The sequence below is a fragment of the Nycticebus coucang genome, chromosome 1 (genome assembly GCF_027406575.1).
Source record: "Nycticebus coucang isolate mNycCou1 chromosome 1, mNycCou1.pri, whole genome shotgun sequence".
Taxonomy (NCBI): domain Eukaryota; kingdom Metazoa; phylum Chordata; class Mammalia; order Primates; family Lorisidae; genus Nycticebus; species Nycticebus coucang.
The window spans coordinates 58,714,913-58,859,091 of record NC_069780.1 but is presented as its reverse complement, the minus strand read 5'-3'; positions in this window follow the sequence as shown (position 1 = coordinate 58,859,091).

Below are 144,179 nucleotides of genomic sequence, written 5' to 3'. Positions count from 1 at the left end.
CCCTTAGGCTACTTGGTTGCTGGGTTACCAGCTCCCACCTGTTTCTAGCTCTGCGACCCTGAGGGCGGAGCTTGCCGGGGCAGATCACTGACAATGGATCCGTGTGACCCACCGCCAAACACTATTAGCTCCGTCTGGTTCAGCGGCTCAGACTGTGGCCCTAGACAACGGCCAAAGTTCTCCACACTCCCGCTCAGGCCTTCCCCAAGGCAGTTCAACTCAGTGCCAAGTCCAAGGACATCAAAACAGTTCACAGGTAAGGCCTTTCTGGTTTGCAGTCTCGCTGCTACTGAACTTACAGTTGTGGGCGGGTTTAGACGGATTGAACACACGCGACCACTTGCCGGTTTTCCACTGTTTTAGTCCTCCTCTTGGGGTCCAGAAGTCTCTCGCTGACTCCCTGTAGCCTCATAGGAGTGATGATAGGCAGTTCCCACCAGCCAGAGATGCCTGGAGTCCTATCTCCCCCGACTCACGGTGCCCAGATGCAAGGAAGCTGTTACTCGGCTGCCATCTTGCTCCGCCTCCTGAATCATCTCCCATATACACAAATTTTAAAGGTAATGGCACCATACCATGCTTTTATAATATTACTTCATTTTATGTTCAATAGCTAAGTGTCCTCAACCCTTGACCAGTGCAAAGATCTTTAAAAAATTAAGTCATATGTGAAATCTATTTATAGTTGAGTATCTTGGTCCTGCCAAAATCGATGGAAGAATTGAAAACTGAACAGAGAAATATAGTCTCTCCCTAGAGAAGCTCAGAAGAGTGGAGCATGAATAAAATGTCAGTGTGTCCAAGACAGACCGTTCTAGTGTACTGATACACAAGTTTCTCTTGTCAGGCAACCTGTTCAGTTACTGAAGTAGATTCAGTGAAATCACAAGTTAATGATGATACATAATGGAAAGAAGACATAACATGCACGTGCTACTAGTTCTTCTAGTTACAGAAGTTCATATTTATTAACAATGATCTCCATAAATCTAGCATGACTCTAGCTAAAGTCCAGCACCATAAACATGTTCTAACAGTATGGAGATACCTCAGAAAACTAAAACTAGACCTACCATGTGATCCAGCAATACTACTAGGTATTTATCCATAGGAATAAAGGACATTTTATCAAAAAGACACTTGCACTCAAATATTTATTATAGTACAAGTCCCAATTGCAAACATATGGAATCAGACTAAGCACCCATCAATTTATATGTGGATTAAGAAATTGTGGTGTATTTCTACCATGCAGATATGTACTATTCAGCCATAAGAAGCAATTAAATAATGTCTTTTGCAGCAATTTGGATGGAACTGCAGACCATTAAATGATGTATCTCAGGAACTGAAAAACAAATACCACATGTACTCTGTAATAATTAAGAGCTAATAAATGGGCATGCTTGGGTGCAAAGATTATGTCTTGGAAACAATAAGGAGGGAAAGTGCGAGTGTTGAAAACTTACCTTTCAGGTATAATAAACAGTATATGTGTGATTAGTACACTAAAATCCCCTACTTAAGTTTAATCAAATGTATTTGTATAACAAAAACATTTGTACCTCTTTAATATTTTGAAATTTTAAATGACAATTTTTTTAAATGCTGACATTTAATCATAGCTGTAGATGTTTTATTGGTAAAATAGAATCTAAGAATGAAGAGTATTAATAAATAATATTTTTATTTTGGATTCCATTCTACCACATATAACCTAGATACTGGAGTTTTATAGAAGATGATGTTTAGTTAATGTTAGCAGGTGATAAAGTTTGAATAAGAACCAGTAATGATCTAGGGAACTTTCACTCATACCTGATAATGTTTCATCATGATTTCAAAAACAGTAAGAAGAATTTTTATAGATTATTAATTGAATTGAAAGAAAGCAAGAATAAAAGAAAAGATCCAGTAACTCAAATTTCATTTAATTTCTTTTGAAATAGCTACCTTCTAGTGATAAGAACATACAGAGAATTAAAGCAGAGAAAAGTAGATTGTTAACTGTGTCTTGGAAGGGTATCTCAAAAATAAATTTCTCCCCATCCCCAAAGCCTATTGAAAGTAAACATAAAAAAGAAAAATCCCTCCATCCTAGCCTTCTTTGGGTCTAGTTAGAGTCATATCAATATTTTCTCAGTGATTGGTTTTAGTTATTATGCTTAGACTCTAAAATTTACTTATTTATTTATTTATTTTAGAGACAGAACCTCACTTTTTCACCCTCGGTAGAGTACTATGGCATCACAGCTCACAGCAACCTCCAGCTCTTGGGCTTAGGTGATTCTTTTGCTTCAGCCTCCTGAGTAGCTGGGACTACAGCCACCCGCCACAACACTCGGCTATTTTTTTGTTGCAGTTTGGCTGGGGCCGGGTTCAAACTCGCCACCCTCAGTATATGGGGCCTGTGCCCTCCACACTGAGCCACAGATGCCGCCCAAGACTCTAAAATTTAAATAGTCAAAATTAGGTAGGCAGGAGTCTTAAACTACCTTTATAACTTCTTGGCTCTGAACTATAGACTCCAATTCCTGTACTTGGCGTATATGTGGTCATTATGATTTGCTCAAATCTATTCTGCTGTAAGGCAGCCTTAGTACTTTTTCTGTTGCAAAATTATGCCTTGAATTCACTAATAGCATTTTGAAGCCAAAATCTACTTATTTAATCTCTATGGTAAATTTTGTGTATAGATTCCTACCAGGATGCTGCCTTTCAAATTTCAGCCAGTCTATTTCCCCCCGTTTCTAATATTAGTATTGAACCAATATTTTAGGCAGCATAGTAAATCTTACTGATGATTTTCGTTACTATATACCACTAAACTATGTGAACTTTATCCTCTTGCTTCTGAATCAGACATTCTCTAATAGGCTCCTCAGCTTCAGGGAACTGCCTTGTAATTCGACGCCAGTCATCCCTGGGATTTATTTTCTCCTCTATGAAGTATGTTCTGAAATTTAACATATTATTTGCTTAATATTCTTGATATGAAAAGCCCTATATTATTAATAGATTGCAACTCACAACTCATAATAATGATTGCTATTATAAGCCATAACTCATAGTGGTCAATTTTGATTTCCACTTTGTGGCAGCAATATGATTCCAGGGGCACAATTATTATGAGATAGAAAAAGGTTTGGTTGAACTTATCGATTTAGAGGAAGATAGTGAGGAAAATCTCCATATAAAGCCAAAAATTGATTATCGAAATCATTAACCAATCCATATAATAATACTATATCCTCTTATGTTTAATATCTACCAATTATGCCAAAATATTCATATTTCCATTAGAGTATGCACACAAAGTAAAATACAAGGTTTGTTCTTTTTCATTCTCTTTTCTTAAATTTGATGATAATTGACAAATTTAGACATAGCAATTTCTCTTAAAATCTTTCTAAATAGTCATAGGTAGACAAACTTGGAAAATATTTTTGTAATGAAGCTGTTTTCCTTAGTCAGTGAATTTTATTGAGGCCTTTTAATCAGTTTTTGTAGCAGAATACTTGAGTGTAATCTTCTGTTTAAGGTTATTGACTTATCATTTAACCAGACTCTATTTTGGCCTGCAACATTTATTATTGTTATGGAAATACCGTTGATATGGACTTATCACACTAGTTAGTTTAATGAATGTAAACAAAATGAAGTGAACATTAACTGTTTGTCCAAAATAAGAACTTCAGAATCAACTATTATAGAACACAAATGATGTATCTAGATTACTTTAGGACTTTTTCCTAATTGTGCTTTAGTTGTTTGTAAAATTAGCATAATATCAATCAGATTTGTTAAATGGCTATAATATAATAAAGAAGAATCAGTGATTTATCAAAGTTTTTAAAATATCAACAAGCCAATCAAGGTCATATTCTTATGATTACCCTCAAAGTTGTGAGCATAACTTTTTCTTAAATATCGATATTTAAGTAAATATTAAATCATATAATAATTTATTTGTCCAAGAATTAATATGTGTCAACATCAGCTTATTTGCTTTCACTTACCAGTGATTCAACTTAATATGATTCCTTCTTTATGAATAAAATCCCTAATTAGGACCTGGCTTGATACTATAAGGTTTAATTCACATTTAAGCCTAATGCTTTCCATTTAGTTTTCTCTTTGTTTCACTCAACTTTTCCAATTTCTGTACTCATCATTTCATTGGGTACACTTATCCGATTGTTATAAATTTTAAACCTGTTATCCTTCCCATACCATTTTTTATGTCAAAAATAAACTTCATGTTCTATACCCAAGAAATATGTTTATTTTTCTCAGGGCCATGCCAGTCAGAATTTTTATTTCATGTACACTGAAGGAAATTGTGAAGAAAATAGGACAAGAATTTTTTAAAATGATATACATAAACTTCCCACTTCTATTTCAGGAGGAACTGTGTTGCAAAGGGTGCTAATCCCAAGGTGAAACTAAGAAATAAATGAACAAAAAAAAAAATCAGACAAAAAAAATCATTTTTTTAAAATTCAGTAGAATCAGTGGTCACAGAATCACCAACTGACCCATTAAACAAGTTGCTGCAAGATAGCAAAGCACTGGCTCACCCAGGCAGGATGCAGCCTGCTATTAGAAAGAAGGATCACAAAGATTCAGCTAGAGTTCTGTATAATTTCTTCATCTTGATCATTTTACCATGGTTATGTAAGATGTTAATATTGGGAGAACCTGGAAGAAGAGTTTAAGGAAACTATTCCTTTTTTTTAATCCTATAAATCTCATATTTTGAGGGGTTTTTTGGTTGCTGTTGTTGTTGCCGTTTTTGGCTGGAGCCGGGTTTGACCCTGCCACCTCTGGCATATGGGGCCAGCACCCTACTCCTTGAGCCACAGGCGCTGCCCAATATAAATCTCATATTTTGAAATAAAAGGAGAGGATGGGATCAAGATGGCCTGCTAAACACAGGTAGTATATGCCTCCTCTATGGAGAGGAACCAGAATAGTAAGCAGATACTCATATTTCAAATCACTCACCTAGGAGAGAAGCTGGGGTTCACCAAAGAAGTCAGAGGAACTCTAAAAGAAAGTAGATGGTTCAGAGCTACTTGCCCAGCTAGGCAGGACTCACTGAGAGTCAGGATAAGCTCCTGGACAAAGAACTATTTCCTGGAGAAACAGCAATGGCTTCACAGTCTGGAACAAGTTTTTACAATCTTGGCTACAGCAGAATTCCTTGACCCACGTGGTCCTTGGGCCTAACATAGGGAGCTGCCTAGAGATTGCACAAAGGTATTGCTTGAGAAAGGGACCCACAGGAATCCCATGGGCCTGTGAGCCTAAGCAGCTTCATCTGGGTGTAATTCTCAGTGTCTGCATACCAGGGATTTACAGATGCAGTTGGTGCCTCTGTGCTGCTCCAAGGCACAAGGCTAACTATGGGGTGTTCTGTTGCATCCCTGTTAAAGTCATCACCACCCAGCTATGAGCTATTGTTGAGACTGAGGCACAAGCAAACCACACTCCCTGCAGCTTCTTGACCAGGCCCGGAGTCCTAGGAGGGGCCCCTTTCTCTCTGGCAGGTCCATGTGTGCTCTGTGGAAAATTAAACACTGAGCTGCACCCTGCCCTCAGGACGAATTTTGTCTGAGGTGGCAGTAGCTGCTGCTTAGCTGAGAAGGGACATGGAAAACTGGGATAACACCCATTCTCCACAACAGGTTGATGTGAGACTGAGACTGGAGTAAACCACTCCCTCACAGCTCCTTGTCCATGCTGCTTGCCTGAGAGGAATCCTGCCCTCTCTAGTCACAGGCCCACAGCCATTACCATTTTGAGAGTTTAACACTGAAATGAGCCCTGTCCTTAAACTATGTTTGAGGCTTATTTGTTACTGCAGCTACCACCAGACAATGAAGTAGAGGGAAGACCAAGCTTTCCTACACACATTTAAGATACTATCTGCTCCCTGCTACAGGCAGTGTGAAACTGGAAAATAGCTGAGCAAACCATTGAGAGGCCCAAGAATTGGCCCTCTGGGACCACTAACACCAGTTAGACAGTATAAGCTCTGGGGACTAAAAACAGATATAGTCAGCCTACTGCTGCCACCAGCAAGGCCTGGAGACTGGCTCAGTTGACATCTAAGTCCCAGCAAAACTTTATATCTTCAACTAATAACTGTACCCTAAGCCACTAAAGAAATCACAGATATCACTGACCCTATGTACTACCAAAGAAATCATACAAAGATCGGACAATAAGACTCCTATTCAACATAGTACTGGAGATCCTCACCAAAGCAACTGCGCAGAGAAAAAAATAAATAAATAAAAAGCATCCAAATTGTGAAACAAGAAGTCAAATTATTTGTTTGTAGTTATGATCTTTTTTCTTTCTTTCTTTCTTTTTTTTTTTCTTTTTTTTTTTGCGATTTTGACCAGGGCAGGGCTTGAATCCACCACCCCTGGCATAGGGGCTGGCACTGTACTCCTTGAGCCACAGGTGCCGCCTGGTTATGATCTTATATCTAGAAAAATCCAAAGAATTCAATGAAAAACTGTTAGATTTGGTGAGTTCAGTAAAGTGCTAAGATTCCAAATAATTGTAGAGACACCATTAGTGTTTCCATATGACAATAATGATCTAGCCAAGAACTAAATCAAGAAGGCCATCTCATTTACAACAATAACAACAACAAAACCCCAGAAATATATTTTGCTAAATATATGAATAATCTCTGCAATGAAAACTACAAAACGTTGATGAAAGAAATTGTAGACGAGAAAAACAAATGGAAAAGTATGCCCTGGTCATGGATTGGAAGAACTGATGTCATTGTAATGACCATACTTCAAAAATCTATAGTTTCAGTGCATTCTATATCAAAATACCAATGCCTTTTTTTTTTTTTCAGAATTAGGAAAACAATTCCAAAATTCATATGGAACTACTAAAAGGCCCAAATAACCAAAACCTAATTAAAAAGGACAAAACCAAAAAGGACATTGCCTGACTTCAAATTATATACTAAAAGTCTATAGTAACCAGCAAAACATACATGATACTGGCATAAAAATAGAAACATGGACCAAAAGAATACAATTCGGGAACCCTAAAATAAAGCCACATACTTACAAAGTTGACAAGATCATACACTGGGGAAAGGCCATCCATTTTAATAAATAGTATTATGAAAATCAATTGTCCTATGCACAAGAATGAAACTGGACTCATATCTTTCACTACATACAAAAATAAAACCAGTATGTATTGACACTTTGAATGTAAGACCTGAAGCTATAAAAATACCATAAGAAAACCTGGGGGAAACTTTTATGGGCATTAGTCTAGGAAAAGAATTTATAACTAACCCCAAAAAGTCAATGCAACAATAATAACACCAACAATAAAATGGACAAATGGGACATACTCGATACCAGGAATCATCAAATAAACGCGGACACAAATCACAATGAGTTACCATCATTCACAAATCAGAATGGCCGTGAGTAAAAAGACAAAACAAGAACAGATATTGCTGAAGAAGCAGAGAAAAGGGAAGTCTTAAATATATGTGCACTGTTGTTAAGAATGTCGATTAGTGCAGTCTCTATGGAAAATAGTATAGAGATTTTTTTAAGAGCTAAAAATAGAGCTACCATACAATCCAGCAATCATACTACCAGTAATGTCTACCCATTCCGGAGGGGTGTGGGGACTGACACATAAGAAAGATGTTTGTATTCATATGTTTACTACCACACTGTTCACAATAACAAAAATGTAGAATAAATTCATGTATCCATCTACAGAGGATTGGATAAAGACAATGTGGTATGTATACGAAGAAATACTGTTCAGTCATAAGAAAGAATAAAATCATATCTTTTGCAGAAACATGGATGGATCTAAAGGCCACTATTGTAAGTGAAACAACTGAGACACAGAAAGAAAGACAAATACTACGTATCTCACTTATAAGTTGGCACTAATGATATGTACACACTGAAGTAAATTGTGAAAAGGCAGACAATGGAGACTTAGAGACTGGTGAGGGGGGAGGTGGGAAGATGGTGGTAGATGATGGGAGGTTCTTTGCTGGGTACCTATGCGTTGCTTCAGTGATTGATGTGCTAAAGGCCCCATCTTCACTGTGATGCAATATATCAATGTAGCAAAATAGCATTTGATCCCATAAATGTGTACAAATAAAAAATGTTAACAGAAATAAAATATAATAAAAATTTAAAAGAAGTATATACTGAAAAGCCAGAAAAAATTACTACAAATCATGTCTAAATGTTGTTTTGATAACATCAGAATTGGCAATGTACCAAAGAGGGACTCCCCTCCTGTCTAGATTCATTAGCACTTAGTCCTTGACTTAACCTCCAAGGATGATTATGGTTGGGAAAAAACAACAAAAACAAACATTAAATTGCATTATTTTGCCATAAAATAGAGTGGGCTAGAAACATAAAGAAATGTATCTTCACTATTTTTAAGGAGAGATTATTTTTACCCTCCTATAAAATTTATAAGAAAGGGAATTAAAAAGAGGTTTCAATATTGGATTATTGATTCAAATGATAAATATCCATTGCAAGGGCCTACTAATTACTACATTATAAAAAACAAATTCTCAGATCAAACAATTGCTCATTGGCATAAATTCCATGATTTTCCATTCATTTCCAATATCTTGGGTTTATTCAGTCAGTATGAAATATAGTAGTTATTGATGAAGTCCTAAGGCAATTCCCTAAATACCTTATACTTTATCTTTTGGAGACACTATAGAGATGTGGCAAGTATGGTAGGATCTACACTTTTGGTGGGAGAGGTGTTCAAATGTGTGTCGATTATTAGATCATTAAAAAGAAAATTCTATTTTTAATCAAAAGTTTAATTTATTATTCATATAACAAACAAGAGGCAGTATAATTGATCAAAGTATGCACCTGAACTGTAGATGTAGATTTGCCATCTTAACAGTAGTTTGTTTATCCCACCAGTGTAAGCCTGGAGAGTAAGTGGCCATGAAATCACAAAAAGCATTTTCCAAAGCTTGCTGAGAATTGAATATTCTTCCTTGAAAGAAGTGGTCAAAAGCCTGGAAGAAGTGGTTGTCAGTTCATGGAGGGTCTGGTGAACATAGTGGATGACAGAGAGTTTCCAATTCCACTTCTGTAGGTTGAGCGGTGCTGTTTGTATGACATGTGGTTGAGTATTATCTTGCAAGTAGACTGGCCTGTCTCAATTTACCAATCTTGGCTGCTTAATTACAAGCATCCTTATCATTTCAACCAACTGGTTGCAGTAGGCATCCACTGTAATTGATTGACCAGGTTTCATGAAGTTGTAGTTAGTAGATAATACCAGTGCTGGATCACCAAGCAGGCACCATTAGCTTTTGTTTTTTTAATGAATATTCAGTTTGAGAATTTGTCTTTATGCTTCAACTTTATCCAACCATTGTGCCAAATTCTTGAGATTATCAAAAATAATCCATTTTTTATCACATGCAGCAATTCAGTATAGAATTGATTGATTTTATTTTGTGACAGCAAAAGAAAGGCAAGCTTTGAGATGACTTCTCTTCTGTTGCTCACTTAAGTCATGTAAACCCATATATCTAGCTTCATCCTTGCAGTTTCTCTCAGTTGGGTCATTGAACACATGTTTTCTCTCTGTGATCTACTATTAATTTTAATTGCTCCAAGTTCACTCAGTCCAATCTTCCTCCTAGCTGGGACAGTCAAATAAGAGCTGCCTCTAGTCAGCCGTGTTTCCCTTCCCCTCCCTTCATAAAATTTTTAAATAGGACTCAAATACATTGTCATTTGGTAGGATGGAAGAAAGAAACATGTTTGTTGAGTATGACTTATAGAGCACTAAAGTAAAAACAAATCTCTGTACTCAGTATTTTTGGTTAGAGTTCAACCAGTTCTTACTATTCCTGAGACACAGCTATTTGGGTTGTTCTAAATTTCTTGACAACTTTTTGAGTCCTTAAAATAAACATTCCTCTGAACTTCTTTTTTGGAGTTAAAGATTAAAGAAACTTTTGGTTTCTAACTATATGTGTATTAAATGAATATATTAGAATTTAATTGACTTTACTTAAGATTATGTGAATGTTACTTACATCTTTTAAGTTAGTTTTCACAATGATGATTTTAACACGTTACATACTGTTCATCGTGTATTTTATGCCAAGCGTGCTTAGTCTGATATCCACTTTCATTAGTTTAGATATTAGATGAGGTCTGATAAATAAGTGTGCACATTCATCCTACAAAAAGTGCTGCATACTTCATTGCTGAATATCACTATAGTCACCTTCACAGTCCTCCCCTTAGCAAACTATGTACCAACATCAGTGCCTTTGTGACCACCAGAACTGCCTTTGTATAGCACAAAAAGGCATGCAACAACAATAATAAAAGCCACTCAGCAAGAGACTGCCACACATCACCATGAACTCATCTGTGAGACACTGATATTCCAAGGTTATGAAACCTTACCAAATTGTTTGTACAGTGCTGCCAATGTAAATGCACAGTGACAAGTTGATGAACTTAATTGTCAATCTCATATGCAACAACAGGACTGATGGTCATTCTAGAAAGAGTTCCAAAATTGCTTTGAAGGGTGAATGAGGTGCTGGCATTCTGTTCATAGCTTCCCTAGGGTAGTGCTCTGAAGGTAACTGTAGCAATATTCAGCAGTGAGGTTCGTAGCACTTTTTCTAGGAAGAATTCATGAACATAATTTTCAGGCCCCATATTCTTCAATTGAATCTTTTGTTTATCTTTCAAAATATTTCCTCCTAGGCAGTGCCTATAGCTCAGTGGGTAGGGCACTGGCCACATACACCAAGGCTGGCATGTTCAAACCCGGTCTGGGTCTGCTAAACAACACTGAAACAAATAAAAAAACAGCCAGGTGTTGTGGTGGGCACCTGTAGTGGTGGGCACCTGTAGTCCCAGCTACTTGGGAGGCTGAACCAAGAGAATCACTTAAGCCCAAGGGTTTGAGGTTGCTGTGAGCTGTGACGCTATAGCATTCTACCAAGGGCGATATACTGAAACTCTGTCTTAAGAAAAAAAAAAAAAAGAAAGAAAGAAAGGACAGCACCTGTGGCTCAAAGGGGTGGAGTGCCGGCCCCATATGTAGGAGGGGCAGGTTCAAACCCAGGCCCGGCCAAAAACTGCAAAAAAAAAAAAGAAAAGAAAAAGAAAGAAAAATTTCCTCCCACAACCTTTAAGACTGAGATGACTAAATTGAAGAACCACAACTTTTTTGTTTTATTTTGTTTATATTATCATTATGTTTCTAATATTATACAAATGGAAGATATACTTTGTGTATAATACTTGTGCTATAATAAAGAAAAATAAATGATCTCTTAAAAGTCAACACTTACATTTGGAAAAATAATTTTTAAATTTTGGTAAAACATTCCTTATTAATGTCATAATGTTATGAATATAAAATCATTTATATATTTTTTTATATTTTTCAAGTATAATTAAAAACTGAATTCTTTTGATATCTATGTATGTAGATATAGATTAGAAGTACTTAAGACTAAGACATATGTCGTTTTTATATCCTTTGATTCTGTCCATATGATTGGGAGCTTATAACTTTTGTTTTTGACCTAGAAGAAGGTTAACTAACCTGAACCATTACGTGGCATTTTTCCACATGTAATATGAAGTTTACTACATATTTAAACTTCTCAGTCTCCCCTCAACATAAATGCATGTATGAATAATAAATTTTACAGTCATGTTTTTATAAAAATAAATTAGATAATTTGATATTACAATGAATGCCTATTCCAGTTAGCAATAAGACTGGGTAAACATCTACATTGTGGAGCTCTCAGTAGTTAATTCTATCGTGGCATCACTTCATTGACAGCAACATTTTAACCCTATTTGGTAACAAATTTCTCTGTCTTCAACAATGTCAACTCTCCTAATTTAGCACCAGAAATATAGTAACTAAAATGGCTCAAGGAGTGCTAGATTTCTGACAAGAATTTTAACATTCACCAAAGTCATAAATCATATTTGATATATCTTCTTGGGAGCTAGCAGAATGTGACCTAGTATCTCTGATCCAAAGTGGTTTTGAAATAAATGTAATTTGGTTGTTTTAATCAAAATAAATATGACAATTATTCTTTAACCTTTTGGTTACCACTGACTGTCATCATACCATGTTTATATGTAGTAGAAGCTAGTCTGAATGAGCCACAAATGAATTCAAAGTATATACATGCTTTTCAGAGATGAAAATGTTAAATCCCTCCTTACCTAACTAAACGAAGAGAGGGCAAGGATTCAGAGACGATGTTCAGCTGCTGAGAATCTGACTCCTTAGGCTGTGTAATGAAATAAAAATACTCTTCTCAAACCAGGCAAGTTATGAACATAATGGTACAACAATATTGATATAACTTATATCCCCTCTGGCAATGCTGTTAATTCATGATTTTTTTTTTTTTGTAAAATCATCAACAGGTATGCTGAAGTGGAAAAATTCCTTTTTATTAACCAATACAAAGTAAAAATGGTGCTAGAAGAAATGTTTTAGAGTCTTAATTGTAAAAAATAAGGCATAATAAAACCACGGATTTTAAATGACATGTTAGTGTAATTTTCATAACTCCTATATTTTTGTCTACCGTGAAGTATTTATTGATGTTCTATGTGAGATTATAACTCAATTTAACCAAAGAAAGTCAGGGGTTCTGCTCAATTGTTGTACTCCAATTAGTTAATGAGTTTTGTTTGATTTGTTAGAGTTTTCCTTGTACGTACAAGCTTGACGAGAGCAGAGGCTAAATTCTCCCATTAGACATCCATCCCCAATTATCACTAATTTCAATGAAAATCTCTACATAAATAGCCTGGGGTAGAATTTAGATCTAGAAAACAATATCTGGAAAAATTCAGTGAATGTTATATTTTCCCTAACTCATTACTTTGGTAATTAATTTAGCTAACAATATCGTAACACAAAATGTCTGGTTCAGTATGCTAACTGATTATTACAAAGCAGAGATAACCTTACATTTTTGTTCTTGAATCACTCTTGTATGTTTAGAAATAAACTTTACGTGAATTGAAGAGTGAAAAAGACTGTTAAATGTATTCAATGGTCTCAAAACTGTAGTAATAAAATCTTTCTTCTGATCCATGGAAAGAAATTTCACACAGATTGACTCTGATTCAGGATATGACAAATATTTTTTTGTACACAAGTATGTAACCATGTAAGAGATAAAATCAACTTTTCAGAGCCCTGCAGCCCTTTACTGACCTCAGTGATAATTAGAGATTGACTTGGTTCTGGTTGCAAACCATAACTAATGCTATAAATCGAAATACTGCTGCTGTATTTTACTTCTGTGATTTGTGCAATTAGCATTTTTTCCTCTATAGAAAAATTATTTTAGTTGAAACTGTGGTATGATCATTCCATTGTCTATATTTTTCATGCTGTGGGTTTTACTTGAGGTATATTGGGGGATATAAGGATAAAAATTTGAGAAAGAGAGAAGCACGTGTGGTGAAGCTATTACCTTTCAGCACAGAACCTATTAATAGAATAAAAACACGGCACGATTTGGATACTATTAGTCAATCATCATTTATTATCATGTTTTTGTTATGAAAGATAAAATAATGGTGGTGATATTAGTATTATGTTTCAGAATCAATAATATTTAGTTAGAGGTAATCGATTATGTACCAGGGGTGGGGAAGCAATCCATTTTCTTTCATAATAAATTTTAATCCAAACTTCCTTTATAGTGATTAAACAAAAAATAATATGTTTTTACTCTCAGTATTTCACAGAAATTTAAAAATTATTCAAAAACATTTTTTTTATTTGTGTCTGCATTACTTTTCCAGCTTTATGGAGGTATATTTGAATATATTTAAGATATACCATGTGATGTTTGGATATACATATATTGTGAAATGATTACCACAACCAAGTAAGTTAACATATGCCTTACCTTACACAGTTGCCATTTTTTTCCTTTGGTGTGGTGAGAACATTTAAGATCTACTTTCTTAGCAAATTTCAAGTACATAATGCAGTATTAGTAACAATGGTCCTTGTGTTGTACCATTAAATGCCCAGAACTTACGTTATACCTGAATGTTTGTGCTCCTTAACCAACTTCTCCCCATTTCCCTAACCCAGCAAACCCTGGTGATCACCATTCTACTTCTGTTTTTTATGAGTTTAATTTTTTTTTTTTTGTATTACACATGTAAGGGAGATCATACAGTATTTGTCATCCTCTGCCTCATTTTACTTAGCATAATACTCTCAAGGTTCATTCATGATGTAAAAAATGGCAGAATCTTTTCTTATGTCTGAATAATATTCCATTGAATATATCTGCCACATTTTCTTGATGCATTCATTCTTTGTCGGATACTTAGGTTGTTTCCATGTCTTGGCTATTGTGCAAAATACTGCAATGAACATGGGAGCTAAGATGGCTCTTCAGATACTCATTCCATTTTTTTTCCCTGGATTTATACCTAGATGTGGATAAATTGATCAAGTGGTACTTTCACTTTTAACTTTCTGAGGAACGTTCATAGTATTTTTCATAATGATTGTTACTATTTTGCATTCTTACTGACAATGCACAAGGGATTCTTTTATTTCCCATCTTTGTGTAAATGTATTTCTTGTCCTTTTTGATAACAGCCAACCTACCAGCTATGGAATGATATGTCATTATGGTTTTGATTTGCATTTCCCTGATGATCAGTAATACTGAGCACCTTTCCATGTACCTGATGGCCATTTTTATGTTTTCTTTGGAAATACATCTATTCAAGTTCTTTACCTTTTAAAAATAAGATTATTTGGGACTTTGCTACTGAGTTGCATGACTTCCTGATATATTTTGGATATTTACTCTTTATCAGATATATAGTCTGTAAATATTTTCTTCCAATTTATGTGTTACTGTTTCATTAGGTTGATTGTTGTATAGAATTTTTCTCTTTCTTGACACATTTAAGTCTTTAATTAATTTAAATTTACTTTCGTGAGTGGTGTAAAGATGTAGTGTGGGATAAATTCCCACATGTGTGCCATTGAAGCAGGGAAAGACAGGTTGACATGATTTCTGCTAACACAGGGAGCAGAAGGCCTAGCTGCCTTGGTCAGCAAATACAGGGCCTGTGAATTAGGAAATAAAATTCCATTCACAGTGACTCTAATGCAGTCGTTAAGCCCAGCAAGGTCACAGGTTAAGATCCTGCCTGCTGGAGATACGGGTCAGAGGTTGACTATGTGGGAACACGTTGTCTTAGCAGCTGTGTGGCTTCAAGCACTGTGGATAAACAGAATCATAAAGCTTGTCTCTTAGATCTCAATGGGCACATGGAAATCTTAAGTGTACTCTCCCCCCGAAATTTCTGACTGATAGCTTTGTGTAACAGATAGTTGAAGCATGTCCATAGATAAAACATAATGGAATGTTTATTTTTGATGTATAGAATAGACATTGTTGATTTTTAGATTTGATATCCCCAAGTAGAGTTAAAATTAGTTAAGAATTGTTTAGAAGGAAAATTCTTAGATTATAAATTAATAGTGTGTACATGACTGATTGACTTTATAAGGTGGTTGAAAATAAAGTTCATTGCTACATGCCAATCTGAGCTGTAGCCTGCTTCTTGTTTTCATACTATTACAGGAGCAAGCTCCCATTCGTGGCAAGGCTGCTGTTCCCTGGCGTTGTCCCTCACTGCAAAAATGTAGGTCAAATTTCATTCTTTTGCATGTGAATATCCAGTTTTCTCAGTACCATTTATTGAAGAGACTGTCTTTTCCTCATTGTGCATTCATAGCACCTTTGTCAATATTAATTGACTACAAATATGTGTGTTTATTCATGAGCTCTTGGTGCTGTTTCATTGGTCTATGTCTGTAATTTTATGCCAATATCTGAGTGTTTTTAATGTTATACTTCTGTAACTTTTGGCTTTTTCTTTCTCAAGATTGCTTTGGCTATTTGGGGCCTTCTTGACTATATAGTAATTTTAGGAGTTTTTTTCCTACTTTTGTAAAACTAAATGGCATCAGGCTTTATTTATTTATTATTTATTTTTGAAACAGAGTCTCACTTGTTATCCTCGGTAGAGTGCTGTGGCATCATAGCTCACAGCAACCTCAAACACTTGGGTTCAAGTGATTCTCTTGCCTCAGCCTTCTGAGTAGCTGGGACTACAGGCACCTGCCACAATGCCTGGCTATTTTTTTTTTTTTTAGATGTGGGTGCTCACTCTTGCTCAGGCTGGCCTTGAACCTGTGAGCTCAAGCAATCCACTATCCTTGCCCTCCGATTGCTGGGATTATAGACATAAGTCACTGCGCCCTGCCTGGCATCAGGCTTTTGATAGGAATCTCATTAATAAGGCTCTATAGATCCCTTTCAGTAGTATAAACATTTTAATAATATTACTTTTTCCAATTGAAGAACATGGAACATCTTTCCATTTATTTGTGTCTTCTTTAATTTCTTTTATTAATACCCTATAGTTTTTAATGAAATGATCTTTCACCTTGTTGGTTAATTTCATTCCTAAGTACTTTCATGTTTTTGATGCTGTTGGAAATCTGATTGCATTTCTTTTGAAGATAGTTATTAACACATATAAATGCAACCGACTTAAGTTTGTTGATTCTACATCCTATACTTTACTGAATTTATTAGTTCTAATTCTTCTTTGTTGTTGTTGAAGTCTTCAGGGTTTTCTATATATAAAATCATATTGTCTGCAAACAGAAAATGCAACCTCTTCTTTACCAGTATAGGTTTTCTAAAATTAATTTTTCTTGCCTGATTGCACTCTCTAGGACTTCTAATACTCTGTTGAATAGTAGGGTAACAATGGAAACTATAGGAGTATTTCCAGTCTGCACTTTCTGGTCATTTGGAGCTGTAGGCTATGTTCCTTAGTTGGGCATGTCTAATGGCATGGGTTCCTGCTAATGTGAGATCACAGGCTGGGCATGGGTGCTAGGCTTGACTACTGTCTGGGGACCCAAACCAGGCAGACCTGCCAACATGCTCCCTGGTCAGACAGTGTTGCTGGTTTTGCTATGTGTACAGTTAGAACCATTGGTGAGGTTTCTGGTTGGGAAATACAGCTAGTAACAATGTGGTTCCACTGCCAAGATCTAAGTGCTAGTTACTTTAAGCTCCACTCACTTTCTTTGGTGTTAGCTGATCCCCAGTGGACTAGCCCTACCAGTGCCCTCAGTGTCAGTATTCCCCTTGTGAACCTCAAAGAATGCCTTACAGAATGCTGAGGAAGCTAGACTTCTGATTGGGTTGCTTTTTACCCCAATGAGGAAACTACTGGGTCAGAGGAAACATTTTGGTGTGGCACTTTGCCACGCTGGGTAAGGAGCTATGTGAGCAAAGTAAAACCACACATCCTATCGCTCTAAAGGTTTACTTGGGTTTTGTGGTCTAATCAAGCCCTTAAGCTTTCCCTGGGTTCTAGATTGTCATAAAGGTGTCCTAGTCTGTGTAAATTTGCTAACTGATATTTCTGTGAGGGGGACTAATACTAGAAACTTTCTATTCTATCATCTTGCTGATGTCAAAAGGATATTTTAAATATTTATTCATTTTACTTTAATTCATTTGATTTCATTTCATTCCATATCTTTTTGGAGAGAGTATGTCACTCTTTCACCCAGATTGAAGTGCCATATCATCATCATAGCTCATTGTGACTTCAAACTCCTGAGCTCAAGCTGTCTTCCCACCTCACTCACTGGGAGTAAGTGGGGCTAGAGTCGCATGCTGCTGTGCCAGATTAATTTTTTTTTTTTTTTTTTTTGGTAGAGATGGGTACTCACTATGCTGCTAAGGCTTGTCTAAAACTCCTAGGCTCAAGTGATCCTTCTGCCTTGACCTTCCAAAACATGGGCATTACAGGTGTAAGCCACCACACATAGCCTAGGCATTATATTTTGTTATTAAATATAATGCAGAATGACAATTTAGGAAAAATTTATAGTGAGCACCCAAGTAATCATTGCCTGGGGAGAAAAAATGAAATTTTCAGAGTAAACAGATATCTTTAGTGTCACAGTGTCACAAACATCTGTTATCTTCATTGTGATTAATGGTCCTGATTTTTATGAAAACAATTTCATTGTTTTACTTAGTTTTCTATGTATATAAAATACATAAAAGCATTAATTTTGCTATTTGAAAAAATGTAAGCATGGGAAAAATTTTGAGTGTACATTTTTGCTTTTGAATTTATTCCACTATCTATATTTTATTCTTTTCACCTCTTTGATAACACTAACATTACCACTATAAACATTATTGTAGCTTCTGTACGATCTGACTGTGTCTAAATTTATGATCAATATTTTTTCTTTTTCATCTTTGATGTTAGTTGTTATGGCATCATTTGTTAGAAAGACTATATTTCTGCTATTATTTTGCCTTTGCTTTTTTGTCAAAGATCAGTTGACTGTATTCAGGTGCATCTAATATTTCTGGCTTCTATATTATGTTACAATAACTATTTTCTATTCTTTTGGCAAATACCGCACAGTCTTAATTACTGTAGTTTAAGTCTTTTAGTAGGATGATGTCAATCTTCTGACTCTATTCTTCCCTTTCAACATTCACTTGAATCTATTGGACCTTTTATCTCTCCCCATATATTTTAGAACAAGTTTGTAAATATTTTGAAAAGAAATTTCTGAGAGTTTGTTTGGTATTGCATTGAATCTATAGATCAATTTAGAATTAAATTATATCTTGACAATATTAAGTCTTCCTAGACATTAATATGAAATAATCTCATCATTTAACTAGTTCATATTTGGTATATTTTATCAGAGTATTGTAGTTTTCCACATATATAGATCTTGTATATGATTATGTTAAATTTACAACTGTTTTTATATTTTAAGTGTTAATGTAAATGGTAATGCATTATTATCTCAAATTCCACTTGTTGATTGCCAACATACAGAAACATGATTGACTTTTGTATATCATTGTTTGCAAACTTTCTATAATAACTTCTTAGTTCCAGAAGTTGTCAATTCTTTTAAATTTTCTATGTAGACTATCATGTCATCTGCAAATAAGTGAAACAACTTTTATTTCTTATCCTTGTCTTCTTATAGAAGACAGTAATGAAGCAGTAATGATAGAGGACATCTTTGCTTTGTTCCTGACTTTTGCAGGAAAGCTTTCAGTTTCTCACCGGTCAGCATGACGTTAGTTGTAGGTTTTTAAATACATGTTCCTTATTTAGTTGAGAAAGTTCATGAATGGGTACTGAATCTTGTCAAATGCTTTTTTCCCCATCTATTTCAATAATCATGTAATTTTCTTCTTTAGCCTATAGATGTTATTTGATATTTGAATGTCTAATTAGGCTTGCAAGCCTGGGATAAATTCCATTTGATTGGGGTGTATAATTTATCGGTTATTTGACTTAATTTGGTAAAGTTTTATTAATAGTTTGCATGTACATTTATGAGAGATAGAGTCTGTATAGTAATTTTTAATTTTAAAATTGACAAGCTTGCTCCTCTAAAATTTAATAGAATTACAAAGCACCAAATCTAGGTAAGGGAATCTTGAAGTAAAAGAGTAAAACTGGAGTATGTGTTCTGCCAGGTATCTAATAGCTATTATAAACCTACAATAATTAAGATAGTCTTCTATCAGGTCAATTAAAAAATTTAAAATGCTATTTAAAAAATCTGTGATGCTTTATAAGGCTGGATAAACTTCTAAGTCTACACTTTTTATTATTTTTCTCTTGTTATTATCTATATAACCTAATATCTGAGTTACTAATTTAAACTATTTTGTATCAGAGGAACACTTACATTGGCAGATACAGATATATATAGGCAGTGAACAGTGAATAAAATTTTCTGAAACATTATACTATTTAAGGGGAATTTGTTCATTTCTCTGGTACAACTAGCCAGAAACCATTCTTCTAGCCCTTAAACAATGTACATTGCTATTATAACACCTCTGTGGGTAGATAACTAAAATGCAAACCATGTAACCTAATCATCTGTACCCTCATATTATTCTGAAATAAAAACAAAAAGAAGTACATTTCTACTTCTGTAAAAAATGCTGTAGTAATATTTTAAAATTTGTCTTTGAAAAAGTAAAAAATGAAAGTTTCTTACAATTTCATCTTTTTATTAATTTAAAAAAGTAAATAGATTTCGTAGTATTTAGCCTGCATGACCGCAATGTTCAGCTACTTACTTTTTAGAAATGCCAAAATAATATTTTTAAAAAGGTGAGGGTGCGGATCATGGTGGCTCACACCTGCAATCCTAACTCTCTGGGAGGCCGGGATGGTGGATTGCCTGAGCTCAAGAGTGAGACCCTGTCTCTAAAAATAGCCCAGCATTGTGGTGGATGCCAGTGGTCCCAGCTACTCAAGATTGCTTGATGCCAAGACTTTGAGGTTGCTGTGAACTATAATGCCATAGCACTCTACAAAGGTGACAAAATGAGACTCTTTCTCAAAAAAAAAAAAAAAAAAAGAAAAAGAAAAAATCATGGAATAAAAAAAGGAAAGGAAAGAAAGGAAACAAAACTGAAAATCTAGAGAGTAGAATTAAAAAAAAATTTTTTTAAGCAGACTTTAAAAATAAATAAAGCATTTACCAACCAAACTTCTCCCTTGTTTTCATAATTAAGCTTGATATTTTGGCAAAAAGAAAAAAAGATACTGTCGTTGAAAGTCTGTTAGGTATATTATGGAGGTGCTTTTAATTAGGACATATTTATTGTTTCCATGTAGTCAACAAACAATATGATTTTATTAAATCCCTACAGGATGTTTAGGCTATAGATTTGGATTTGGTGTAATTAAAGTTGAAGGGTATATTTAATTGTAAATTTGGTTAACGTTTAAATCTATATTCTTTGAACAGTTTATGCTTGTACTAAGCAAGCATAAATTGTTTAAAGGAAAAATATAAATTTAACCAACTTAGACTTTGGTTTTTTTATTTATTTATTTTGTTTCTTTGTTTTGCAGTTTTTGGCCAGGGCAGGTTTGAACCTGCCACCTTTGGTGTATGGGGCAGGCGCCCTACTCCTTTGAGCCACAGACACCACCCCCCAACTTTACTTTGTTTTAAACATTTTCAAGGGATGTCACTGGTTTCCTTGTTCAATGGCAGTGAAGATTCAAATAATTTAACTATGCATATCGTGTTGTTATTAACAACACAGAATATTAATATATTAATACGAATTACATGAACTGCAAGAATGGTAATTTATGTAAAGTTATATGACTCAATCTCTTTATTTCTAAAATGTTGATAATAATACTTAGCTAGTATGTTTGTTGTGACTAATATATGAATTATTTATGCAAAGCCCTTAAGGTAGAATACAGCAAATAAAACTTCAGGTATTAAGATTCTACCTGAGGTTTTGGATTTCCTGTACTATAGTAACCTCATTAGTATAAGCCTCTCAAAAAAGAGTTGACCCATTCAAATTTGTGGATATTATCTATAATTTGTCATCTCTGGGCCTACAGGGAGACAAATTGCATAATGCAATACATGGGGCAATACTTTCTAAATCAAAATCTTTGTTCTTTCATGAGGAAAACAAGGAATTTATTGAAATTAAAAATATATCCTCTTTTCATTATATAAAAGTATTGTGGAAGTCACATTTTATATGATTTTTTTCTTTGTTATATTTGTATCTCATTCTAATTCCTGAAACATATTGCATGCACATTTCTAGAAAGTACAGAATCAATAGCCTGTATTTCCAAAATGTCCCTTTGAGTTTCCTTCATTAGATAGAAAATAAATCTGAGACCTCTGGCCACATGTTACCTAGTATATCAACTCTGTGCAGTATTTTGTGTAATCAAAACATTGATTATAATTATAATGTTCCTCATATCAGTTCAACCAAGCACACCCATATGAACCGTTGGTGTTGTGTATCAATGATAGAAAAAATGATGCAAATTCAGCAAAATAATTTTTCGTCCTTCAAATAAAATATTCATTAAAATGTCTTTCAAGCAAAGTCAGCTAAAACTGTGAAATTTTAAGGATATATCAAGTTAATACTTGTTGACATAGAGTTCAAAGTAAGAATGTACAAAGATTATTTCCTGTATAAGTTATCCATAATCATTTTAGTTCAGATAATCATATATGTTAATATTATGTAACTTTGCATTGCCATTTTTCAATTTTTATATTCTAGCAATTTTTTTCTTAAAAAGCAAATCTCAGCTCAGCACCTGTAGCTCAGCAACTAGGGCACCAGCCACATACACCAGAGCTGGCAGATTCGAACCCAGCCCGGGCCTGCCAAACAACAATGACAACTACAACCAAAATAAAATAGCCAGGCTTTGTGGTGGGTGCCGGTAGTCCCAGCTACTTGGGAGGCTGAGGCAAGAGAATTGCTTGAGCCCAAGAGTTGGAGGTTGCTGTGAGCTGTGATGCTACAGCACTCTACTTAGGGTGACATAGTGAGACTCTGTCTCAAAAATAAATAAGTAAATAAATAAAATAAAATAAAAAGCAAATCTCTTTGAATGTTCATTAACTATTTTTATATTATTTATTACTAAAACTTTTTACCAAGTTATTTAAACAGGGAAGTGATAGGTGAGTATATCTTCCATAAAATGCTTTTTAATACTTTACACACTTGAAAATATGGAATAGTTTTAAAGTTACAATTTTGAAAGCTCACAGTCAGTTTTTAAGACAACTTAATTCTTAAGACACATGATTAGAAAAATAACGTTTGAAAAAGCAAACTGATATCATGAGCTGGATAAAAAGATTCAGAAGAAATCAGGTTGCAAATCAGTTAGAAAGTATTCTTTTTCCAAAATATGTATTGCTAAATTCTCAGAATTATATCTTTATTTGTGACAGAAACCATTTTTTAAATATAAAGAAGACATACTCTAGATAGTCCATTATATAACTATATAAAAAGGGTGCCAAAAATGTATACATATTTTAAGAAATGAAAAAAAGTATTAAAATTGTAACACTCAAGTCACGTTTGACTTCTGTAATTATGAGAGATACAAAATATAATACAAAATAATAAATGTTATTGGTATATATTGAGTGTTACAATTTTAATACAGATTTTTTCTTTCTTAAAATGTGTATATATTTTTTGACACAATTTGTATATTGATTTTATCATTGATGGGAATATTCTTGGGATTCTTATCCTGCTAGCAGACATGTAATACCCTAGTACTGCATCATTTTTAAAAAATGAAAACACTCCAAGGCAGTGCCTGTGGCTCAAAGGAGTAAGGCGCTAGCCCCAAATGCCAGAGGTGGTGGGTTCAAACCCAGCCCCTACCAAAAACTGCAAAAAAAAAAAAAAGAAAAGAAAACACTCCTATCAAGAACAAATTAATCAAAACACACATATTCTACAATCCAACTTGTGATTGTCTGTCTTAATGCAATAGTGATAGTTTGTAATTCCCATGTATTTAAATGCCAAATATATTATGGAAAATAAAAATAACCATTACACAAAGAAATGAGCCACTCACTAATTCATTCATATAGCAACATGCATTATAGTATCACCATGAACTTTAACAATATGCTAAGTGCTTGGGAGTACAGAGATAACAAAATATGTCCTTATGTATAACCCTGATCAAATAAGTCAGAGTTAAATGTAGTATATAGATAAATAATTACAATAAAATAGTAAGAGTTAAAATGTATGTAATTGTTCTGGAAGCTCTTTAGAAAATACTATGAGCCCAAACTAAATACCAGGATATACAGATTTATTCATTTATTAAATATCTCTTCCTTTTTCTCTCTCTCTATATAGACTTAGACATATAGGTATAGAGTGATAGAGGACACAACATAGATACATAAAATTCCGTTTAAATTGAAAAAGACTTACTTCTCTCCCTTGTTGAGCTAACAGAGTTTCAGGGAGAAAAAAGGAAAATACACTTAAATGTGGTCTTACAAATGTGTTTCTGATAAACTCTCAGAAATAAGCACTATGTAGAATTTTATATCAATCTGCTGAGAAAAGGGTTGCAAGCAGGGTTGGGCAACAGAAAAAGCAGAACGATGAATATGTTTAAAGACTCTGAGAGACATCTAGCTTTACCCTGACATAAAGCTCAGCACAAAGATATTTATAATCCATTTAATACTGGAAGTCCAGGGAATAAAGTTATAGCTCAGTAATACTAAGAGCAACAAGCTAAAAACGGAGCATCCAGGAATTTAAGAGATGCTTAGGGAAAGAGACAAGAAGAATTCTAGAATCAGAACTAAAACTGGGGCCTTGGAAAGGCTGTATACTTACACAAGAGCGATCAGAGAAAGATATGGACTGACTGAAAACCTTCCCCTCACTACATACAGATCCTTTGAAAAGGGGCAGAAGGCTCATCGCCACAAGGAGTTTAAACATATCTTGATCAAACTCTGGATAAACAGCAAGATATTCTGATCCAAGGACCATATTAGGAAAATGAGTTGATAAAAATGAAATTACACAAACCCTGCAGCATGGAAGCCTGTGTCAATGACCAGGGCTGAACCCTCTCAAGAATAATTCAGAGAGGAAAAATTCTATCTATTAGTTCTGTGATTTTTTTTAATTTAAATAAATTTAGAGGGTATAAGAGAATTTTTGGTACGTGAATGAATTACATAGTGGATAATCTAGGTTTTAATACATGCATCACCTGAGTAGTGTACGTTGTACCGCAAAGGTAACTTTTCATCCTGCTCCCCACTCGGACAACCCTCTTTGGAACGCCCATTGTTCATTAAGTGACACTGCCCACGCATACTCATTGCTTAGCTCCCACGTGTCAATGAGAACATGCAGTGTTTGCTTTTTTGTTCTTGGGTTACTTCTCTTAGAACAACAGCCTCATGTTCCAGCCAAGTTGCTGCACAAGATATTATATCATTCTTTTTTATGGCTGAGTGGTATTCCATGGTGTGTGTGTGTTTGTGTGTGTGTGTGTGTGTGTGTGTATACACTACATTTTCTTTATTCACTCATCAGTTGGTGGGCACTTTGGTTGGCTAGTTCCATATCTTCGCAGTTGTAAATGGTGCTATGACAAATAAAGGGTGTCCATAAAGTTTGTGTATGATTTAAAATAGACAACTATGACACCTCGGATATGCATGCAGGTGTCTTTTTCCTTTCAGCAGATTCCCAGAGTGGGGTTGCTAGAACAAATGGTAGACCTACTTTTACTTATTATAAAAACTTTTATACCGTATTCCATAGACATCGTACCAGTGTCTCTTCCCCACTAACAGTGTATAAGTTTTCCCTGTCATCACATCTACACCAATATCTATTATCTTTTGCCTTTTTATATGGTTGCCATTCTGATAGGGGTAAGGTGGTATCTCATTGTGGTTTTAATTTGCATTTCTCTAATAATTAAAGATGTTGAACACTTTTTCATAGTTTTTTTTGACTATTTCCCTTCTTTTGAAAAATGTTCGTCATATTTTTTGCACACTTCCACTTTTTTAACAGGGTTATTCATTTTTTCCCCCTGATTGGGGTTTCTTATAAACTCCAGTATGAGGTATTTATCAGTTGAAGAGCTTGCGAATGTTTTCTCCCATTCTGTCGGTTGTCTGTTTACTCTGTTGATTGTATCCTGTGCTATGCAAAGCTTTTCAGTTTAATAAAGTTCCATTTTCATTTTTGTTGTATTTGCTTAGTGATATATTTTTTACCTGGGCCAAAATTGAGGATAGTTTTTCTTAGATTTTCTTCTAATATTTTTGTGGTTTCAGATATTACATTTAAGCACAAAAATTATCTTGAGTTAATTTTTTTATATAGGGAGAGAAAGGAATCTAGTTTCATTTTTCAGCATGTGGCTTTCCAGTTTTCCCAGCACCATTTGTTGTATGAGGTGCCTGTATATTTTCTTTGCCTTATTGAAGTTCAGTTATTTCTAGGCATTTGGCTTTATTTCTGGGTTCTCTTTTCTGTTTCATTGGCCTGGGTGTCTACTTCTATGCTGGTAGCATACTGTTTGGGTTACTATTGCCTTGTGGTATGATTTGAAGTCACGTAATGTAATGCCTCCCGATTTGCTCTTTGTGCTTAAGATTGTGGTGGCTATTTGGCCATATGAATTTAATGGTAGGTTTTGCTAATTTTTTTGAGAAAATGACATTGATAATTTGAATGAAATTGCATTCACTGTGTAGATTCTTTTGGGCAATGTGGACATTTTAACAATGTTGCAGACATTTTTCTAATTCACAAGCATGGGATAGTTTTCCATTTGTTTCCGTTATCCACAATTTTTATCATCAATGTTTTGTGCAGAGAAGAGTCCTGATGGAGGAGGGATGGCACTCAGGCCCCCTTTGTCCTGATGGCCCCCCTTTATGCTACACTCTCCTCTCATCTGAAGGTAGCTTATCCTGGGTGTCTAAGATCTGTAATCACACAGTTCCCTGGGATCCACAGGCTGTTCTGTGGTGTCACTGTAGTCTAATTGGGAAATGCGTGGGTGGGGTCCAGTGACAAGAAAACTGAAGGGCTGAAGGTCTCTAGGCAGGACAAAGCACACATGGGTACAAAAGCAATATGAAACTCTCTGCCTTGACTCAGGTATTTGGTAAGGGGAAATGACCCCAAACAGTGTTGTCCTTTGTTCTCTAGTAACGCTCAGTTCCCCAACAGTAGCTGCGCTTTGGTCATGCGGTAGAAAGGCTGTCCCACATTTTGGGAGCCTGCAGACTGTGAGATGTACAAGGGGAAAGAAAACAAGTACCCATATCTACCCTTTCCATGGGGCTTCCCAATCCTCAGTGGTTGATCCCTGACAAAATCTTGCACCTTCTCGTTCTCCAGACTTCCTCCTGTGGGATCTCTGGTAGACTCTGACACTCTTCCCTCAGTATTACATCTGGGCTATGCTTTTCTATCTGCACCTCTCTCTTCTTTCTTAGGTAATTTGATCACCAATGACTTTTGTCATACATCTTGCCAATGATTTCCCTGTGACTGTTAATTTTAGGTGTCAACTTTATTGGATTCAGGGATACTTAGATAACTGATAAAGTACTAGATCTGAATGTGCCTATGAGGGTGTTTTTGGAGGAAATTGGTATGTGAGTCTGAGTCAGTGGATTGAGACTGGATAGGGAACTTTATGTGGCTAGTACCATCCAATTGTTGCCCTCTCTCATAGGACAAAAAAGCAGAGGAAAGGTGAATTTGTACTCTCTTCTGGAGCTGGGACACCGTTTGGTGTTGGTGGTGTCTAAAAATCCCAAATTGATATTAGAATTCCATATTTCTAGCCATGGACTCTAACTTTTGCACCAATGGTACCCACATTTTCAGGCCTTTGGCCTTAGACTGACCATTACAATATCAGCTTCCCTGGTCCTGAGGCTTTTTTCCTTAGACCAAGAGCCATGCTAGTGCCTTCCCTGAATTTCTACCTCACAGACTTTCTATCTTGGGATTTCTTAACCTCCATGATCATGTGAGCCAGTTAACCTAGTAAATCCTTTCTAATCTCTCTGTCCATCCATCCATCTAACTATCCTGTTGATTTTGTTTCTAAGGAGATCCTAACTAATAAAAGTCCATTGGTGAAAATAGAGGTAAAAAAGTAAGGTCCTTGAACTGTCTTACAGCTTCCAAGCTATTATACATACGGTGGTAAAGGGTCTAACTTTTTAAGGTAGCTTACGCATGGCAGTCTTTGGTTACAATAAATGGTTTATATTGTAAAATAAACACACACACCCACACATACATCACAATCTAAGAAAGACTATTAGAGAAATAGATTTTTAAGAGTTACTTCAGTCAAATCGGTAAACAAATAAAAATGAGAAGGCGGTCAACAAAAATAGTATTCAACTCCAGGAAAGAGGAAGATGTGAGGAAGGGAATGAGTATTCAGAGTTATAAAATATATTATCTAGAAAATTTGGTTTTCAGGAAAAGAATCATGAGACATATAAAAACAGTTAAATATAACTCTTCTACAGGAAAGAATAAACCAATAGGTCCTGCTTATGAAGTGGGCAAAAAGCTGAACTTAGCAAACAAAAACTTCAAAGTCTTAAATAAATGGAAAGTTGTCCCATGATCAGAAAACTTAATACTGTTAAGATGGCAATAATTATCACATTAGCCTATACATTCAATGAAATCAGTACCAAAATTCTAGCTAATTTTATTTTTTTTAAACAGAAATGGTGGATCCTAAAATTGTCCATAGAAATACAATGGACTAGAATAGTCAAAACGATCTTTCCAATTTTGTGCCTAATTACAAAACTATTTCAGTAATCATTTCAGTGTGGTATTGGTGTGAATATAGGCATGTAGATCACTAAAATTAAATAAAGAGGCCAGAAATAAAAAAATTACATTTATTATTAACTGACTTTTGACAGAGATGCTAAAGCCACAAAATGGAGGAAAAAATGAATTTTCAACAAATGGTGCTGACACAACTGAATAACAAAATGGTAAATAATAAAGTTTAAACTCTGTCTCACAGCACTCACAAGAATTAATTTAAAATGGATCATAAACATAGATGTAAGGTCTACTTGACCACATAACATACTGTGACTGTGGGCTGGGGAAAGATTTTCTTAGGTAAAGCTAAACCAAAGTGACAAAATGTATAAAAAACTGGACTTTTAAAAACTAATGCTTTTTTTGCCTATAAATGGCATCACAAAGAATTAAAAATACAACCAATAGAATGGAAAAAAATCCAAAAATCACATATCTCATAAGGTATGTGTGTCCAGAATTTATAAAGTAGTCTTACAACTCCACGATGCAAAGATAAATAACCCAATTTTAAAAAATGAGCAAAGGATTCAAATAAACATTTCTTCCAAGAGGATATATGTTACCAATACATACATGAAAAGATGCTCAATATCATTAGTTATCAGAGAAAACTAATGAAATACTGCATCTATTTACTATAATGGCTATGGGGGTGGGGGAACACAGTAGCAAGTGTTACCATGGTTTTCAGCAACTTCGAATCCTTTTTCAAAGTTAACCGGAATGAAAAATAACATAGTCACTTGAAAACATTAGGCTAAGTGAAAAAATCCAGTCACAAAAGATTACATTTTTATGATACCATTTATGTAAAATTACTGTACGTGAAAAATTTATAATGCCAGAGAGTAGGATTAATAAATGTCTAAGGCTACGGATGGACTAGAATTAGAAAATAATTGCCATTGAATATGAAATTTGTTTTGAGAACGATAAAAATGTTCTAAATTTAAATTGTGTTTATGGTTATATAACTAGGTGAATTTTCTAAAATTGTGGAATTATGCACTTCAAATGAGTGTATTTATGCTCTATGAAATATATCTCAATGAAAATTCATTTTTCCTTTGAATGCCTCCACTATTTGCTCTTCTATCCTTTGACTAAAAACCAACCTCAAGAAGTTTTCTTCACCTGATTTCCCCTGTGAGTTCCATACATTTCAAGCAAATTTATTCTTTAGGTCTCCTAAATGTTTAAGGGTTTCTGGCTTGCCTGCCAAAACACGAGTTTCCTTAAAATTTGTGAAGCTAAGATTATGTAACTTAGATACCAGGACAACTTCTCTGGGAAGACATCATAGATATTAGCTCTTGTTCTTGAATAGTAGATTATTAGAATTAACCAAATATGAATCATTCACAAATTTGAATTTGATTACACAGTAACCAGAATGATTTGTTCAACAGTCCTGGTTTAAGACAAACAAACAAACAAAAGAATTGAATCTTGAAATACAAGGAAACTTAATATCAGTATTTCTTTCTAAAATTTGATTGGCAAAAGAGAATCAGATGCCACTTAAAATATTTCATTTGGTTTACAAAAATGAAGATTAACAAACTGAGGGCTATGGATAGTTTAAGAAGACTATGAAAGCGCTTGCTCATATTTTTAATTTTATTTTATTGCAGATTAGGGGATACACTTTTTTTTAACATACTTTGTTTTTTCACAAATTGAGTCAAGTATGTAAGTGTGCCCACACCTAGCACACTGTACGATACCTAACAGGTATGAATTTACCCACTTCTTCCTACCCTTTCTCATATATTCTTAAAAATGGAATGTTAAATAATAAGAATAACATGCCAAAGATACCTAGGGTAAATTTCTTTCTCTAATTTTTTTCTGCCCTATGCAATTTTTGTTCAGCTGTCTTTTTTTATACAGATGTCTATTTCACAACATGAAATTCTGAGAAAGTTGACTAAGTTCATTTGTAAATTTAAAACTTGCATAAAAATATCTGCTTGGGAGACTAAAATGACAATAGATGAAAGTACCTATAATTGACACGAGACTCTGAGACTGTGCTTTTTTGAAGACACACGTGCTGACTTGTAGTCTTTAGGCAAATATCAGAATAAAACAGAAGATAATGGTAGATAATAAAGACTAAAATTTTTGGTTAATTTATCATAGTCAAATAATACAGGATTGAAGAAGAGTAAATATTTTCTATTGGAATATAGTACATGACCATTTTGTAAGATTTAAACAGTATTTCTCTTGAGGATTAAAATATTTTGTGGATAATGAAGCCATTGACAAATCTCTATATCTACAATGTGAAGTGTTAAATTTCTGAAATATTTACATTATTTTCATTTTACTTATACAAAGTGAATTTAAAGAGGACTTATTAACCTCTTCTTATTTAATAAATCTTCCTATGAAGCTTTTCCGGTAATTTCCAGCTAATTAAGAAAATCAGGCTGACTATGCTGTAATCCTAATTATTTCTAGCCTCTATTTTATAAGATAAAAGAATAAACCTTTGTAATTTTCCAGGAATTCTTTAGATGTAAGAGAAATTTTCATTGTTTTTGCTTTTATTTTTCTGAATTTAAAATCTAATATTGAGAAAAAAATATTTAAACGTTAGCAGAATGGTTTTCTTGCTTAAAATAGACCAGTGAGTAGATTTAAAACACTTGGGTGTTTAATAAAAGCATCAATAAAATGAACATGGAGGAAGCTACTATTATTGTAAGAAATCTTGTTATTCTCATATAAAGAAACATTGTTCTTACCATTTTTAATACTCAAACATATAATTAGGTGGTATTAGTCAAGGTTCTCTGGAGAAACAGAACCAACAAGATGTATAGAAAGAGATTTATTGTAAGGAATTGGTTCATGCAATTATGGAATCTGAGAAGTCCCAATATCTACAAACTGGAGCCCCAGGAGAGCCACCGGCAGACTTTCAGTTCAAGTACAAAGACCTGACCAATAGGAGAGCCACTGCTATAAGTTCCAGTCTGAAAGTCAGGGAGGTCAGCAGGCTCAAGACTCTAGAAGAGCGGACATATCAGGGCAAGTTTGAAGGCAGAAATAAAAAGTGATGTTCCAGCTCAAGCGCTGCTCTACAGAAAGTTTCTTCTTAGGTTCTGTTCAGATTTGCAGTTGATTGGAGAAGGTCCATTTGCTTTACTTAGTCTACCAATTCAAATGATTAAACTCATCCAGAAACACCCTCACAGGCACACTCAGAATAATATTTGGTCAAATGTCTGGGTATCTATGTCCCACTCAAATTGATACATAAAATTAATCATTGCATAAGTCAGCTCAAAGCCAACACTTATTGTCCTGATAAGTACAAAGACTCTACTCACACTGAAATTTACATAAATAGGAAAAAATAACCTTTTATCACTCTTTGTAAAGTGACAACTCAAAGACCAATATGTTATTTTAACAGACAAAAAAGCCAAATCCATGTTTTGCACTGACATAATATTTGGCAGGAAAACTTTGTTAAATGAATTTTTATTAAAATAAATAGCATGTAATAAAATTTTGCCAAAATTTTAACATACGAAAAATATCTTTACAAGTCCAGATATAAAAAAGCAATAAAATTCACTTCCCTTAAACTTTTTCAGATTTGCTGCACTACTTCAAAACTGGTTTTTCACTATTGCTTTTTTATGTTCTGGACCAAATAGCTAGTGGGTTTTGTTGTTGTTTTGTGTTTTTGTTTGTTTGTTTTATGTTTTTATGTTAGGGTGAAACTGAGATCCAACTTTTCTCCTCCTGGCAGGGTTCTTGGTATTCAGAATCTAAGAATAAATTCATAGAAAACAATCAAGCAGAAGCAATAGAATGACAGTTTATTAGGAGATAGGAAAGCTTTCGATACAATGGAAGGGGTCTCTAATGAATTGCTGTAGCAAATGGGCTGGGTTTTTATGCCTTGCCTGTCCTCCCAAACCTGCTCACAAACACTGACTGGGTCCTTCAAACCTACCTGGCTTTCTCTGAACCTGAACTGTCTGGCCCCTGTTAATTGGCCCTTTATTTGTGAGACGGCTTTTCCCCCCGAATTCCCAGGAGAAGTACCTCCTCTGGTACTGCCCTGCCTCCCAATAGCCGATGACCAAGGACTGAGCAGGTCACCCTAAAGGAGTCCTCTCACTTCTGCTCTGTGCCTGTTTCCCAGTCCCTGCTTAAAGCCTTTCAACTCCTATCACTAAGAATGCTTTCAAAAAGACACTTAGAAATTTATTTTGCCCATTTTCACATTTGTATCAGGTTATAGAAAGTGATTTAAACAGGTAAAGCTTTGAGAGGATGAATTTGTATATTATTAAGAAAGACCCAAGGTGGAGAAAGAGATACCACAAGCAAAAGGAGCTTGCCAACTCTTAATTAGATTCTTATCAATTAAGAAACCATTTATTTGTCAACATCAACTTAAAATACTACCTCTGCCTCTCTCTAACAACTTTTCTAAACACTTGTTTTCCTACATAAATGCATGTTTGTTCTGACAAGTTAATAGCAAAAGAACAAGTATGCTGAGAACTTACATCAGGGTGAATATACAAAATGTTGGGGACGTATCCTACCGTAGAAGATGAAGGGAGTCAAACCCCTAGAGACCATCCTCTCTGGCTGTTCTCCACTTCTTGAAACAGAATTGCCAAACTTGATTTCCAATCTCAAGGGGCCCAAATGGAGCAAACAATTTGAGTTTAATGCAAAGGGGATAGAAACGAATAGTGAGACCACTGTGCGTGGCTAAGGCCTTAATTCCTATGTAAATAAAATATAAATATGAAAAAGATAGCCAATGTAAAGGAAAATATTACTGAAATAATAGCATAGCTGGTAGTTAAATGTGCCAAAATTTATGTAGTTGGAATCTGATGCTTGCCAGGTTTCAAGGTTTGACAAACATTTGTTTAGATCAAATGAGTGGGGAAAAAAAGTCATTTGCTTGTCCAAGCCAGACTTTTCCCTGATAATCTGCTCCTAGTTGAACATATGGATCTAGATACAACACTACCTGATTCTGGCCTACAAGAGGGCTAGGCTTGGTATGATTTCAGATAAGTTTAATTAAAATAGAAGTCAGGTGGAGGAAGGAACACTTCGATGAAGACAGAGAACCTGCCAGGTAATTGTATGAGAAGAATATTCTACACGGAAAAGATACTCCTTCAAATGGAAACAACTGGCTCATGATGCAGAGCCTCCCTTTTCTGTTGAAGCTGAATATGGTCATCATCTCCTCATAATTCAATTTAAAGGCAAAGACGTGAAGCTCAACATCGTGTGTTGCTGTCGCAACTTTGAGGATGGCAACCATGTAACCACATTCCTCTGGTTAGGGAACTAGATTAGAACCTGGGCTGAGATTATTTTACCCCGTGTGTGTGTGTGTGTGTGTGTGTGTGCTTTAACAATAGCAATTTTGAGATCCTCCAGCAAGGAAAAGTCATCTGTTTGACACAAGGTCTATCCTTAGAACCCAGTGGGCTGTAGGTTGGGATAGTCATGACCTTGGAGTGGCAGTACTAGATCAGTTTCTTCTGCACAAGTTATCGGTGACACTTGATCTGGTTAGTTTCTGATTTGTATTTCAGTCAAGGTTTTTCCAAGATCATTTCAATCTGGAAGTGGTTGAAATTGCAGATTTCCAAGGTTTTCACCAGCTTTTCATCCACTAGCTCTTCCCCCACCTCCTAGGTATCCAAGAATTTTGCTTTACTGCTAAGGATATTTGCTTCATTGTCTTTGGATGAAAAGACGTTTTCCAGACTGTAATTCATGTGGCCAGTGAATATGATGGAAACCCAGATCGCTCAGTTTCATAGCCTTGAGGGTCTGTTGGTAGGCTTCTTTTACTAGAGATTTCTCAAAGAAAGAGAAGCTAAGACTTGCTAACAATAAAGAGGTTCTCCCACTTCACAATCTTCTCTTGGATTTTCTCTCAGATAGCTTCCTCCTTCTCATTCTGATAGATGGAGGCACAGATATGGTGATATCCTGAATCCACTGATGCCTTCACAGCTTTCTTACTTTGCCTGGGGTAGATTTACAGGACTCACACCCACTATGGACATCTTGGCTTTGTTACTGAGTTCCACAGAGATGGCAGAAACTTTGATAACATAGATATTAATCTATATCTAGAATTATTTCTTGGTATTTTATTTTATTTATTTATTTTGAGACAGAGTCTCATTTTGTCACCCTGGGTAGAGTACTGTGGCATCATAGCTCACAGCAACTTCAAATTCTTGGGCTCAAAGGGTCCTCTTGCTTCAGCCTTCTGAGTAGCTGGGACTACAAGCACCCACCAACATGCCAAGCTAGTTTTTTTGTTTTTAGTAGAGGCAAAGATCTCACTCTTGCTGAGGCCAGTCTTGAACTCCTGAGCTCAAGAAATCCACCTGCTTTGGCCTCCCAGAGTGCAAGGATTACAGGCATGAGCCACCACACCTGGCATATTTCTTAGTATTTTAAAGTAATTATTTATTTTAAACCTATCTATTCATGCTTTTGAAAAAAATGCATTATTTGTTATTTAAATGACTCACATGCATGTATTTTATTTTAAGAATGAAATATTTTGCAAATGAGCAGAATGAGTAACTAATTCTCATAATTGTTAATAGGGTTGTAAATGTTGGAAAGTATGGTATTACTTTTGAAGTAGCCAAAAATTTTCTGTAATGTAGTTTGAAAATATCCAGAAAATAAAAAACAAATAATATACAGCTTCCATAAACAAACGTGGGGAAATGGTGGCAAGGAAGCTGAATTAGCTTCTAAAAGACATTTGGTTTATACTGATCAAGAATCTATTACTTTTAATTTTCATTATTTTAGGTTACATACACATTCTCTAATATTCTAGTTTGAACCATTCCTTATTTTGTTCCTTCTAATAAACATCATTCACTTGTATATGCTTCTTGGACCCTATATCCATTTGTGTTTGTTATTCCTGCCCGATACACCTTATTTTCTAGAAGATAATTCTTAGTAGATTTACAAAATCAAAATGTCCTAAAAGAAAAAAAATCCTCCCCATCCCTTGCAATGAGGATTTTTGAGTTAGGAAAGCTGGTCTTCTACTTCCTTCCAGGTCACAGAATAGTAATAGCAGTAATAACATCTTGAAAATGTACATTCTCTAACAATCATCTATAGCAAATTCTTTTGTGTTATTGAGCAAAGGTAAGTGAAGGGGATGTTGGGGTAACCAGCTCACCCCAGTTAGTCAGGGACTTTGTAGTACTGAAAGTACTTGGACTTTGTCCAAGGAACTTCCTTCAATCTTGAGCAAAACTAGAATGAGCATTCACGAAAATTTGGCTTTTCTGAAGATAGGTGAGAATAGCAGTGTAACATACTGCTTTCGTACCCAATCTCATTTTTATTGTAAAGGACAAATTTCATAGCTATAGGCAAACTCCTGTCAATACTCAGGCAAACACAAAGTAGCTACATAATTAGATGCAATGGAAATTAACGTTTTCAGAGCACCTATCAACTTGCTTTGTTATCAAATAGACTCCATATGGTCCAATCAAATGTTTTAACATTTCAATGAGATTCCATGGCCAGGATAATTTGCTCGCTGACATAATGAGAAAAATAACAGACTACTCCATTTTAAAATTGTTGCAACCTTTATTTCTACATAATAGCCATATCTTAAGATAAAGAAAAATTGATTTATGCTTTACATTGCTGGAAATGCAATATTAACTGTTCTTAACAATGCATAACATTGTCATAACATTAACATCCTAGCCCCTGTACAATATTTTGCTCATTTGATGTCTCAAATGGAATTCATTGTTACTTTTCTTAAAAATAACTTTATTAATGTCACCAGTAAATAAATAGTGTTTTTCTTGTTTTCTTTCAAAATATTAAGGGTGTAGAAATGTTTTTGTTACATGGATACCTGTCATAATGCTTAAGTGAAGGCATACGGTGTGCCGGTAACCAGAAGAGTATACAAGAAACTGGTAGGTATGTCTTTGTGGCCACACCTCCTCCACTACTATTCTCCCTTCTTAGTTTCCAATGACCTTTTCATCTGTCTGTACCTATATGTAGCTATCATTTAGCTCCCACATATTAGTGAGAAAATACAGTATTGGATTTTTCATTCCTGAGATATTTCACTTAGGATAGTGGTCCCCCTTAAGATAATGGTTTGATCCATGTTGCTGAAAATGATATTATTTCATTCCTTTGTATGGCTCAGTAGAACTCCATTATATATGCATGTGTGTATGTATGTGTATATATGTATGTATATAAATGTGGGTTGCATAGATATGTATGTGTATATATTTCCTTTATCCACTCATTAATTGTTGGGCACTTAGGTCCCACATCTTTGCAATTGTGAATTGTGCTGTACTAAACATTTAAGTGAAGATGTCTTTTTTTATAAAAATGACTTCTTCTTTTCCTTTAGGTAGGTACCTAGCATTGGGATTGCTGGATCAAATTATAGGTCTACATTTATTTTTTTAAGGAATCACCATACTGTTTTCCATAGAGGATGAACTAATTTACGGTCTCACTAATAGTGAATAGGTATCTGTAGGGAGCCAGCCCCCACACAACCTGTGAGTGTGCCCAGTGATCAGAGGTGAGGAGGAAATAAAAAAATAAAGACAACAGAAATAGAGTAGGATTTACAGAATGGGCCTACGGGGGCAATGCCTTTTACGTGAGAGACAGCGATGATCCCGAACTCTGGATGCGCTTGATTTTTATTACTTCTCTTGATCGGCAAATGGGTGTTTGCAACAAACAACAATATACATTATCTTTATAGTTTCTCATATCCTAATTCTCCATTCTCCATATGACTACCCTTCTGCTATTTTCATTATTTTACTTCTTTAAGAGATTTAACAATCACTAACAGGATTATAGAATACAGAAGAAGAAAGAACATGGACTTTGGCGCTGGATACCACCCAGTCAATCCTCTGTGTTCCTGCAGGACAGATTCTCCCTACTCATATCAGGAGCCAGGAGAAAAAAGGCTGAATACTTTTATCTCATACCCACAGGAACTAGTTTTTCTTACTCAATGAGCCAGCTGCACATGCTGTCTATTTAACCTTAAAATGGCTCCCTAAGCCCTTTCAAGCTTCAGCCAGGCCCTTATGGACCTTTTTCCTGGGGTCCTTTATGGCTTCAGCCAGGTCCTGCCTGGCAGGTCTTTTTCCTGAAGTCCTTTGATATTTGTGCCAAGCTATTTCGTGGGATTCCCCAGTACAGTATGATCTTTGTGGAGGCTTGTGTTCTTACCCATCATCCTGCATACCTGACCCTGATCACAAAACTTTTGTACAATCATTTCTTTAATATGTCAATCTAACTCCATTCCCATAATCCTAACTTCACTAACGTTCACCCAAGGGTATACCTTTCTGTCTGCATACACACCAGCAACTGCTATTTTTAAAAAAACTTTTTAATAATTATCATTCTGGTAGGGGTAAACGGTCTCATATGGTAGTCTTAATTTGCATTTCTCTGTTGATTAGTCATGTTGAATATTTTTTCATATGTGTCTACGCCATTTCTGTATTTTCAAAACTTCTGCTCATCTCCTTTGCTTACTTTTTTTAACAGAAGAAATAAAATTTTAATAATGATCTTTTTTTAATTAATTTTTTTGTTGTTAAATCATAGCTGTGTACATTAGTGCAATCAAGGGGTACAATATAATGGTTTCATATACAATCTGAAATATTATCATCAAACTGTTCAACATATCCTTCATGGCATTTTCTTAGTTATTGTATGTAGACATTTGTATTCTGCATTTAGTAAGTTTTGCCTGTATCCATGCTAAGATGCACGGTAGGTGTGGCCCCACCCATTACCCTCCCACCACCCTAACCTCCCCACTCCCTTCCCCTTCCTTGGCCCTTTCCCCATGGTCTTATGCTATTAGTTGGGTTATAGCCTTCATGTGAAAGCTACAATTTAGCTTCATAGTAGGGCTGAGTATATTGGATACATTTTCTTCCATTCCTGAGATACTTTGCTAAGAAGAATATGTTCCAGCTCCATCCAAGTAAACATAAAGAGGTAAAGTCTCCATCTTTCTTTAAGGCTGCATAATATTTCATGGTATACATGTACCACAATTTGCTAGTCCATTCATGGGTTGATGGGCACTTAGGCTTCTTCCATCACTTAGCAATTATGAATTGGGCTGCAATAAACATTCTGGTACAGATGTCTTTGTTATATTGTGATTTTTGGTCTTCTGGGTATAAACCTAGTAAAGGAATTATAGGATTGAATGGCAGGTCTATTTTTCGGTTCCTAAGTATTCTCCAAACATCATTCCAAAAGGAATGTATTAGTGTCATTCCCACCAGCAGTGTAGAAGTGTGCCCTGTCCTCCGCACCCATGCCAACATCTCTGGTTTTGGGATTTTGTTATGTGGCCTACTCTTACTGGGGTTAGGTGATATCACAAAGTAGTTTTGATTTGCATTTCTCTGATGATTAAGGATGATGAGCTTTTTTTCATGTGTTTGTAGATCTTGCATCTGTCTTCTTTAGAGAAGTTTCTCTTCAAGTCCCTTACCCACCCTGAGAGGGGATCACGTGTTCTTTTCTTGCTAATATGTTTGAGTTCTCTGTGGATTCTGGTTATTAAACCTTTATTGGAGGAATAACCTCCAAATATTTTCTCCCATTCTGAGGGCTGTCTGCTTGCTTTACTTACTATGTTCTTGGCTGTGCAGAGCTTTTTAGTTTGATCAGGTTCCAGTCATGTATTTTTGATACTGCTTCAATTGCCTGGGGAGTCCTGGTCATAAAGTATTCACCCAGGCCGATTCCTTCAAGAGTTTTCCTTGCACTTTCTTCAGGTATTTTTATAGTTTTATGTCTTAAGTTTAAATCTTTAATCCAGTGAGAGTCTATCATAGTTAATGATGAAAGGCGTGGGTCCAGTTTCAATAATCTACAGGTAGCCAGCCAGTGTACCCAGCACCATTTGTTAAATAGGGAATCTTTTCCCCACTGAAAGTTTTTAATTGGCTTGTCAAAGATCAAATAATGGTAAGTAGTTGGATTCACCTCTTGGTTCTCTGTTCTGTTGCAGACATCTACTTCTCTGCTTTTGTGCCAGTACCATGCTGTTTTGATCACTATCGATTTATAGTACAGTCTCAGGTCTGGTAGCGTGATTCCTCCTGCTTTCTTTTTCTTACTGAGTAATGTTTTGGCTATTCAAGGTTTTTTCTGATCCCATATAAAATTAAGTATTATTTTTTCAAGATCTTTAAAATATGATATTGGAGATTTAATAGGGATTTCATTAAAATTATATATTGCCTTGGGTAGTATAGACATTTTAACAATGTTGATTCTTCCCAGCCATGAGCATGGTATGTTTTTCCAACTGTTAACATCTTCAGCAATTTCTTTTCTTAAAGTTTCATAGTTCTCTTTGTAGAGATCTTTCAAATCCTTTTTTAGGTATGCTCCCAAGTATTTCATCTTCTTTGGCACTACTGTGAAAGGAATAGAGTTCTTGACTGTTTTTTTGGCATGGTTATTGTTGGTATATATATAAGCTACAGATTTATGGGTGTTGATTTTGTAGCCTGAGACATTGCTGTATTCCTTGATCACTTCTAAAAGTTTTGTAGTAGAATCCCTAGTGTTTTTCAGATATACGATCATATCATCTGTGAGGAGTGAAAGTTTGATCTCTTCTGACCCTATGTGGATCCCCTTGATTGCCTTTTCTTCCCTAATTGCAATGGCTAAAACTTCCATTACAATGGTAAAGAGCAATGGAGACAATGGGCAACCTTGCCTGGTTCCTGATCTAAGTGGAAATGATTTCAATTTAACTCCATTCAATACGATGTTGGCTGTGGCTTTGCAGTAGATGGCCTCTATTAGTTTAAGAAATGTCCCTTCTGTACCAATTTTCTTAAGTGTTCTGATCGTGAAGGCATGCTGGTTATTATCAAAAGCTTTTTCTGCATCAATTGAGAGAATCATATGGTCTTTAATTTTTAGTTTGTTTATGTGCTGAATTACATTTATAGATTTACATATATTGAACCAGCCTTGGGACCCTGGGATTAATCCCACTTGGTCATGGTGTATAATTTTTTTGATGTGTTGTTGGATTCTGTTCATTAGTATCTTATTGAGTATTTTTGCATCCATATTCATTAGTGATATTGGTTTATAATTTTTTTTTCTTGTTGGGTCTTTCCCTGGTTTGGGGATCAAGGTGATGTTTGCTTCGAAGAATGTGTAGGGTAATATTCCTTCTTTTTCTATATTTTGGAGGAGGTTTAGTAATATAGGTACTAGTTCTTCTTTAAAGGTTTGGTAGAATTCTGACATAAAGCCATCTGGTCCTGGGCTTTTCTTTTTAGGGTAATTTTGTATAGTTGATGCTATTTTAGAACTTGATATAGGCCTGTTCAACATTTCTGCTTCATTCCGGCTAAGTCTTGGTAGGTGGTGTACTTCCAGGTATTGGTCGATTTCTTTCAAATTTTCATATTTCTGAGAGTAGAGTTTCGTGTAGTATTCGTTAAGGATTTTTTGAATTTCTGAGGTGTCTGTTGTTATTTCATCATTACCATTTCTGATTGATGAAATTAGAGATTTTATTCTTTTTATTCCTGGTTAGTTTGGCCAAAGGTTTATCTATTTTATTGATCTTTTAAAAAAAAAAAACTTTTGGATTTATTGATCTGTTGTATAATTCTTTTGTTTTCAATTTCATTTAATTCTGCTCTGATTTTGGTTATTTCATTTCTGCTGCTGGGTTTGGGGTTGGAGTGTTCTTCATTCTCCAGTTGCTTGAGATGTCCCATAAAGTTATTAACTTTCTCTCTGTCCGTTTTCTTGAGGAAGGCTTTCAGTGCTATAAATTTCCCTCTTAGGACTGCCTTTGCATTATCCCAGAGGTTCTGATAATTTGTGTCTTGATTGTTGTTTTGTTCAAAAAATTTGGTGATTTCCTTCTTAATCTTGTCTATAACCCATCTATCCTTCAGCATAAGATTGTTTAGCTTCCATGTTTTTGTATGGGCATGCAGGTTCCTGTTGTTATTGAGTTCAACTTTTATTCCATGATGGTCTGAGAAGATGCAAGGAATAATTTCTATTTTTTTAAATTTGCTGAGATTAGATTTGTGTCCTAGGATGCAGTCAATTTTGGAGTATGTTATGTGGGCTGGTGAGAAGAATGTGTATTCATTTTTGTTGGGATGAAATGTTCTGTAGATGTCTGCTAAGTCCAGGTGTTGAATGGTTAAGTTTAAATCTACAATTTCTTTGCTTAGCTTCCTTTTGGAGGATCTATCCAGCACTGCTAAAGGGGTGTTAAAATCTCCAACTACTATGGAAATGGAGAAAATCAAGTTGCTCATGTCTGTTAGTGTTTCTCTTATAAATTGAGGTGTGTTTTGGTTGGGTGCATAAATATTAATAATTGAGATCTCATCATATTGGGTATTACCTTTAACAAATATGAAGTGTCCATTTTCATCCTTCCTTATTTTGGTTGGTTTAAAGCCTATTGCATCTGCAAATAAGATTACAATGCTGCTTTTTTCTGCTTTCCATTTGCCTGGAGTATAGATGACCATCCCTTCACCTTGAGTCTATATTTGTCTTTTAATGTAAGATGTGATTCTTGTATGTAGCAGATATCTGACTTGAGTTTTTGTATCTAGTCAGCCAATCCATGCCTCTTTAGAGGACAATTTAAACCATTCACAATTATTGAGAATATTGATAAGCCTTTCGAGAGTCTGGTGGACATTTTTAATCCTTTTGTGACTGTGGAAGTTGGAATTTGATCAAAATTTTCTGGGTGGGTTTACTTTTGTGGTGGAGGATTACACTGGTCTTTTTTGAGGATAGGTCTGAGAATATCCTGGAAAGCTGGTTTAGTTATGGCAAATTTCTTCAACATGTGAATGTTATTGAAGTATTTAGTTTCTCCATGATAAATTAAACTCAGTTTAGCTGGGTACATGATCCTAGGTTGAAAGTTATTTTGTTTTAGGAGATTAAAAGTCGATGACCATCCTCTTCTAGCTTGAAAGGTTTCAGCAGAGAGATCTGCAGTTATTCTAATATTCTTGCCCTTGTAGGTGATGGTTTTCTTTCGTCTAGCTGCTTTCAGAATTTTCTCCTTCATATTAACTTTAGTGAAATTGATTATGATGTGTCTGGGGGATGTCTTATTTGGGTTGAGTCATGCTGGAGTTTTGAAACTGTCTGCTATCTGAATTTCAGAATCTGTTGGCATGTCTGGAAAGGTCTCCTTCATAATCTCATGGAGAAGAGACTCTGTGCCTTGTGAAACCACTTTGTCGCTTTCAGGGATCCCTATAAGACAAATATTGGTTTTCTTCAAATTATCCCAGAGCTATCTGAAAGAGTGATCTGTTTTTGCCCTCCATTTCTCTTCCTCTTTTAGAATTTGGGAGCGTTCGAAAGCTTTGTCTTCAGTGTCAGAAATCCTTTCTTCTGCTTGCTCCATTCTGTTACTGAGGGATTCTACTGTGTTTCTCAGATCTTTGAGGGCTGCAATTTCTTGTCTCAATGTGTCAAAATCTTTGGTCATTTGGTCTTTGAATTTGTTGAATTCTTGAGATATCTTTTGGTTACTTCTTGGAGTTCTAATTCGATCTTATTTGCTATCCAGATTCTGAATTTGATTTCTGACATCTCAGCAATTTGTTTGTGCATGGGATCTTTTGCTGTGTCTGCCCCATTGATCCTTGGGGGAGTTTATCTACTCTGATTATTCATATTGCCAGAGTTTTTCTGTTGATTACTCCTTATGATTGTTTTTCACCGTACCTCTGGCCGTCCTCAGAGTTGAGGAGGGGGTCTCTCCAAGATTAGACCCCAGCGGGACCACTCTATTGTTACTGAATTTTTGTATGGAGTGACCCTGTGTAGTACCTCTGTGGCTGCCCCAGCTAGGGAGTTCTGGTTGTGGAAGCAGCTCCAGGGTGTGAAACACCCGGATCCAGCAACAGGGTGCAAGGTGGTGCACATGGTTCTGGGAGTGCCTCGCACACAGTGACTTTGGCACAGAGAGCCCAAGGCTTCAGCAGTCTCTGGCCAGGGGAAGGGCTCTGCGCAGAGGTGGGGGGGCTCTGGAGGGCACACGGCTACCAGTGTCCCTGGCCAGACGAGTGGGCTGGTGTGGAGGCAGGGAGGGTACAGGAGTAAGGATGCTGGGTTGCGTGGCTCCCACCGTTCCTGGTCAGGGCTTGTGGAGGCCCAGCGGGTGTGGGGTGTGGGTTGCGGGGTCATGCTGCAGTGCTCATTGAGGTCCAGGTGGCACCAAACCCAGGAGTTTGAGGGTACTATGAGCTGTGACACCACGGCACTCTACCCAGGGCAACAGCCTGAGGCTCCAATGTGCCAAAACCGGTCTCACTCTGCCCCTGATTGTTAAGGCTGTAAGGCAGCTCAGTCCCCACCTTTAGGCTGCTCAGTCACTAAGTTACTAGTTCCCGCCCAATTCTTGCTCTGCAACCCTGAATGCGGAGCTTGCCGGGACAGTCTCTCATAATGGCTCTCTGAGACCCACAGCTGAATACTATTAGCTCCATCTGACTTAGCGTTTCAGTCTGGGGCCCTAGACAATGGCCAGAGTTCTCCGCACTCCTGCTCAAGCTCTCCCCAAGGCAGTTTAACTGAGTGCCAAGTCCAAAAACACCAAAACAGTTCACAAGTAAGGCCTTTTTGGTTTGCAGTCTTACTGCTGCTTGTATGGTTGCCGGCGGGATTTGGTCAATCGAACACATGCAACCACTTGCCAGTTTTCCACAGTTTTTGTCCTTCTCTTGGGGTCCAGAAGTCCCTAGCTGACTCCCTGTATCCCCAAAGGGATGATTATAGGCAGATCCCTTGAGCCAGAGATGCCTGGAGTCTTATCTCCCCAGACTCACCGTACCCAGTTGCAGGGAAGCTGTTACTCGGCCACCATCTTGGTCCACCCCCCATAATGATCGTTTTAATCTAATTTTCATCTTTTTAATTCTTTGTTTAAATTTATTTTTTATTTTCAAGTATTACAGGGGTACACACATTTTGATTACATAGTTTGCATCTGTACATTTTAAGTCTGTGTTATAAATGTGCCCTTCATGCAGAATATGTGGATTATACTCATTATCCATTGTACCCCCTCCCTCCTGCACCCTCCTCACTATTAGATTTCCTATGAATTCTATGCATAAGTGTTAATTGACTTCGCCCACCTTTGATAGATTTGATTTTTTGTTGCTAATTTATTTGAGTTCTTTGTATATTCTGGATATTAGTCTTCTGTCAGATGTAATTGACAGAAGTCAATTGTAATGTTGCAATTATAATGTTGTGAATATATTACTCCCATTCTTGAATATTATCTATTCACTTTATTCACTATTTCCTTTACTGTGCAGAAACTTTTTAACTTAATTAAGTTGACTTTATTTGTATTTATCTTTGGTGTCTTAGTCATAAATTCTTTGCCTAGGCCAATGTCTGGGAGAGTTTTTCCTATTCTTGGAGGGAGGATTTTTGTGATTTCCCTCCTTACATATAAGTGTTTTGTCCATCTTGAATTAGTTTTTGCTGATAGTGAGAGATAGCAATCCTGTTTCATTTTTCTGCATGTGGCTATCCAATTTTCCCAGCACCATTTATTGAATAGGACTTCCTTTCCCTGGTGAATGCTGTTTTCTGCTTTCTCAACAATCATTTGGTTATAGGCAGACAGTTTTGTATCTAGGTATTCCATTTTGTTCCATTGGTCTGTGTCTCATTCTGTTTTGGTTACTATAGGTTTGTAGTATAATTTGCAGTCTGATAACATGATGTCTCCAGATTTTTCTTTTTGTTTAGGATGGCTTTGACTACTTACAGTCTTTTTGGTTACAGATTAAGGTTAGGATTATTTTTTTCTAGGTCTGTGTAAAAAGATATTTATATTTTAATAAGAATTGCACTGAATCTATAGATCACTTTAGGCTATAAGGACATTTTAACAGTGTTGATTCTGCCAATTCATGAGCAAGGGAATGTTTTTCCTTTTATTCTGTCATCTTCAATTTCTTTCATCAGCTTGTAGAGAACTTTAACCTTCTTGCTTAAGCATATTCATTCCTACCCTCTTTCCCCGAAAATAAGACATCCTCCAAAAATAAGACCTACTTACAGGAAAGATAAGACGTCCCCCGAAAATAAGATCCAGCGTATCTTTGGGAGCACACCTTGAAATAAGACACTGTCTTATTTTTGGGAAAACAAGGTAGGTATTTTTTTTTTCTTTGTAGCTATTGTGAATGTTACTAAGTCCTTACTTAATTTGTCTCTCCGCTTGACTGTTATTAGTATACAGAAAGACTACATAGTTGTGAACATTGATTTTGTAACTGAGACTTTGCTGAATTTATTTATCAAATCTGGAGTGTTTTTGGTTTTCTAACAATAGACCATATATCAGCAAACAGTGTTACTGTGATCTCCTTTCTCGATTTGTATGTTCTTTATTTTTTTCTCTTTCCTAATTGCTCTGGCTAAGACTTCCAATACTGTGTTAAATGGAAATGGTGACAGTGGGCACCCTTGTCTTGTTCCAGTTCATTTGTAGAACACTTTCAACTTTTTCCAATTCAGTGTGGTGTTAGCTATGGCTTTGTCACATACATCTTATATAATTTTAAGTGTGTTTCTTCTATGCCTAGTTTGTTGTGGGTTTATTATCATGAAAGTATTGGATGTAATGGAATTCTTTTTTTCTGCATCTATTGTGATGATTATATGGTCTTTGTTTTTGTTTTTGTTTATTACATTTCTTGGTTTGCACATATGGAACCATCCTTACATCTCTAGGATAAAACCTAGTTGATAATGCTAAATTATTGATTTGATTTGTTGTTGAATTTAGTTTTTTGGTATTTTTTTAAAAGATTTTTCCATTTATATTTGTAAAAGATATCAGCTCATAGTTTTCTTTTTTTGTGTCCTTTCTCGGCTGTAGTATCAAGATGATATTGGCTTCATTGAATGATTCCTTCTTTCTCAAAGTTATAGAATAATTTCTGTAGAATAAGCACCAGTTCTTTGTAGGCCTGGTGCTTATTGGGATCTGAATCCATCTGGTAATTTGTATGGGAATATTGCATTAATTTCCATTTAACATACAGCTACCCAAAGAGGCAGTTAAGTCACTGACTAACGCCTGAGTGATTGTTTTGCTGCTAATAGGCAGCTTCTCTAAGGAATAAACCTGTACTTTGAACCATGATGATTCTTAAATGAAAAGTAGAAAAATGTGTAGGAAAAATGACATTTACAGTGGAAAATATTGATTTATGTATACCAGATTTTCATGTCAGGTGTAATTACATTTCTCATGTATGAAATAAGAAAATGACTTTCCATCAGTGGAACCTATTATTTGGAATGAATTGAACTTGCAGAATTAGAAGATAGTCAATATACCTTATACCTACACTGTAAAATTGAATCTTAGGTTACTTTTGTAAAATGATACTGTAAGAAGTAATTTTCTTCAAATAATCATATCAGGCTTCATAAATAATATCTCTTAAATGTAACATTGAAAAGTATGTAATATTAATAATGTATATGTCATTCTTCATTTAATGAATTACATGCTTCCATGTAAACACTGATATCTGTCTTTCAACATACCACATTTTTAATTGTATTTTGTTTTCTTGTGGAAATTAGAAACCACATGTTTCATCAGGAAAGGCCATATATCTATTGGATCTTTGTTTTCCATTTTTAAGAGGGATCTTTTAACAAAATACACACATAAATATTTTCCTGAAAACAGAAATAGATATCAAGATAAAGAGCTTTAACATTTAACACTGATCAAAAGTTTTAAGTTAGGGCGGCGCCTGTGGCTCAGTGAGTAGGGCGCCAGCCCCATATGCCGAGGGTGGCGGGTTCAAACCCAGCCCCGGCCAAACTGCAACCAAAAAATAGCCGGGCGTTGTGGCGGGCGCCTGTAGTCCCAGCTGCTCGGGAGGCTGAGGCAAGAGAATCGCGTAAGCCCAAGAGTTAAGAGGTTGCTGTGAGCCGTGTGACGCCACGGCACTCTACCTGAGGGCGGTACAGTGAGACTCTGTCTCTACAAAAAAAAAAAAAATAAAAAAAAATAAAAAAAAAAAAAAAGTTTTAAGTTAATCAACTACTCATGTCTATGTTTTTGGAAGAGGCATGAACTAAACAACTAAATATATAGCTGCTAAGGGCCAAGACTTCTGCCTGAGTCATCATGGACTATACCCTGGAGGCTGCAGAGACACAATTGAACTTGGGCCCTATGCTAGGCACAGTTTTGAGAAATAAGCAGTCTTACCAGGTAAAGTTTAATGTTTTAAGATATGAAGTCAACTATCCACTGTATTTAGTATTATGTGTTTATAATTAAATGTTGATTTAATTATATGCAATGGAAAACTTATTAGTCAAAATTCCCTAATATTTTTAACATTTAATAATGATTCACCCCAGTATGCATGAATTTTATAGCTTACATAAAATCATGTGGAAATTAGAAACAACATGTTTCATTAAGAAGGGCCATACATATATTGGAACTTTGTTTTCCATTTTTAAGAGGGATCATTTTTTTGCAGTTTTTGGCCGGGGCTGGGTTTGAACCTGCCACCTCTGGCATATGGGGCGGCACCCCACCCCTTTGAGCCATAGGCACCGCCCTAAGAGGGATCTTTTAACAAAATATACACATAAACATTTTCCTGAACACAGAAATAGATAACAAGATAAAGAGCTTTATCATTTAACATTGATCACATTTTTAAGTTAATCAACTACTCATGTCTATCTAGTTAATGATCAGTAAGAAATTAAAGTTTTTAAAAGTTTTCTGACTGCAAGAAGCATATATTTTCTTTAGGGGTCCTGTAATAGATTTAACTAATAATTCAAATGGGAAAAGAAAAAGAATTTAAATTTATTTCTTAAAGTTTCTTTTGGAGCCAAGCTTTTGCCAGAATTTACAATATTCCATGAAAGCCAGAAAATCAAGCATAATACAGGTATGTATTTTCTGTTGCATATGAATAACATGCTATAAAAGGAAACTATCATGCTAGAGGTCACACATCTTATACAAGACAGGATTCAAAACATGATCTTTCAGACTCTAATGTCCATGTTTTATTTACCTTGTAAGAGCAGAAAACAACTGCAGTGTTTTCACTGTCATTATTTCAAAGGATTAATTGAGCTGTATATGTTTTACTATAGGCATAGCTCATCTTATTACATTTCACACATACTGCATTTTTTACTAATTAAGTATTATTCGTGGCTGCCTTGCATCGAGCAAGTCTAGCTATGGCACTGTTTTTCTGATGGCATGTGCTCTTTTTGTGTCTCAGTTTCACATATTGTTAATTCTTGCAATATTTCTAAGTTTTTCATTTTTATATCTGTTATTGTGATCTGTAATCAGTGATATTCTATGTCACCATTGTAATTATTCAGGGATGCATGAACCACACCTATATATAATGGCACACTTAATCCATAAATGTTGTGTGTGCTTTGACTGCTCCACCCACCAGCCCTTCTCCCATCTCTCTCTTTTCCAGCCTCCCTATTTCCTGAGACACAGTATTGAAATTAGAACAGTTAAAAACCCTATAATGGCTGCTGTGAGTTCAAGTGAAAGGAAAAGCAGCACATCTCTCACAAAATAAAAATCTAGAAATAACTAAGTTTTTGTGAGAAAGGCATGTAAAGTTGAAATACATGAGAATTAAACATAAAAAAATAAACATGATTTTCTGCATGTTAGTTCAATTCTCTCAGTATCAGATACCTCCTAGGTAAAATGAACATTGCTATATTTTTTCAAGTGTTTATTATTAAACATTAATGAGATACTTCATTATAGCAACAAACCTATGGTTTGACACAGAATATTTCTGTCATCTAATATAACTTCTACAAACCAATTTACCCCCACTTTTCATTAAAAATACTGCCCATTTTAGATTTTTTAATTCACAAAGTAAACATGTCAATGATGCATAGTTGCAATTAATATTTTATAACTACTTTACATGATAATATTTAAATTTCACTCATAGTTGTAATAAATATGTTAAACATTGAAAAATAATCAGTTTACATAATGACAATGTCAGCATAATTATTATTACCTCACTTCTCTACAACGTAAACTAGTAAAGATGTTGATAAATTTAAAATGTACTATGAATTACAATTTAAAAGTATTCTTATAATCTAAAAGAAAATAGTGTCTTAGACCTACTGCACCTTTTTATTCTTCACCTTGTAAGTTATAAAGTGTTGATTATTTTCATTTGTTATTGATACAAGTCTGTAGGCAAACTGATATATCTGTAACTGAAAAACTGTTTGAGAAATGTTCTAATTCCACTGTCAGAATGAATCATTGTTGCAATATCATGGAGGATGAAAGAGGGTCAATTCCTACATATAACGCATAATCAGTTGCCATGCTTGTAGTCTTGTCTGTATTCCTCAGCTGTCTAAGTTCTAAGAATCATAAGTTCAGTATCTTCAATATATCTTGAACTTTTTGTTTTTTAAATGTATCATTTCTCATTGTATTAATTTTTCTCAAATTTATTAAAAGGTCTTCATTTATTTCCATATCATTAACTATTTGCATTTCATGATAATATATGCTTGGATTATACTCTCTTTTATTCTCCCATCTATTCCTGTGAAAATAATATACTGATGGAAACAACCTCTGGGGGAAAATTGAAATATAATGGATAATTTGATGCTATATAGTTCTTTCCATTAAAATCCATGCATATCAGTAACTTTTGTTCTATTATCTATGAAATGGATAACGAAAAGAGAAAATAAATATAAGAGGAACTCATCCATGAAAATACAGAGAGCACGTTTTACTATATCTTGATATGCATGACAAAGAGAGTTTATACACAGAAAAGACATGAAATTGTGTACTTATGAAAGTTATATAGCATAAATGCACTGCTATCTTTAGTGCATAGACTACATATTATTTCAAACGAATGGTGCCACTGCATACAAAATAAATATTCTTGTCTTATTAATCTTATAATTATATGAATACATTAAGATTTAAAAATAAACATTCTGTCTCATATATGTATATGCTTACATTTAAATATTATTCAATATATAATTGAGATATAAATCATTAATGATAAATTATCTTTTCTGTAAATCATTGAAATCTGTAATGCTTCTAAAAAAAAAAGGAATCCGTAATGCCTTTAATTAGCTCAGTTATCAGTTTTGGCTAGCAACATTTCAAACACTCAATAGCCACATGTGGCTATATTCATATATATGTATATAAATCTTAAATATCTTGTAAATGCATAGTAACTTTAGAAGTTTCCATTGGTTTTGCTTTTTCATCTATTTGAGGGTTTGTCATATACCTAGACAAATTAGTTCATTAAGATAATGCGTGAGCCCTTTATCATTATGAAGTGTCCCATCTTCCCTTGGTAATATCCCTTGTTCTGAAGTCTAGTTTGTCTGATATTAATATTTTCACTCTAGCATTCCTCAGTTGGTGTTTTTTTCTGTTTTTTTTTTTGTTGTTGTTTGTTTTTTTACTATTTTTTAGTCTTACCCTGGCTATATGTATATATTTTAATGACTTTTTTTGTATAAACAGCACACAATTTTGTCTTTTTAGAAAATGTAACACATCTATGTCTGCCTTTTAATTGGTGTGTTTAGACCTGCACTCTTGAATGTGGTGGCAACTAGCTATCTGTACTTACTGAGCTTTTGAAATCTTGCTAGTCAAAACTGGTATCTGAGTTATGTGTTGTAAGTGTTAAGTCTCCCCCTAGCTTTCAATGGTTTACCAAAAAAATGAAAAGCTCATTAATGGTTTCTAATATTCATTATGTGTTGAAACAATAACATTTTAAAATATTTACTTAAAGTGAAATAAACTTTTATTTGCTAAAATGGGTAATAGAAAATTTGAAATTATAATTGTGACTCACATGATGTTTATATTGAATATTTCTGGTTTAGAGTTTTACATCTAGGCAGATGGTTTTAAATCTGCCACTTTGTTTTTATTTAATATTTTAGCAAAACTTTTTTTCTTTCCACTTCAGTCTTTTTTTCCCTTTTTTTCAGATTGTTTTTATGATTTTACTGTACATCCACCATTGGTTTATTCCCACAACTTTTTTTAGTGGTTGCTCTTGGGTTTATATTGATAATATATATCTTTAACCTACTACAGTTTACCTTGAAATAATAGCATCTCTCATGCATGGTGAAAGATCCTTACAGCAGTAGACTTCATTTTCCTTTTCTCATACTTTGTGGGGGGTGGGGGCTGGGTTTTTTTTTATTCATTTTACTTTTACATATGCTATAATAACCACAATAAACTGTTAGGTTTTTTAAAAAATTATATCTTTCATATTATGGGGCATAATAATTGCATATATTTATAAAATGTGCTATTTTGATATAGGCACACAATGTATCTTAATGCAATCAAGATAATTGGGTTATCTATCACTTTAAGCCCACTTATCCTTTCATTGTATTAGAAACATTCCTTCTGTAGTTTTAGTTATTTTAAAGTATAGCCAACATATTGTTGAGTATACTCACCTCATCATGCCATCAAATATTGTTCATTCTATTTAGCTATCTAACCATATTTTTGCACCCATTTACCAACCCCACTTTTTCTTCACTTCCTATTACCCTTCTCATAATCTACTCTCTGTCTCCACGAGATCAGTTGTTTTTAATATTTAGCCTTCACATATGAGTGACAACATGCACAATTTGCTTTGCTGTTCTTGGCTTATTTCACTTCACAAAATGTTCTCCAGTTCTATCCATGTTGTGGCAAATGGCCAGATTTTGTTCTTTGGTATAGCTGTATAATACTCCACTGAGTACATGTACCACAATTTATTTATCCATTCATTTATTGATAGATACTAAGGTTGATTCCAAAACTTGGCTATAATGAATAGTCCTCTAATAATATGATAATGCAGCTAACTTTTTGATATACTGATTTTCTTTCTTTTGGATATGTATGGAGCAATAGGATTTCTTGATCAAACAATAGTTCCATTTTCAATTTTTTGAGGAATCTTCATAGTTATACTAATTTACAATCCCACTAATGGTATACAAGGATTCCCTATCTCTACCTCCTGGTCAGCTTTCATTATTGCCTGTCTTTCTAATGAAAGCCATTTTAACTGAGGTTAGATGATATATCCCTGTGTTTTTCTGATGACTAATGATGTTGAGCATTTTTTTTTTTTACATATTCTTAGCTATTTGTATGTCTTCTATTGATAAGCGTATAGTCAGGCCTTTTGCCTATTTTACTCAGATTGTTACTGTTATCTTTTATAGACATTAAACACAATGAGTTCTGTCTCATATGATTTTCCATATTTACTAGGTATAACATCATTAATTCAATTTTGTTAATACAAATTTCTGTTTGATTTTCCTTCTTATAATCTAAATAATAGGAAAGCTTTTAAAGTGCATTTAAAAGATTCTCTGTGCTATAGGCCAATTAATAAAAATTATCTCAAAATTTGTTTCTTTAAAACATCTGATTTATCTTCATTTTTCAGAAGATATCTTTCACTAGTTTAGAATTCTAGGTATTTAATTAATATATTTCTCCTTTCATATATAATTTTTGCTTTTATTTTCTAGTTGTTTTAGTTAATTCCTTCTATTATTATATTGTTAGCCATTTGACACACCATGTATGATTTATTTCATCTTTATTTCCTCTTGCTGTATTTTATTTTATGTTAATTCTACTTAAAGGTTTTTTCTAACTTCTTGAGTCTAATATTTCATACTTTATATCATATATATAAAAGTTTTGGTCATGATGCTTTTAAAAATTACTTTCTACCTATATTCATCTTCATTCTAGGATTCCAGTGCTATGTATGCATCCCACAAATGACTGTAGGTCAAGACATTGCTTTGAAATTCTCTGTCTTATTTATTGTTTTGTTTTGATTTTTCATTTAAAACAGTGTATATTGGTGTGTCTTCAGGCTCACTGACATTTAATTCTGCAATATTTATTTCTTGTAATTATTCTGTTAATTTTTTAAATTTTATACATTGTATTCTTATGGAAGTTTCATTCATACTTTTTACATACCTTTCATCTCTCTTCTCATTATAGTCAATTTTTCATTTATATTCTTGAGCAAAGTAAAATTTATAATAGGTGTTTTAAAGTTTTCATCTATATATTCCATCTTTTCTGAAATTTCTAATATTTTATTTTATTTCTATTTATACTGTGAAGTAATGTTGTTAGCCACATTAAATAAATTTAGAAGAGGCAAATGGTCACTTCTAGAGAGGACTCTGATGATGTTACTCCTTCAGAATTTTTTAGAAATGTCTGGGAAGGCATGCATCTCTCAGTAATATATAAGGCAAATTAAGTTAACTTTAAGTATATCTTAAAGATAATAATGTATCTGAATAGTATCTGAATTATAAAATGCTCCCCCTTTGTTCATTTATTAACTTATTGAACACATTGTTTATTGTCTAGATAGTATAGACGCTATTAGGCATGCAACAGCCAAGAAGACAACTTTTTCTTCAGGAAATTTACAATTCTAGTGAAGACTTCAGGCAATCAGCAAGTAAAGAACAAAAATTAATGAAAATCTATACTTTGTATTATGTGTTACAAAGGGAATAAAGATAATGATGTGATTGGTAGATCAGAGGAATTTTACTTACAGGTACAAGAAAATACACTCCAAGAAGAAAGAACTAAGTCCCAAAGGATGAAAAGAAAGCCATTCTGTCCATCGCATTTTATTCTGGCATCCAGAGCTGACTAATACAGGAATTGTGTATCCGCCATCCCTAAATTTCTAGGTTCTTCTATTTTAGAGTTTCTGATTACCATAGAAAAATATTTCAAGAGTCTCCTTAACATTTTAGTTAAAATCACCAACTGTGCTTTGTGTTCAGCAGTCAGGGAGGGTAAATGCCATTCTGACAGGGAAAATTAATGTTGATGATCAGGAGGAAAAACGGCTGAGGCTACCCAATGCCATCAAGGAAGAAAATGTTTCTTACCTTCCTGGTTCGCTGGGTCATCTTTTGAAACACGCTGCCCAGTTTTAATGGTAAATGTACAAATAAAGCAGCCACTGCTTGGGACCGGCACGATGACCAGGGCCGATGGCCTTCAAGAGTAAAATCTTCAGTGAACGCAGTAAGCCATTAAAAAAGCCCTCGATGACAGCAAAGCTATTGAGACTGGAAGGTAAAGGTGGGAGATGATGAATGTCAGTTGTGACTCTGGAGATCAGCTGCTGTGGTGAAGAAATAGTTTATCTCATTAACCTTCCTCTTGTAAGTTTCCCCAGAAAAAAGACCAATCAGATCCTGGAATACATGTTTGCAGGTGAGAGAAACTGATTGTATGAAGCCAACTGAATGCTATGTTTACTACACCATACCTTTTTCAGTCTCAAGGTTATTTATTTTCCTAAAGTTAAGATTAATCCCTGGGATATGACTGTATCCAGTAAGTGACAGATGTAGGGAAAACAAGTCTTTTATTAATTTGCAAATCTGTGGAAGTCTTCCAGCTTCCTAACTACCCAATCACATTCAAGTTCTCCATTCAGCTTGTCTCGTTTCCTCACTCCCTCGTAGGAACTGTTCTTTACAGTACTTTCTAATATTCAGCTGTGCACAAATCTCTGTCTTTGACAGCACAGTGTAAATAGTAAATAATTTATAATTTTGATGCTTGTAGATTTGGAAAGTGCCCAATAAATAGCACTTGTTTTTTCTGTCTCTGAGTTTTAAAAAACTAAAAGGCAGACATAGAAGTCAGGCAGATAGAGATCCAAATGCTTTTTTTTTTTTTCAGTTTTTTGGCCAGGGCTGGGTTTGAACCTGCCACCTCCGGTATATGGGGCCAGCGCCCTACTCCTTTGAGCCACAGGTGCTGCCCCCAAATGCTGTTTTGTAACTGATAAAGGAAAGGTTATGACTTAAGTATGTGGCAATATTGGCCTTCTTTTGAGATTCACCATTAAGCGGACTAATCTTGTTAAAATTTGGTTGGATAACTGTAAGCTTTTTATTACTCATAAGATAGAGTCTTCACAATAATTTAGATTTATGGGATGGGGGATAAAAGCAGAATTTATAGTTTATGAAAGAAAAAAAAAAATCCCAAATAAGAAAAGGAAGCTCTCAGCAAGCAGAATTAGTTCTAACACCTATGTAATACATTTATCCAGTTTTATAATTCATTTCTTACACCTTTAAAAAACATCAGTAACTTTCACAATTTTTTTTATATATGAGAAAGCTTTAGATGTAAGATAAAGAGTACAATTTTATTGATGGTGATTTTCTGGTTAGGCAAGCTCTGTGAATAGGAATCTTGACTCCTGTACATAGAAAAATCTTTAGAAATGCTATATTTACCTACTTATCTGAGCATAGAGAGATTCTCATGTGCATTTAGAGGTTATCTTAATCTCCTATCTCAGTATCTGTGTCTATATAGCTTTGCTTTCTGTAATAAGTTTGACCTATGATCATCGAAACACAAGAGAATACTGACAAAACCTAATATCTTAGTTTCTCTCCACAATCAGAAATAGTAATGAAGCTTCAATGAGTTTGTGTTCCTTGATCCAATTTCTTTCATTATTACCCAGGCTGAATTGCAAAAACAAATAAGAAATACAAGCACACTGACTCATCCATTCTACCTTTGTTTTGACTTTGAAGTTTTTAGTTCTTTTGGATTTGTCTCAGAGTTGAGTTTTCAACAATTATTTATTTATTTATTTATTTTATTAAGTCATTTGTACATAGATCATAAATACATTTATGCCATTATGGGATACAATGTGTTGATTATTTGTACAAACTGGAGTGCTTACATCCTACTAAACAACATAACCTTCACCTCTTTTACCCAATTACAGGATTAAGACATTTGTGTTCTACACCTGATAGATCCAACTTGTACTTGCAATATGCTTCATAGGTGTGGTCCCCCTATTAACCCTCCTCTATAGACCCACCCCCTTCCCTCCTTCATCCTAGGCTATAGTTGTGTTTCATTTATCATATGCTTGTGTGAGTGATTGTAAATTGGTTTCACAGTAGTACTGAGTACATTAGATATATTTTTTTCCATTCCTGAGATACTTTACTAAGAAGAAGATTTTCCAGCTCCATCCATGTAAACATAAAAGAGGAAAAGTCTTCATTTTTTAATACTGCATAGTATTCCATCATATACATATACCACAATTTATTAATCCAGTCATGGGTCAATGAGCACTTGGGCTTCTTCCATGACTTGGCAATTATGAATTGAGGTGCAATGAACAATCTGGTGCAAATATCTTTGTTGCCAAATGATTTTTGGTACTTTGGATATACATCTAGAAGAGGAAAGGAAGGATCAAAAGGCAGGTTTACATTTAGATCCCTGAGTGTTCTCCGAACTTCCTTCCAAAAGAAATGTACTAGCTTGCATTCCCACTAGCAGTGCAGAAGTGTTCCCTTTTCTCCACATCCACACCCACACCAACATCTGGGATGTTGTTGGGATTTTGCGATGTGGGCTACTCTTAATGGAGTTAGATGATATCTGAGAGTAGTTTTGGTTTGCATTTCTCTGATGATTAATGATGATGAACATTTTTTCATGTGTCTGTAGACCATGTGCCTGTCTTCTTTGGAGAAGCTTCTGTTCATGTCTCTTGCCCACAATGAAATGGATCACTTTTTTTTTTTTTTTTTTTTTAGTAATTAGTTTGGATTCTCTGTGGATTCTGGTTATTAGACCTTTGTTGGAAATATAACTTACAAAAATCGTGCAGTAGCTTTTTAATTTGATCAGATCCCAGTAATGTATTTTGAATGTTTTTTCAATTGCCTGGGGTGTCCTTCTCATAAAGTATTTCTTGCAGGCCAATTTTTTCAAGGGTTTCCCTTGCACTCTCTCTAAGGATTTTTATTTTTTCATGTCTTATGTTTAAGTCTTTTAACCAGTAAGACTCAATTTTCGTTAGAGGAGAAAGGTGTGTGTCCAGTTTCAGTTTTCTACATGTCGCCAGCCAATTCACCCAGCATCATTTGTTGAATAGGGAATCTTTCCCCCAATTTATATGTTTAATAGGCTTATCAAAAATCAAATGCTGATAAATGTCTGGGGTTCAACAATTATTTAAACAGAAGCAATTTTTCAGTTCATAGTAACATCTGTTTTTAAAATTCAATTAACATTTATTTTCAACAGTACCCAATTTTTTTCACAGTGTATTCTACCGTACATCTTGTTGCTTTCTTTATATACAAATGTGGCCTAAAGTTAGTCAACTATTTTAAAATTGCATACAAACTTTATGGCCAACCCTGTATTAAAGGAGTTTGAATACTAAGTGCCAAATTAAAACTTTTTTATAAATAAATCATGGCTGAATGTGTTAAATTTCTTATGATCTTGAGTTATTTATGTCAAAATATTTTCTTTTATTCAGGGTAATTACTTCAGTAACGAGGAAAGTAAAGTGATTTCTAAGCGTGTGGTATATTGGAAGAAGCTAAAAGATTACCACCTATATTTGAGTGTATGAAAAAGGAAAAGAAACAAGAAAATGTATTTTATGTAGTATTCTTTGAGAAATGGCTTAAAAGGAACCACTTTTTGCTTTAATAAAACTCAGGAAAGGGCTTATTAATATAAAATATCTCCAGTGATGGAAATTATAGTCAAATGGACCAATGACCATATACCATAATAGAAATAACCTGAACTATAAAATCAGATGGTTCATCCAGGATTTAAGTCCTAAGTGTTCTCTATTCTAAGACTGTAAAGTAACTTAAACTTGATAAGTTACTTAACAGTCTTAGATTCTCATATTCTTTATTTTCAAAATTGCATAGGTAATAATAATGTCTAAATCTAAATGTCATTATAAGAATTAGATGAATTTATTTCAGTAAAATATCTGGCTGATATTAGTGTCAATTCAGTCTCCACCAAATTGGATTATATATTAAATTAATCCTAAGTGAATAGTCTATAAATGATAGGGAATATCTTTATCACAATCCTTCTATGTTCTAATTTCCATTCCAGAAATTTTGCTCAAAGTGCCTGAAGCTTTCTATTTTAATTCTGTGTAATAAAACAATACTGTTTGAATGTTCAATGATTTAAGAATTATTTTTGAAGTAATACAAATGCTATCATCTATCATGAGTAATATGAAGAGTATAAGGTAATGTTCACCAATGACATTTATGCTGGTGCAAATGACAAAGCCTCAATCTTTTTCAATGGCTATAAAATATTCCATTGTGTTTATGAACCATAATTTCTTTGTCCTCCCCGACTGATAAACACTTTCGTTGATTACAAATCTTGGCTATTGTGAATAATGCTACAATAAATATGGGAGTGTAGACATGTTTTCAATACACTAATTTCCTTTATTTTGGATATATATCTAGCAGGGGGATTGCTGGGTCATCTGGTAGTTCTGTTTTTAATTTTTTGAGGCACCTCAATGCAGTTCTCCATAGTGGTTGTAGTAATACATTTCCTACCAGCAGTTAATGAATATTTTCTCCACGTCCTTACCAGGTCTGTCCTTCAGATAAAAGACATTTTAACTGGGGTAAGATGTCTCATTGAAATTTTTGTTTGCATTTCTCTGATGACTAAAAATGTTGATCATTTCTTTCATGTGTCTTTTGGCCACTTGTATGTTTTCAGAAATGTTTATTCAGATATTGTGCCCATTTTTAATATCAGATTATTTGATTATTTTCTATCACGTTTTTGTAGGTCCTTCTAGTTATTAGTCCCTTATCAGAGGGATACTTTGCAAGCATCTTCTACCATTCTTCAGGTTATTTCTTCACCTTGTTGATTGCTTCCTTTGCTGTGAGAAGCTTTTAATGTGATCCCATTTATCCAATTTTGTTTTAGTTGCCTGTGCACTAAGGGCATTAATCAAGAAATTCTTGACCAGATCTATGTCCTGAAGTATTTCTCCAATGTTTTCTCTTCGTAGTTCTATAGTTTTGTGTTTTAGATAAAAGTCTTTAATGATTTTGATTTGATAAGAGTCTAGTTTCATTCTTCTCTGTATGGATATCCTGTTTTCCCAGCACCATTTACTGAATAAACTATCCTTTCCCTAGTATATGTTATTGGCAACTTTGTCAAAAATATGTTCACTACAAATGTGTGGATTTGTGTCTGGGATTACTAGTCTGTTCTATTGGTCTGTGTATATTTTTATGCCAGTATCATGCTGTTTTAGTTACTATAGCTCTGTGGTATAATTTGAAATCAGGTAATAAGATTTGTTCAGTTTTTTCTTTTTGTTTAAAATGGTTTTGGCTCTACTGGGTGTTTTGTAGCTTCATATAAATTTTATGATTTTTTTTTTTTTTACTTCTGGGAAGAATGTCATTGGTATTTTGATGGAAACTGCATTGAATCTATAGATTGCTTTGGGTAGGATGGACATTTAAAAAATTCTACTTTTGCAATCTATGTGCATGGACTATCGTTCCATTTATTTTGTTTTCTTTTCAATTTTTATCAGTGTTTTATAGTTTTATAGATGTCATGGTAAATATCTTTCACTTCTTTGGTTAAGTTTAATAATAGGTAGTTGATCGTATCTGTAGCTATTGTAAGTAGAATTACTTTACTGGTTTCTTTTTCAGATTGTTTACTTTTGGGATATAGAAATGCTACTGACCTTCTATGTTGATTTTGTATTCTGCAATTTTACTAAATTTGTTTGTAAGTTATAATAGTTTTTTTTTTTTTTTAATTTGGTAAAGAATTTAGGTTTACCTAAATCTAAGACTACATCATATGCAAACAAGGATAATTGACATCTTCCTTTTCAATCTGGATGCCTTCCATTTTTTTCTCTTATCTGATCTAGAATGTCTGTCATATTTGGCTTTTACCACATTTAAGATTGAATGATGATGGGCGGTGCCTGTGGCTCAAGGAGTAGGGCGCCGGTCCCATATGCCTTAGGTGGCGGGTTCAAACCCAGCCCCAGCCAAAAACCACAAAAAAAAAAGATTGAATGATGGTACTTGTACATACAGTTTTTTGAGAATTTTTATCTTGAAAACAGGTTGAAATTTATGAAAAAGTTTTTCAGCATCAATTGAAATGTTCATATGGTTTTGTCCTTTTCTTTGTTGACAGGAGGTGTCACATTGATTGATCTTTGTATGCTAAACCATCCTTGCATACCTGGGATGAATCCTATTTGATCATGATAAATAATATTTTTAAATCAGTGTGTTGTTGAATTCAGTTTGCTGGTACTTTGTTGAAGAAATTTGCATCTATGTTCTTCAGAGATGTGGGCCTATAGTATTCTTTTCTTTTTTGTCTTACTCTGGGTTTTGTATCGTGGTGATACAGGCCTCATTCCATGAGGTTAGGAATATTCCTTCCTCCTCAGTTTCTTAGAATAGTTTCAATAGGATTGTTATTAGTTCCTGTTTGAATGTTGGTAAAACTTATCCCATCAACTCCTGGGCTTTTCTTTAAGGGGGCTTATAATTTCTTTTATCTCGATACTTGTTAATTTATTCAGGTTTGGGATTTTTTCCTGGTTAAGTCTTGGTAGGTGGTACACATTTTTGTCTAGGAATTCATTGACTTTTCATAGGTTTTCTAATTTATTGGTATACAGTTGCTCATGGTAGTCTCTAATGAACCTTTGAATTTCTGCAGTATCACTTACAATGTCTCCTTTTTTATTTCTGATTTAATTTATCTGGGTCTTCTTTTTTCCTTGTCTGTTTAATTTAAAAAAAAAAAAAAAAAGAAACTTTCATTTCATCATCTTGGTTGCAGCTGTCATTGTTGTTCGGTGGGCCCAGGCTGGATTCGAACCTGCCAGCTCAGGTATATGTGGCTGGTGCCTTAGCCACTTGAACCACAGGTGCTGAGCCTCATTTCATCATCTTTTGGGGCTTTTTTCTAGGTTTTAATTTCATTTATTTCTGCTCTGATCTTTATCTTTGTTATTTCTTTTATTTTAATAATTTTGGGTTTGTTTTTCTCCTTTGTTAAGTGAAATAAGCCAAGTACAGAAAGATGCATCTCACATGTTCTCACTCATATGTGGAAGCTAAATATTAAAACAATTCATCTCCTGGACACAAAGTAAAATGGTGATTGACAGAGGATGGAAAGGGTGATAGGGAGGGAGGTAGAGAGAAATTGGAGACATGATTATTAGGTGCAATAATATAGTTAGATACTTAGGTAGAATCAATAATATTTGAAAGTATAATAAAATGACCATAATCAATAAGTTGGGATATACTTTAACTAAAAGAGAAGAACTGCAATATTCCTAACACAAAGAAATGATAAATATTTGAGCTGATAGAGCTCCCAGTTACCCTAATTTGATTCATATACATTGTATCCCTGTATCAAAACATCCCGTGTACCTATATATTACAACTGTTATGTACCCCTAACAATTAAAAACTAAGAATTATTTTTTAAAAAATTGACCACATAATGAGAAGAAATTCTCATTTTCTCAGTATTTTGTATTATTTACAGTAGAATGCAACCATTAAAAAGTATAATAAATGTAGAAATTTTCTAAATGTAACAAAAATCTTGAAGATCTGGCTCAAGTCACATTATGAATAATTCTTTGACATTGAACAAAACTTACTAATTTGAGACATGGGCTTTCTCTTTCTAAAATAATTGGAAGCTAAATTTATAATTAGGAATAGGATAATTGCTCTGTGAATGTTGATTCACAAATTTAATTTATTCTCAAACTTTGAAAGATTTGATGATATTTCTACATTTTCAGGTGAATGGGATAGCTGAGCTCAAGTCAATTAAGCTTTAATTTTTTTCTTTTCAGTGTTTAAAGATGTCATATGTGCTCATGTATTCCAAATAAATTCCGATGAATAAGAATTTGGTACTTTATCACTTACATTATTATTATTTTATTCTTATGCAATGAAGATATAAATGTATGTATATAAATTACATATGCAATATGTAACACATACAAAGAGTGCAAAAAATACTTATACACTTTAAGGAATTATAAAACTGTATTAAAGTTGTAATATTCAAATAAATACTATTAACAAAAGATGAATATGTGTCATTTTGAGCACTTCCTGTAATTGCAGCAGTCAACTGTGACTTGAGTATTGTAATGTAATACTGTTTTTTCCTTTCTTAAAGTGTGTATACATTTTTTGCACCTTCTGTATATGTACAAACTTAATTTTTTTAATGTAGCCCATTGTCAGAATGATAGATTTTAGCTTTCTTTTTTGCACTGGACGTTCAATGCAGCTAAATTTGTTTTTATTTTTCATAGTTGTGGGTTTTTTTATTAAATCATAACTGATGCACATTGTTGTGTACATTGATGCATTTATGGGGTTCAGTGTACTGAATCGACATACAATGTGAAATGCTTACATTGAACAGATTAACACATCTATCATCTCTCTTACTTATTTGTTGTGGTAAGACAATTATACTCTTTTCTTAATAGTTTTGAAACGTACAATTGCATCATGCACATAAGTGAGGTTCCCCCAAAATACCCTCCCTCCTCTAATCTCTCCTCTCCCCTCACCTCTCTCTCCTCTTCCTTGTTACTTTTTGGACTATAGTTATGTTTTATCATTCTTATGAATGTGTAGGTGATTATATAGTGATTTCATAGTAGTATTGAATACATTGGATGCTTTTTCCCCATTCTTGAGATACTTTACTAAAAAGAATATGTTCCAGCTCCATCCAGGTAAACATAAAGGATGTGAAGTCTCCATCTTTTTTATGGCTACATAGTATTCCATGGTGTACACATACCACACTTTGTTAAACCATTCATGGGTTGATGGGCTAAAAGTAGACCTATCTTTCTTTTTTTTCTTTTTAGATTTTGTACATTCCATTTTTATAGGTCTGTTTTATATGCATTGTGTAGAGAACACTAAAGTCTTGTGCTCTCTGACCTTGATACTGATAGATTCTCATCAGTTGTACTTTTATAAATCAAAATATTGACTGCCTGTTGAAAAAAAAAATGAACACTGTGCATCAAAGTGTTTGCACACTTGTAGCTGTATATATATAACAATATTTAGATGCATTAGTCGACAATAAAACTTAATTGTCTTAAAACACAGGAGAAACAAGATTCATGTATGTCTCTTTACCATGCACAAAATATCAAATCATTTTATAAGAAAGCTTGTTTTATCTGTAAAAACTAAAATTAAAATAGCTACTCAAAGTAAATTAAATTCATGACTGAAAAGGTTTAAAAAATGTATCTTTAAGTAGTTAATTAAACTAAATTCAAATATACAAATAAGACCTTAGTAACATAAAAATTGTTTTGCTTTTAAGAAATTTAAGTTATATGAGCATAATTTATGAAAGTTAAAAGATATGCAATCATCCAAAATAATTAGGAAATTTGAAGAAATGTATTTAGAATTTTCTTAGCACATATTACTTTATTTTTGCTATATTAATTTTATAAGTCTTGCTTAACCCTACAGGTTATTTCTTATATTCCAGTCTTCTTTTCATGTACTAAATGAAAGCTTTGAGACTAATATAAACATAATCATTCGCATATTGTCAGTTAGTTTGGGTTTCTGTGAATTTATCTGAATTTCATATATTTCATACATTATTATAATGTCTGATACTTGCCTCCACTGAATTATTACATCTAATGAGTTATTAACCTTTTTAACTGGTACCGTCTATAACAGATCTGATATTTAATCAGTGTTCACTGAATTAGTAAAGTGATTAATACTAACTGCATATATCGTTTTAACCAGTGACCCTGTTTGAATGTATTACAGTGGTTTCTGTTGATTGAGAACTACCAGAAGATTTTTGAACTTAAATCATCTCTTTTATTTACTGTGCTAAAGACCAGTTTGGCATCATTTGGGTTACAAAGCTCCTGCTTTTGGAATGCGACTTCACATCACAATATAAATTGCTTTAGGCAGTTCAACATACTCAAAGATAAACCTTAGCGATCTAATAATTTTATTACAGGCAGTAGAAAGAAGAAAGTAAAGGTGATAAATAGATTTGGAAAAAGTGAAATGGCATTTTGAAATTGATGAAGTTGTGACTGATGAGACCAATATAGCCACATACTGCTCAGATATGCAGTAGTCTCCCTTTGTCCTGGGGGGATACATGCTAAGATCCCCCAGTGGCTCTTTGAAATTGTAGGAAGTACCAACTCTGTATATTCTATGTATTCTATACCTACATATCTATGATGAAGTTTAATTTATAAATTAGGCACAGTAAGAGATTAACAGCAATGATGAATAAAATACAATTATAATAATATTCAGAATAGCAGGTAATTTAACTTATGAATTGATTAGTTCTGGAATTTTCCTTTTAATATTTTTGAACTATGATTGACTACAGGTAATGGAAACTTCAGAATGCAAAGTTGTGGGTAATAAGAAACTACTGTACAAAGTAAATGCCAATAGGGCAGTCCAGGAGTTTGGAGATAGTACACCAACTCAAAGTTCCCTTCAGAAAGGGAAGAAGGCTGTTTTATGGAATGAGCTATGTATTAAAAGTTTGAAAGGAAAGTAGGACTTGCATGAAATAGTGTGAGGGATGAAGCAGAGGTAACATTTCAGGAGGCATTATTGTACTAAACTAGAAACTCTATGAGACACCACCAGTAACTCTCTTTAGGAAATCATGCAACGATTAACTGATCAGTTAAAACGCAGTAATTATTGGGTATTTTTTAAAACACCATATAATCTAATAAAGTGAAAAGCCATTTTTTACTCCCTAGATAAAATCTACATATTAAATATAGTTCTAAAAATACAGTCATTTAACTACTACTTGTGCAAATAAATTTATTTTGTCTTTGTTGCTTTCAATCTTGAGATAGTTTCTGAATTTTAAGACAATATAATTTGTTTTATTATACTTTTAATAACCCATGGAATCTTTTATCCCTGTGTATTCCTGGAGCTTAGAGCAATTTCAGTCTTCCATATGATTCATACAAGAAGCCATGAATGTATCCCATGAGAGCTTGTCTAATGCTACTCATCTCAGTAGTATTTCCTTCAGGCTATGATAAATCATTAATTTCTGATCTTTGACATCTATAATAATAGTTAAATTAGTTTCTTTCAGTTTTAACAAGAAAATGCTGTGTAGAATTTTGAATCAATTGATATTACAAAAGTCTATAATTAATTGCAGAAACAAAAACCTTTATTGTCCAGATATAAAATCTCTCCAATACACACTTTAAGAATGAGCCATGGCATAAAACTTCTGCCACAGTCAGGGGGTTGTGTTGTTAGAACAATACCAGGCTAAAGGACATCAGTCCTGAAAGGAACCCGCTCATCAAAAATATTGCTTTCTCTCTCTTTTCTATGTAGATCAATGCAAAATAAATTTTGAAGAGGTATGTGAGTGGAAGAAAAGTAAAAATCTTCAAAATTCTAACTATAAGAGACTAGGAGAAATGTTGCCTATAAACATTTCATCTTCTGAAGCACAGGAAGGTGTTTTAGAAGGGCTATGGAATTGGTAACAATGAGCCAATACATGGCATCTCCAAAACTAAGTTTTGATTTACTGAATTTCCACATGCATGCTCTTTCCTCATATTTAAGCTTTCTGATAAAAACAACAAGAATAAATTCATATGAAACAATGCAGTTATAGTATCTATAAATGAAAACAGGCACCTAAATATCTCAAAAGTCGTTGTATCACTTTTAAGTTTGATTTTCTATAACTTTTCCATTAAATTCTAATTTTAACAACACCAAAAAATCTAGTTAAAAAGAAAAAAAATTGGGTAGAGCGTCATGGGGCAAAGATTAGATAAAATAAAAAAGGAGGGTTTAACCAATATAAATGAACCCATTAAAAAGCAAAGGAGAAATGATGGGTACCTATGTCAGTCTTCATTTCCTTCCTCCATCCTTCATGGCATTCCTCCTTCAAGAAGCATTTTAACCTGATATTTCAATCTTTGAAATAACCAAACTTTTATCTTGAAGTACTTAGTAGTCCTGCATTCATTGCATTGCTGTTTAGTCTCCATTAGCATTCATCAGGGGACACTGATAATTGAAGCAATTACACTTAGTTTTCAGATTAATTGAATTCCAGAAATGTACTTCCATTTTTATCTTGGCAATTGTACCATTACAATCCCTTGATAATCAAGATTAATTTTCTAAGCTGACACCTTTTTCTCTTGTTCAGTTATGATCCTATGGAGTCAGGGCCACAAAACCATATCAGCAATTCTTCCAATGTAACCAGTGTTGTCCACCCAGTGTGATTTATGTCTCCCTTCAAACAAGCAAAGCCAAAAACAATGAAGAAAGTCATCAAAAAAATTTCAAATAACTCCTTATGTTAAGGGTGAGATATCTCCTTCATTTCATTTGTTTAATCTTTACCTTGGTGTTCTTATGTTAACAAAGTATGGTGCCTGTGGCTCAGTGAGTAGGGCGCTGGCCCCATATACCGAGGATGGCGGGTTCAAACCCAGCCCCGGCTGAACTGCAACCAAAAAATAGCCGGGCATTGTGATGAGCGCCTATAGTCCCAGCTGCTCGGGAGGCTGAGGCAGGAGAATCGTGGAAGCCCAAGAGCTGGAGGTTGCTGTGAGTCCTGTGATGTCATGGCACTCTACTGAAGGCGGTAAAGTCAGACTCTGTCTCTACAAAAAAAAAAAAGAAAAGAAAAAAAAAACCAAAGTATTCCTATCAATATTAATAGTTAATCAAAATAAGCTGCAATGAATTAATGGAACGTCATGTCATCCTTGTATTTTGCCCTGTTCTTGGCTGGGATGGTATACGATATATGTGAAGTGAATGGTGTTCTCATTGTAAGTCATGGTTAAGCCAGGGGGACCCTAGTATTATCTTCTCTCTCCTTTCTTGACCTTTTGCAAAAACAATACCACTAAACAATGTCACTCTTTCAAAGACCGCATGTAGCATGCTCACTGGTAAGGTAATGCATGCTTGAATATGCGGGGCCAAGGACAAAAAATTTAATTTGATAACAGGTAGTTTTGGGGAGAATTGAGTGCTGTTGCCCCTAATGGTCAATTAGTGTAGCTGGCATTGGTGATATAATCCATGCCATAACCTGATGGATGCATTCAGAAAGAAACATAAGAAATCATTAGAAATGCATGTGTGAAAAAGAGCCGGAGTATTTCTGATATAGGGAAAAAACAGAGTATTTAATGTTTCTGCAGGACTGATTTTTGCCACACTTACTGTGTGAGTGTGTGCATATGCATGTGTGTGCACAGATGCTTTGGTGAATGCTTGTAAAACGACTGGATCATGTAATGATTTGTCATATGCACATCATATGTTTAAGTGTTAATTTGCCATCCAAACATCAGTGTACTTTCTGTTTGAACAATTTGCCCATTTTGTATTGGATTATTTTTTCTTTTTATGTTAAGTTGTGAGCATTTTTTTTTAATATTCTGGATGAGAGTTTTTTACCAAATATGTGATTTGGAATATATTGACCTATAGGTGACTTGTGTCTTTAGTCACTTGATAGAGAATAAAAGGATATTTTAATAGATTTTGATTGAGCTGTTAATGGCTTTTTAAATTGATTTGCACTTGGTATTATAACTAAGAAATTATTGCCTAACTCACAGAGTGCAAAATTTTTCTCCTCTGTTTACTTTAAGATAATTTTGTGGAAAATTCACTTTCCATTAATATTGAATGTCCTTGCTTGTAAGGTAAGGTATGTTTTGCCAGTTTCTTTTTCTCAATGTTTCTGTTTCACCCTCAGCTGTAAGGTTTCTCCTGAGGGTCAGTTCCGTGGTTGAGTGTCAGTCCTCTATTGGTGACATGTCGTTTCTTGCACCTGTATACTAATTAGACTATTGGTAGGTACAGGAGGTATTCTGGACTGTCTTGAACAAGTCTCAGTCCTATGTACACCCTCTTGCTTTTGAACTCCATGTTGGGGCTTTCTCTGTGATTTTTTCCCCCTCCCAGGTTGGTAGTGTCCTACTTACACTCTGAGCTCAGAACACTTTTTCAGCCCTCCCTCCAAGGCTGAGAGTTCTTCCCCCTTTCCTATCCTCCTGCATCATTTAGTCTTCACATATGTCCTAGAGGCAGCAGCGTTTATTATACTTCCTCAGAGGGCAACTTAAAAAATTAGTTCTGCAGGGGAGCTGAACCAACATCAAGCTTCCTATATTTATCAAGGTGGCAATTGCACCCCTATTCAAGGCCTTGTCTCAAAGGGAAAACTTTACCGAATCTCCTGCCTTGTTCTCAATTTTCTCTTGAGCTTCCGGTGAAGATCTGTGAAGGCCAGCTGTAAGATGAGATCCCATGATCTCTGTGGTCTTATGAGTTTCTATACTCTCAGGCCAGCCCACACTCAACCTTTAGTAATTTCCCTAATCATTTAGCTTAGTGCTTTTTAATCACATATAAGGCAGTTCTGGAAAATGGGAGCCAGTGTTTGCAACTAGTATCTGCCTAGATATGCAGATATTTTTAGATTTTAAAATAGTTAACATTTCAACCTCAGCTCTCTGTTGACTTCAATAACAGTTATGATTTTGTAGATCTTGCTTATTCTTTTTGTTAAATGGGGATGCTGCTCTTGCCAGCTTTCTATATTCTAAGTGTAATTGTTGACTCAACAGAATTTGGCAAATATTAAGTGACACAAATTGGATACAAGTTTCTTCAAATTAACTAATTATTTAATTCTAGTAATAGTTTAAAGTTTTCATCAGTTCATGAAATCGGTAAAAGTATTTGGAACATAATTTTGTCCAACATGAGACATACAACATTAGCACTGTTGTCAATGGTAAATGTAGAATGTAAATGTTTTGGCACAGTAACTGAGATAACGCCAGAAAGGCTATGTTAACCACTGTGATAAAAATGTGTCAAATGGTTTATGAAGTGAGTGTATGATGCCCCATGATCATATCAATGTATACAGTTATGATTTAATAAAAAAAAATAAAAGAATAAAAAAAAATTGTACCTGAAGGTTTGATGTTAAAGATGAACATATTTGTCTTCTTTTTTAGTTAAAGCATTTAAAAATAATTGAGTAAGCACATTACATGATTAGAAAAAAAAAAGTTCTTTCTAAATAAAACTGAGTTCTTCCCATTTCTTTAGTGCTTCAAAAGGTGTGGTGATCTCAGAAGACAATTGCATCAAAATAATTGTCAAATATTTTGAAATTATATTATTTCACATAGATCAATTTAACTATACCATTTTGTGATAAATTGGTGTTAGATACACACAGGAATTTCAACATTGCACTATGTGCTTGCTTTTTTTTTTTTTTTGTCTTTTATCAGTTAGAGATTATAAATGCCTAAAATATTAAAGAAGTAAATTAAATACCAGTATGTGCATCACATTGAGTTTTTTAATTAAATGAGTCTTCTGATTTTTAAAGGATTGGAAAATCATTAATCATACTTTTCAATAATGAAGTGAACCCTAAAATGTTGATATCTGAGGCTTTCATCAAATTTCAGAAATTTAAAAAATTTGAAAACAAAGACAATGCTTATAAGAAAGATATTGCTAAAAGTGATGAGATTTCAAAAAGTGCATAAGTTTTAATTTCTAAATTCTATAACTACACCTTGAAATTAAGATGTAGGAAAACAAACTCTTACTGACTCTCAACTGATAAACAGATTAATTTATACTTTAACAAGATTGTACTGACATTGAAGATACTTATGAATTTGCACAGCCTCAATGTGCTGAAACATCAAAAGGAATCATGAACAAATTATTTGATGAGTTTTATCTTCTAAAATATTAGCAAAGATGCAGTATCTGCTAAAATAGCTAAGTAGAAATATTATTCCTAAAAGTAATAGAAATAAAAATATTCTCCACTTAGCAGAATTACTGTGAATTTACTTGGCTTTTCACCATATGTAGACAGAGCACAATCTCAGTTAAAAAGGAACAGTGAAGAGAAAATTCAACAGAGGCCTCAATACTTTGAAATTAACTAAACAAATTGCAAATTTTAAGAATATTTTAGGCTAATTTAATGCTATATTAAAGGAATTTTTCAAATTCATGGCATTGGCCAAACATTAGCGAAAACCGTGTAAGAATCTCATTTTAATATGTGAACGTAGACATAGTAAATTATCTTACGTGTATTATTAAAATAAACATTTAAGTAATCAATTAGGAAGATCTGTCTTAATTTGTTTAAATGCAGAAACTTTTACAATTTTTTTGATTAGAAAGCATTTTAATTTTGAAAGTGTTTTCTTTCTTTTTTTTTTTTCTTACCAGAATAGTTCCACAAGTTTGCCAAAATAATTAAACCATTTTTTTTCTGAGTAAATAAAGGTTACAAAAATTAAGTACCTTAAATTATTTTTAACTTTTATTTTTTTCTCTGAAAATGTCTGTGTTTATTGTGAAAATATTTATACTATTCTTTGCTAGAAGAATATGAAGAAGAAATAATTTTATTATCTCGTAAGCTGAAAATGTTCCAAAGGATAGGGGGTGAGAATGCAAAGAATATTTCTTGATTTGTAAGAAATAACTTTATATCAAAAAACTTCATGTAAGCTACTTTTAGATTTGATGAAATAGATACTCTGTGACAGAGTTAATTATCTTATCAGATGAGCAGTATGGGTTGCATAGTTATTGAATTTAACTTTTTTAAAAAGTTACATGAATTCTCATATAGTTGTGTTGTAAGATTACTTAACTTCCTGTTAAATTCAAAATATATTCATAATGAAAGAAATATTATGTTTTTCTTCGGTAAATAAGAAACAAACTAAAGCAACAATTAAATAATTTAATAATCATAGTATATTGCCAGTGACTTTATTTAAAAGAATTTTTATTGAAAAATTCAAACATGCATCTCAAAAAGTTAATATCTCAGGTTTCATATTGGGCAGGAATATGTGCACCTGTTTCCTACTAAACAATACTACAAAATTTCAACAAAATTTCATATAATGGAATATGAGAAAATTAAATTCATCTATATAGGATAAATCATCCTAAGAATTCAAAATATAATTCTTGCCAAATGAGCTTTGTGGCAAGAATACAGGGCTTGTAAAACAAAGTATTAACTGAAAAGCCCTATAATGAGAGATGACTGCATTTATGTAGCAAACATCAATCTATAAAAAATGGGATTTAAGGTATCACTAGACAGGTATGATGATTAATTGATAAACAGTAGCTGTGATCTTTTTTTTTTTTTAAGTATAGGATTAAAGAAAGAATTTTCAATTTCAAGCTATTTTTTACACTAATTGAAATATAGGACGTTTTATCAAGATGTTTGATTCAGCTTTTTTTTTTTGATAAGCCATAATCATGGGCTATGGAAATCACACCAATAAAAGTCAGCAGAGAGAAAGGAAAGCTTACACACTTTTGGTGGGAGTACAAACTAGTAATACCTCTATGGAAAGTGGTATGGAGATACCCTCAAAGAACTAAAAGTAGATTTGCAGTAATCCCAATACTGGGTATTCCCAAAGGAAAAAAAAAAGCATTTTCTCAAAAAGACACTTGACACTTGAAAGTATTTAGCAGTACAATTCATAATTACAAAGATGCGAATCGACACAAGTACTCAACAATACGAGTAGAGTAATAAAATGATAAAATGTTCTGTATGTGCACCAGGCAGTACTATTGAGCCATAAAATAATGGTAATCTAGTATCTTTGGTGACAACCTTGATGTAACTGGAGACCTTCCTTTTACATGCAGTATCACAAGAATGGAGATACAAATATCACTGTACTCAGCATCGCAACCCGCGATGGGCGCCTGCCCGGACCTCCGGAAGAGCTGCGCTGTGACCCACAATCAGCACCCACCAGAACTTCGGAAGAGGTGTGCAGTGACTCACAACCTGCAATTGGTGCCTGCCCGAACCTCCAGAAGAGCTGCCCCATGACCCGAAATCTGCACCCGCCTGAATGTCAGTAAGAACTACACTGCAACCCGTGACCTGCGATTGGCATCTGCCCAGAACTCCAGAAGAGCTGTGCAGTGACATGCAACCTGTGACCCAAGAACAGCACCCACACAGACCCCAGAAAGAGCTGTGCAGCGACCTGCGACCTGCTCCTGCCCAGACTTCCATACCAGCGGTGCAGCGACCCAAGGTCAGTGCCCGCCCAACCCCAGTGAGAGCTGCACCCTGTGACCCATGACATGCACCAGCCAGGCCTCCCCATGCCCTGACAAGGAAAACTGGAAACCGAGCAACCCTGCATCCTCCCTCCTATACCCTGCCTGCCTTCACAACAGCCCGCTCGTTTGACCAGGGACTCTGGTAGCCGCATGCCCTCTGTAGCCCTCCCAGCCTCTGCACGGAGCCCTTCTCCTGGCCAGAGAGTACTGGAGCCTTGGGCCCTCTGAGCCAAAGTCACTGGGTGCTAGGCACTCCAAAAACCGTGTGCACCACCCCCTGCTCTGTTGCTGGAACCAGGTGTATCACACTCCAGAGCTACTTCCACAACCAGAACTCCTTGGTTGAGGGCAGCCCCAGAGAAGCTACACAGGGTCACTCCCTACAAAGATCCAGCAACAATACAGTGACCAAGCAGGGGTCTAATTTTGGAGAGACACCTCCCCAACTCTGAGGACAGCCAGAGGCAACTGTGAAAAACAATCACCAGGCGAAATCAATGGAAATACTCTGGCAATATGAATAATCAGAGTAGATAAACTCCCCCAAGGAATAATGGGGCAGACATAGCACAAGATCCCATGCACAAATAGCTGAGATGTCAGAAATCAAATTCAGAATCTAAATAGCAAATAAGATCAAATTAGAATTTCAAGCAGTAACCCAAAAGGTGTCTCAAGAATTCAACAAATTCAAAGACCAAATGAGCAAAGATTTTGACACATTGATACAAGAAGTTGTAGCCCTCAAAGACCTGAGAAACAAAGTCGAATTCCTCCATAACAGAATGGAACAAGCAGAAGAAAGGATTTCTTTCTTTCTAAATTTCTAAATCCTTTCTTCTGCTTGTTCATTGAAGACAAAGCTTTCGAACACTCCCAAACTCTAAGAGAGGAAGAGAAATGGAGGGTAAAAACAGATCACTCTCTCAGAGAGCTCTGGGAGAATTCAAAGAAAACCAATATTCATCTTATAGGGATCCCTGAAAGCGATGAAGTGGCTTCACAAGGCACAGAGTCTCTTCTCCATGAGATTATGAAAGAAAACTTTCCAGACTTGCTAAGAAATTCTGAAATTCAGCCAGCAGACAGTTTCAGAAATCTAGCACGACTCAACCCGAATAAGACATACCCCAGACACATCATAATCAATTTCACTAAAGGTAATATGAAGGAGAAAATTCTGAAAGCAGCCAGACAAAAGAAAACCTAAAAGGGGAAGAATATTAGAATAACTAGAGATCTCTCTGCTGAAACCTTTCAAGCTAGAAGAGCATGGTCATCGACTTTTAATCTCCTAAAAGAAAATAACTTTCAACCCAGGATCCTGTACCCAGCTAAACTGAGTTTCATTTATGATGGAGAAATTAAATACTTTAATGATATTCACATGTTGAAGAAATTTGCCATAACTAAACCAGCTCTCCAGGATATTCTCAGACCTATCTTCTATAAAGGCCAGCGTAATCCTCCATCACAAAAGTAAATCCACCCAGAAAATTTTGATCAAATTCCAACTTCCACAGTTGCAAAAAGATTAAAAATGTCCACTGGACTCTCGAAATGCTTATCAATATTCTCAATTACTGTGAATGGTTTAAATTGTCCTCTAAAGAGGCACAGGATGGCTGACTGGATACAAAACCTCAAGCCAGATATCTGCTGCATACTAGAATCTCACCTTACATTAAAAGAAAAATATAGACTCAAGGTGAAGGGATGGTCATCTATACTCCAGGCAAATGGAAAACAGAAAAAAAAACAGACATTTCAATCCTATTCACAGATGTAATAGGCTTTAAATCAACCAAACTAGTAAGGATAAGGATGGACACTTCATATTTGTTAAAGGTAATACTCAATATAATGAAATTTCAATTATTAATATTTATGCACACAACCAGAATGCACCTCAATTTATAAGAGAAACTCTAACAGAAATGAGCAACTTGATTTCCTCCAGTTCCATAGTATTTGGAGATTTTAACACCCCTTTAGCAATGCTGGATATATCCTCCAAAAAAGAAGCTAAGCAAAGAAATTCTAGATGTAAAATTAACCTTTCAACATCTGGACTTAACAGACATCTATAGAACATTTCATCCCAACAAAACTGAATACACATTCTTCTCATTAGCCCACAGAACATACTCCAAAATCGACCACATCCTATGCCACAAATCTACCTCAGCAAATTTAAAAAAATATAAATTATTCCTAGCATCTTCTCAGACAATCATGGAGTAAAAGTTGAACTCAATAACAACAGGAACCTGCATAATCATACAAAAACATGGAAGGTAAACAACCTTATGCTGAAGGATAGATGGGTTACAGATAAGATTAAGAAGGAAATCACCAAATTTTTGGAACAAAATAACAATGAAGACACAGATTATCAGAACCTCTGGGATACAGCAAAGGCAGTCCTAAGAGGAAAATTCATAGCACTGCAAGCCTTTCTCAAGAAAACGGAAAGAGAGGAAGTTGATAACTTAATGGGACATCTCAAGCAACTGGAGAAGGAAGAACATTCCAATGCCAAACCCAGCAGAAGAAAATAAATAACCAAAATCAGAGCAGAATTAAATGAAATTGAACAAAGAATTATACAACAGATCAATAAATCCACAGTTGGTTTTTTGAAAAGATCAATAAAATAGATAAAACTTTGGCCAACCTAACAAGGAAAAAAAGAGTAATTCTCTAATTTCATCAATCAGAAATGGTAACGATGAAATAACAGATCCCCTCAGAAATTAAAAAAAAATGTTAACAAATATTACAAGAAACTTTACTCTCAGAAATATGAAAATCTGAAAGAAATCGACCAATACATGGAAGTATGCCACCTACAAAGACTTAGCCAAAACAAATTGGAAATGTTGAACAGGCCTATATCAAGTTCTGAAATAGCATCAACTATACATAATCTCCCTAAAAAGAAAAGTCCAGGACAGATGGCTTTATATCAGAATTCAACCAAACCTTCAAAGAACTAGTGCCTATATTACTAAACCTCTTCCAAAAATAGCAAAAAAAGGAATACTACCTAACACATTCTACAAAGGAAACATCAACTTGATCCCCAAACCAGGGAAAGACCCAAAAAGAAAAGAAAATTACAGCATCAACTATAATCACTAATATCACTGATGTAACTAATGAATATTGATGCAAAAATACTCAGAAGATCCTAACAAACAGAATCCAACAACACATCAAAAAAATTATACACCACAACAAAGCGGGATTTATCCCAGGGTCTCAAGGCTGGTTCAATACACGTAAATCTATAAATGTAATTCAGTGCATAAACAAACTAAAAAATAAGACCATATGATGCTCTCAATTGACGCAGAAAAAGCTTTTGATAATATCCAGCATCCCTTCATGATCAGAACACATAAGAAAATTGGTATAGAAGGGACATTTCTTAAACTAATAGAGTCCATCAACAGCAAACCCACAGCCAATATCGTACTGCATGGAGTTAAATTGAAATCATTTCCACTTAGATCAGGAACCAGGCAAGGTTGCCCATTGTCTCCATTTCTCTTTACCATTGTAATGGAAGTTTTAGCCATTGCAATTAGGGAAGAAAAGGCGATCAAAGGTATCCACATAGGGTCAGAATAGATCAAACTTTAACTTTTCACAGATGAGAGGATCGTATATCTGTAAAATATAGGGATTCACTACAAAACTTTCAGAAGTGATCAAAGAATACAGCAATGTATCAGGCTATAAAATCAACACCCATAAATTTGTAGCCTTTGTATATATCAACAATAACCAAGGGTGGCGCCTGTGGCTCAGTGAGTAGGGTGCTGGCCCCATATGCCGAAGGTGGTGGGTTTAATCCCAGCCCCGACCAAACTGAACAAAAAAATAGCCGGGCGTTGTGGCGGGCACCTGTAGTCCCAGCTACAGCTACTCGGGAGGCTGAGGCAAGAGAATCGCATAAGCCCAAGAGTTAGAGGTTGCTGTGAGCCGTGTGATGCCACGGCACTCTACCGAGGGCGGTACAGTGAGACTCTGTCTCTACAAAAAAAAAAAAAAAAAAAACAGTCAAGGACTCTGTTCCTTTCATAGTAGTGCCTAAGAAGATGAAATATTTGGAAGTATACCTAACAAAGGACTTGAAAGGTCTCTACGAAGAGAACTATGAAACTTTAAGAAAAGAAATAGCTGAAGATGTAAACAAATGGAAGAACATACCATGCTCATGCCTGGGAAGAATCAACATTGTTAAAATGTCTATACTACCCAAGGCAATATATAATTTTAATGCAATTCCTACTAAAGTTCCATTGTCATATTTTAAAGATTTTGAAAAAAATTACTTCATTTTATATGAAATCAGAAAAACCCTCAAATAGCCAAAACATTACTTAGTAATAAATACAAAGCCAGAGGAATCACACTACCAGACCTCAGACTATACTATAAATTAATAGTGATCAAAACAGCATGGTATTGGCACAAAAACAGAGAGTAGATATCTGGAACAGAATAGAAGCAAGAGATGAATCCAGCTACTTACCGTCATTTGATCTTTGACAAGCCAATTAAAAACATTCAGTGGGGAAAAGATTCCCTACTTAACAAATGGCACTAGGTGAACTTGCTAGTGATCTATAAAAGACTGAAACTGGACCCACACCTTTCATCATTAACTAAGATAGACTCTCACTGGATTAAAGATTTAAACTTAATAATTGAAGAAATTGAAGGGAAAACTCTTGAAGGAATCAGCGTGGGTGAATATTTTATGAGGAGGACTCCCCAGGCAATTGAAGCAGTATCAAAAATACATTACTGGGACATGATAAAACTAAAAAGGTTTGCACAGCCAAGAACATAGTAAGTAAAGCAAGCAGACAGCCCTCAGAATGGGAGAAGATATTTGCAGGTTATGTCTCCGACACAGGTTTAATAACCAGAATCCACAGAGAACGCCAACGTATTAGCAAAAAAAGAACAAGTGATCCCATGTCAGGGTGGGCAAGGGACTTGAAAAGAAACTTCTCTAAAGAAGACAGATGCACGATCTAAAAACACATGAAAAAAAGCTCATCATCCTTAATTGTCACAAAACTACTTTGAGATATCACCTAACCCCAGTAACAGTAGCCCACATAACAAAATCCCAAAACCAGAGATGTTGACATGTATGTGGAGGAAAGGACACACTTCTACACTGTTGGTGGGAATGCACACTAACACGTTCCTTCTGGAAGGATGTTTGGAGAATACTTAGGAACTGAAAAATAGACCTGCCATTTGATCCTATAATTCCTTTACTAGGATTTTACCCAGAAGACCAAAAATCACAATATAACAAAGACATCTGTACCAGAATGTTTATTGCAGCCCAATTCATAATTGATAAGTCATGGAAGAAGCCAAATGCCCATCGACCCACGAATGGACTAGCAAATTGTGGTACACATATACCATGGAATATTATGCAGCCTTACAGAAAGATGGAGACTTTACCTCTTTCATGTTTACATGAATGGATCTGGAACATATCATTCTCAGCAAAGTATCTCAAGAATGGAAGAAAAATTGTCCAATGTACTCAGCCCTACTATGAAGCTAACTTATAGCTTTCATATGAAGGCTATAACCCAATTATAGCACAAGAATATGGAGAAAGGGCCAAGGGAGGGGGAGGGGGGGAGGTTAGGGTGGAGGGAGGATAATGGGTGGGGCCACACCTAGGGTGCATCTTAGACTGGGTACAGGCGAAACCACTAAATGATGAATACAAATGTCTACATACAATAACTAAGAAAATGCCATGAAGGCTACACTGAATGGTTTGATGAATATATTTCAGATTGTATATAAAACGACCACATTGTACCCCTTCATTGTACTAATGTACACAGCCATGATTTAACAATGAAAAAAATAAAACAAGAAAATTGGTATAGAAGGGACATTTCTTAAACTGATAGAGGCCATCTAAAGCAAACCCACAGCCAATATCGTATTGAATGGAGTTAAATTGAAATCATTTCCACTTTCATCAGGAACCAGGCAAGGTTGCCCATTATCTCCACTGCTCTTTAACATTCTAATGGAAGTTTTAGCCATCACAATTAGGGAAGAAAAGGCAATCAAGGTTCTCCAGATAGGGTGAGAAGAGATCAAACTTTCACTCTTTGCAGATGACATGATTGTATATCTGGAAAACACCAGAGATTCTACTACAAAACTCTTAGAAGTGATCAAGGAATACAGCAGTGTCTCAGGTTACAAAATGAACATTCATAAATAGGTAGCCTTTCTATATACCACAATAGTCTAGCTGAACAAACAGTTAAGGACTCTATTTGATTCACAGTAGTGTCAAAGAAGATGAAATATTTGGGAGTTTATCTAACAAAGGACGTGAAAGATCTCCATAAAGAGAACTATGAAACTCTAAGAAAAGAAATAGCTGAAAATGTTAACAAATGGAAAAACATACCAGGCTCATGGCTGGGAAGAATCAACATTGTTAAAATGTCCATACTACCCAAAGCAATATACAATTTTAAGGCAATCCCTATCAAAGCTCCACTGTCATACTTTAAAGATCTTGAAAAAATAATACTTCGTTTTATATGGAATCAGAAAAAAGCCTCGAGTACTGAAGACATTACTCAGAAATAAAAACAAAGCAGGAGGAATCACACTACCAGACTTCAGACTATACTATAAATTGATAGTGATCAAAACAGCATGGTACTGGCACAAAAACAGAGAAGTAGTTGTCTGGAACAGAATAGAGAACCAAAAGATAAATCTAGCTACTTACCGTTATTTGATCTTTGACAAGCCAAATAAAAACATTCACTGGAAAAAAGATTCCCTATTTAACAAATGGTTCTAGGTGAACTGGCTGGCAACCTGTAGAAGACTGAAACTGGACCCACACCTTTCACCATTAACTAAGATAGACTCTCACTGGATTAAAGATTTAAACTTAAAACATGAAACTATAAAAATACTAGAAGAGAGTGCAGGGAAAACTCTTGAAGAAATTGGTCTGGGCAAGTATTTTATGAGGAGGACCCCCCTGGGAATTGAAGCAGCTTCAAAAATACACTACTGTGATCTGATCAAAATAAAAAGCTTCTGCACAGCCAAGAACATAGTAAGTAAAGCAAGCAGACAGCCCTCAGAATGGGAGAAGATATTTGCAGGTTATGTCTCTGACAAAGGTTTAATAACAAGAATTCACAGAGAACTCCAACATATAAGGAAGAAAAGAACAAATGATCCCATCGCAGGCTGGGCAAGGGACTTGAAGAGAAACTTCTCTGAAGAAGACAGGCGTATGGCCTACAAACATATGAAAAAATGCTCATCATCCTTAATCATCAGATAAATGCAAATCAAAAATACTTTGATATATCATCTAACTCCAGTAAGTTTAGCCCATATCACAAAATCTCAAGACCAGGGATGTTGGCATGGATGTGGAGAAAAGGGAACACTTCTACACTGCTGGTGGGAATGCAAATTAATACATTCCTTTTGGAAAGATGTTTGGAGAACACTTAGAGATCTAAAAATAGATCTGCCATTCAATCCTGTAATTCCTCTACTGGGAAGACCAAAAATCACATCATAACAAAGATATTTGTACCAGAATGTTTATTGCAGCCCTATTCATAATTGCTAAGTCATGGAAAAAGCCCAAATGCCCATCGATCCACGAATGGATTAATAAATTGTGGTATATGTACACCATGGAATATTATGCAGCCTTAAAGAAAGATGGAGACTTTACCTCTTTCATGTTTACATGGATGAAGCTGGAACATATTCTTCTTAGTAAGATATCTCAAGAATAGGAGAAAAATTATGCAATGTATTCAGCCCTACTATAAAACTAGTTTATGGCTTTCATATAAAAGCTATACCCAATTACAACCTAAGAATTTGGGGTAGAGGGAGAGGGAGGGGGAGGATGGGCGGAGGGAGGGTGATTGGTGGGATTACAGCTATCGTGCACCTTACAAGGGTACATGTGAAACTTAGTAAATGTAGAATATAAATTTCTTAACACAATAAAAAACATTTATTAAATTTAAGACATGTTATTTATCATCTTTTTACCCTTATGAACATACTAATAGAATGAAACATTCTGTTACATAACATTCTTAAATGACAAAATTATAAACATAAATAGTGATTATTGGTTTTTAGGGATTCAGGAGGGATATAAATGGAGGAAAGAGGGGGGCTATGGAAGGGCAATATAAAAGATCTTTGTAGAGATAGAATCATTCTTTATTCTGTTATCCATTACATTATTCTAGTAGTGATATTGTACTATAGCTATTTATTTCTGCATGGGATCTTATGTTGTGTCTGCCCCATTGATCCTCGGGGGAGTTGATCTACTCTGATTATTCATATTGCCAGAGTTTTTCATCATGATTTCACCTCATGATTGTTTTTCACAGTTGCGTCTGGCCATCCTCAGAGTTGGGGAGGTGTCTCTCCAAGATTAGACACCAGAGGGATCACTCTATTATTGCTGGATCCTTGTAGGGAGTGACCCTGTGTAGTTCCTTTGGGGATGCCCTAGCCAGGGAGTTCTGGTTGTGGAAGCAGCTCAGGAGTGTGACTCACCCAGATCCAGCAACAGGGCGGGGGGTGGTGCACACGGTTCTGGGAGTGCCTGGCACCCATTGACTATGGCACAGAGGGCCCAAGGCTCCAGCAGTCTCTGGCCAGGATAAGGGCTCGGCACAGTGTCAGGTAGGGCTCCAGAGGGCATGCTGCTATCAGAGTCCCTGGCCAGATGAGCAGGCCAGTGTGGAGGCAGGGAGGGTTCAGGAAGGAGGACGTGGGGTTGGGGGTTGCAGTGCAGATCTTACCAAGGTCTGGGCGGGCACCAATAGTGGTCGCAGTTCAGTTCTTATGGAGGTCTGGGCTACGCAGCTCTTCCAGTCGGGAGCTGATACAGTAAGCTGTTTCTTACCCAGCTGACAGCATCCTTTCTGATTCATCTATGCATGTTTCAACTGGTTCGGCTTATCGGTGCTAGTAGTTGTTTCTGTCCACACGGATTTTACATTTCTTGATTGTTGTAAATCCCCAAATTTTTGTAAGGACTCACGTTATTGGGAAATACTGTGCGCCAAGTACTGTGCTAGGTCCTGGTAAACACGCCTTTCACTAGGTGATGAGATTAAGGTGATGGATTGTTGATCAACAAGGTCCAAGGCCTGGATAGCTGATGAGCCAAAGACAAACTTCCGCTTCCCGCACTCTCCTGCACCTGCGCCATCTCTGTTCAGGAGCTTTTCCATGACAGCCGGTAGCACGACAGCCATGGCGTCCCACTCATGCCGCCTCCTGAGTGGTAGGCACTCCTGAGTGTAATGCTCCCACAGATGGCAATGACCCATGGAGGATCAACTGGTGAGGACCTGTTCCTGGCTTGTAGACTTCTACCTTCTCCCTGGTGCCTGCTTCTGCCCTGTAGACATCTTCTTTCTCCTCGGTACTTGCTCCTAGAGCTATTTAAATATTTTAAATACTTCTGCATATGTGAGCCACTATGAAAGTTTTGAGAAAGACTATGTGATGGTCCATTATTTTACTTCCAAGGAACATCGTTGACAATGTCCTTTCTGATTCCCCCACACATGTGTCCTCTGGCTTGTCTTATCAGTGTTGCTGGGAGGGCTACCTTTGTTTTTGTCCATGCTGATTTTATATTTCTTAATTTGGGGGTGTCTCATAACTTCTACGACAAGTTTGACAAGACATTCGTGGGTAGCACCCTGTCAAACATGTAAGAACGAGGTGGAGGAAGGAATCTACTCCTCTTAGATGCATTCTCCAAGAATTTATCCTTTGCATCTTTGGGCTGCATAGAAGGAGACATCCTGGTGGCTTACCCATGTTAGCCTTTTCAGCCCTTATCTGGGCTGTCCTTTTCATCTTTTTCAGACCTCCCCATACTGAGTAAAATCCCCATCAAGCTGAGCTGGTGTTGGGGCTGTGGTGTTGGGGGGATGGGATGTGTGTGGCTGGAATGTCATATACTCTCACTATTATTACTTATGTTTTAGTAGATTTTCTTGAAGAAACATTGTTGCATTTGTTGTACTCCCTTAGAGTAATTTTCAGAGACTTAGAATGATTGTTTTATTTGTTTTGTTTTTGTTTTTTACAGTATTTGCCAGCTTTGCCCATTTTACTAGGGACATATTCATTGAGATAACACTGTCATGCTGAAAGTAAAATCCAGTTTTCTTTTTTTTTAAGTATTTAAAACATGAAAGAAAAAGAATATTTAAACAACAGAGCTGTTGATCTAATAGGACAAAATAAATTTCAGAACCTGTAAGAGTCAACTGAATAAAAGTATTATTAACATGGTCATACTTTAAGGCTGTTTTTCCAATGGAATAGGACTGACTGTACTCTTTTTTATGTTCATTAAATAGCATTTTTGTATCATTCAGTAAGCATATACTTTTTTATCCTAGTTTGTTGAAAAGCTTTATCTATTATTCACAACTAATTGAATCCTGCTGTACCAAACACCGTGAGCCATTCTTAGCTTACAATTCTACGTTAAAAACACTGCCAAAGGTGAGTTTCCTTAGTTGTACAAGAATTCTACACATTGAAATAACTTGATCATACAGCTGTGATAAAAGAAAAACCTTAAGCACATTTAAATTTTAAAGAGTTTAAGCATTTTCATGGGGTAGCACCATGATTCATGAACTGAGGCTAAAGGGTAGTCTAAATAGGACAAGAGGGGAAACTCTTATAAAGCAGTTGGAGAAGCAAGACAAAGAAAACAATTTTGATTGGTTTATGTGGAAATTTCGGAGTTAGAGTTTAGGTGGTGTTGTCTGATTGGTGTAGTTTCTGGTTTCAATTTGCTATTAACATTGAACCTTAGTTTGTATATGTAGAAATTTAAAGTGCTAGAGCCATGCAGTCTAATGGACTCCCAAGTAGAAATTTCTTAACAACTCTAAGGAGGCCTTAGTATGTGTTTGAGGTTATTTGAGAAGAACTATCTTGCCTTTGAATTATTTACAAATAAATTCATATTGTAAATGTAGGAAAAATTAAAAATACATAAATAAATAAAATGTAAAATAATTTGAAATAGTTTTGTCTAATTATAATATAAAAACTGAAAGATATAAAAATATACATTTGATTACATAAACACATGTAAAACTTGTTTAACCTATAATCCCCAATACATAATTTGAATAAAGTCAGCTGATTAAAAACATATATGCAATAATCAATGGGTTAATGAACCTAATGGACAAAATTAATTTGATTTCACTCCTCTTTCATAACATGTGGATCCAATGCTAACAATTTCCATCTAAGCAATGCTATTGCTACATTCAAAATTTTTGATAAGTTTATTTTCATTAAGTTCAAATTACTTTTTAATATCTCTTGAGGTTTCTCATTTGCATCATATATTATTGAGAAGTATGCTACATTATCTTCAAGTATTTGGTATTTTTCAGCTATCTTTCCATTGATTTTGAGTTTAATTTCATTGTAGTCTCAAAGCAAACAATGTATGATTTTTCTTCATTTAAATTTCTTTAAGGTGTTTTTATGGCCCAGTATATGATCTATGTTAATGAATATTTTTTGTGAGCTTTAGAAAAATTTATATTCTACAGTTGTTGGATGAAGTAGTCTATAGATTTCAACTACGTACAGTTGATTAATGTGTTGTTGAGTTCCACTATGCACTTACTGATTTTCTGCTTGGTGGATCTGTCCGTTTCTGGAAGAGGTATGGAGAAGTTTCTAACTATAATATTGGATTCATCTATTTATCCTTGTAGATTTATTAGTTTTTGCTTCATGGATTTTACATTCTGTTTTTAGTCACAGACATACTAAAGACATGATTTTTTTCTTTTAGGGAATTGGTCCTTTTGTCTTTGTCTTGATCCATTTCAACAATCCTTTGCTTTTAATTGGTGTAGAAAGGCTATTAACATTTAAAGTGATGATTGTTGTAGTTGAATTAATATCTACTATATTCACTATGTTAGTATGTGCTATTTGTTGACATTATTCTTTACTGCTGTGTTTGTCTTCAACTTTCCCCCTCTGCCTTTTCTGGTTTTAATTAATCATTTTATGTAACTCCATATTCTCCTTGCTTAGCATATCAATTATACTTTTTAAAAATAACTTTTAGTGGCCTCCCTAGATTTTATAATACACATTTACAAATAATCTAAGTTCAATTTCAAATAACAGTGTATCACTGCATGGATGCTGTGAGTACCTTTAATAACAACATAATCCTAATTCTTTAATCCCTTCCTTTGTGTCTTTGATGCCACTCATTTTGCTTATATGTAAGTGCATACATATAGAAACACACATACGCATATATAACTCAAATACATTGTAGCCATTATTAGTTTGAGAAAACTTATCTAGAAAACCAAGTAAGAATAAGAGATTTTTTGAAAAAAAAAAATCACTGTTATTTATTCCATCTCCAATGCCCTTTCTTTTTTTATGTATATCTGGTTTGTTAACCTGTGTCATTCTTTTTTCTTTATTTTTCTGCTCAGGCTTACATTACAAAATATTACAGCCTGTGTGGCTTAAACAGCAGGAATTAATTTTCTCACTGCTTTAGAACCTGAAAAGTCTAAGATCAAAGTTCTAGTAGGCTTTGGTTATGGTGAGGATCCTTTTCCTGGCTTGCAGGAAGCTGCTCTGTCCTCAGATGGCCTTTCCTCTGAGCACACACCCACCAAGGAGAAAGAGAGAGCTTCCTTTTCTTGTAAAGACAACAGTCTTGTTGGATCAGGACCCAACCCTTTTACATGTATTTAACCTATATAATCCCCCAAAGGTCCCATTTTACTTTATTTTCTGTTGCTAATAGCAAATTATCTGAAAATGTGTAATTTATGAAGAAAAAGGATTTATTTCTTACAGTTATGGAGACTGAAAAGTCCAAGGTGGAGGAGTACCATCTGGTGAAAACTGTTCAGGCTGGGGGTCCTGGTCCATGAACCCAGTTGAACTTGCTCAATTACTTGGCTGAGCTCTAAACTTCAACAAGGACAGTGCAGTAATGGAAAGCAAAAGTGAGTGGAAACTAAAATAAAACTGGATAGGCACAGGCAGTGTGGATAGAGAGCAAAAGTCACCTACACACATCTCAGTGTAACAAAGAGACATTTTATTTAGGGAGAACAAAGAGAAAGTTTAGAGGGAAGTGGGCCCCTCTTATGAAGGAGCCCAGGTGAGAGAGTAGAGGCAAGGGCCTGCAGGGATACAAATACCCTCTCCTTTTGAAACTGGCTGTAAGTCTTTCATTGGCTTATCTGCCCCTCCAGGCAGTATTGTCCTTTTCTACTGGTCATTGATGGTCTTTTTCTGTCATTGGTTACCAAGGTTACTTCATACCCACACTCTTAAGGGCTGCCCAGACTTCCTTGTTTAGTAGACCGGGTTTTCCTCCCACCCGTCCTGAAATGCTTTTCTTTGTGTATCTTCTCAAGAACCTTTGTGGTTGTGGGAACTTCCTGCAGAATTCCAGAAATGACAGGGTATCATTTGCCCTGAAAGGGCAGAGAGTGTTAGCTCAGGTCTTTTTTTCCTTTTCTTATACAGCCACTAGTCCTATTCCAACAATCCATTAACCCATTAATACACAATGAATTAAGGGCTCTACTCATTAATGACTCCACTTTTCAATACTGCCATACCAGGGATTAAATTTGACTGTGATTTTTGGTAGAAGTAAATATTCAAAGCAGAGCAGATCCTATTTCCAAATGTGGTCATATTAAGATTTAAGGCTTCAACTATACATATTTTTTTATGGGGAGGTGGGGAGACAGTGCAAAATTCGATCTATAGCTTTCTAACTCTAACCACCCTCCAATTTTCCGTTCTCATGGCATCCAAAATGCATTCATTTTATTCCAACAGCCTTTAAAGTCTTAAATGATTCCAGTATCAACTCCAATTTTAAACTCCAAAGTCTTATCCAAATATTATCTAAAATAAGTTATGAATAGGACTTAAAGTATAATTACTTCCTGAGGCAAAATTCTTCTCCAGTTATGAACCTTTGATATTAAACTAGCTATGTGCTTCCAAAATACAATGGTGAGAAAGACACACGTTGGCATTCCCATTCCAAAGGGAGAAATAGAAAAATAAAAAAAGAAGTGACAGATCCAAGCATATCCAAAACCCAGGAAAGCAAATTTCATTACATCATAAGGCTGGAGAATAAGGCTCTTTGGGTCCATGCTCTGCTCTCCCAGCCCACTGGTGTAGCAATTTCACCCGTGTGGTCTTATGTGATAGCCCTATCTTCAAAGCTGTGCCAGGGAACCCTACCACTAAGACTCTGGTGAAGCCACCATTGCCTATTAAAATATAATAGTTGTGATGGTCTTGCTCTTTGAAATTGAAAGGGTGAACCTAAAATGTCTGAATCATCTTGAAGAATCATTACAGTGAAATAGCTCTATTTTACTGTCCTGTAGAATCTCAGAAGTATAAAAGGCTTCTTTTATCTTATTTCAAAGCCTTCTTTTATTTTGTCTTGCCTTGTACCCTTTCAATCAAACTGGCAATATGGTGGCTGCTATAATTCCATATCTATTCCTGGCTTCTGCTGAGATGGTTGATTAGATCCATAGTTTACATCCATACTAATCTTCTCAGATGGTTGTTCAATAACACCATTAGTTATTATCTCCACATTATGCTTTATCATTCTTTGCAATATGGATAGGCTGAGCATTTTTCAAATCTTCAAGGTCTTGTTTCTTTTTGCTTAAAAATTTCTTCAATTTTTCTCTCTTCTCTTAAATTTTACTATAACAGAAAGAAACAGCAAGTCATTCATCACTTTGCTTAGAGATTTCCTCAGCTACGTATCCAGTTTCATTGATAGCAACTTCTATTTTCTACAAAACACCAGAACACAATTCAATTAATTTCTTTGCACTTTACATTAATAATAAGAATAGCCTTTTAGCTAGTTTTAATATCATGTTCATTATTAGATATCTCACCAGAATTACCTTTAATCTTTGTATTTCTACCAACACCTTGTTCATAATACGGGGAGTCCATAAAGTTTGTGTGCTTTCTCTTTCCTTCATAGCCTTTCCCCAGAATTGTTTTAATAGTTCCACCACAGGTTTTTAGGCTTTGTATAAGATACACCTCAAAACTCTTTTAGATGTTACACATCATTCAGTTCCAAAGATACTTCCACATCTTAGGGACGTCTTATAGTAGTAACCCATTTATTAATATAAAATTATGTTTTAGTTGCCTGAAGCTGCCATAGAATCACAACTTAACAGATACTTACATTCCTACAGTTCAGGAGGCTAAAATGTCCAACATAAGGGTTGTAACAGACTTCAGTTTCTGATGTGTCCTGCCTTTCTGCCCTGTACATGGCTATGTTGACCTTACATTTCCTCTAAACATGCAGAGAAAGACTTCTCATAAATCCATCAGCCTTACAGATTAGGGTTGCATTCTTATGACCTCATTTAACCTTAATTAATTCCTAAAGACCTTATCTCCAAATATAATCACACTGAGAGACAGGACTTCAACATATAAATTCTAGGGTGACACATTTTAGGCTTTAGCACCTTTCTCTGATGAATTGCTTTTAAGTTCATTGATTCACATGGAGTTTTACATTTAAGAAGTTCTGGTTGGTAAAGTGTAATTCAATGTATTTTTATGTCTGTCTCTCCAGTCTTGGAGGCAGAAGTTTCCCTGTGATCTCATTTCTCTGATGGATCTAAGAGAGTAGATGGCTTTTCAGTTTTCAGCTTTTTTCTTTTTGTCATGATAGAGTGAGGATGTCTCAAATCCTTATTTGCCAGTCCAGAAAATGAGTGGACTTGATTTTATTTTAATTAGTGCAAATGACACATTACTTGTAATAGAAATGTTACTATATAATAATAGTTGACAATGTGTTTATAGTACCCAGTATGTGACAAGATTTTGACCATTTTGCGTTTCAAAACAACCCTCAAAGACTTCGGTCCCCAAATCTCAGGCTGTAGAATGGTACTAGTCTGTGGCCTGTTAGGAACTGGGACTGGACAGCAGGAGATGAGAAGTGAGCAAGTAAGTGAAGCTTCATCTGTATTTACAGCTGTTCCCCACACTTGCATTATTGCCTAAGCTCTACTTCCTGTCACTTCAGCAGTGGCCTTAGATTATCACAGGAGCTGGAACCTTACTTACTGTAAACTGCACAAACCAGGGATCTAGGTTGGGAATCCAATGACCCTCCTACATCCCAGTCTGTGGAGAAATTGTCTTCCATTAAACCAGTCCCTGGTGCCAAAAAGGTTGGGGACTAATGCTATAAGGTACTCAGAAAATGAGTACACAATAGAGAAAAATATGATAAAAGGATACAATGGTATAATTAATTTTCTTCAACAATATGGATCCATGGAGTACTCTATTTATAATTAAGACAGGAACCAAAGTTGGAGATAATATTTTAAGTATCTTTAAGGTATTTAACTTACAATAGAAAAAGACTAATATTTTTAAGCAGGTAAATTTATTTATTTTTTATTATTGGCTTATTTAAATATTTAATTGAAAAATAATTATATATATTTATGGAATGCAAGATAGTATTTTGATTTATATACACATTTTAGAATTATTAATTAAATGTAATTAACATATGATAACCTCACATATATATCATTTTTGTGGCAATAGCATTTGACATTTACTCTATTAGTAATTTTGACGTATATGTATATTATGTGATTATTAATAGCAATCACCATGCTGAGAAGTAGATCTCAAAAACTTAGCCTTTCTCTCTAACTAAAACTTTATATCTTTTGACCAATTTTTCTCCATTTCCTTCATACACCACTCTTCCTATCCTCTAGAAATCACCATGTTACTCTCACCTTTTATGATTTGGACCTTTTAAAATTCCATATGTAAGTGAGATCACACACTATGTACCTTTACACACCTGGCCTTATTTCACATAGCATAATATTATCCACGTTCATTCATATCATCACAAATGATAAAATTCCCTTTGCTCTTAAGGCTAAATATTAATAGTATCCTGTTCAGTTGTGCATATACTACACTTTCTTTTATTTAAGAAAATTGGAAGTCTGACAATGGTATATAAGTTAAATAGTGTTGGTGCATCGTCTTTTCAGCAATGTGTATGATTCAAATGCGAAGTAATAAAGATCAGAGTACAGTATCACAACTACTACTGCCCTAAACATGAAATTACTACTAGCATTGGTAATAACAAGCAATATTTATAAATATCAGCTATGTGTCAGTCACAGTCATAGGACTTTGTACATATTGGCTGATTTTATTCTGCAATAATCCCTGGAGACATTATAAAATATGTATTTTTTATGCTTAAGGAACCTGAGGCTCGTAGAAGGTATATAACTTTCGCAAAGTCCCTCAGGAGATAAATAGTGGAGTAAGAGGAAATGGCTATACATAATTGCTTTTGAAAGGCAACTGTTCTCAGCTGAGGATGCAAATTTTGGGTTTTTGGCCACAATATGCATAGCATATAACAAAGTGGTTAGCACATATTCCATGTCCAGAATATATTAAATTAAACTACAAATAAAATCTTCTTCAGACATACTTACACCTAAATGTTGATGTCATTTTATTATTTCCTCAGATCAATCTATAAAGCAAAAAATTAAGGCATTGCTTCATGCTACTATCAGGGTACCAGAATATAGAACCAACTTAAACTGCCATAGAAATGTTTAATAATTGTCTTTCCCTATTTAGTGGACCTCTGTGGGTCATGTATACTTATACAATTTGTTTTTAAAGGTAGAGTGTTTTATAATTTAATATTTATCACTAAATTATTTATTGTTAATAAAGGTGATTTTATTTTTAGCATTTCTACCTGTCATATTTATTTTTCCGTGAAAAGTCTACTCAGATTCTTTTAACTCTACAGATAATTATTGATATGATTAAGTACATTAATCTCATATCTTTACAATACCTGTGATTTGCCATTTCTTTTTTACATATACCATTAACATAATTTTGTAATTGTTCTCACCAGCAAAAACATCTTTATTTATTAGTTCTAATCAGTCTTTTTAAAATCAGCTTTTATCTCATTCAGATAATTGTAAAAAGACTATAATGGGCCACGTGCAGTGGGTTATGAATGAACAGCATTGGGAAGTCAAGGCAGGAGGGTCAGTTGAACTCAGAAGTTCCAGATAAGCTTGGGTAACATAGTCAGAGTTCCTCGAAAGAAAGAAAGAAAGAAAGAAAGAAAGAAAGAAGAAAAGAAAGAAGAAAAAAAGAAAGAAGAAAAGAAACAGCTAAAATCCTGATGCATATTTTATCAATTCATTTTTTTCTAGCCTAGAAAAAATTAAAAGAATTCTTGATGTAAAAGAAATCTACATATCAAAATGAACCCAGTACAGTAAATTATTGTTATAAAGAAACTTACATTCTACAAAAAGAAAAGGATCACAATCATTTTAAACTGTATAAAGATAAAGCTTTAGTAATACTAAACAAAACTTCACAGGACTAGGGAAAAAAATATAAAGTGGAATTTCCTAACATTATGTTTCAATATTCTTGCCATTATTAGTGTTTTTGTCACAGAGAGATTTTGAATAAAATACCTTACTAGATACCTCTGCCAATAAAATTGACAAGATAGTTGCAGAAAAGCTTTCAAATCCATTGAAAAAGCAATTTATATTCAGTTTACACTCATGTATAGTTAAAGAATAACACTGGGATTTAGCTTCTTCTAAGTAGTCTAAGAACAAATTTCACCAACATTGATTTTGTCAGCACATTAAAAATATGCTCTTTATTTTTTCTTCCTCAAGTGTAGTACATGTTTTACATTATAGCAGGTATATAAAAAAAAAAAACCATACCTCTTCTACAGAATTCATTTGGCATTATATGTGAATATGTTAAAGAAAATAAAATATCAATCTAGTGTTGTATGATTAACTCAATAATTTATTCAAATTTGTATTTACTAAACTATTATCTGGTAAAATTTACCAAGTTTGTTATTTACACTAGAGTAATAGTAATCCAGGATCTCCTGCTGGTATAAAGAACACTTTGTTTTTCCAGTTAGAATGTAATAGGTTTTCTTGAAAAAAAATCCTAAAAATTTTTTCATCTACATTTGTGTCACAAAAATAGCAAATGATGACTTCTTGCAATGGCTCCCATCATACACTGGAGAATGCAATAAAAACTATCTGAAAGGGAAGAAGTGTGCATTAAGTCTAATTCTGTTATGAGGAAATTGTGTATGTTGACCCCTCTCTACTAGCAGCCAAACAGGATAATGGTGTTAGCAGAATTTCTTTCTTCACTAGGTTCTTAGTCTTGGGAATTTGAAGAATGAACCCATGGACCACATAGATAGGATTTATTAGACAGAAAGGAATACAGAAGGAGTAAAAGTCATGGGAGCTTCTGGCAGAAGGAAAAACTCAAGTTGGAATTCACTACATGGGTCCTTTTTCTAGGGGTATATATAGTCTTGAGAATTACACTGGGCCAGGATTTGGTAGGTGGAAAAACACCTTTTAAAAGTTAATGAGTGTTTTAACAAATGAATGCATGAGGCTCTCCCACTAGGGAGACAAGCTTATTAGACATTTTCAGTTTTTGCTTCAGGGAAGGAATTAGAGTTTGTGCTCCCTACTCAAGGTGGAACCACCCAAAACCTTTCAGGCTGCTTTGTTCATGACATTGCCTGAGCCCAGAAGGTGTGGCCTGGAAAAGGCAGACTGTATGTGCAGAGAGATGGGGGTCTGATTTTTAAGCTTATCTGGGCCTAGAGAACGGAGGATACCTGTCCAGCCCTGAGTGGGGGAACCCCGTATCATTTGAACAAGTTGGGGGTGGGGGAAATAGAAAGTGATGGATGACTTGAATGTGGAGTACCTACCATTTATAAAAATAAAATACACATTATATTTTATCTTGTGTTTTGTAGTAATTTACAAGTAACTTAAACAGCAAGAATAATCAGAATGTTTGCAAATTCATACATTGAACATTATGATTTTGTGCTTAATAGCCACCATGCATGCATATAACTTCTTTATCAGTTTTCAGAATATTTATATAATTTCAAATTATTTATATAATTTTGTTATATAAATACAATAAATTATATTTATATAATTTGTTTTGGAAAACATATTTTTAATATATATTACATATACTATATATGTTAAACATAATATATTATGTTTTAATATAACATATTAAAAACATTATTCTATGGAATTAGCTCACCTTACTGCACAGAATATGAAAGAATCGAATTAGTGACCCATCCAGGTAGAACTGAGCCTCCCAGGAAGGACCAAGTGTATATTCCACCCTTTTGACCCCTTTAAATCCCCAGCCTCCATAACCCACATGTGGAATTGACTTCCTGATTTCACCCCACCTTCATCCAGGTGGAATAAAAGCCATGTTGACCACACACAACTGAGACTCTGCATATCTTTTTCTCAGGCCTCAGAATAATCTTTCATCTTTGGGTCTGTAACCTTTCAGACTGGAAAGTTTGAAATTTCCGAAGGCCAGTAGGATGGAAACTCAGGCAAGAGTTGATTCAGCCTTAAGTCTGAAATCTAGGGAAATGGGTAGGCAGGTTAGAAATTCAAGCAAGATTTCCAGGTTGCAGTAGAGCCAGAATTTCCTCTCAGAGAAATTTCAGCTTTTGCTCTTAAGACCTTGAACTAATGGGTGAGGCTCATTCATATTATCAAGAATAATCTCCTTTACTTAAAGTAAATTGATTGCAGATGTTAATCCCATCTATACAATACCACCATAGCCATACCTAAACTTGTGTTTGACCAAATGACTAGACACTGCACCCTACCCAAGGTGACATAAAAATTTTTGTGTCACCATCACAACTTCAATTTGTAATAAACTACATTGTACAAAGCAGCAACTAAACATTACATATCACAATTTCTTAATAATCACATATTTCAGGTTATGTTTGAACAATTGAAAGTATATAAGGCCAAGTGTGGGAAGTGGATAGGTTGATCTCTCTGTGGGGCACTGCCTCAAACCAGGGGAGATCCCTGGAGACTCATCCAGACAACAGAATATGAAAAGAGCCCAGAGGCCTCCCCACAGTAAACAGATTGGGCAGGACTGAGCCCTTTAGTAGAGTTGAATCCTTTGAAACTCCTGATCTGCAATTAGATTAGGGAAAGTGCCTTGCTTGCCCTTCAGTGATGAAACTGGTTTCCCTTCACCCTTTCTAAACACACTATAGGCATTTGTTAGTAACACCCTACCCTACGTTCCAGTTTACCCAGCCTTTCCCTTTATCCAGTCTTCCTGGGGATTTAGGATTGTCTTTCCTTCTATCCAGTCTTCCTGGGGATTTAGGATTATCTTTTGGCACTTTTGCATTTTGCATATGCGCTTTCATTAGAAATCAATAAAAGCCTTCTGAAGAAGCCAGAGAATTGTTGCATTGGCCCAGTCTGCCACTAGGCATGAGAGAATGCATGCCTTTCTCCAAGCTTTTTCAGAATCAATGTCTTAAACTTGTGTAGATTGGTAGATTGTCATGATTTTCCCCAGCAATGGGAAATCATTGCTGTGGGCTCTCAAGCCCAGGTTGAAGTCTACTGCTGACAATCAGCAGGCAAAGAAAGTAGAAAGGTCTGAATTATTCAACAATTAAAAAATAATTAATTAAAAGCAGATAAAATTTCAGTGGATTAAAAGATCAGATCATAGGGGAAGTAAAAAGAATATTTTTAAGCTGATGTTTTCTCATAATAAAAATTGTGTTTTGGGAAAGAAGTAACTGGGAACAATTTGAAAAAAATTATTGATAGCAAATCAAGAAAAAATCTAATAAAATATTAAAAGTTATAACACTATTACAACAGCAAGGAATCTATTTAGGACAAGTTTCCCCATAGAAAAAATATTTAAAATAAAAAAAAAAAAACTATGTACCAAATGTTTAAATTATGTTGCCTTTGAAATTAAAACAAATTAATCTTTATTCACTAGCATGAGCTTGCTATAAAAGCAAAAAGTGAGATAAAATAATATATTCTTAGTTTGTACACATGCGTTATCCAAATAATTAATACACAAGTAACCGTTATTATATATTGTTTAGTTTTTCATTGTCAAAACTACAATTCCTTTGAAAAATTCTCAGGTGAACTGATTTTGTTTTAAGTCTTCAAATAATTCCCAAACTAAACCACATTTTAATTGGACTCAATTAAGGGACTACAACAATCTTTCACATAATTCAGAAGTCATTATGTGTTCTCTGTGAAAAAACTCTTTGCACTGGAAAGACAATGATGGTTTCAATGTGAATAGCAGATTCCACTTACTTATCAAGAACAATCTGAGTTCCTTTATGAGAAAACTTTATAAAACTTCACAGATTTGACCTATCCAATACCTACTGCTATGAATGTTTAGAAGTATTTTTTATGTTGGAAAGAAATTCCCCAAGTTTTTTCTTTGGAGCCTCCATCAAAAGGCAATATGCCATTTATTTTGATGTTTCTATTGTTAGTTGAAATAATTGAGATTGATGTTGAGATTATTTAAGGGACAGGAAGGCATTTCAAGTGGCATTAAAACTTGATTATCTTTCAAAAGAATGTAGAAGTATGCTTTATGAATAATTTAAATGTGATTTCAGTTTTAAATTAGATGTTGTGAATACTATATTTTCATGAGTGACCAGAAAAATCACATCAAAATAATTAAAACTAGATAAACAGAAAGTACATCACATTTAGAAACAAACCCTTGGGGGGTTGTATTTTCACTATTACTGTGGTTGTTTTTGTGTTAGCACTGTACTGGCTTCCTGTTTAAATGTAAAGTATAATGAATTTACTTTTACCTTTTTCTTCACTGTCATGATCTCTAACATGCTATATTTTTCTCTGATAATTCAAAATTTGCTTTAAAATAAATGGGACGGTTAAAATAATATGTGTGCTTTTAGTATAACATGATACAACATAAATCAAGAAAATAGGGAATGGTTACTTTATTCACTCAAATACATTTTTCAGCTTTTACTCCTGGCTAGTGTATTTAGTAAGTTTGTGAATATTGTTTCAATTAACCCTATTTTACATGTAGATTATTAAATGCGTCTCTCTTTGCTGCAAAAATAGTTATATGCACTTCTCTGATTTAATGATTGATGATTCATATATTGACACAGGACATTTTTTTCCAGAAAACTTTTTTTATTGTTGATATAGCTTGACTTTCTAATACCAAATAACATTTGGATTCATGTGTAAACTGTGGCTTATATTTTCAGTTTAACCTAATCATTTGAAATGAAATTATTCCCATAAAGCAAAAATATAAACATTAATATTATGCCAATTTATTTTTAAAAACTTAACTTTTTTGGTATACCATTAACAATACATTTTTGAACTACGAGCAACATTGTACCAAATTACACTGAATGGAATTAAAGAACAAAACTAATGGTGAATCAACTTAGTTTAATGATATTTTCATACTTCCTCTTTGAATTATTCAGAGGTCAATATAGGGTCATACAAACTACTTGAAATTATGATACATACACTCTGGAGAAGACATGAATTTCATGGTGGTACACAGGCACAAAAGTGTTCCAAAAAAATAACTTGCACCCTTAAAGAAAAGATGGAGACTTTATCTATTTTATGTTTACACGGATGAAGCATATTCTTCTTAGTAAAGTGTCTCAAGAATGGAAGAAAAAGTATCCAATGTACTCAGCTCTACTATGAAACCAATATATAATCATCCACACTTCAATATGAAAGCTATAACCCAGCTACAGCCCAAGATGAAGGGGGAAGAGGAGAGAAAGGGGAGGGTAAGGAAGGGGGGAGGATGGGTGGAGAGAGGGTAATTGGTGGGACCACCCGTATGGTGCATTTTACAAGGGTACATGTCAAATCTATTAAGTGTAGAGTATAAATGTCTTAACACACACACAAAAAAATAACTTTCAGGTCTTTGACTCCCATACAGCCTTTTTCTTAGATCTGATTTTCCTGAGACTGCACCTGTTGACAAAATTCATTAAGTATCCCCTTTCCATTTGATACCTTTCACCTTTTCCAACTATACAAAAGAAAGATACACCAATTATCAGGAAGTTTTCATAATATATGTTCCTATGGTATAAATATACTTAGGTACTAGAGAAAGAATAACTTAAAATATTTATAGTTGTGGAACTTCCCATAATCTAACCACAGAAATATGTGTCTCTCTTTTACATAGGATGCTATTAAGAGCAATGTACCAGCATATTTTTTTTTCTCATGTACAGGTGTGTTTCAAAATGTGCTGAGAGTTATGACTATTTTTATTTAATAATTTCACCTCTCCTTTCTCCTGATAATCACCCCTGAGGAGAGTCCCAAGAGAGAAAACCAAGAGAACAGAGGTAGGCAATACTGAGGACACCTTTATGACGTTCAGGTAACGAACTTATGGCCAGGTCCCAGCTTTGCCTATTTGTCTTAGAATTAAAAATAGCAAACTGGAGAGCTCTCACAAAAATATGCATTAGTATGTTTTTCTGAACTGAAAAATGAAGTCTGAATTTTGGATAGAAAATCAGTCTGAGTTGGTTGATTTGTTTGACATTGAATTCCTGCTTTGACAATCATATCATATGGCACATATTTTCCCTAAAATTGGATTAGCCTCTGAACATTTGAGGAAAACATCACAATATATTTGCAAATATGTTTGGAAATCTAAAATATTTTAATTTACACAACTTGGAGTATTACAGTGCTTTAGTGTTACAATGAAACTTTCTTGAGTGGGTACACATATAGAAACAGACCCATTGAGAAGTATTTACATGAATGTTTACAACTTAATAATGAGATGAATGTCATTTCTACTGTTCTGATATTGATGTCTTTAGTGTAGTAATTAAGATGATACCTCCTGATGGTTCAACACAGGGATCATCTTTTTGAGCACTCACATGCTTATAGTCCTGAAAAGTGACTCTAAGACTCTCAAAAACTTTTAAGACCAAAATGTTGTCCTAGATATCATAGCAAATTTAAACACAGAAGCAAAAATATCTTGTTGAATTTACAATAATTATTTTACAAAAATTATTTTTGTAAATCTACATATCCTTACAATACTTAATAAATAAGTAAAAATTAAAAGGCAGTGTATTACTATTTTCTAAGAACAACTTTTGTTTACAGATAGTCCTTGGGATAATGGTCACTACAACTGAATTCATTTTTTTTTTTAAGTAGAATACATGTAAAAAAGGCTTCATTAAGTCAAAATTGTAAAGCAATATTTGAAAGATCGAAAAACAAAGTAAAAAATTAATACTTAAAAATGTATACAATTAATAAAAACTTCACATTTATACACAGTATTTATGTAAAATATTTCATTTTATCCTTCAAATTCCAAGTTAGTACGATTATTATTCTCATTTTAAAGGTGAACCCTAATTTGCATAGCTAAAGGTATCTCCTTCTGTCTATAGATCCTGGCCCATCCATCACTATCCCATGTTGCCTAATGTTTGTAGTATTTCTACTAATATAATCAGTAGTATATAATATATATAGTAGAAATATAATATTTCTACTAATATGCGTACATATTCCACAGTCATGAAAAAATATTTAACATATTTTATAAAAGAAGTCGTTTTGAAGTTATCGAATTTTTCTAAAAGGTCACATGTCTGGTATATGATGAGATCAAATTGTAAATTTGGCCTCGATATTACAAACTAGCCAAATGAGATGTAAGTAGAGCAATACATTCTTATAAAACACAGTTATCATTCTGAATCTGATTTGTACATTCCCCTTTCTTCTCCCACACTAGAAACCTGAGAGATTGAGGGGAGACTCTAGAGCACAGTGGTAGAGCACAGAATTGTAACATTATTTTGCCTAGATGTTAACCTTGGCATTTTAACCTACTTTATTTTAGTTTACCCAAGCAGAAGTATTACAGTGCTCCAGTGTTACAATGAAACTTTCTGAAGCAGTCATGCATATATGAATGAGCTCCTGTCTTTATATGTATATAAATGGCTTTGAGCATGTCATTACATGAAGCTTTAGTCTCCTTTCTGGGGCTTTAGTATGTGCCTCATGGTGATGTGTTGGAAATTAAATGAGGTCATCCATTGAAAGCACTGACTTAGCTCAGTGTTTAGTATATAATAAACATACCTCAAATGTCAGAAATGGGCAGGCCATTAAGTGACACATTTTATATTTATTTTCCCTGTAGGTCTAAATTTTGGGAGTATTCTATTATTCATTAATGTTTGCCTGCTAATTAACAGATCACTTTTTTTTCTTACTCTTGGCAAAATGAAAGCCTCTCTCTTAAGACAGTGGTTGAAACTTTAGTTTGTTTTGGATGTTCTCTATGACTTTTTTTTAAAACAGTTTAAAAATTTCAGAATATTGTAGGCGTGCACACATGTAGGTTATATAATTTATTTTTGTACATCTTAAGTCAAGGTTGTAAGTGTGTACTTCACTAAGAATGTGTCCATTGTAACAGTTAGGTATGAATTAACCCAACCACTTATCCCACTGCCTACTTGATTCCCTTTGAGTTTTATTTCCATATGTGTGAGTAAGTGTTGATCAACTAGCTTGAATTTAGCATTGAGTACAGTGATTTTTTTTTCGTTGTTAAATCATAGCTGTGTACATTAGTGCAATCAAGGGGTACAATGTGCTGGTTTCATATATAATCTGAAATATTTTCATCAAACTGTTCAACATAGCCTTCATGGCATTTTCTTAGTTATTGTATGTAGATATTTGTATTCTGCATTTAGTAGGTTTTGCCTGTGCCCATTCTAAGATGCACCATAGGTGTGGCCTCACCCAGTACCCTCCCTCCACCCTAAATCCCCCTCTCTCTTCCCCTCCCTTGGCTCTTTCCCCATATTCTTGTGCTATAGTTGGGTTATAGTCTTCATATGAAAGCTATAAATTAGCTTCATAGTAGGGCTGAGTACATTGGATACTCTTTCTTCCATTCTTGAGATACTTTGCTAAGAAGGCTATGTTCCAGCTCCATCCATGTAAACATGAAAGAGGTAAAGTCCAGATCTTTCTTTAAGGCTAAATAATATTTCATGGTATACATGTACCCCTATTTGCTAGTCCATTCATGGGTCAATGGACACTTGAGCTTCTTCCATGACTTAGCAATTATGAATTGGGCTGCAATAAACATTCTGGTACAGATGTCTTTGTTATATTGTGATTTTTGGTCTTCTGAGAATATACCTAGTAAAGGAATTATAGGATCGAATGGCAGGTCTATTTTTAGAACTCTAAGTATTCTCCAAACATACTTCCAAAAGGAATGTACTAGTGTGCATTCCCACCAGCAGTATAGAAGTGTGCCCTTTTCTCCACATCCACATCAACATCTCCGGTCTTGGGATTTTGTTATGTGGGCTACTTTTACTGGGGTTAGGTGATATCTCAAAGTAGTTTTGATTTGCATTTCTCTGATGATTAAGGATGATGAGCTTTTTCTTATGCATTTATAGATTGTGCATCTGTCTTCTTTAGAGCAGTTTCTCTTCAAGTCCTTTGCCCACCTGAGATGGGATCACTTGTTCTTTTCTTGCTAATACGTTTGAGTTCTCTGTGGATTCTGGTTATTAAACCTTTATCGGAGGTATAACCTGCAAATATTTTCTCCCATTCTGAGGGCTGTCTGCTTGCTTTACTTACTATGTTCTTGGCTGTGCAGAAGCTTTTTAGTTTGATCAGGTCCCACTAATGTATTTTTGATACTGCTTCAATTGCCTAGGGAGTCCTTCTCATAAAATATTCACCCAGGCCTATTTCTTCAAGAGTTTTCCCTGCACTTTCTTCAAGTATTTTTATAATTTCATGTCTTAAGTTTAAATCTTTTATCCAGTGAGAGTCTATCATAGTTAATGGTGAAAGGTCTGGGTCCAGTTTCAGTCTTTTGCACATCTCCAGCCAGTTCACCCAGCACCATTTGTTAAATAGGGAATCATTTCCCCACTGAATGTTTTTAATTGGCTTGTCAAAGTTCAAATGACAGTAAATAACTGGATTCATCTCTTGGTTCTCTATTCTGTTCCATACATCTACTTCTCTGTTTTTGTGCCAATACCATGCTGTTTTGATCACTATTGATTTATAGTACAGTCTCAGGTCTGGTAGCGTGATTCCTCCTGCTTTGTTTGTATTTCTGAATAATGTTTTGGCTATTCGAGGTTTTTTCTGATTCCATATAAAATGAAATATTATTTTTTCAAGATCTTTAAAATATGATAACGGAGCTTTTATAGGAATTGCATTAAAATTATATATTGCTTTTGGTAGTGTAAACATTTTAGCAATGTTGATTCTTCCCAGCCATGAGCATGGTATGTTTTTCCATTTGTTAACATCTTCAGCTATTTATTTTCTTAAAGTTTCATAGTCTCTTTGTGAGATATTTCACGTCCTTTGTTAGGTATACTCCCAAATATTTCCTCTTCTTTGTCACTACTGTGCAAGGAATAGAGTCCTTGACTGTTTTTTTGGCTTGTTTATTGCTGGTATATATAAAGGCTACAGATTTATGAGTGTTGATTTTGTAGCCTGAGACATTGCTGTATTCCTTGATCACTTCTAAAAGTTTTGTAGTAGAATCCCTAGTGTTCTCCAGATATACGATCATGTCATCTGCGAAGAGTGAAAGTTTGAGCTCTTCTGACCCTATGTGGATACCCTTGATCGCCTTTTCTTTTCCAATTGCAATGGCTAAAACTTCCATTACAATGTAAAAGAGCAATGAAGACAATGGGCAACCTTGCTTGGTTTCTGATCTAAGTGGAAATGATTTCAATTTAACTCTATTCAGTACGATATTGCTGTAGATGGCCTCTATTAGTTTAAGAAATGTCCCTTCTATACTAATTTTCTTAAGTGTTCTGATCATGAAGGCATGCTGGTTATTATCAAAAGCTTTTTGTACATCAATTGAGAGAATCATACGGTGTTTATTTTTTAGTTGATTTATGTGCTGAATTACATTTATAGATTTACATACATTGAACCAGCCTTGAGACCCTGGGATAAATCCCACTTGGTCATGGTGTATAATTTTTTTGATGTGTTGTTGGATTCTGTTTGTTAGGATCTTATTGAGTATTTTTTCAAAAATATTCATTAGTGATTTTGGTCTATAATTTTCTTTTCTTTTTGCATCTTTACCTGGTTTAGGGATCAAGGTGATGTTTCCTTTGTAGAATGTATTGGGTATTATTCTTTCTTTTTCTATATTTTGGAAAAGGTTTAGTAATATAGATACTAGTTCTTCTTTAAGGTTTGGTAGAATTCTGCCATGAAGTCACCTGGTCCTGGGCTTTTCTTTTTAGGGAGATTTTGTATAGTTGATGCTATTTCAGAACTTCATATAGGCCTGTTCAACATTTTCACTTTGTTCTGTCTATGTTTTGGTAGGTTGCGTACTTCCAACTATTGGTCGATTTCTTTCAGATTTTCATATTCCTCAGAACAAAGTTTCTTATAATATTCAGTAAGGAGTTTTTTAATTCTGAGGGGTCTGTTGTTATTTCATCGTTACCATTTCTGATTAATGAAATTAGAGATTTTACTTTTTTTTCCTGCTTAGGTTGGCCAAAGGTTTATCTATTTTATTCATCTTTTCATAAAACCAACTTTTGGATCTATTGATCTGTTGTATAATTCTTCTGTTTTCCATTTCATTTAATTCTGCTCTGATTTTGGTTATTTCTTTTCTTCTGCTGGGTTTGTTGGGATGTTCTTCCTTCTATAGTTGCTTGAGATGTCCCATTAAGTTGTTAACTTTCTCTCTTTTCCTTCTCTTGAGGAAAGCTTGGAGTGCTATAAATTTCCCTCTGAGGACTGCCTTTGCGGTATCCCAGAGGTTCTGATAATTCATGTCTTCATTGTCATTTTGTTCCAAAAATTTGGTAATTTCCTTCTTAATTTCATCTATGACCTTGCTATCATTCAGCATAAGGTTACTTAACTTCCTTGTTTTTGTATGAGTATGCAGATTCCTGTTACTGAGTTCAACTTTTATTCCATATGTTTTGAGAAGATGCAAGGAATAATTTTTATTCCTTTAAAGTTACTGAGGATAGACTTGTGACCTAAGATGTGATCGATTTTGGAGTATGTTCCATGGGCTGATGAGAAGAATGTGTATTCAGTTTTGTTGTGATGAAATGTTCTGTAGATGTCTGCTAAATCCAAATGTTAGGTTTAAATCTAAAATTTCTTTGCTCAGCCGGTTATTGCAGGATCTATCCAACACTGACAAAGGAGTGTTAAAATCTCTGACTATTATGGAGCTGGAGGAAATCAAGTTGCTCATGTCTGTTTGTGTTTCTTTTATAAATTTAGGCGCATTCTGGTTGGGTGCATAAATATTCATAATTGAAATTTCATCATATTGGGTGGCGCCTGTGGCTCAAGGAGTAGGGCGCTGGTCCCATATGCCAGAGGTGGCGGGTTCAAACCCAGCCCCAGCCACAAACCACACACAAAAAAAGAAATTTCATCATATTGAGTATTACCCTTAACAAATATGAAGTAACCATTCTTAAATTTCCTTACTATTGTTGGTTTGAAGCCTATTGTATCTGCAAATAGAATTAGAACAACTGCTTTTTACTGATTACCATTTGCCTGAAATATGGACGTCCATCCTTTCACCCTGAGTCTAAATTTATCTCTTAAGGTAAGATGTGATTCTTGTGTGCAGCAAATATCTGGCCTGAGTTTTTGTATCCAGGCAGCCAACCAGTACCTCTTTAGAGAACAGTTTAAGCCGTTCACATTAATGGAGAATATTGATAAGTCTGGTAAAATTTTGGGTATCGAGTTTTTCAAAAGTCCAGTGGACATTTTACTCCTTTTGCCACTGTGGAAGTTGGAGTTTGATCAAAAGTTTCTGAGTGAGTTTATGTTTGTGGTAGAGGATTGGGCTGGTCATTATGGAGGATAGGTCTGAGAATATTCTGAAGAGCTGGTTTGGTTATGGCAAATTTCTTCAACATGTGAATGTCATTAAAGTATTTAATTTCTCCATCATAAATGAAACTCAGTTTAGCTGGATACAAGATCTAGTGTTGAACATTATTTTGTTTTAGGAGATCAAAAGTTGATGACCACCCTCTTTCGGCTCGAAGAGTTTTAGCAGAGAGATCTCCAGTCATTCTAATATTCTTCCCTTTGTAGGTAATGTATTTCTTACGTCTGGCTGCTTTCAGAATTTTCTCCTTCATATTAACTTTAATGAAGTTAATTATGGTGTGCCTGGGAGATGTCTTATTCAGGTTGAGTGGTGCTGGGGTTCTGAAATTGTCTGCTACATGAATTTCAGAATCTCTTAGCATGTCTGGAAAATTATCCTTCATAATTTCTTGGAGAAGGGCCTCTGTGCTTTGTAAAGCCGCTTCATTGTATTCAGGGATTCCAATGAGGTGGATATTAACCTTCTTCGAATTATTCCAGAGCTCTCTGAGAGAATGATCTGTTTTTGCTCTCCATATCTCTTCCTCTTTGAGAGTTTGGGAGCATTCAAAAGCTTTATCTTCAATGTCAGAAAACCTTTCTTCTGCTTGTTCCACTCTGTTACTGAGGGATTCTAGTATATTTTTCAGATCTTTGAGGACTGCAAATTCTTGCTTCAATGTGTCAAAATCTTTGGTGGTTTTGTCTTTAAATTCGTTGAATTCTTGATACAACTTTTGAGTTTGTCCTCAAATTTCTAATTCCAACTTTTGAATTTATCCTAGAATTTCTAATTCCAAATTTTCCTCCATTCTATTAATCTTGTTTGCAATCCCAATTCTGAATTTGATTTCTGACATCTTGGCCAGCTGTTTATGAATGGGATCTTCAGTTACATCTGTCATATCTTTCCTTGGGGGGGGCAGGGGTTGATCTACTCTGGTTATTCATGTTACGAGAGTTTGGTGTGGTGGGGCTAAGTGTCTCTGTCTTGTTTTCAGCTGGTCTCTGTCTGACCCTAGTGAAACATTTCCTCTGGGTTGAAGTCTCAGCTGTGGAGAAATACCAGCAATTAAGTCACCCCACCCCCCACGGGCAACAATTGGAAAAGGAAAATCAAACCTTCCTACAACCACACACCCAATGGCACCACTTGGATAGTCCTCGGGTGATTGGCTCAGTTCAAAAAGTCCAAATTAATTGTCTCTGTCAGTACCTGCTTCAGTTGGAAGAGTTTCAAAGTTCTCTGGCAACTAGATCACAGGGGTCTGCTGACAACTCAAATATGACTTGCTCCGGTGCTCCGTGAAGTCATGAGGACCCACCCAGCTAATAGATTCATCTGGGAAGGTTGATGCCTCCTTCCCCACCTTGCACATCTGTCACACCCAGTAACTGATAACCCCACAGGACTGTGACCCAGTTTCCACCAATGAGCAGATACTCCAGGGGTTTGCACCTGCTTGAATCACAAGAAAATCTATATCTCCTCAGCCAGGCCACTACTCTCTGCCTCTATCTGGCAGGGGGAGGTGAGTCCTGACAATCTTGGCACTTGATGGAGGCTGGGGGTTGTTCACTCAGTTACTCAGTTACAGCCCTGCCCATGATTGATGTTACTGACAGAAGAGTACAACTTTGCAGAATTTGTTTCTGTCCCGGCTAAATTCCCCTGCAGAAGAGAAGCTGTTTTGAGTTCACAGAACCTGCACCTCAGGCCCTGTCTTGCTGCTGCAGGTTTGTATTCGCAGCATGGTTAGCTGTCAATTCTAGCCTCCTGCCCTCCTTTGTCTAGGCTGATGATCCCCTGAGGGCCAGGTGTATTTAGGCTCAGTAAAGCAGTACTCTGGGTCAGCCCCGCCCTGGGAGTAAGCTGGCACTGCACGTGCATGTTCTAGTCCCCGCACTTCACCCATGCCAGTACAGCCTCAGGCAAACCCTTTACTAATGGAGCCTGTGTTTCCATCCAAGATCTGTTCCACTGGTGATTGCCACCTGAGAAGATGCCCCGCCTCCTCTGGTTGCCCAGAGAGATAGGAGGTGTGACTCCAGAATATACAGGGTGAGCCCTATTGTTGCCAGAAACGGCTCTTGCTCTGCACCTAGGGGTACCACCACTCTGGCATGGTTCTCTCTTAGCCAACCGTCCTCTCCTCACTCCCATGCCGCAGAATCAGCACTGACCAGCTGCAGTCAAGGCCCTGTCCACACCCCTCGAGAAATCACCCAGGAATCTGGACTCCTGGGGGACCGGCCTCTAGACCTCAGAGTGAGAGTGGAGGGGAGTGCTGGGAGCTCAGAATTGCAGGTAGAGGATATACACAGTTTTATACAGTTTGATGCCTGGCAGGAGAGCGCCACGGCACCCTAGTAGGGGAAGTATGTCCAGTTTTTAGAGGGTCTCTCCCGTGGAGTATAATGGGAGGACTTTTGAACTCTGCTCATTTGTTTGTGGGGTACTCTGAGAAGTTCTCATGGGGGAGGGGACTCCTGTCTGCTTGGTGATGGATTTTGTACCTTTTATTTGTATACTTGGGGTCGAGCTCTCCTCAGCAGGGTTGATGTGCGTTCTTCAACCTTCTCTCTTGGCGCAGCTCTAATCCACCAAGTTACTTGCTAAATTTCTGTCCTGTAACTCTCCTTCTGGATGGGAGCCTCTGTGGAAAGTGGCTTCGGTCAGCCATCTTGTCTCTGCCCCTTCTAATAAATTTTATTGTACAATTTTTTTTATCTTTCATGTCTCTGTAGTAAATTTCCAAGGATTATATGGTTGTCACTTGGTTAGGTTTTTAATCTATCAAATTATTTTCAGAATGGCTTTAACCATTTACATTCCCACCAGCAGAGTGAGATTGATCCACTTTCTCCTCATCCTCGTAAGTATGTAGTGTCTTTACTCTCTTTTTATTTTGGCTTTTACGATAGTTGTATAGTGAAATTTCATTATGGTTCTTGTGTGCATTTTCCTGAAGAAAAATGATATTGAGCATTTGCAATCCTCCTGCCTCAGCCTCCTGAGTAGCGGGGACTATAGGAGCATGCTATGTTGCCTAACTTTTCTATTTTTAGTAGAGACAGGGTCTCACTCTCACTCAGGCTGGTCTCAAACTCCTTAGCTCAAAGGATCCTTCCTCCTAAGTCTCCCAGAGTGCTAGGATTACAGGTGTGAGACACCAGGCCTTCCTTTACACAAATTCTGATGGGACTGGGTTTTACTGTTCAATATTGAGCATTCTTTATACATTTTAAATATTTGTTCTTTGGCGAATATATATACTTTGCAAATATTTTCTTCCACTATTAAATTTTTGTTTTCATGTTATCAAATAGTCTTTTACCAGGCAAAATTTTAAATTTTGATAAATTCAATTATATCACATTTTTCCTTTTGTAAGTGATATTTTCATGTCAATATTATAAGAATTTTTCCCCATCCTAGATCCATAAAATATTTTTTCTAATTTTATTTCTATTAATATTTAAAGTTTTATAATTTCCTTTGAAACACATAACATTGTCAGTAAAATTTATTTGCTTTGCACATTTTTATTAATTGTATGTAAAGTGAGAAGGGATTAAATAAAAATTTATTTTTTAGCCTATGAATGTCTCATTCTTCCAACAATATTTCTGGAAAGGCTGTTTTATCACTGCATAGAATTTGCATCTTCTCAAATATTGTTTGTTCAAATTTGTTTGGGTCAATCTCTGGGTTGTCTGCCGTATTTTTTTTTTTTTATCCATGTGTGTATCGCTCTACCAAATACCACAAAGTATTGACAATTGTGGCTATGAAATTAGTCTTGAAATATGTTATATTTATTATTCCCACCTCATTTAAAAAAATGTTTTGGTAATTTTAGTCTTTCTGATATTCAATAGAAAACTTTTTATATATTTATTATTTATTTCAGAATATTACTGGGTATACCTATTTTGGTTACATAATTTGCATTTGTCCATTTAAAGTTATATTATATATACTTTATAATATAACTTTATATAAAAGTACATTATATAATGTACTCTTTGCCCAAAATATGTGCAATGCACCCAATAGGTGTGAGTTTACCTCCCCTTCCTATCTTTGTGAATAGGATTTAATATTCCAAGAATCAAATGGCAATATGTGGTTGGGTTCATCTCTATATTCTTTATTTTATTTCAAAATCTATGTCACTATTTTTGTGCTAGTACCATGCTGTTTTGCTCACTATAAACTTGTAGTTTAACCTAAAGTCTAGTAACATGAATGCCTCCAGATTTGTTTTTGTTTCTAAGAATTGTATTATCTATTCAGGTTTTTTTCTGGTACTATATGAAACAAAGTACTATTTTTTTCAAGTGACATTGGTGCTTTGATGGGGATTATATTAAATATGTAGATTGCTTTTAGTAGTATGGACATTTTCACAATGTTGATTCTTCCCAGCCACAAACATGGTATGTTCTTCCATTTGTTAGCGTCTTCTACTATTTCTTTTCTCAGGGTTTCAAAATTTTCTTTATAGAGATCTTTCAAGTCCTTTGTTAGATATATTTCCAGTTATTTAATCTTCTTTGAAACAATTGTAAAAGATACTGAATTTTTTATTTTATTCTTAGCTTGACTGTTATTGGCATATATGAAGGCTACTATTTGGGAGAATTGATTTTGTGTCCTGAAACTAGGTTATATTTCTTGACCGTATATCACCATTTGACTTTTGATAAACCCAGCAAAAGCTTGCACTAGGGAAAAGAATCCCTATTTAATAAATGGGCTGGGAGAAATGGTTAGCCACATGTAGAAGACTGAAACTGGACTCACAGCTCTCCCATTGAAAAAAACTGAATCTCACTGGATAAAATATTTAAATTTAAGACATGAAATAATAAAAATTCTAGAAGAGAGTATAGGGAAAACATGAAAATCTTGGCCTGGGAAAAGATTCTATGAGGAAGGCAATTGCAGCAACATCAAAAATAAGTAAATGGGATTTGATCATGCTAAAAAGCTTCTGTACAGCTTAGGTTTCCATAACCAAAGCAAATAGACAGCTTTTGGAAAGAGAGAAAATTTTTGCATGTTTGGCATCTGATAAAGGTCTGATAACTAGAATCTACAGTAAACTCAAACTAATCAACCAAAAAAGAGCAAAAACCTTCATTTATAAGGGGACAAGAGACTTGAACAGAAACTTCTCTGAAGATGACAGACAAATGGCCAACCGGTAAAATAAACACATGAAAAAAGTGTTCATCATCTTTAATCATTAGAGAGATGCAACTCAAAAGCACTCTGAGATATCTTCTAACTCCACTAAGATTAGCTCACATCACAAAATCCCCAAACCACAGATATTCCCTTGGATGTGGAGAGAAGGGAACAATTGTACACTGCTGGTGGAATCTCAAATTAATATAACCTCTATGGAAAGTAATGTGGAGAATTCTTAAAGAACTGAAAGTAGACCTTCCGTTTGATTCTGCAATTTCATTACTAGTATATCTACCCAAAAGAACAAATATTTTACCACAAGGACATTTGCACTAGACTGTTTACTGCAGCTCAATTCATAATTTCCAAGTTGTGGAAGCCACCCAAATGCCCATCAACCTATGAATGGATTAGCAAACTGTGGTGTATGTATGCCATAGAGTACTATTCAGCCATGAGAAAAGGTGGAGACTTTTCTTTTATATTTATCTGGGTAGAGTTGAAACATATTCTTCTTAGCAAAAGCATCTCAAGAATAGAAAAAAGTCAATGTACTCAATATGTAAACCAATATGTAAACAATTACCAATATATAAACAATATGTACCAATATGTAAACAATTATTTGCCACATAAACCATAAAACAAAAATATAGTTTAACAACGGGGAAGGGAGGAAGAGAGAAGGTGGAGAGGGTATAGGGCGATTAGCAGGATCTCACTTAAAGTGCATAATGTGAAAATGTTCAGCATGCTCCCGACATGAAGGGTCCAACTACTAGTTGAACTTTACCTTGAAAGTAAGAACAATGTAACATAAAAATGTGTGCCCTTATATTAATTTGAAATAAAAATAAAACAAAATAAAAAGAATTTAACATTCCCAAATTGCAATATGTTCTTTCCTAACTAGTGTGTTGTGAATATCAAAGGCAACAGTTCAAAAATCTTGTATCTATAAAAAGTTCTGCACATATCAATTATTATGAAATCCTAAATTTGCCAACAGTCACAAAAAATACTTGTTCAGCCAGGTCTAGAATTGGGCGCTTAGCCTTCTTTGCTTTTGCTTGAGATATTTTCCCAGTTAAAATGATAAAATGCCTGTGTTTTTGTTTCAAGGTATTTTTCAGAAATTATATACTTTCCATTTGTCAAATATGAAAAAAAGTCTTTATTAGGTTTGCCAAAGTTGTATTTTCATTGAATTACTCAAATTATTATATGAGATTAACTTTGCTTATAATCTTTAAATTATCAAATGGACATAATAAAAGCACATTAGTTAAATTGCTTAAAATGCTAAAATTTTTATTAAAGCCCATTTTAATTTAATTAAGTTAGATTATTTAAAATTTAAAAATATTACTTCATTGAAACAAATCTGCATTATATTATATCTAAATACTAGAGATAAATGATAAAAGAGAAGTTACCAAGTGGAAAACTTGAAATTGAGGAGAAAAGAATAATAAATCTCAAGATAACATAAAGAAGACAAGAAAATAGCAATCTAGTTTAGTGATAGGAGATTTAATCTTCTTCAAAAAACTGAAACTTTTGAGGGGTGTAGGACAATAAAATATAAAATTATGAATGAAATAAGGAATTATTGACCTTCTGTGTCAGAAATCCTAATAAGACCAGTCCTATCCAATGTCAGAGAAAATGTGCAGTTAGTAGATTAGAAACAGCAAAGCTATTTGGTTCAATTGACCCCATGATTAAATTCAATATAACTTAGAACAGTGACCTGAATGCCATACCACACTAGAATTTGAATTCTCCAAGGCATATTTTCAAGGAGTAAGAAAAGGAATGGAGATGGTGGTTTAGGAAATAATAAAAATCACTCTAGAGTAATGAAAATGATTTAAAAGGAAAAGACAAACAGAACGCAAAACCAGTAACTTTGCAGAGCTCCCACTTTCAGTATATTTTTAATTTAAAGTGAGTGAAGTATTTCTCTGCCTTTTAAAAATGATTCATTCTTTTAGGGTCATCACATATTAATGTTAGCAATAATTAAATTCCATAGTAAAGCAGGCTGTATGCTCATCCCCTGAAGAATGAATGCAGGTTAGCAATAATTCTTATTGGATCATAAAGCTCTTCCTTAAGAAATGGAACAAAGAAATTATTCCCTAAAGCATATCCAAAGGAAAAACCTCACAAGTTTTATTAAGTTGTTAAATAAAACAGTAGGCGGAATTGGAAAACTCAGTAAATGAAATAAAGAAATTTTAAAATGTAAAAATATTAACTTTTTATTGAAAGGTAAAATTCCATTATGATGTATAATAGTGCCTGACTTAACCCGTACTTGACCAAGCTCACTGTGTGCCAGGATTAACTTTTCATAGTCTCAAAACTACATGGTTATCTATCAAATAACTAGCATTGCCATGAAACTACAAGTCTTGGGTAGAAATGAGGAAGGTGATAGACTGATTGTCCAGAAGTCCCTCAAATCAGAATTTTATTATTTTTTAAAAAATTAAGGTTTATAAAATTGCATAACATAATTCATCAAGGACCAAATGGAAAGGCACATATAGTTAGAGTTAGGGTATTTATTGTTGTAACAATAAATATCAGCTAAACTAAGGTAAATACACCTGATCATCTATCCTTTGCTCAGAACTACTGAAAGATAATTTATTTACTCTGATGCAACAGAATTATGAAAAGTTGTTTTATACCTTTGATCCTCACCTTTGAACCTTATGTTCAAATGCCAGAATTCAACTAGAGATTAAATTGATTAGTCCAATAAAAACAAATTTTATCACTTATACTGAATTTTTAAAATATCCTTTTACATTTCTTAATGAAGTTGTTGCTAAAGTTCACATTTTTATCTACTGATTTATTATCTTTATAAGTAGTAAATAGAAGGTCATGATTTTGTAATTTCATACATTTTTTTCCGAAGTCCTTGAAAGTTGCATGTGATGATTTCCTAACTAAACATGATTTAAATGAGTGTGTTTATTAAGATGAATTAGTGATAATTAGTGTGAAATGAAAGATTCTTTCAGGTTTTAAGGCCCAGTGTTTTGGTTTTGTCACGAGTTGTTTTTATTACACAAATGATAACATCTCATTTATTAGGAATTTTGCTAATAAAGGCATGTCATTGTACATCACAACACCGAACTTTTTGCAGTCTCAAAACTATATGTACTATTATCCATGTTACAGTCTTATTGAATTGATACATTTATTATTCTTATTTACTTAATCTCAAGAGTAAACTTATAGATGGAAACTGAGTAAATTATCCAGAGTCATACAGCCACGTATGATCTTAGCCATAAGCCATACAGATCTTATCCTTTTAAACTGCTGCTTGTTAGAAAGCATTAACATTTTTAAAGTGCTTATTGCAGTGTCATTTGGATTCTGCCTTTATGATTTTACTATATCCATTGACTATCTCTATGGTTTTTGATCCATTATTATTATTTAGATTAACTCAATTTTTATTCCAAGAAAATTGAAATATGAAAATTTTACATCACCATCATGAAGTAAAAAAGCAACGAACATTGATATAAAATGAGAGAAACTATAAAACAAACGTAAATGTTAAAATTTAAATTTTTAAAAAGTATTTTGTTAAATTCAGGATAAAGTAACTTATTGTGTAAAATTATTTACTGTCAATATTTCCTATATGAAAAATAAAAGTATTCATGATGGTTGATTATCACTAATTTTAAAATAATCTGAGCATCTTTATTTTAGTAATTATGGCATCATCTAAGCAGTGTTGTTATAAGAATAAGAGGCCACAATATAATGACTAAATTAGAGAGAAGCTTATCTCTGTATCTCATTGAAGTTTCTGGTGAATACAGATTCCATGCATGTAGGACAAGTTGGTTTCATCTTTGGCTCCAAGACGACTGCTACAATGTCATCAAAGCCCTGAAACATGACCAAAATGAGGAATGTGCATAGCCTTTAAGTGCATGAATTTGAAATGCCATATATCACTTCAGAATCTCATACCCTAGTGGGCAGAACTTACATTGCAAAAAAACTTGACATAAAATACTAGCTTGATGGCTGTATGCCTTGCTAGTATTCTGAAGGAGAAATACTAATGTACAACTAGTGTTGTTATCACTAGTTTAAATAAAACAATTAAAGACTATTATTTCTTTGTTTTCTGGCTTTAAAAAATCTAAACCTTGCAAATGTTTTAACAGAAAAGGTTAATGATATAAGTGACCTCTCTGAAAATATTACATATTAAGATTTATTTCCTAGTCATTTACTTAAGGAGAAAATTCATTTCACCATGTTCTTTTAAAGAATTTGTATGATTCAGTCTTCAAAACCTGATCCTTTGAATGTGCTTAGTTATTTAGTTTTATCTTCAAAATGGTAAGAAAAGTACTCTTTCCATTCACTGGTGCTATCAAATTTTGAAAACATTTTAGAATATACTTTAGAAAGTCTTTCAACTGTTTCTCCGTAATGTTCAGAGAGTCTTCAGATGAAAATAACCTTATCATTTAGATAATGAAAGAGACTAGCCTAACACAATCAGTTTGTAAGCTGACTCCATATTTTTAATCATATTCATTCTTCCTTGAAGCAGCAATACTTTGAGAAGGCTTTGTATAGACATATTTAGGATTTTCAAATGAGTAAATTTATTTACAAAATATGCAGGTTTTAAAGTCAGTTCTGTTTATGTGTATAATGTTACATAATGAAAGTTTTGCCCACGGAGAATTAAAGTTCTCTCAATTAGAAAATATGAGTAAGGAATGTATAAAGCTATAGCTGGCAGCTTCGGTTTGAAAAATAGACCTTTGTAGTCACTGGCCCAGTCTTTAGAAATTGAGAAGAAATGCAGCTGTTATGGAAAACAGTAGGAAGGTTCTCCCCAAAAGTTAAAACTAAGAAGTACCATTTGATTCTGCAATGCCATTTTCTAATATTTATGTACAAAATTGAAATCAAAATCTTAAAGAGATATCCCCACTCCCACATATATTGTATTTCACAATAGCCAAAATGTGAAAATATCCTAAATATCTATAAGCAAATGAATGACTAAAGAAAATCTGGTATAAATATACAATGGAATAATATCCAACCTTTTACAAAAAGGAAATTCTGCAATATTGAACAATATTGATGAACTTTCAGGATGTTATGCTAATTAAAAAAGCCAGTCACAGGAGAAATATCGCATGATTACACACACATGAGATATGTAAAATAGTCAAATGTATACAATGAAAGAGAGCAATGGTGGGTCCCAGGGCTGGGGACAGTAGAAAATGAAGTGTTACTAATCAGTGGGCATTGTTTCAGTTAAGCAAGATGAATTAGCTATAGAGATCTGCTGTATAAAACTGCATCCATAAAACATATGAACAATGATGTATCGTGCACTTAAAATTTTAAGATGGTAGAGTTCATATTAACTGTTCTTATCACAATAAAATAAAAATTAGAAGATTTTATTACCCTTACTGAATTTAAAAGTAGAAATATTTATCTGCTTAATTGAGGACCTTGAGACAAATGGAAGAAAAAAACATATACTACCTACAGGAAATAATATATACTGACTTTATGTTCATTTCCCTATCCCTTTATTTTTATATATATAATAATTATTTATCACCTGTATATGTTCTTGGGTTACATAACAAATATATTTTAAAAATCTAAAGTAAAAATAGTTCCTGGGCTGAAAAATGGTAGTTTTGTGTGGGTGACTGACACTAATCAAGTATCCACACTATTTTATGTAAAATTACATTTGTGACAAATGCAAAAAAAAAAGAAATAGTTCTATAAGACTGCATTATTTTAAGGAGTTTTAGATTAGATAGGACAAGAGGGCATCCTCATTAAGTGATAAATGAGGTTTAAATTGTCCTCTAAAGAGGCACAGGTTGGCTGACTGGATACAAAAACTCAAGCCAGATATCTGCTACATACAAGAATCTCATCTTACATTAAAAGACAAACATAGACTCAAGGTGAAGGCATGGTCATCTATACTCCAGGCAAATGGAAAGCAGAAAAAAGGAGGCATTGCAATCCTATTTGCAGATGCAATTGGCGTTAAACCAACCAAAATAAGGAAGGATAAGGATGGACACTTCATATTTGTTAAAGGTAATACTCAATATGATGAGATTTCAATTATGAACATTTATGCACCTAACCAGAATGCACCTCAATTTATAAGGGAAACTCTAACAGACGTGAACAACTTGATTTTCTCCAGTTCCGTAGTAGTTGGAGATTTCAACACCACTTTAGCAGTGCTGGATGGATCCTCCAAAAAGAAACTAAGCAAAGAAATCTTACATTTAAACTTAACCATTCAACATCTGGACTTAACAGACATTTACAGAACATTTCACCCAACAAAACTGAATACACGGTTCTTCTCATCAGCCCGTGGAACATACTCCAAAATCGACCACATACTGGGCCACAAATCTAACCTCAGAAAATTTTAAAAAATAGAAATTATCCCTTGCATCTTCTCAGAAAATCATGGAATAAAAGTTGAACTCAATAACAATAGGAGCCTTGGACATGGCATACCCATACAAGAACATGGAAGCTAAATAACCTTATGCTGATGGATGGATGGGTTATAGATGAGATTAAGAAGAAAATCACCAAATTTTTTTGGTGAAACAAAACAACAAGGAAGACATAAATTATCAGAACCTCTGTGATACTGGCAAGGCAGTCCTAAGAGGGAAATTTATAGCACTGCAAGCCTTCCTCAAGAAAACAGAAAGAGAGGAAGTTAATAACTTAATGGGACATCTAAAGCAACTGGAGAAGGAAGAACATTCCAACCCCAAACCCAGCAGAAGAAAAGAAATAACAAAAATCAGAGCAGAATTAAATTAAATTGAAAACAAAAGAATTATACAACAGATCAATAAATCCAAAAGTTAGTTTTTTGAAAAGGTCAATAAAATAGATAAACCTTTGGCTAACCTAACCAGGAAAAAAAGAGTAAAATCCTATGTACTCAATTTTGATATGAGGACAATTAATGACAATTAAGGTTATGGGGGGGGAGGAAAAGCAGAAAGAGGGATGGAGGGAGGGGGGTGGGGCCTTGGTGTGTGTCACACTTTATGGGGGCAAGACATGATTGCAAGAGGGACTTTACCTAACAATTGCAATCAGTGTAACCTGGCTTATTGTACCCTCAATGAATCCCCAACAATAAAACCTAAGGTGCCAGTCACATGCATCTGAGCTGGCAGTTTCGAATCCAGCCTGGGACCGCCAAACAACAATGATGGCTGCAACCAAAAAATAGCTGGGCGTTGTGGCTGGTGCCTATAGTCCCAGCTACTTGGGAGGCAGAGGCAGGAGAATCACTTGAGCCCAGGAGCTGGAGGTTGCTGTGAGCTGTGATGCCATGGCACTCTACCTAGGGTGATAGCTTGAGGCTCTGTCTCAAAAAAAAAAAAAGAAAAAAAAATGCCATGAAGGCTACATTGAACAGTTTGATGAGAATATTTCAGATTGTATATTAAACTAGCACATTGTACCCCTTGATTGCACAAATGTACACAGCTATGATTTAACAATAAAAAAATTAAAAATAAATAATAAAAAAAAGAATGGCAAAATCAGATGCCAACTATTTACTCAGGACTCTGTTCAGCTGGCATATGGTGTTTATGACAATGCAATATAGAGTGTATAGTATAGTTTATACACTCCATAAACTAGCTGACAGTCACGGAAATTGCCGTAGAAAGTACAATCTATTAATTCCAAGTTTTAAAGCAGCATGCCAACAAATTAACTTTTAGAAAGCGCTAAGAAATTATTGCAAAACATATCTTAAAATCACGATACATTCAAGGATTACTTGTTGCCTTAAGTTGGATCAGAGTTGGATCAGGGATACTGAAAACACCACTTTTTTTTTTTTTTTTTAAGGGACAGGGTATCTGATTCTGTTGCTCAGACTGGAGTACCATGGCACAGTCATAGCTCACAGTAACCTCAGATGCCAAGACGTGTAATTCATTGAGTTTAATAAGTTTTCTTTCAAAATAAAATAAATCAGCAGGGTATATAGTTTGCCAGAAATTGTGTAGTACCAGATGATATTAAAAGTTACAAATCTAATGTAACTGAAGACACAGGAGTCTGACGAATAAGTCCATGAACTGCCGCTTTGTGCTTAACATTGGCAACACTGCATAAACAACTCAGTAAGGCTTCATAACCTTGGCTCATCAGTGTCTCGCAGCAGTGTTGGGGTTGACATGTGGCAGTGCCATGCTGAGTGGCATTCATTATTGTGTGTTTTTAGTGTTGTACAAAAAGAGCTCTGATGGTCATTCCAGAAAAAAGAATTCCAAAATTGCTTTAAAAGGTGTACTAGGCACTGGTATCAGTGCATAGCATCCCTACGAGAGTACTTCAAAGGCGACCATAGTGATATTCAGTAATCAGGTATGTGGCACTTTTTCTAGGGTGTGCTCACAGACTTAATTGCCAGAACTTGACAGCCAGTAAAAAGCTATTTATTAATACTTTTATGACTGTGTATAATGCATACAATAAATGCAAGCTAACACTTTCTCATTAAAGAACAATTTTCTTTCTTCCTTTTTTAAAAATACAAATTTATGATGTTCACAACTCATGATGGTTAATTTTATGTGTCAACTTGACAGGGCTAAAGAATGCCTAGATAGATGGTAAACGTTATTTCTGGCTATGTCTGAGGAGATTAGCATTTAGATAAGAAAACTGAATAAAGAAGATCTGCTCTCACCAATTTAGGCTGGTGGCCCTATTGAGGGCTGGAAGGAAGACTTCTCTCCGTTTGAGGTAGGACAACCATCATCTTCTGTCCTGGGATACCAGAGCTCCTGGTTCTCAGGCCTTTGGACTCAAACCAAATTATACCAGTGGTTTTCCTAATCCTTCATGTTGTGGGTGGCAGATCAGAGGTTGGTAAATCTTATTTTATTTGTTCTGCTTTTATGCAGAATTTTTTTTTTTTTTTTTACTAGTTAACATAGCCTTCCTGGCATTCTCTCAGTTTTTATGCAGAATTTTGATTCACATTTTCCTCAAGGAAAAACTGAATAAACATTTATATTTACAGAAATGTTTTCTGTGTCCTTAAACTTTTTGAAAATTAATTTTAAAAAACTCTAAAGATATTAATATGCACTTAAAATAGAATGTTTGAGCATAGAAATTATCTATAGAGAATTTTACCTAAAAGAACTGTCTGAACGCAAATTTGAGAGTGTGATGATATAGAAAATCAAACTATTCTCTTTAGATCATGTTAAATTTGACATTTTTTTAGATAACCCAATGGAGATCTCACTTGAGTGATTGTTTAGATGTCAGCCCTACTACATCTTGTTGAAAAAAGAGACATTCTGGAGTTGATAGGCATGAAGCTGACATTTTAATCCATGGGACACATAGCTGCAGTACAGAGAAATTGTAGATTGAAAAATAAAGGTGCTGATTCAACCATACCATGGCTTTTGAGAGCTTGAGTTAGATAAAAATTGAAAATAAGTCATGGGCACTGGTGAGCTTGGTATTATCATTTTCAGTAGAATTAGGAGAAGGAAAGCCTAGCCTATTTAGAGAACATGAACATAAGAATATAAGCACTATTTGAGTCACATCAGACAGATGACTTTTTCCACTCTTTCTGAGAATTGTGATGGTATGAAGAGTAGATAAATGAGGTGATTGAGATGAATGGAAGCTTTCTTTATTTAAACTATAATATTTTCAATTTAATGCAATCAATTTAATACAGGTTTGAATGTAAAATGATAGGTTTTATAATACAGACAACAATTAATTATTCAGGAAAGAAAAAATAATGAAACCAAAGGTTTTTAAAAAATCTTTATTATAGAAAGAAGAGGAATTTAAGATGAGATTAGTCCAACTAAAGTTGCCTTCAACCTGACTCTGCATGCAACATCGCTACTTTCTCAGTCTTCTGAAAGCAGACAAGCAAACACCTCATATCTTATGACTGCACATTTTTTTTCTTTCTGAGAGAGCATCTCACTCCATCACCCAGGGTAGAGTGCTTTGGCATCATAGCTCACAGCAACCTTAAACACTTGGACTCAAGTGTTCCTCTGGCCTCAGCCTCCTGAGTAATTGGGACACAGGCACTCACCACAGTGCCTGGATATGTATGTGTGTGTGTGTATGTATATATATATATATATATATATATTTTTTTTTTGGTAGAGCTGGGGACTCACTCTTGCTCAGTCTGGTCTTGAACTCTTGAGCTCAGTCTACCCACAATATCCTCTCAGAGTGCTAGTATTATAGGCATGAACTACTGCAAAGAAACAAATGAATAAATCAAATCAATAAAACAAACAAACATGAAATTTACTAAATGTAGAATATAAATGTCTTAACACAATAACTAAGAAAATACTGTGAAGGCTACGTTAACCAGTTAATGAAAATATTTCACATTGTATATAAAACCAGAACATTGTACCCCACGATTTCATTAATGTACACAGCTATGATTTGATAATAACCCCCCAAAAGTTATATCTGATATTAAAAAAAGAAAAATAAAAAAATAAAACAAACAAATAAATCAAATATAAAAACAGAAGGGCATTATTTTAAACTAATGATTACATTTAGTAGTATATGAAAGTTAAACCATATAATTCATGTCTAACTTATACAATTCATGCTTTGCAACATTTACAATAGCAAAAAACTATATACAGCCGAGTCTCACTCTTATTAATTTTTTAATGGCGGATCATTAAAATGTATTCATATACTATTAGGAATAAACTTTGAGGACTATTTCAAGATCTGTAAGATACGATGTTGGTATTTTACTAGGAATTACACTGAATCTGTAGATCATTTTGGGTAGTATAAACATTTTAACCATGTTGATTCTTCCTAGACATGAGTATGGTATGTTCATTCATCTGCTAATATCTTCTGTCTTTTTCTTCTTAGTTGTTGCATAGTTCTCTCTATAGAGATCATTCGCATCCTTTGTTACATATATGCCACTGTATTTCATTTTATTTGGTACTACTTGTAGAGTATTCTGTCTTTGATTTGCTTCCCAGGTTAATTGTGGTATACATGGAGGCTACTGATTTGTGTATATTGATTTTCTATTCTGAGATGTTGATGTATTTCATTATCAGGAATCTCATAATGTAGTCCTTGGAGTTTTCTAGGTATAAAATCATATCATCAGCAAAGAGTGATAGCTTGACTTCCTGTCTTCCCATTTGGATAACATTGATATACTTTTCTTTGGCTTTTGCACTTAGGTGATTCTCTTGCTTCAGCCCCTGAGTACCTGGGACTACAGGCACCCACCACAACACCCAGTTGTTGTTGTTGTTGGTTTTTTTTTTTTGCAGTTTGTCTGGGGCCGAGTTTGAACCCACCACCCTTGGTATATGGGGCTGGTATCCTACTCACTGAGCCACAGGTGTCGCCCCAACATTGATTACTTCTTAAATAAAATTAATCATTATTACAAAAATGTATTGCTTCCTCCAATATCATTTCATCATCATCATCATCATAAATTACATGTGTAATACTATGTGATTTCAATTTATATTCTTTTTTGTCCTTTATTTTCCTAAGAAGTTTTGAAAGTGACAGGCAGTCAAATAATTAATTTGAATATTATTTCAAATCAAAATATCAAAATTTAAAATACTAACCTAGAGTTACATGACTAAAAATTCATAGTTATAGGACTAGAGATTTATTGTCACAAATCTCAGTCCAAGATTCTGTGTAATATACCAAATAGCACTGGTATTCTTAAATTTGTACTATACTGTAAAATGACTCATGAAAATGTCAATTCATGGATGGAGTTATATAGAAAAGGAAGGGAACATTATTCACTGATTGGAACATGAACAAATCTACAGAATGTTTGGACAATTCTTGGCAAAATGTGGATTTTTAGGAACTTGGTTAATCTCATTCTGTTGCTAATAGTTCCAAATGTGAAATGGATTTATCATTTTCAGACTATGAAACAAATTTCTCTGGAAACAGTATTTTCCCAGTGATTTTTAATTGCTTTTTGGTATTCTGACAAGGTACACTATACACAGAAACATATTATCTTTTCAAGACATGTTATCACACTTTCTTACCTTAAACACTGAAACTGCATAGCTTATTAGCATGCAGAAGTGAATTCATAATGCACTTTGGTGATGAGGAAAGGCATTACATTCAAGAAAGGAGTGGTTCAAAAATTCTCAGGAATACAATAAAGAGGACAATTATTATAACATAACACATTAAAATAGAAATAAATTCTTGTCATTTACGTATATTTGCTACAGAAATACAACTTGATATAAATGAGATTTTTGACAGCATTTAAAAGGAAAAAAGATACAATGAACATATTAGTCATCTTACATGGATTTTGGTGCTAATAAATATTTCTTCACTAAATTTGGAAAGTTTGGTAAATTCAAAATCATAATATTTAGAGAATGAAAATGTACAAAAGTAATTAAACAAAGAACTTTATATGGAAAGGATTTGTGTGTTATGAACAGTTTATTTAGGATGACACTTGCTATTCACACACCTTTCTACAGAATAAAAAGGTGGAAGAATTAGCTATGTTGTCAGTGGAAAAAAGGCTGCCAAGTTCTATTCTATAAAAAAATAAGAGAAGTCAGAAATAAGCAAGCTTCCCCAGTGAAAAGGAATCTTATCTCATTTATTGCCTTAAAAGGACAGATAAGAGTAAAGGTCTATTTTCTCTTTTCACAGATAAGTGCACTTCTGATGATTCAAGAAAGAGAACTCTGAAGTTTGATAATGAAAGCTACCATACATGGTGATTCCGGCATATTTCCGGGACTTGCTTTGCTAATATAAAAAGTTGCTGGGATATCACAGAAATTTCTGATCCTGGACAAAACAATAACAATGTTTGCTGAATTATCAATACCAAAATTGCATGATGGTTACCAATGTAGGTGGTTAGAATTGAATCCCAGCCTTACCACTCACTTTTTGTGTAACTTCACAGAGAAAATTTAATACCATCTGTGCCTCAGCTTCCCCACCTGTAAAGGGAGAGAAAAATTATGTCCTACTATCAATATAAATATTAGATAATTAGTACATGTAAAATGTTTAGAATTTTGCTCATATGAAAGTATTTAATAAGGATCAACTCAGGATAGTTCCTAAAATCCTATAGACTCTTGTGGCTTAAAATTGTATTTTGTTTTTTTTTACATGTGTAATTTTTCTATCACCAAAGTCCTTAGTCTGAAAATTTGGCTTCCATTTAGAACTATATTTTATGTAAGAAGACTAGAGACCCACCTAGGATTTAATGTAAATGGAATCTGCAGATCACAAATATCCAACTCTGAACAATTCTCCATTTAAAATAAATACATAGGATAAGAAAATGTTATTTTGTCATTTTTTAAATTCTTTGATTTCAATATTAGATATTCACGTCCTTTTAGAAAACTTCTCTGTAAAAATATAAATACTTCAGGATAATTTCATACATCGAGTTATCAATCATAACAATTTACTGTAAATCAACGTATCCTCTCCTGTATACCAGTGAGGTGACCCCCCTGTGGGGCTCTGTCTCAAGGTTTCTGGGAACACGACAGACAGAAGTGAAATAATAGGTGTAATACAATCATACAACCGAGGGTCTTGGGGGGCCGGACACTGTCAGACTGTGGCAGTGGGGCCCTGACTGCAGGTTCCAATCAGTATGTATTGGGATTCAAACAAAGAAATGTACAGAAAATATTACAGGGGAAAAGTTACAAAACATGTTACACCATGTAGCAGGATAAACAGGAGGTGCAGTCCAGACTGTTCTCCTGTGTTGGTGTATCTGGTATGGGAAACGTGCTTTGAGACCTCCTGCTTACTGGTCTGACTGGGATCTGCCTTAACTGGTTCTGCCTAGCTAAGTGATTACTTAGTTGTGCATATGGTTGCAACTTCTGGAGCTGACACCTATGCCCCTAATTCCTTCCTGTACATGTGGCTACAACTTTGTTATAGTCACATGCCTAGCTTTGTGTCACAGGTCAGTCAATTTTGCTACTGCCCTGGACATCCTGTTTCCTATGCATACCTTGAGATATCTTTGTTATGTGTTTCCCACACATATAATTTACTTTATCTCAGTCATAATGTTACCAGCATTTCTTCTTCAGTAGATCGTTGGTCTCTGGGATTCCGAGAATAAATCCACAGACTACATATCAGTGGTAAGACAGAATTTATTTTACAGAAAAGGATACAGAGAAAGTACCATAGCTTCAAAAACCTAAGTTAGAAAAAAATCTCCTCTCCTGGGTCTTTTTGTCTATATATATATATATCCCAACAAATGAATGGATAGAATCCTGCCACTGCCCCGTATCAATAACAAACAATCAGGTACAAAGTTATGCATAATGCACATTTGTAGTGTTTACATATTTCTTCACAATCAGTGGTTAACATTAAGAGAAACAGCAAGTATCATTTTATGAAAGACAACTGGAATTTGTTATCCCATGTACTAGAATTTATTTATTTAAATATTCTTTTTATCCCTTCTTTCCTTTTTCTCTACTTTGCCTAAAAACAAAGTCTTAAAACTATCAGGTATATTAAAAAATGGTAGGTTCATGTCCAGTGGTAGACAGGAGAAATGCTATTTCTCTAGAACAGAGCATCAGAGCCCCAGCAGAATAAGGAAAATATGCACACGGAAGGGCAGAGAGTTAGAGAAGAAGTAGGGCTATGAACTAATCCATATAGAAAGGCAGGCTATTTCAGATGCCAGAGCCTGGGAAGGATCTACGGCACAGACACTGGTGAGTTTGGTCTATCATGAGGGGTCAGAGCCAAAATGGGGTGACAAAGAAATCTGAGTATAGAATTTCAGAGCCAAAGAGGGTGCTTACCTGTAGGTAACTACTGACACATGTAGTCAACATCTAAGTGTGACAAAGAAAGCATCCTGTCCAGGAATGAGAACATGCAGTGCTAAAGAAATTGGTTACTTACAGATAATATGATCAAATATATAATTACTACATATGAAAAATGCTGATATCCTGTCTTTCTTCTGCTGGAGAATGAAATTTTACATATGTAGAAGACAAAAAAAAAATAAACTCTCTATAGTTATATTGGACCACTTTATTTTCAATATATAAAGATAGATGCAATATATAGATTTAAATTATGATGTAAATATATGTTGTGTGTGTGTGTGTGTGTGCACGCACATATATTCTATTTATTTAGAGGATCTTGAGGCAAAAACACTTTGAGACTAATGATGCCGCCTCGTGCTTAGATGTTGGCTCCAAAGTAATAATCTCTATTGAAAGGACATAGAGTTTCCTAAAGTCATGGATGATTCTAGGGCAGGAACAAGAAAATATAAGAACTTTCTGGAAAATCTTGCCATACCAGAGAGCAATAACATAATTAAGCAAGGAAATGACTATTTTTACAACACATAGAGACTATCTTAAAGGAACTTTCACTGATAACACATGAGAAATTTTACATATCAATATAAATATAGTAATGGAATATATTTCTTTCAATAAAGTGGGACACCATAAATCTGTTCTTAGATAATTTATTAAATAAATAATTTGAAGGATTGATGAAGAATGGATTTTTTTTTCGTATTTTCAAAATACTACTCCACAAAAATCTTATTAATTGTGAAAGGGAAAAGAATAATTCCACAGTGGAGTTGCCAGGTCAGTAACGTGAACCTAATAAGTGATTAAAATGTGCCGCGGACCACCCAGTCGGTGGGCTCCAGTCCGAGGGAAAGCAGGGAGAAGGAACGAGGAAAGTTGAGAGGTCGGCGCAGGAATGACAGTCTGGCACACCACGGGTGAAGTATGCAGCTGCAAATTCATTGTGAAACTTATGCAAGTACTTATACACTTCTGCTCACAGGCAGGGGCGTCATGGGTTACACAAGGGTCATTCTGAATTACTGGGAAAGTTACAAATTTTTTCCTTACGGTTGCAGTTTTGTGTTTAGGTAAGCTCTGATTGTTTTAGATATTTTTAACAATGTAATTACTTTGTTTCTGTTCGTAATTGATAGCAGTTAAAAGCATACCTAAAATAAACAGTACCACTCATGGTTGTGAAATTGTTTTACTCCTAAATCATTGGTATTTACTGTGATGGTATTTATTACTTAAACGTTTTAGTGCCTGACTTATAGGCGGCACTGAGTCTAGCAGGCTTGTGCCTTATCTTATCCTGTAGTGCGGTGAGTTCAGCCTTGAGAAAGTACATTGTGATTAGTGTCAGAGCACACAGACCTATGCTAAAGAAAAACAAAGTAATAAATTTTAAAGGCTGCCACGGTCGTTCAAGCTCCTGCGGGTGACTTGGCACGTAAAGCACCGTTTCTGATGCCGTTTGTGCAGGGGTCGCTGGGGGCGAAGCTCCGTGGAGCACAAGCCTCCTTACCAGCGTTCTAAAACGCGGACAGCGCCGCCTCACTACGGCTGTGGTGCCGTGGGTGCGGCAAAAATGAACATCATTTTTAATGGGACAAAACAGAAATGTGCACTACCTGATAGGAGACAACGCCAATAACACGCCATCACTTCTGTGTTCCTACGAAAGACACATAATCTAAATCTAAATACAAGGAAAGAACAAACCCCTGTTGAGTAAAACTCTACAAAATAACTCATAATATTAAAAATGTCATAGTCATGGAATGTAGATAAGTTTCAGGAAATATCTCTGATAATAAGGTGACTAAAAAGTTATGATGGCTGGAAGAATGATGTGATTCTGAAGTAGATCCTTTTGACATGAAAACATTATTGTGACATTTGCCAACATATGAATGGGGTCTGTTGATTAAATGGCCATATATCAATGTTATTTCCTAGATATGATGGTTTTCTTGTAATTATACGAAGGATTATTCTTGTTTGTTAGAAATAACTACTCAACTATGCAGGAGGATAAAGCAACATGTTGTTAATGCTATTAAATAGTTTGAGATATAAACAATGACCTCCTCTCCTTGATGGGAGGTCATGGATTGAGAGTGAAGAAATATCAAGTGAAGAAATGAGTGCTAACATAAATAATAAAAAATTTATGAATTTATGGAGAGTTGCTCATCTTTCCAACTCTTTGTTTGACTGCTATAATTGGCTTATAGAATGACTATGCAAAGTTAATAATCAATATGCATATATAATTTATGTCATAACATTTTTCCTAAAAATTATCTAATGTCTTGCTCTTTGTACTATTGTAAGGCACATATTGTCCTCCAAAATTTAATAAATTCTGGGTCAGAAAGAATGAGGAAGTTACTGTTCTTATCTGAGCCTTTTCTATCATGCCCTTTTTCCTATGTGACTGCTTAGTTACCCTTTATGTACTGCAGTAGAGACGTGAGAAATTTAAAAATACCTCAAGACATTATTTAAGAGAGGAATCATTTAATAAATCACACTACTGGTCTACTTAATGGTGAGAAGCAATATTTAATAGTAGTATCTGAAGTAAAACTATGTTTATATCTTAAATCCAATATTTGATTGTTGTTCAACTCAGCACAATTCATTTAAACTTTCTAAGACTCAGCTTCCTCAGTTGTAAAAGTAAAATAATAATTGTATTCTACTGATGGTATTGTGATAAGGATTACACAAGTAAACACATTAAAAGAATTTAGTTCAAAGCCTGACAAATAACATATACAAATAAACATAGACATTATTATCATTACTAATACTGTAATTAGGATAGATTTTGATATTACGATAGTTCTTGGTGCACTAATAGCTCTGACTGCTGAGAAGTTATGAAGTGAGTGATTTCAAGGCAGAAACGCTATGTGACAATCAGTGAAGGATAGGGATAAGGTTTGCTAAATTAATTAATGTGTTTGCCTTTGCATAACTGAGAACAAAATAAATGAGTTAACCAAATTTTAAGGTTAATTTAAAATTTAGATTGCCTATATTTCATTTACTTAAGTGTTTATTATATTTCAGGAATAAAAACAATCAAGAATTTAAATGTATAAAAATAAGTTTTCAATACATTTCTATTGGTATAGCCTTCTTAATTATCCTTGAGAATACTTTCATAGTAAAATATGCCTTGTAAAAGAATTATTGCATCAGTAAATTTTGATTCTTTTAAAGATTCACAAAGTTTCAACATTAGTGTTACTGTTGTGATGAATTAAGTAAAAAATAAAAGTACAAAATATTATTCTCACTAAGAAGCTGGAGATTTGAGATTATCAAAACAACATGGGATCCTTGTCTAAAAGTAAGGTCAAATCTTTCAGTTCTAGGGTTTCTCTTTTTCTTGGTAATTGTGGCTTCTTTTCTGGAAAATCTTAGCCACAGAAACCTCATAATAAAAGACTCTACAGGCTGTCTGGTCATCAAATAGCTCTTAGAAAAACAGCAATTTTACCAGTTAAATGTGAATGAATTGGAAGCATTCCCTTAGAATATAAAAGCTATTACAAATAAAAGGACTAGCAATCAACTGGTAATGTTTTCCAGAATTTTGATAAGCAAAAATGGTTGAAAAAATGTATAAATGTATATAGACTCACATATATTTAAAAAAAAGATTATATATGTATGAATATATATTTGAACGTATATGCATTTGAATACATATAAGCAAAAATGATACCAAAATAGAATATAAATGGTACACCCAGCCTATCCTAAATAAGGTATCAATTAATTAGCTTACATAAACAGTTCAAGTCAGAGAGCAATGATATGGAAGCATGAGAGTCAGACCACCAGGTTTAAATGTTATGAGCATTTGAGAAATTCTGACAGACAAAAGACCATTACAAAGGAAGTCAGTTCAGATTAGTGCAAGGATGCAGAAAGTGGGATGAAGGATCATGAAGTACATTACTATGGTTGTGTCTTAGGTAGCCAGGTGTAGATCAAAAGACAGTGAAACCCAAGTTGAATGTTTTGTTTCTTTATATAAAAATCTTACACGACATGCAACAGCAAAGAGTGTAATAGATTACACAGTAAACACTGGGCTTTAGTCAAGCTCTTACACTAATCCATGCTATCACTCCAGATTTTAACATTCTTTACAGGAATAATAGATGTTAAATTGATCTTCATTCACTAAAGGAACACTCACTCTCTTCCTGGATCACAGATCTTTATATTTTATTTTTCCAAAATGTATCATTAGTTGGTCTTTTATTCATGTAGAAGGAGGGCACTTTTTATAACCTGGTAAGGAATTATTAGGCATCTTTTAGCACCATGCAGTAAGCATTTCCTTGTCAGAGGCCAATGATCAAATAATTATTTTAGGGATAAAATGGAACATAGAAAATTTAATTTTTATTTCCATTTCTTCCATTCTTTTACCCTGCTACACCCCAGTGATCCATTTAAAACACATAATGCATGTTTCTAATGTACTAGAAACCAAACATACTGCACCAAAACATACTCAATACACAGAAAATACTGGTAATTTAATCTAAAACATTTAATACTTGTTCTAAAATAAAGAACTAGAATGTGAAACATTTGTTTTACTTATAAGTATCATAAATAGACTTTGGTAACTAACAAAAAATGTATAATTAACATAAAAGAAATGATTAGAAATAAATTTAATATTATTACAAATACACTTAAGCAACAATTTTAAAGAAAAAAGTGAAGAATGTTATATTTTCAAGTTATTTATTAAACATAGTTCTTTAAAAAATATTTTATTTATAAATATCACAGCTATTCTAGAAATTTGCTGGCAATAAGAATTTTTATTTTGATTTTTTTATGAATGACTGAAACAAAATAACATGAGATTTCATTGTCTCAGCAAAAATTCTCTTCTGGACAGGAAACACAGAATTTAAAAGTTCACTAGAATGTGGTATTCATACTGGAATTTCTTCTTCAGTAAGTCCTTGGTCTCATGGACCACAAATTAGTGGTAAGACAAGATTTAATTTTACAGGAAATAATACAGAGAAAAAGCACCAGAGCTCCTGGTAGAAGGAAAAACCCAAATCAGAAAAAAATCTCTCTATCTGGGCTTTGTCTAGGGGTATATATAGTGGCTGGGTCCTTTGTAGTTAGATTTGGCTAGGACTTGTACATATATAAATGGACACAATCCGTTCCCTTGGGACAAGATGAATGAGTGTATTAATGAATAGATATGGTCCATTCTTGAAATTATTCAGGCCTAAGAAACTTATATGACATTGACCAGGCCCCGGGAATGGGGAGTTCCCTGTTCCGCCTCAAGTGCAAGGGTAGGGAGACACCACTGCACTCCCTGAGCTGGTAACCAGCAGTTGTCCGGCCCCTCCAGTCACTGGAGCCTCTTGAGGCTCACCCTGCCTACCCTGCAAACCTACTGGTTCCTCTGTTTCACCAACACCCCCCAGAGCAGAGACTGCAGGTCCACCCATCAGCTCCACCCACCCTGTATCAGTATGGATATTTCATTTGGAGAATTTAAATGTTATTTTTATGCATTAATGTACTTTACTCATTTTATACATTACGTTGTAATATATTTTATACTCTGAAATATTTAAACAACAAAATACAGAGGTTTATTATGTGATCATTATAATCACAATATTTATTTTTCAATTATAATTATCCATGAATCAACAAATGCTTCTGAGATTGAACGCCTTGTACATCTACTCATATAATCTTCCAATGTTTTGTCTCAATGTTTTCCCTCTGAAATAAAAAGGTGGGGTAGAAATTGTTGTGCTTTTTGCCTTGGTGCTTCTCATCTATATTTTCTCAAATTGGTGAAACTAACTTCATTTTGGACATGGGTAAAAACCAAAACCACATAAATGTGACTTGACTTCCACTTCGGTGCTTTGGAAATTATGTACCTTATTTAGTGTCCAAATCTCTTAAATAAGGCTTCTCATATATTTGTGAAAACTTTTCACCAGGAATCAGAGCAACATCCCAGCACTTACCAGGCTTGAGTGACTAGGCAGGCACCAGAATCAATCTTTTTTTTGTAGAGACAGTCTCACTGTACTGCCCTCGGGTAGAGTGCGTGGCGTCACACGGCTCACAGCAGAATCAATCTTTAACTTTGCTGGTTTTCATCCCTGAGAATCTAGAGGAAATGAGATTCTGGCTGCTGGTTAATTCAGGGTAATCTGAATAATAAACCTCCAAGGGACACTGATTTGTATCAGCCTGACAAATAGCTAAATACTACAAGACTCTCTTGCCCATTTCTTTTTTCATTAGTCTCAACACAAAATCCAAGCTCCTATTCTGTAGGTAATCTTAAACTCTTTCTTCTTACCTCTAATTACTCTGTTTTTCCTTTTCCGCACCCATTCCTTTCAGCATGCCCTTTTAAACCTTTTATTAAGGGATAAAATCATGCATTTCTCTAATCTTTCTCTTATTGAAATGTGTTCTCCCAAGGACTTTATTTCCTGAGAAGTCCCTACTAATGAAGGCTGACCTTTGACCACATCAAATATACCTCAGGTTTGCTGCACAAATGTATATCAGCTTTGGGTTTTTGAATTCTTTCTCCAACCACCCTTAACCTCACCCCAAAACACTAGTCAGGCAATTGATTACCTTTCAAACACAACACAAAACAAAACAAACAAGAAAAGTAATCATATTAGACTCATGTCACTTAGTTGTACTACTCTCTACTTTTTTTTTTTTTTTTTTTGTAGAGACGGAGTCTCACTGTACCGCCCTCGGGTAGAGTGCCGTGGCGTCACACGGCTCACAGCAACCTGTAACTCTCGGGCTTACGCAATTCTCTTGCCTCAGCCTCCCGAGTAGCTGGGACTACAGGCGCCCGCCACAACGCCCAGCTATTTTTTTGTTGCAGTTTGGCCGGGGCTGGGTTTGAACCCGCCACCCTCGGCATATGGGGCCGGCGCCCTACTCACTGAGCCACAGGCACCGCCCTACTCTCCACTTTTTAAAAGTATTTTGTCATCTACCAAAATCTACCAACCATAATGTCTTCAAATAAATCTAACAATATCATTAATAAAAGATCTTGAAAGATGCAGCGCAATCTTTTCCCTTGTTCCCAAGCACAAAGCTGATCTGTCTGAATGGCTAGTCCACTAAATAGGGTCTCTCATTTCCTGGGTCTGCTCATTGCCTGCCCTTCATCTACCTGCCATGCTCACAGACCTTATGGCAAACAGCTTAATTTACAAACATGTCAATAATTTGGGGACCCAGCCTTTTGATACAATTATATATATTTTTTGTTATCAGCGCCTTCCTTCTTGCTTGGTGTTCTACTTCATGCAGTTTGAAGTCCCCGTTTAATCTTTAACTATCATTTTACGGAGACATCTACCATTTTACTAGCATTCTTCTCATATTCTTACAGTATCTCCCCAAAAATTCTACTATAAATAAGACAGGATCCCAGAGCCTCAACACTTCTGTGGAGAGTCAATGGAAGTAATAAGCTGATTTTATTATAAAATAGGCTAATCTACCACACCTAAAATGCATCTCAGTAATTCTACATTTGCCTATTCAGCTCTTCTCAACTCTCTGTACCTATTAAAATTCCTTTGTACTTTATTAAAATATTTATTTTCCCAAATCCCAGCTAATTTTAAAAGTATTACTACATTGACAAGTAAATAGAAAGAAAAGAATATTCAAAATGGAAAACAGTTCCAAAATCTGGCCATTATCTATAAACCCGTATATATCTATATACATTTTCTTTTTCCATCCTTTCATTAAGTGGGAAAATTATTCTCCCTTTTAATGTTTCCTGTCTATGCTCTGTAACTAATAATTTCCCACATTACCAGATACATAATCTTAACAAGATCTCTTCCTCCTTTCTTATTAATTTCCTCCCTGTCTATTGGTATAATATAAGTAACATTTTATTATCCTAAAAACATAACAAGTATCAAAAAAATTCTGTGACTACATATTAATTCACTAAAAAATATTTATTTGGTGTATATAATAATTAGAAGACCCATTAACTTGATGAGGATACATCCATAAACAGAATCTAAATATCTGCCTTCTTAAAGAAAGGCAAAATAAATAATGAATTATATAGGAATTTAGAAGATGAGAAGTTTTATTTTGAAAAAAAGGTTGGAAAATAGAATAAAGAGTGCCAAAGGTGGAAGAAGAATGCTTTACTTATAAAAAATAAAGCCAAGGTTGCACGAGAGAGAGAGAGAGAGAGAGAGATATCTTGAGGTTGCATCATGCAAAAATAACCTTAGAGCAAAGACTTGAAAAACTAAGGGAATGAGTCAAGATGACAGCTGTATTTAAAGTATTTAAAATGGATGGAACTGCTAGTACAAAGGGAAAGAGCACACTTGAGAAGGTCAAAGAACAGCTAAGAGATAAGATTAGCAAGAGAAGAGTGGAAAGGAGGGAGCGATGCCGGAAATGACGTCAAAGCCACATTGAAGACAAGATCTCTTAGGCCATTGTAAGCACATTGACTGTTGATTTGAGCAAATGAAGAAACACTGGATATTTCGAGCAGGGGAGTGTCAGCATCTACCTATATTTAAAAATTACTTAGGTTTTTGTGTAGCAAACAGAATTAAAATGTTCAATGATGAAAGACTTAATACTAGGAGAGTACAGCAATAACAGAGCAAAAAATGATAAAAAACTGGCACTAGGGTTAGATTAATTGCATAATGCATAACTCACCATAATTGACTGATGAACTGAATATGAAATATGTCAGGAAAAGATTAGCTAAGGATAACTCTAAAATTTCGAGTCTATTCAATTCTGAGACAAAGTTATCATAAGCCAAAAGGCAGAAGATTGCTACAGGAGAATATTTATGGATGTGTTTAGCAATTCATTTTGAATATTTTGAGGTATTAATTAGTTATCAAGAAGAAATATTCAGTAAGAAATTAAAATACATAAATACACAATTGCATGCATTGTTTTGAGGAGAAATAGAAATTGAGGATTGCCAGTGTATAGATGACATTAAAAAAAACATTGGACTGAATTAGATCATTGAGAGAGTATATAGAAGTAAACACTGGATATTTTGAGCAGAGGAGTGCTTGCTAAAGTGTGTTCACTGAGCTTCAAGAACTGAGCACTAGGTCACTCTAAGGATAAAAATAAATTTTCTAGTAAAGTCAAAGAAGACTGATAAAGAGGGAATTTTAAGTTAGAAAGAACTTAAAAGTGTGCTTCTCTGAAGAAAAGATTAAGGAAGAGGCAGAAATGACTGTGTGAAAGCCATTAATAAGTTAGTATGATTAGGGATCAGAATTGACCCTTGGATTTAACAAGATGTAGGTCTCAGGACCCTGATGAAAACATTTTTTTGTTGTTGTTTGTTTATTTGAAGATGGGGGAAATACCTGAATAGATGAATTTATAAGACAAATCAAAGGACAAGAATCAGAAATGGTGAATATAGGCAATTATTTTGGGGACATTTTCCTGTAAAACAAACAAAGCAAAACAAAGAAATAGGATGGCACCAATTAGAATAAATACTGACTGTTCTGTGACAATGAAAAATATCTTCCAAAACTGACTTCATCAAATTTAAGTGACAAGGACACTTTGCCTCAGTGAACACACTTTTTCACGCATTACTATCTGTGTACCCCCTTTCTTCTGCATGTTCTCCAATGAAGAATATGCTCTCTCTAATAAACTTGTCAGCCAATCAAGAACATCCTTAAATGAGTACAACTTCCACGAATGATACAAACTTTTTGGATTCCAGAAAATCCAGGAACTTTGATCACAAACAATCCTATAAAAGCTCAGCAGTCTTCCCTGCTCAGAGATACTGTGCCAAACAAGCATAGCTGTTTATTATTATAGTAGGCAATAAATCAAGCCTTCTGATTTTCTATTTTAGATACTGAATGGTATTCTCATCATACATCGACACCTATTCTTCCTACTACTATTGTAATAAATCTGTATTATTTAGGTATTGACAACATGCTTGAAGCATCTATCCACACTTGATGTTTTCATATTCTTACATTCTCTTCCCTCTAGTGTTGCACATGTACTAAGCTTTGTTTCTAGTTATCACATTTTCAATTAAATTGCTTTTGTTCTTTGTAAGTGTTCTTCCAACTGGGTATGAGCAAACACCTGGGGTACAAAAAGACTTTTCAAAGAATTTATCCCAGCATGTAGATATTTAAGGGAATCAATTTTAAAATCTTCTCTTCTATTTGTACTTACTCCCTTCTCAATAGCTCTACTTGAGAATGCCCTCCAGAGTAACCCTACCTCCACCCGACTAAATTAAACCTTATCTCTCCAAAATTTAGTTTGAAAACTCTCTTAAGAGGTAAGACTCTCAAATAAAGGGACAATGTAAAATTCTGATGTTTAAGAAACCTAGTTTTCCAAACCAACATTAACTACCGTGTAGTTTGAATATTTCCATGTTTTACACATATGAATATTAAAAAGGAAGCATGGCATTAGAGAAGGGATATTTGACCTGTGTTTGGATATTTTGAATACACACACATGATAGATTAAGGGAGAGGGAGCAGGAATTGAGGCAGTTTTCATGTAATGAATTTGCCTTTTACAACCTTCAAAATTACCAAAGATTTCATGACTTGTGAGGGGTAATCCTAAAGGAGTACACAATAGTACGAAATATAGAAAATGGTTTTCTATCCATCAGCTTCTCTCTTTATTTATTTATCCATTTAGGTAGTTAGTACATCAGTCTTAGCAGAACGTTTTATTCTTATATGATTACTAATATAATAAACATTAAAGTACTTTCTATAAATTGCACACTTACTAGAAACCACATAATGTTTGTTTGTGAATTTTTGCAAATTAACATCATTCTAGCAATGTCATTTTTATACATGGATACATGAAATAGTCAAAAGAAAGTAATCCCATCAAGCCCATTTGTGATGCATTTCCCGTATAATTTTATTTGTTTATTTTAGTCATTCTCTAATATGTTATTGTAATTAGCTCTTAACATTTATAATGATAATTTAATTCCAAATATGCTTTAGTAAAAGTTTATATTCCAAGTAAAGGATTAAACTATACAAAATTTCAATTCACATACATTTTTATAAAGCAATGTGGTAAGATGCTCAGAAACTAACAAGCAAAAAATGTATATTATATTGGGATAAAAAACTGTAGGTTAAAGGTATTTAATTAGAAATTCAAAGAGAAACATGAATCATTAAAAATTGACAACTTAAAATTAATTTATATATTTTAAAAGTGAATTATGATTAGTATATGAAATCAAAATAATGACAATTTATCTATTTCTAATTTAAAAACTTTAGGGAAGTTTTAAGTTCACAGCAAAATTGAGTAGAAAGTATAGAGAATTATAAAATACTTTTATTATGCATATTTCAAAAACATGGGGAACAGAATTTAATATAATGAAATAAATATATGTGTAGGTATATATACATATTTTTTTCATATATGCATGAAAATAAAACAATTAACTATATTTCCCTAGCCTTCAAAGAAAACTACCATTAAAACTTTATTCCTTAGAATCTTTTTCCATTTAAATAAACATACATATTTCACAAATTAATATTGCACTCTGTATATTATCACTTGGCACTTTATTGTTAATATCATCATTTTTCATGTCAATGTTTTTTCAGTTTAAATACCCATTATGTATTCCCATTTCTCTAATTGTCTTTAAAAAATGTTTTTATAACAGCTTTTTGGGGGGTACTAAATAATATCTAATACAATATAGTATCAGATTTTATGTTGATATGTTTCTTTAAATGTCTAGTAAATACACTTTCACCAGTAAGAGTGCCAAAATTCAACTTTTCAAAGAACTTTCAAAGAACTTTATTTTGTTAATATAAGTATGTTCCAAATATAAAAAATGGATTATGAAAATATTTACAAGGTTAGAATTCTAACATAACATTAGGATGCATAATTAAAGTTGAATTTTCAAAGAACAATACTTTATTTTGTTAATATAAGTATGTCCCAAATATAAAAAATGGATTATGAAAATACTTATAAGGTTAGAATTCTATTTTGTTGTCTTTATTATCCATAATTGTTATTATCATTTTGCTGCTAAATATGTATATAAATCATGTTTAAATTTACTTTATATCTTTTAGCTCAGGATTTTGTTATTTATATGGACAAAATAATTACATGTCCAGGCTCCACAATTGTTGTCTATCCTTAGTACTTAAATAGCTAAAATGCCAATAATTGTTTATTAAGATTATTCATTTCCATTTTTTTTTCATGATTTCCTGCTTTCTTAGCTGGATTTTGTTATATATGTAGCTTTACTTTATTACCTTTTATTTGGATGACAATTTGACTAGATGACAATGTTATATGTCCTAATTGTTCTTTCTCAAAAGTTTGTTGAACTTGCTCCACAGTTTTCTGACTTCGAATGTGCTATCAATGTTTCCTCATCTATTTAATAACAAGTATTCCCAGTATCCTTACCTCCCCATCATAATTTAATAAATATACTAGGCTTTTTCCTGGTATTTATAAATTAATACATAAGTACCTATCAAAATAACTATTGTGTATTGGTGTGGAAGAGGCCAGATGTAGTCCTAAAACTTAAAGTTTTAATTTGTTGCCATAACCCTAACGATCTCATTCATTACATCTTTCATTCTAGACAGGCCATCTTCCTTCATTTTTCATCCTCTTTGTTTAGGTCAATGTGATTAACAGAAAAAAAAACCTTCAGTCTGACTCTTTAGCATTGTAATATGATCAATGATTTTTCTTCTTCTTTTTTTTTTTTTTTTTTTTTTTTTGCAGTTTTTGGCCGGGGTGGAGCTTGAAGCCGCCACCTCCAGCTTATGGGGCCATAGCCCTACTCCTTTGAGCCACAGGCACGGCCCTGATTTCTCTTTCCTTTTATACTTCCCTCAGCCAGACAGTATACGCAGACAAAGTTTTCTAAGACAATAAAGGTAAGAGGTCGTCTGGCTTTGCTCCTGCAATTCTTTCATGTATTATTTAGCATCCGTTTGGGAACAATCCCTAGTTTTTCTCTTCCATATACCATTTACCAGAAAATCAATTTTGGAGGAAGCCTATACCATTCTCAGTTTTCACTGAAAATTTGCTGCGAATTTTCTGGGTTTTAGAGAATATTTTAGCTAGTAGTAGCCATTTCAATTTTTAATATGTTAATATTTATAATTTATTTTCTCTTTTAAAAATAGTTTCAATAGTTTTAAAATAAGTAAATGGCATTCATTGTCCGATTTCAAGGCAACTGCCTGTGGCCTAAAATGTCAGAGTTTCAGGCAGCTTCCTGCATCTTTAGTTCTTGGAGTGCTCTTAGTAAAACAATAAGCAGACGTCCCCAAAGTAAGGCAAGCAGCACAAAATTTATTGAAGAAGAGAAAGATACGCTTACAGTGCAAGATGTAGATTTACAGAGCAAGATGTGCTTGCCATAGATAGTGAATGGACACCATTGCCACAAGAAGTGGGAAAAGGCAAAGAGTCCGTAAGATGACGAGGGTCTGTTTTATACCACCTGGGTTGGGCCTACAGAGTGATTCAGAGGTTGCCTTGTCAACAGAGTGTCACTCCGCATGCTGAGGACCCATGAGCCTCTCTGAGAGCCCACTTGGGAGGGGTGTGGGTCACAATGTAGATTTAAGATAATGACATGATAATTAATTTTAAGGCTCTTCTGGGTCACCTTCAAGACTATCGTATTTGTCCCTAGGCCCATTGGCCAGAGAGTCCTCTACATCCTTTTGCTGGTGGCAGGCTAAGGTCTGATGGGTAGATTCAGTTGGTAGGAGGATTTCCTCCTCCCCAGATGTGAGCAATCACTCCTGTGATAGGATTAAGGTGAGATGGGGGTACGGGGACCCTATCATTGACTTTCTTCCCTAGGAGAGCTGGATCTCTAGCCATCTACCTGTGTTAAATATCTTTATATTTTATTTTCATTTTATTATTGTATTTAATGTTTTTATTAATCATTCAAGAAACGAGGCTGATTTTGACTAAAAGTTTTATAAAAAAGTTAATAATCTCGGCTCGGCGCCTGTGGCTCAAACGTCTAAGGTGCCAGCCACATACACCTGAGCTGGCTGTTTCAAATCCAGCCTGGGCCCGCTAAAGAACAATGACGACTGCAACAAAAAATAGCCGGACGTTGTGGTGGGTGCCTGTACTCCCAGCTACTTGGGAGCGGAGGCAGTAGAATCTCCAGCCCAGGGAGATTAAAGGTTGCTGTGAGCTGTGATGCCACAGCACTCTACCCAGGGCGACAGCTTGAGGCTCTGTCTCAAAAAAAAAAAAAAAAAAAAAACAGGAAGAGGGAAAGAGAGAGAAAGAGAGAAATAAAAAGAATAATCTCAACTCCAATCCAGTTACTGACCCATTCTCAACCTTTCATATCCTTTCCCCTTTTCGAGGAAACAAAAATTAAAGTTTGGTCCTTTTCTTTGCATGTATTTCCTTATACTCACACATATACAACATATGTATATATACAAATATATTTAATAATGTTTTAAGAGAATAAGTCAAAATTTAGAGAACACTTTTCAAGTTGCATATTAGAAACACATGCAGACATACATATAACTGGCATAGCTCCACGTTACCACACAGCCATATCTAATTAGTTTAATAGTTTTATAGTATCTCATTATATATCTCATTAGCTTTTGCAGTAATAGGAAGTACCACTAAATCTCTGTATAGTACAACAAAATATTATATTCTTTACTCACATTTTATGAACGTCCAGCTGCAGCTCTGTTTCAGGCTTCTTTCTTTGCAAATCTGTTCTATGTATGCTCTCATTCCACGACCAAGACTGAAGCATGAGCCCTTAAGATATGCTATCCATTAAGATAGATGCTCACTGAATTAAAGATTTACATTTAAGACATAAAACTATAAAAATACTAGAAGAAAGTGCAGGTAAAACTCTTGAAGAAATAGGCCTGGGTGAATATTTTAAGAGGAGGATCCCCCCACCCCGGGCAATTGAAGCACCACCAAAAATACATTCCTGGGACCTGATCAAACTAAAAAGCTTCTGCACAGCCGAGAACAAAGTAAAGCAAGCAGACAGCCTTCAGAATGGGAGAAGATATTTGCAAGTTATGTCTCCGACAAAGGTTTAATAAACAGAATCCACAGAGAACTCAAACATATTAGCAAGAAAAGAATAAGTGATCTCATCTCAGGCTGGGCAAGGGACTTGAAGAGAAACTTCTCTGAAGAAGACAGGCGCATGGCCTACAGACATACGAAAAAATGCTCATCATCCTTACTCATCAGAGAAATGCGAATCAAAATTACTTTGAGGTATCATCTAACTCCAGTGAGATTAGCCCATATCACAAAATCCCAAGACCAGAGACGTTGGCCTGGATGTGGAGAAAAGGGAATACTTCTACACTGCTGGTGGGAAGGTAGACTAATACGTTCCTTTTGGAAAGATGTTTGGAGAATACCTAGGGATCTAAAAAGAGCCTGCCATTCAATTCTACAATTCCTCTACGAGGTGTATATCTAGAAGACCAAAAATCACATTATAACAAAGATATTTGTACCAGAATGTTTATTGCAGCCCAATTCGTAATTGCTAAGTCATGGAAAAAGCCCAAGTGCCCATCAACCCACGAATGGATTAATAAATTGTGGTATATGTACACCAAGGAATATTATTCAGCCTTAAAGAAAGATGGAGACTTTACCTGTTTCATGTTTCCATGGATGGAGCTGGAACATTTTCTTCTTAGCAAAGTATCTGAAGAATGGAAGAAAAAGTATCCAATGTAGTCAGTCAGCCCTACTATAAAACCAATTTATAGCTTTCATATGAAAGCTATAACCCAATTATAGCCCAAGAATACGGGAAAGGGGAAAGGGAGTGGAGAGGAGTGAGGAGGATGGGTGGAGGGAGGGTAATTGGTGTGACCACATCTACGGTGCATCTTATAAGGGTACATGTGAAATTTACTAAATGTAAAATATAAATGTCTTAACACAATAACTAAGAGGGTGCCGTGAAGGCTATGTTAACCAGTTTGATGAAAATATATCAGATTGTATATAAAACCAGCACATTGTACCCCAAGATTGCATTAATGTACACAGCTATGATTTAATAAAAGAAAGAAAGAAAGATATGCTATCCACAGAGCAATAAACAAATTTGAGATTCTGAACAAAATCACACAACTGAATTCAAAGTGGCTGCTTAGGCAAGGCATAGACAATATTTTAAAAATTCCTTGGACAAAGTCATGTGGCCAGGCATAATGAGTCACATATAAATATGCCATAATTCTTCTAATCATTTGCTTTTACTATCCATTTAAATTGACTTTGGATTTTCTCTTTCTTTCAGACTCTTGATTTCCCTCCTATGTTATTTTATTTTGTTTTATTCTTTTTAAGATATAGTACAATAAAATTTTTGAATATACATCTACTGGTGACACATTTGATTTTTAATTCTGTAAAATAGATTTGAAAGATAATGATTACTTTATCAAAGACTTTATCAACATATAATATTTCCAGAATACGAAAAGATTATATAGATTCTAGTATGTAATATTGCCTATCTAATCAAATAAAAAATTTTCGTTTCTTTTTCAGTCCTTCTGAAGTCCAAACTTTCTATCTCAATCGTTTGTATGGACTGTATTTAGCACTGATATTTATAATTTGTGGACAATAATTCTTCTCAGAAACTGTATTACTTTCTTAAAATTTGTACTCAATCTATACACCTTGATTTTATACAGTTGTTACAGTTATTGAATATATTTTTAGTTTGCTTTATACTTAAATTGCTAAATAATTTGAAATTTACTTTAGTACTTGCATGGTTTAGGTATATTTTATTTCAGATATATGCCTAAATAGTCCAAAGCATTTTTATTCTTTTTTTAAAGATGGGATCTCACTATGTTACCTAGGATACAGTGACTGCACAAGTGCATTCATGACACACTGAAGCTTCAAACATCAGGGCTCAAGTGATCCTCCTTCCTCAGCCTCCTGAGTAGCTTGGACAACAGGTGCCTGCCAAACCGTGCTTCAAATCATTTTCAAGTAAATTGTCACTTTTCAATTAAGTTAAATGTTACTTTTATCACATATTAACATTTTAAATATTCATTCGATTTCTGTTGTATGTTAATGATTAGGGCATATTCATTTTTAAACTCCTTAATTTTTCATAAAAATTACCATATTCTGGTATATGAACTATTAATATAAAGTTATTGTGACCAGGTTTACACATATTTATGAAAATTTTATACAAAAATTATTGCATTGAATTTTAAAAAGCTAGACATTTTTGTAATATGAAATCATGCAGTTCAGGAATAGAAAGAGTTTCTGAATTTTCAGATTTGTTTTCTGCCCTTCACATAATGGTATATGGTAGTTTATATTTTGTTTATTTTTTAATTAACCCTATCTTTATCCTTTATAATCAATTGACTACCAAAATACTAACTAAAATTGTGTACGGAAATCTGTACAACAAAAATGAAAACATGGTAAACATGGGCAGTTTGTTTTCTATATTTAGAAAGAAGACTGTGATTTATTATTCATAACTCCTCTTTTATAGTACTCACTCTATATTTCCCCGTTTTTTATCCAGTACCATTGCAGGTTAAAGTTTTTGAATTTTAATTTAAAACACTATATAGAAATAACCCAAATACTTTATGATATAAATGCAGAAATAATTGTTTCACTTTTTATTTTGATAGCTCCTGTTAATTAATACAAACAGTATGTACATATGATTTATCTTTGTTAGTATATTTATTTGAATTTTTAATTGATAATAATTACAAAAAATAATTTATTTTCTTTGCATGTAAGGCATATTCAATTTTAAGACACAATCAACATTTGCCTAGGCAGTATTTTTCTGCAGCCATTGGAATTGTACCAAAAGATTACATTTTTTCCTAGAACAATAAAGGTAAACTGTGTGCTTGGCATTCCCAGACAGTAGTAAAGAGAGGAAGGTGGAGAAGTTAGAATTATAAAAGAGGTTAATAAGTGGATGAAATAGAGTTGATACAATATTTCCCTTCATTTTGTAACAAACTTTAAAAATAAAAAATTGGATTCTCCATAGATTTTAGGAAGAATAAACGGTCATATATACAATGTTGACAACAATGCTATTCAAACTACACCTTCATCAAAGGGAAAAATCATAAAAATGTGAATAAATAGAAGTGAATTAGCAGGGGGATAAGAATTGGCTAAAAGTAAACTCATCAGGCTTTGTTTTTTTCTTTTTTTTTTTTTGAGACAGAGTTTCATTCTGTTACCCTGGGTAGAGTGTGTGGCATCATAGCCCACAGCAAACTCAAACTCTTGGGCTCAAGGGACCCCCTTCCTTCACTTCCTGAGTAGCTGGGACTATAGCATCCACCACAATGCCCCTGCTACTTTTCCTGTTTTAAGTAGAGGTGGAGGTCTCACTCTTGCTCAGGCTGGTCTCAAACTCCTGAGCTCACGCCATCTGCCTCCCAGAATGCTGAGATTACAGGCATCAGACACTGAGCCAGGCCAGGCCTTTTTTTTTTTTTTTAATTTAACATGAGAGATGAAGATAAAATCAGATTGCTGTTTCTAAAAATGGTTTCTTCATTGACCAATTTATGAAATGAAAATACAGAAATAAACATTTAAGGCCAGGCACCGGGGCATATGCTGATAATAACAGCAACTCAGAAGGGAGACAGGAAGACGGCTTGACTCAGTTAAAAGCTGCAGTGAGCTTTACTGTACTACTGCAGTCTAGGGCAGGTGTCTGAGAGATCTAAATACATAAATAAATAAATAGGCATTCAGAAGTTTGATTTTTTAAATCAAATTATTTCAATTGAGAGTAAAAAAAAATTTAATCTTAGATACCTTTGTGAATTATTTTATGTTACATTATGCAAGTACTCCAAAAGTGTAACATAAAAATGTTATAGAGATAAAAAAAAAATACATTCTACTTTTCTTCAATAAGTATTCCTATACTATGTATAGATTTTTCTTGTTTAAATTACTTTCCACTTTTAACATGGACTTTTTGTTGTAACCTCATTTCCCATGAGTTTTTTTTTTTTTTTTTTTTTTTTTTGTCCAGGGCTGGGTTTGACCCCGCCACCTCTGGCATATGGGGCCGGCGCCCTATTCCTTTGAGCCACAGGTACCGCCCAAGTTTTGTTTTCTAAGCTACAAAGCATGTACTGGTCATGTGCACACACACATACATGCAGATGCAGGGTTGCATCTGAAATGACCTCCAACAGCGAGACTTTGAAATGGTACTTTCTATATTAAGTTAACCAAAAACTAAGCATTCTGATTATTAGTTTTGATGGAGATTAAAACTTTACATGTATTCAACTTAAATAAAATGAACACTGCAGTCATTACTGCGGAAATGCATGATAGCCTTTTTAAAATAAACAACATTTATTCTAAATTATTTAGAGTAACATAACAGTGAACTAATTTACTTCAAATTGTTTAGATTAACTTTAGCAAGGTTTACACAATTAAATATAGTTGCCGTTGAGAAGATTTGAAGAAAATTCATGATTAAAAATTGACATTATTGCTAAACAAACGGATAGGAAAGTAGGATTGCAAACATCTAGAGGTTAAATGAGAGACTGCGTACGACAATCAGTTGTTAC